Source organism: Hippopotamus amphibius, chromosome 17 (genome assembly GCF_030028045.1).
Source record: "Hippopotamus amphibius kiboko isolate mHipAmp2 chromosome 17, mHipAmp2.hap2, whole genome shotgun sequence".
Taxonomy (NCBI): Eukaryota; Metazoa; Chordata; class Mammalia; order Artiodactyla; family Hippopotamidae; genus Hippopotamus; species Hippopotamus amphibius.
Genome location: NC_080202.1, coordinates 12549377 through 12693555, shown reverse-complemented (window position 1 = coordinate 12693555; position 144179 = coordinate 12549377). Strand labels below are relative to the sequence as shown.

General features: G+C 39.4%; 2 protein-coding genes and 1 long non-coding RNA gene across 9 annotated transcripts in view; 1 reads left to right on the top strand and 2 right to left on the bottom strand.

The window, feature by feature from the left end:
- Window positions 1–54701: 54701 nt before the first annotated feature.
- Window positions 54702–62792, bottom strand: LOC130839835 (uncharacterized). The gene is made up of 4 exons (XR_009049910.1): window positions 62447–62792; window positions 61787–61841; window positions 56730–56829; window positions 54702–54840 (listed from the first exon to the last, which is right to left on the bottom strand). It is a non-coding gene; the product is annotated as an uncharacterized LOC130839835 (long non-coding RNA).
- A 105-nt stretch (window positions 62793–62897) lies between these two features.
- PAFAH1B1 (platelet activating factor acetylhydrolase 1b regulatory subunit 1) lies at window positions 62898–131886 on the top strand. Of its 5 annotated transcripts, XM_057714389.1 has the most exons (12): window positions 62898–63285; window positions 72374–72498; window positions 93101–93320; window positions 113530–113614; window positions 113909–113983; window positions 114630–114836; window positions 120060–120228; window positions 121788–121890; window positions 122607–122835; window positions 124568–124669; window positions 126896–127052; window positions 127963–131886. In XM_057714389.1, the coding sequence occupies exons 3-12, from the start codon at window positions 93289–93291 to the stop codon at window positions 128034–128036; spliced, it is 1233 nt and encodes a 410-aa protein (XP_057570372.1). In that variant the 5' UTR covers window positions 62898–63285; window positions 72374–72498; window positions 93101–93288; the 3' UTR covers window positions 128037–131886. The 5 variants fall into 5 exon arrangements, with proteins under 5 accessions (XP_057570372.1, XP_057570370.1, XP_057570373.1 ...); XM_057714387.1 differs by lacking the exon at window positions 72374–72498; XM_057714390.1 differs by lacking the exon at window positions 72374–72498 and having other exon boundaries at window positions 62958–62976.
- Window positions 131887–136600: 4714 nt separating this feature from the next.
- Window positions 136601–144179, bottom strand: part of CLUH (clustered mitochondria homolog) — a 20692-nt gene continuing 13113 nt past the window's right edge. For 2 of the 3 annotated variants that reach the window (XM_057715467.1, XM_057715469.1), the window contains exons 10-26: window positions 144067–144179; window positions 143104–143327; window positions 142888–142992; window positions 142668–142768; window positions 142210–142362; window positions 142059–142121; window positions 141732–141976; window positions 141454–141538; window positions 141182–141335; window positions 140959–141098; window positions 140082–140162; window positions 139880–140005; window positions 139676–139797; window positions 139297–139390; window positions 139088–139222; window positions 138934–139007; window positions 136601–138148 (exon numbers count right to left, since the gene is read on the bottom strand). The exon at window positions 144067–144179 is cut by the window's right edge and continues 582 nt beyond it. In XM_057715467.1, the coding sequence (XP_057571450.1) occupies window positions 137962–138148; window positions 138934–139007; window positions 139088–139222; window positions 139297–139390; window positions 139676–139797; window positions 139880–140005; window positions 140082–140162; window positions 140959–141098; window positions 141182–141335; window positions 141454–141538; window positions 141732–141976; window positions 142059–142121; window positions 142210–142362; window positions 142668–142768; window positions 142888–142992; window positions 143104–143327; window positions 144067–144179 (2202 nt within the window). In that variant the 3' untranslated portion in view covers window positions 136601–137961. The remainder of the gene's footprint in view (window positions 138149–138933; window positions 139008–139087; window positions 139223–139296; window positions 139391–139675; window positions 139798–139879; window positions 140006–140081; window positions 140163–140958; window positions 141099–141181; window positions 141336–141453; window positions 141539–141731; window positions 141977–142058; window positions 142122–142209; window positions 142363–142667; window positions 142769–142887; window positions 142993–143103; window positions 143328–144066) is intronic. The other variant, XM_057715468.1, reaches the window with a different exon arrangement.

Below are 144179 nucleotides of genomic sequence, written 5' to 3'. Positions count from 1 at the left end.
CCTGTTTTTCCTTTTGTCACTTTGAAGGCTCTTTAGGATCTTCACTTTATTCTTGGAGTTCTGAAATGGGATGACAAATACTTGCATTGTTTTTTTGTTTGTATATTCATTGTGCTAGTCTTCTGGTGATTTCTTTCAACCTGGAAGACTCAGGCCCTTCAGATCTGGGAAAATTTCCGGTAGTATTTCCTTTGATAATTTAAGAGATTTTTGTTGTTAAGGCTGGTGGAATAATCTAAACCAGCTCCTTTATTTTAATTTATTTATTTTATTTTTAAAATTTATTTATTTTTGTTGTTGTTGGCATGCAAGATCTTAGTTCCCCAACCATAAACCAGCTCCTTTATAAATATTCAGCAAACACTTCCGGATGTTTCTGTGTTTTATTGTGTTTCTCTGATCATAAAGATAATGCCCACTTATATAGAAGACTCAAACAAAACTGGAAACTGTAAAATTTAGCATGCTTTTTAAAGATTCCATGAAGGTGGAGATGCAATAATAAAGACATAAAATCATTTTTAATAGCTGTATAGCTTTCCATTGGAAAGATGTACCATAATGTCTGACCAGGTCTCTACCAGAAGGCAGCCATTTTCAGTTTCTCTTTACTGTAAACAATGGTGGGATGCACATCTGGTACACACAGATGCTACAATTTAAGTGCTCTTACCCCTGCTGCTCCAGGGTACAGTGGAAGTAGGGGAAGGATCAGGAGAAGATGGGATTCAACTCATTCTTTATGCAGGCGCCATTGGGTGAGTGTCTGAACTTGCCTGGAGATGACCTCGGCTTAACCTCCCTGATGGCGGTGCTTAGAGCAGCAGCTCTCAAACCTCTATGTGTACATGGAGCACCTGGGGAACTTGTTAAACAGTAGGTTCCTGAGCTGAACCCCCGAGAGTCTGCTTCAGTATGAGGAGGGATCTGAGGATCTGCTTTTTTTTTTCCACTTTTTTTAAATTTAATTTTTATTTTTTAATTTTTATTGGGGTATAAAATATGCCGATGTTGTAAATCATAGTTAATTTACAATGTTGTGTTAAGTTTCAGGTATACAGCAATGTGAATCAGTTATACATATACATATAGCCACTTTTTTAGAGTCTGAGAATCTGCCTTTTTAACGAGTGCCCCAGCTGATTCCCATACAGGTGGCTGGTGGACCACACTTGGAGGAATACCGACTTAGAGAGTGGAGGAGAAAGTGGAGGGAGGTAAATACTGTTAACTTGAGAAACAGGAGAGGCTGTGGGGGGCAGATAGGGAAAGAAATTAATTAGGCATCTTCTGTCACCCCAGGGGACCAGGCTCCAGTGTGCTTTGGCTTCGGATAGAACTAACAAATCTAGGGCTTCCCTGGTGGTGCAGTGGTTAAGAATCCACCTGCCAATGAAGGGGACATGGGTTCGATCCCTAGGCTGGGAAGATCCCACATGCCACGGAGCAACTAAGCTCATGTGCCACAACTACTGAGCCTGCGCTCTAGAGCCCAAGAGCCACAACTAATGAGTCCATGCACTGCAACTACTGAAGCCCATGCACCTAGAGCCCGTGCTCTGCAACAAGAGAAGCCACCATAATGAGAAACCAGCTCACTGCAACAAAAAGTAGCCCCTGCTCTCCACAGCTAGAGAAAGCCCGCGTGCAGCAACAAAGACCCAATGCAGCCAAAAATAAAATAAATAAATAAATAAATAAATAAATAATAAAAAGAACTAACAAATCTACCCACTGGTCTCCATTCTCCAAAAGTATCCAGTAATTCTGATGTTCACACAGACAGACCCCGCAAGACTCCTAGTCTATCCGTAAACTGTTATTTCCTCTCCTGTGCTCAATGTTACTCAGTTAGGGGTATAGCGATACATAGAAACATCTCACCACATTCACTAGGGCATTAAAAGACCATGAGCTTGGGCTGGGAAGGATGGGAGCTGCCCCAGGGTCACCAGCAGAGATAACTGAGGTTAGGGATGGTGCTGGAAAGTGGGAGAACAACACTAAGTCTTGGTGAGGAGGTAATGCAACAGGAACTCTAATGAGTGGAATATAAATTGTTCTAACCACTCAGAAAAACAATTTGACCCAATAATTCCACTCCAGGGTGCATACTCCAGAGAAAGTTATGTACTTGGGCTCCAGGAAACATAAACATCCAGGATGTTCTTAGCAACATCTTTAAAACAGCAAAAAACTAGAAAGAATCCAAATGCCCTTGGACAAAAGAATGGATAAATTAATTGTGGTGTATTCACACAATGGAACACTATGCTTATTACAAATGAGTGAACTATATACACATCAGCATGGATGAATCTTAGAAACATAATGAGTGGAAAAAGTAATCAAAGAAAAAATACATTCTTGTTAAATTTAAAAATAAGCAAAATGAAACAATTTATTGTTTGGGCATTTATGTGTAAGAAAATATAAAGAAAAGCAAAAGATTGTGGGACAAATTCAAAACAGTGGTCCCCTCTGGATAAGGCAGGGGATGAGAGCTTTGAGCACTGGTAGTGTGTTCTAGTTCTTAAGTTGAGCAGTGAGTTCATAGGTGTTTGTTTTATTATTATGCATATGACTATATACATATATTCTTTTGGCTATATCAAACATTTCAAAATTTAAAAAATAAGAGAGAGAAAGATGAAATCCTCTAGCCACTACTAGGTTCTCTCAAGGTTACTTAATCCTTGGGTACCCCATCTCTCCTCCAACAGGCACTATGGACCAGGAAGCAAGATGTCAGGCCTAAAGAGACCAGTGGCAGCTTGTTACAGTGCACCTCCATCTCACCATTCAGAGACTGGGGCAAGCCCCTGTTCTGTCCCTTCCCAGCCTGTTTCTCATAGACTGTGTCTGTCACTAAGTAATGGCCTCTTTTAGACCCAGCCAAGCCGATTGCATGTTTAGCTAATATGGCATTTTTCTCCGCTGACAACAGGAGTATCCTTGGGACATTGTTTTCCGAACAAGCAAGCCGTCGTACCACCTACTTTTTCTTATCCGAACGCATCCCTAGCACCCCTCTATTCTGCCTGCCAGTCTCATATCTGGCTGGGTCTCCAGGCTTCTTTTTGCATCCCTGATGATGAACTTTTCCTGTTCCCTTCCTCACTGCCTGTGAGCTCAGCAGGTCTGGAGCTCTCCTGGGCCTTGAATGTTTCTAATTCGAAGACCACCCAATCTTTGGAAAAGGGCAGAACTCCTGAGGTGAGGTTTTGCCTTGACCAATGCAGCTGAATGGATTAGGTGGGTTTCAATGCCCTCTCTCCGTCCTACCTGACTGTGTGGCTTGCAGTAGGCCCCTTATCTTCACGGATCCTATTGGCTTGCCTGTAAGACAAAGAGTATTGTCTTTGGGGATGTCGACAATGTGTAAGGACCATTAAAAGATGGAAAGGATGTTAAAGTTCATCTAGTTTCACCCACTTGTCTTAGCTGGAAAAACTAAGGTGATGCACCGGGAAAACTTTATTGTCAATATCGGGCTAGAACCCAGGTCTGCTATCCCTCCATCTCCTTGCCTCCCTGATGCTTGCTGAGGCATGGAAGTGTGGGAGGAGGACCCTACAGCCACTCAGCCCTGCCCAGCTCCATAAGGCCAAGGCATTCAACCTTAGAAGATGTTGTTTTTCAAACTGCTGACACTATCTGGGGGTGGGAAGAGCCTGCCTCACCTGTCAGCTGGTCCATTGCACAATCTGACAAGCTGAGGCCTGAGAGTCTTCTTCCCACACCAGGCTTGGCTGTAGAAGGGAAAGGTCAGAGTGTAGGGAATAAACAAAAAAGTTGGACACTACCCCTACCTCTCCCTCAGACCCTACTCCCCATCCCTGCAGGAGTTGGGGTGCATTGAGGGTAAGAGAGGCCTGAAGAGAGGAAACAGGGTGGGAGAACAAACTTTCTGCACGAGCTGAAGGGGGCAGGGCTAGTCCTCCTCCTCACCCCTAAAAGAGTCACCCCTAAAGGGGGAGGGAATTTGTGAACAAGGTAGAAAGGAAGAGGAAGAAGCTTTTGGCCTGGTCCTTCTTTCAGCCCATGAGTTGAGAATTTATTTTTGAAGTGGACAAATGGGAGGAGGTGAGACAGTGGGCTGAATTGGTCCGTGAGGCTGCCAGTGGAGACTCTAATGGAGGCCGTGCGCTCTGATGGACTCAGTGCAAACATGTCTGGGGTTCCAGTTTGATCCCCTGACCTGTGAGGCAGAAAATAGAGAGGCTGGGTCTATGCACTGCCTATCCCAGCCCGGCCATACTTCGGCTCCTATCTGAAACAGAGCCCCTATTCAGGAATTCCATCAAAGGCTCTCAGCTATCCAATTAGAGGTTGTTTTTTCTTTCTTTCCTTTCTTTTTTTTTTTTTTTTAATTATTCAACTGTCATATAGGAGACCACATGACTATAACACAAAGGGGGTCCTTTTCTCATTTAACATTACAATATACACAGCAAGCCTGGGCTAGATCTTACAATCCGAAGAACACAGGTATTTAAGCTTTTCCGTGCCTTTCGTGTTTTCAGTACACAGAAGGCCTGTAATTGAAGCCATGCCTTTCAGTCACTAGGGAAGCCTTTGTAGCTGCCACAAACTTCAGCTCCCAAACTTGGTTGTATAAGAACTAGAACTTGGCTTTTTTGGGGGTCCCCCATTCCCATAGGTAATGTACAGTTTGGGAAGGATTTTTGTTGGGGTGGGCAATCAGACCCTCAGGCATTGGTCCCTGCTGGTTGCAGTGGCTGTGTCAACTGTTTCCATTCCAACCTGGCGACCTGGGAGTCTGTCCCTGGATGCAGCAAGCGGCCACACCCTCCCCGGGGACCCAGGCCTCCTGCTCGCAGTGTCACAACTCTTTCTGCTCTTTCAGTCTTTCCTTCCGCCAGCCTGAGGGGAGATACTGATTATGATTATTAAAATATTTTTAGAAACAGACATGATAGAGTAGTCTTTCTAAAAAGAGTATGTTAAATACTGAGATCTAGTGATGGATCTAATAACTTCATACTTTTGAAGTAATGATATATGTAAACAATGTTTCAACACATTGTAACAACCATAAAAGAATATGAAAATAGCTCATTTCTGCTGATGACAAAGGCACAAATAATGTTAATACGACAGCAATTTGTTGCCTACACCCATAATTGAAGGAAATGCTATTTTTCAGATACAGGTTAGTGAAAACAAAAATGTAATTTTTTCCCATCCCAGTTTAAGGGTCCTAGGTCATAAGAAACTCTGGTCAGAAGAAATTCGTCTCTTTTTAATCCCTATTTCTTCAGTGGGAGCTGCAAACTCTCCCTGAGACAAGTAGCACAAGATTTATTATCTGACTGAGTGAAGGGGGAGAAAGTACATGCATAGGTTAATATCTCAATAAACATTTTCCGTCTTACTTTCATCCGGGTTTATTTACTCCTAGTTTACACACAATCCTAACATGCCTGATAAGCATGTTCTTAGCTCACAGAAAAACAGAAGAAGGACATTTCAAAAAGGGAAATGTTGTTGGGACTTCCCTGCCGGTCCAGCGGTTAAGACTCCTCGCTCCCAATGCAGGGGGCCTGGGTTCCATCCCTGGCCAGGGAAGTAGATCCTGCACTCATGCCACAACTAAAGATCCCCCATGCCACAACCAAAAGAGCTCGCATGCTGCGACTAAGACCCGGCATAGCCAAATAAATAATTTTTAAAATGCTAAAAAGTCATTTTAAAAAAAGGGGAAATGTTGCTGCTAAGAAACATTTATAATACCCAAGGTGAGTGCAAACAGCCCGAAATTTAGGAAGAAGATTTTTTTTAAGGCAGACAAGAATTCAAAAATCACAGAAGATTGGAAAGATTTAGTTGGTGTAGAAGCAAATAACTGTATGTATTTTAATTTCCCTGATTACTTCTCTGAGATTACAATATCTAATATTTATCACTATGACCCCATATTCTGAAGAAAAAGCTAAAGAATGTATACTTGTTCATCTATACTTAGGAAAGAAGGGATGGATAAAATATATTTGGCATAATGTCCGAACAAGATGATTAAAATAGTTTTGATGCTTAAAGGGGTATATATGAAGATTCTGGATAACTGAGGTTTTGAAATTAATATTACACTCATGACCATCTGCCCCCTTCACCCTGTGGTTCTTCTTATAGGACACTTCTCAGTTTCCTATGCTTCCTTGGGAGTAAAGGACAGTGGTGGGAATTATGGGACTACTGGAGGGGAACCTATCTCAGTTCAGATGACAACATCCATAGCACATTATAAAGCATGGAGAACAGGGCCCAGGTTACTTCCCTTCATCCAGTGCTGGTCAGCAGGTACTATACAGCAGAATTCTGAAATCTTTTCCCATCAAAGCAAATGTCCTCAACTTCACCACTGGTGGAATGAATTGGGAGATTGGGATTGTATCAAATTATACATTTTAAATATATGTGGTTTATTGTATGTCAATTGTATCGCAATAAAAGATCTTAAAAAAAACCCAGGTACTTCTTAGGTGGTGCAGTGGTTAAGAATCTGCCTGCCAATGTGGGGACACGGGTTCGATCCCTGCCCCAGGAAGATCCCACATGCCGCGGAGCAACTAAGCCCGTACGCCGCAAATATTGAGCCCATGTGCCGCAACTACTGAAGCCCTTGCACCTAGAGCCCGTGCTCCGCAACAAGAAAGGCCACTGCAACAAGGCACCCGCACACCACAACGAAGAGTAGCTCCTGCTCACCGCAACTAGAGAAAGCCCGTGTGCAGCACCGAAGACCCAACACAGCCAATAAAATAAATAGATTAATTAATTAATTAAAAACAAACAAACAAAAAGAAAACGTCACCTCTGGACAGGGGCCTGCCAGAAGGGGCACCAAGAAAGATATCAAGGGCAGACACTGGAAGAGACTTCTGAGCTTGGCTGGTCCAACCTGTTTTTTACAAATGAGGAAACTGAGGCTCAGAAATGAAGTTAGTGTAAAATTATCATGATTTCCTCCTTTGATAATTTGACAGAATTCAAAGATAAAGCCACCTGAGTCTGGAATGATTTTGTGGCATGTCTTTAAGGATTGATTTTTAAGGATTGATATAGAACTATTCAGATTTTTCCATGTCCTCTTGTGTTCCTATCGGTGTTTTATTTTTCTCTTAATTTGCTCATTTAAACAAAGTATAGAAATTATTGGAATAGAGTTTTTTGTAATATCATTTTAAAAATATTGGAGGACTCTCTATTGATATCCTTTTTCTTTTCATTTCTGATAATGGTTATTTAAACCTTTTCTCCTCTTTATCAGTTTTGCTAAGGGTTTAATAATGTCTTTCCAACATTTGTCTTTGTCACTCTTCTCTGTTTTATGTTTGCTTTCTACTTCATTAAAGTCTGTTCTTATCTTAATTATTTCTTCTTTCATCATCTTTGAGTTTAAACTGTCATTTAAAAATATTTCTTGATATGGCCGCTTTGAACATTAATTCTTTTTTTAAATTAATTAATTAATTAATTAATTATTGGCTGTGTTGGGTCTTTGTTGCTACACATGGGCTTTGTCTAGTTGTGCTGAGCAGGGTCTACTCTTCATTGTGGTGTGTGGGCTCCTCATTGCCATGGCTTCTCTTGTTGCAGAGCATGGGCTCTAGGCGCATGAGCTTCAGTAGTTGTGGCACACAGGCTCAATAGTTGTGGTACATGGACTTAGTTGCTCCGCGGCATGTGGGATCTTCCTGGGGCAGGGATCGAACCCTTGTCCCCTGCATTGGCAGGTGGATTCTTAACCACTGCGCCACCTAGGAAGTCCCTGAACATTAATTCTTAGTCTTTCTTCCTTTTTAATATATGCATTTAAGGCTGTAAACTTTCCTTTAGCCCAGATACATTCCATAAGCTTTGATATGTTATATTTGTATTATCATTTAATTCCAAATATTTTCTCATTTCCATTGGGCATTCTTCTTTGACCTATAGGACACACGGCAGTATATCAAAAATTTTCCAAGCATGGGGGGGGGGGGAGTTGAGGGAGGGAGGGAATATGGGGATATGTGTATAAAAACAGATGATTGAACTTGGTGTACCCCCCAAAAAAAATAAAAATAAATAAATAAATAAATTAATTAATTAAATTGTAGAAAAAAAAATAAAATTTCAAAAAAATAAAATTTTCCAAGCATGCAGAGATTTTCTAGTTAACCTTTCTGTTGTTCATTTTGAGTTTAATTCCATCATGGTCAATGAAAATACTCTATGGTTTAAATACTTTAAAAGTCATTAAGACTCACAAATATTGCCACTATACTCAATTTTGGTAAATGTTTCATCTGCCTAATAAATGCTAATTTGTATTCTGCAATTGTTGAGTGTTCTATATATGTTAAGTAAATCAAGTTTGTTAGTTGGTTGTTGAAATTTTTTTTATCTTTACTAATTTTTTTTGTTTGCTTGTTCTTTAGTTACTAAGAGAGTGGTATTAAGACCTTTCATTGTGAGTGCACGTTTGGCTACTTTCACTTTCAGTTGCATTAATTTATGCTTGCTCAGTTTTGAGACTATGTTATTAAGAGTATAGGAATTTCGAATTGTTACATTGTCCAGATTGTTGAACACTTTATTATGAAATGTCCTTATTTATTTCTAGTGATGTTTTTTGCTTTAAAGTCTACTTTGTATGATATTAAGATAGCTACACCAGGTTTTTTGTTGCTATTGTTAGCATATGCATGGTGAAGCCCTCCTCCTCTTCATTGGAAAATCAGTCAATTCTCACCAATACCTATTTTCTGTTTTTTTGTTTTGTTTTGTTTTAGTAGTAACCATCCAAATGAGAGTGCGACAGTATCTCCTTGTGGTTTTGATTTGCATTTCTCTAATGATTATGATGTTGAGCAAATTTTCATGAGTTTGTTGGTCATTTGTATATTTTATTTGGAAAAATGCCTATTCAAGTCCTTTGCCTGTTTTTTAGTTGGGTTTTGGGGTTTCTTTTGCTGTTGAGTGTATGGTGTACCTTTCTGGATTACTTTACATCCATCTTTTCTGCATCCTTACATTTAAGGTGTGCCTATTATACAAAGCATATGCTTCCTTTTTAATCTAATTTGAGAATCTTTTTCTTTTAATTGAAGTATTTAGTCTAATTGTAATTACTGATTATTATCCATCATTGCACAACAAATTACCCCCAAACTTAACAGCTTAAACAACAATAAACATTTATTGTCTCACATAGTTTCTGTAGGTTAGGAATTTGGGAGGAGCTTAGCCAGGTGGCCTCATTAAAGGAAGTTTCAGGGATATTTCATAACGTTGAAAGTTCAAAGGATAAAATGTGGGAAGCTGATCCAAACTCAGAAAGGGGATAACAATTGGCTAAGTCATAGAAAAGGTGCTTCTCTGTATCATAAATTATATGAGAAGGCAAGAACTGATAACTCTTTTACAAAGAAATAAAACATTTTAATTTTCAATGTTTCTGGTGTTTTAAATAACAGTGTACTAAGTAAATGTTAAATTTCTTTTCTTTTTTTCATTTTCCACAACTGACAGTAGAGTTTTTAAGGTTTTGACCAAAATATTTAAAAGTCACAGAACAATCACACTTTTTCTCATTGACTTTTTTTCTCATTGATTATTAAGATTGCTATGCATGGTTTCAGCTTGCACAGTCATTTTTATGATCCTGCATTACCATGCAAAGCAAAGACTGCCCGTATATATTTATTACCAGGAATTGGCCTTATATAATCATGGGAGCTCGTTAAGTAGTTTCTGGAAGGCTTTTGTCTTCATGTCTGATGCTGCAGCTTGAAGTCCACAGGGCAGGCAGTTGGGAGGGGAAAGTGGCTGTCAAGTGGTAGGGAGCAAGAATAAGCTGGAGTTTACAAACATAAGCTGGGGCCCACAAGGACCACTGAGGCCCGTGTTGGTTCTTGTTGCCTCAACTGTTGATGGTGTGGGTGTTCTGCAGAAGCCAGGGCTCTTCACACAGAGCTACACACCCACACCTGGCCCAGGAGTCAGAGGAGCTGAAGGAAGAGTCAGGGGAAGGTGAAGCAGTTACTTGCATGGCCTCACACCAGTGAGGTAAGGCAGCAGGCAACCTACAACAAGTGTCAGCTACAGAATGGCTGCTGCTTCACTTCCGCCCTCCACCTCTCCTACAAGAATCTCTCTGTGGCCGGTGCTAACTGGAAACATACCAGAAAGGAAATTCTGGGAAATGCATAATTCAGCCCAGCCAAGCTGATACATTCCAAAGCCATGATACTCACTCTATAGCTTCATGGTTATGGACCCAGGCCCTAGAGTCAGACTTCCGAGGTTTGAATCACAGCTCCTTTATTTCAAGCTATGTGTCCAAGAGTAAGTTACTTAGTCTTTCTATGCCTAGCTTCCTCATCTACAAAATGAAGATATAGTAGTAGTAATTATAAAATTTGTGTGAGGTTTAAATGAGATAGTATAGGGAAACTTGTGTTATTTTATTGATATATTATCAATAAGATGGCTCATTGGAAAAGTTCAATAAAGATCAGTTATGATTATGATCTTGGGCAAATCATTTAATTTTTCAGATCTCCAGTTTTCCGTCATCTGTAAAGTGGAGGTAACGTCATTGGTCTATTTCAAGGCTTCTGTTGAGGATCAGATGAAATAACCCATCTTAAAGTCCTATGCAAATGAGAACAGAGGTGATGGTGATGGCAAGCATCTTTCTTAGCTCCTTCCAGCCTGAGGACTGATATCTACTCAGTGACTAATCTAAAGTGAGCTCTTCAGTGATTATGCACTAGAAAAGTGGTTCTTCAAATGTACCAGATTAATGTAAGATGTTAATAATAGGAGAAACTAGGTGGGGGGGGCGGTATAAGGAACTTTCTGTACTATCTTTGCAATTTTTCTGTAAATCTAAAGCTATTCCAAGTTTTAAAAAATAATTTAAAGAACTTAATCTTTTTTTATAGTTTCTTAATTTTAATTTTCTTTAATTTTAATTTTATTTATTTATTGGGTCTTCGTTGCTGTGCAAGGGCTTTCTCTAGTTGTGGCGAGTGGGGGCTATTCTTCATTGTGGTGCGTGGGCTTCTTATTGTGGTGGCTTCTCTTGTTGCGGAGTACAGGTTCTAACCACGCAGGCTGCAGTAGTTGTGGCACATGGGCTCAATAGTTGTGGCTTGTGGGCTGTAGAGCGCAGGCTCAGTAGTTGTGGCACACGGGCTTAGTTGCTCTGTGGCACCTGGGATCTTCCCAGACCAGAGATCAAACCTGTGTCCCCTGCATTGGCAGGCAGATACTTAACCACTGCACCACCAGGGAAGTCCCAGAGTTGCATTCTAATAATCAGAGCTGAGACTGCTGATCTGAGGATCACACTTTGAGAACCACTGACATAAAATTTAGACTAAAGGAGTTTTCTTGTATTTCTCATGAATACAGATTCCCATTCATCATGGCCCGCCATTTCTTGGCTCATTCTGGCCATGACATCACCCAACATTTAATTCCCAAGCAAGGAGAAGGAGACAGCTCATGACCAATTCAGAACAGTTAAACAGGCCCTGGAAAACCTTTTTTATCTTCCTCCCCCTTTTCTCCAACCTCATTAAAGCTCTAGGCCATGAATCAAGCCATGCTTAAAATAACACACATCCATATGTATTTAAATATATACATTTTATTGTAAAAAGATGCTGATGGGATTTCACTGGTGGCACAGTGGTTTAGAATCCTCCTACCAATGCAGGGGACATGGGTTCCATCCTTGGTCCGGGAAGATCCCACATGCCATGGAGCAACCTAGCCCACGCGCCGCAACTACTGAGCCTGTGCTCTAGAGCCTGTGAGCCACAACTATTGAGCCCACGTGCCACAACTACTGAAGCCCGTGTGCCTAGAGCCTGTGCTCCACAGCAAGAGAAGCCACTGCAATGAGAAGCCTGTGCACCGCAATGAAGAGTAGCCCCAACTCGCTGCAACTAGAGAAAGCCCACGTGCAGCAACGACAACCCAATGCAGCCAAAAAATAAATAAATAAAAGTTTTTAAAAATGTATTCTTAAAAAAATACAAATACAAATACAAATACAGCACTCACTTAAAAAAAAAAAGATGCTGATGGAGGAGAATTAAGAAAAAGTAGAAAGAAGAAAAAAATTACCACAGCTTAATATTTTATTTTTGTACGTTTACTTTTTGAATTTGATTTCAACTAGGTGTTATGAGGTTTTTCTCTTAAACATTGTTATAATCAAAAAGGACATACATTTTTATATCCTGCTTTTTCACTTATTATATCATAAACATTTTTATATTATTGTACAGTATCTGTCAACATGAAATGATTGCGTAACACTGCAACTGCTCCCCCTTTATTGGATACTCCAGGTTTTGCAATTTTTCACTATTTTAAAAGGAGGTTCAAATTTCACAGTTGTGTGAATATAGTTTCCTTTATTTTCCTGTAACTGAACGAAGTTTCTTTCTTAAGCCCCAGGTCTCTAGAACAAAAAATATAATCAATAATCACTTCTTGGTAAACTCAGTCATAATCAGAATCTTTCTGCTCTTTCTAGCTCTTCACCTCTGTTGCTGAGGGAGTTATTGCAAATGTCACCAAAGAGTAAATGGGGAGGGGACAACCTCTCCTTGGTCTTCATCTGCTTTGTCCCATAGTGGCCTATTCCAGCATAACAGGTGAGCCATCCCTGTCTGGCTCACAGAAAGGGGACAGTGGTGGTGGTGGTGGCGGTGGTGGTGTGTCAGTGCGAGCTGGAAAGGATCCCCGCCCCCCCATCCTGACAATCTGCTGATGTGTAGCCACATCTATCTTTTTTTTAATTAATTAATTAATTAAAATTTTTAAAAAATTTATTGGCTGCATTGGGTCTTTGTGCTTAGGCTTTCTCTAGTTGCAGAGAGCAGGAGCTACTCTTCATTGTGGTGCACAGGCTCCTTATTGTGGTGGCTTCTCTTGTTGCGGAGCACAGGCTCTAGGCATGTGGGCTTCAGTAGTTGTGGCATGTGGGCTCAGTAGTTGTGGCGCACAGGCTTAGTTGCTCCAAGGCACGTGGGATCTTCCCGGACCAAGGATGGAACCCGTGTCCCCTGCCTTGGCAGGCGGATTCTTAACCACTGCACCACCAGGGAAGTCCCGCCACATCCTATCTTTCCGTGTGGCCTCTCCTAACCCAGCCAGGAGTCCCCTCCCCCACCCCACCAGGAGTAGGGTGTGGACGCTAGAGGAATCTATTTCTGGTCCCAAGCCTAGACATGCAAAGCTGTCATTTCTACTCCATAGTGTCTGCACCATAATGGTGGGAGATTTGCCTATGAAGCTTGTTTTTTGCCTGCCTAAGCCTTGCCTAGGAATCGATAAAGGGGGTTTACTGAACTTCAGATGGGGTCAGATTCACAGTTCCTACTGTTTTGTTTCCTCTTCAAACTCTCCACCTGTCTTCCCTCTCTAATAAGGTCTTATTTTCTTTGGTGTGGAGGTGGGGGAGATTATTTCTGACCGTACTTTTGACATGTTTTGATATGTCTCTTCCTGCATCTTTTGGTCTTATACTTAAGTTTAAAAGCTGACTTTTTTTTTTCCTGCCGCACCATGCAGTTTGCAGGATCTTAGTTCACCGACCGGGATTGAACCTGGGCCCAAGGCAGTTAAAGCGCTGAGTCCTAACCACTGGACATCCAGGGAATTCCCAAAAGCCAACTCTTTTCTCTAGGTGGCCTCAAGTCTCACAACCCAAAAGAAGGGATGGTGGTTTTGGACTAAACAGGATTTTGAGGAAGAGAAAGAACACATCAGTTATCATCTTAAATTATCATCCTGCCTCATGATAATACTGCAGAGATACCTGAGCACATATCACTGGTGACCTTTGATAGACAGGGTAGGGCAGGTGTGTATGAACCAAGACCTGATGTCATTAAGGAAGGGGAGGGGAAGTTCTGGAGGCTGAGGGTAGAGAGCGTGGTATAAGCAGGTGGTCCACCCTTGGAACAATGGTGGCCCCATCCAAGGAACTAAAAGTAATTGCCTGCCCCTCCTCTCTCAGTGAGCAAAGAAGGGGAGAAAGCTTTGACACACTTAAGGTTGCCCTTTCCAATCCACAGGGACAGCGATGATGGCCCAAAACAACTAGTTTATTCACACAGCCCCTGCTCTCCACAATCTGTCATTCACCTATCTATCAACCAATACATCTATCTACATAAACTCTTTATGTGTATGTGATTTAGATATTTTCTTTGAATATTTTCCCAGAAGTGAAATTACTGGGTCAAAAGGTTAAAACTTCTGTAATTCTGATGTTAAAGAATTCATGGTCTTAATACAAAAAGTGTGAAGCTGTTAACTCAAAGGTGACCAAGCATCAGACATTGGTGGTAAAGAATAAATTGGTAGGATCTTTCTGCAGGGAAATTTGTCAACATGTCAATATGTATAGCACACTTTGACCTAGCACCTTCCAATTTTGGGAATTTATCTGAAGGAAAAAGATTGGATAGATACGCAAGGTTGTATGTGCCAGGAGATTCAAAGAAGCATGTGTATAATAGTTAAAAATAGACATGATTTAAATATCTAATGACAAAGGACTGTTAAATAAAAAATAGTACATCCATATGATCAAACATCATGCAGTCATTAAAAATGATGACAAAAATCAGTATTGACTGAGAAGAAAAAAATATTCATGATTAGTGCCCAGTGGAAAAAAGCAGAATAGGAAAAAATCTTATATAGTATCATCCCTTTAAAATTTGTATTGTGTACATACACGAGATAAAAGACCAGAAGGAAACACACCAACACATTAATAGTGCTTTTCATTAAGTGGTGGGATTCTTTTCTTTTTTTAATATTTAGTTAGTTAGTTAGTTGTGCCACACAGGATCTTCATCACAGCATGTGGGGATCTTTAGTTGTGGCATGCGGACTTCTTAGTTGCGGCATGCAAACTCTTAGTTGTAGCATGAAAACTCTTAGTTGTAGCATGCAAACTCTTAGTTGTAGCATGCGGGATCTAGTTTCCCAACCAGGGATCGAACCCAGGCTCCCTGCACTGGGAGCTTGGAGTCTTACCCACTGGACCACCAGGGAAGTCCCTATTTTCTTTTCTATATTATTCTTTTCCATATTTTTTACCTTAAATTACATTACTTTTGGCGGGGGGCGGCCACACTGTGCAGTCTGTGGGATCTCAGTTCCCTGACCAGCAATTGAACCTGGGCCCTTGGCAGTGAGAGTTCGGAGTGAGTCCTAAACACTGGACCACCAGGGAATCCCCAAATTACATTACTTTTAAAATCAGGGGAAACAAACACTGAAAGGTAGCATATGTAATTAGGCTGCTTGGAATGCTATTTTATACATTTTAATCTGTTATTCACATAAAGATCTACCTTCACTGGAATCAATTTCTTGGACTTCATACTTCTTTTCACTTCACTCAGCCCAAGCCCTGTGCTTCCTCTGGCGGTAAGTCCGGAATTCCCATCCTTGTTCCCTCTCCCTCACTGCCTCTGCTTCCTCCCACAGGCACTTGTTCTGTTCCCACCAGGATTCCTTACTCCATGTTCTTTTCAGAATTGGTCCTCGCCCCCGTGATACCTTGCTGAAGTGTCTCAGCCTGGAAAATCTCCAAGGACGGTTGCCCTTTACCGACCTTCACTGGAGCCAGACTTGGAGGTCACAAGTCCCCACGGCGTGGGGCCTCCATGGACGAGGGTGCCAGCAAAAGTGGCACTTCTGGGGCACTTAACAGATCAGCCAAAGTTCACTGCCAAGTAGTCACCTGGGCTGGGCCATTAATGGACCCTGATAAGTGGCTAAGAAAGTCTGGTCTTCAACCCTTGGACTCTAGCCATGGGAGGACTCAGCAGAGCTCAAGGTCCTGAGCATTTAGCTGGCTTCAGGACTCAGATGTGTCCGCTCTGACCTTAAATCTGGACATTGGGAGTGAGGCAGGGACAAACAGCAGGGAAGCCTCCCATGAATGCAGGGGGGCCATCAAGCCTCTTCCCCCTGTTGAGGGCATTCCCTCTCCCTTATGATTTACTTCCCAAAGAAACATTAGGGCTGATACCTTCTTGGTGACTTTTGATCATGGCTCATATAGGACCTCAGAGCTAGAAAGGCCATTAGATACCACCTGCTCCAAGCCCCTCCTTTTACAGCACAGAGAAGCCCAGCAACTTGCCCAGGGATACTCAGCTTATGATGCAGCAAGTAGCAAAGCCCAGGTTTTCTGACTCTTTAACTCAGAGTTACTATAATACTGTTTGTCTTACTTTGCAAATGGAGTAGTTCTAAAACAAACTGTCTTGCCTTGTGTCATCCTACCCTCAAATCCACACTGACTCAGGACTTTCCTGGTGGCGCAGTGGATAAGACTCTGCACTCCCAGTGCAGGGGGCCCGGGTTCGATCCCTGGTCAGGGAACTAGATCCCACATGCATGCTGCAACTGAGAGTTCGCATGCCACAACTAAGGAGCCTGCCTGCCGCAACTAAGACCTGGCACAACCAAATAAATAAATATTAAAAAAAAGAAAACACTGACTTAATATGTTATCATAAACCATCAAAACTAGAAAATAAAATGAGTGCATCCTATTCATTTTGTAAGTGAGAAACAGAGGCCCAGAGAGTTTACCCAGGGTCCCTTGGCTGTGCAGGTTTGGAGCCAGACATCTGGTGTCATTCACAGCTGTTTCCACTATGGAGTGCCCAGGCTCTCAGTCAAACAGGACTGGACCCAATGGAAAGCAGGTTTGTGTCTCCAGGTACACACAGTCACCAGGAACTTCTTAAACAGATAACTCTTCTCTGCCTCTCTTTCCTCCATCTTTTAGTTTGGTGTTCTTGCATTTAATTCCTGGAAAATAAATAACCCAGCTTGTGTGGATGTTGGTGGTGAGGAATGCAGATCCCAACCTAGGAAGAATGAAGTAAGAGGACTTCCCCGGTGGCGCAGTGGTTAACAATCTCCCTGCCAATGCAGGGGACACGGGTTCGACCCCTGGTCCAGGAAGATCCCACATCCCTTGTGTGGCAACTACTGAAGCCTGCACGTTCTAGGGCCTGTGTTTCGCAGTAAGAGAAGCCACTGCAATGAGAAGCCCAAGCACCACAACGAAGAGTAGCCTCCACTTGCCACAACTAGAGAAAGCCTGTGCGTAGCAACGAAGACCCAACGCAGGCAAAAATAAATTAATTAATTAATAATAAAAGATAAAATAAAATAAAAATTTTAAAAAGAATGAAGTAAGAGAAAGTGAGAGGTAGAGCTAGAGTGTGTGTGTGTGTGTGTGTGTGTGTGTGTGTGTGTGTGTGTGTGTTGAGGGGGAAATTAGGCTGAGTCTGAAGCTGTTATGGGGACAACATTTTTCAAACATTATTGAGGTTGTGATCTAATGCTTCATTTAATTAAAGGGCAGAATATTTGAAATTGGGATTATTTTTTGTAGGTAGTTTGAAACTCCAAAAGATATCTGCAAATGATTTGCTCACCTGTGTCACCCAGGCCACACAATTGCCACATCATAGAGCAAAAAGTGACAATGAGTCAGTATTCTGCCCCCAGCTTCCAGGCTGGTAAATGTCTCAACAGTCCAAGATAAATGATTGTCCTTTCTCTTTCGGATGTCTCCAGGGATATGATATCACATCCTTTCAAGTATTCTCTGAGGGATTACATGCTGACCAAGAGCAGGAGATGTAGTATACTAGGTGCCCAGGGCCAGTACACATACCTCTTCTGGGACTGGGATCTGGGATCAGCTTCACCTAACCACATGGATTGCAAGTGGGAGAGGTGATTCTCCCAAGGAAATTTGGGGGACTATTATTAGAAGGGGACACAGACAGCAGGAAGGGCAAAAATAGCTCTGCCCATAACAGAGACCGTGATGATTTCCTAGAGGTGACGTACTAGAATCTCTGTGCTGGATGTGGTTCATGGACCCTCAGCATTTGCTCCTTCCTCTGTTACAGAGGCTGAAAACATAGAGCTACACTTACTTCCCAGCGTGCACACAGCTAGGATTCTGGGTAAAAATGAGGTCCTGCCATGTAGATGCATTTCTGGGAGATCTGAAAGGTGGAAGTGAGGTGGAGGTCATGCCATACTCTTGTTGCTTTGAGATATTTGCGTCTGGCAAACGAAGCCATGAGATGCCAATATCCAGGCTCCAGGTTCGAGGATGCTGAGAGGAAATTCTGGAGGCAACGATGGCAGAATTCCACATTCCAGTGTCAAGGTTTGTGTGGCAGCAGCAGCCTTGTGGTCCCAGCTTTCTGGATTGTAGCGAGAGAAGTATGTCCTAGAACTCAACCTTCTTAAGGGTGACAGAGGAAATGGCTCCCCTTGAGCCTGCTCCTCCCACCCATCCAGGGATTTAGTTATCAATAATTTTTTTAAAAAGTTATTTATTTGGTTGCATTGGCTCTTAGTTGTGGCAGGCGGGCTCCTTATTTGTGGTATGTGAACTCTTATTTGCAGCATGCATGTGGGATCTAGTTCCCTGACCAGAGATCGAACCCAGGCCCCTGCATTGGGACCACAGAGTCTTATCCACTGTGCCACCAGGGAAGTCCCTATCGATAATTTTGGTACTGAATCCATTCTGATTTAAACATTGGAAGTGATTGTGTTTTCTCACCCAATCCGTGACTGATACACCTGTGTGGCTGGAAGAAGCACCTGTATGGTTTGATTCTTTTTTTTTTTTTTGGTATGGTTTGATTCTGATATAAGAATAATGACATGGTTCAGGATACACTAATATATAAAAGGAAATTACAAAGTTGCCAATACTATAGTCTGATTTTCTGCTCTCCTTCCTTAATGTGCATGAGTCTATAACCCAGATGTCTGCCTTGAGAGACTGGCACTATTTCCAGACTTAGAGAGTCATGCTTTCCTGATTATTCAAATAGAATGACTTTAGCCTCTATTCCACATCCTCTGGTGACTACCCTCAAAAAAGCTTCTAAGATTTTTTAAGGGGCTCAGCAGTCTCCTGGACATGCAAAATTCTGTCTTCACTCTATTTTCACCACTATTTTTGTCCCTTGCTGGACCATCTCTTTCCTTCATTTCTCCAAAAATACTACACCACTAACCTCAAACTCTGTGTGCAGCAGATTTTTACTAAAGATGTGAGGCTTAGAATCACCACACTACAGTCTGGGCTATAGCTCCAAATTGAACATGACATATCAGTGTCCCAGATAACCACTTGCATTCTCCCTCCTTAAGACATTTCTTGATGCCCATGTCTTTACCACCTCCCCCAGAGCTGCTCACTAGCCTACCCTGTGCCTTTGTGCAAATAAGAGGAAAATGCCTGCTCTGAGTGGAGCTGATATAAAACATGCCCCAAAAGAACATGGGGGCAATTGGAGATTTGGGCTCCATCTTAACTGGGTAACTGCTACTCCATTCTGGCAATTGTAGCATTGCAGGAATTCCAGCCAGGGTTGCTATGCATTACAAAAGGAAAAAAAAAAAGCCAGAAACCTAGATTTTTTACTTAGAAATCCTCAACTTCATTTGTTAGTAACTAACAGGCAAATCAAAATATTAAGTATGGGACTTCCCTGGTGGCGCAGCGGTTAAGAATCCTCCTGCCAATGCAGGGGACATGGGTTCCAGCTCTAGTCAGGGAAGATCCCACATGCCGCGGAGCAACTAAGCCCACGAGCCACAACTAGTGAGCCTGCATGCTACAACTAATGAAGCCTGCACGCCTAGAGCCTGTGCTCTGCAACAAGAGAAGCCACTGCAATGAGAAGCCCACGCACCACAAGGAAGAGTAGCCCCTGCTTGCCACAACTAGAGAAAGCCCGCGTGCAGCAACAAAGACCCAATGCAGCTTCCCCTCCCCCCCAAAATTATATAAAGTATTAAGTGCTTACTATATGTTGGGTACTTCCCTAAGCACATTATAGGTATTAATTGTTTGGTCTTTAAAACTATTAAGTAGTTACTATCATTATTTCCTCTTTACAGATGAGGAAACTGAGGCACAGAGATTAAGTTGTCCAAAGTCATATGGATAATAAACAGCAGAGCAGGATTCGAACTCTGGCATCTGAATCTAGAGACTACCCTCTTAACTATCATGCTTTACGGCTATGAACTAAATTTGGCCCATGCATTGCAAGTTTTTGATCTTTGCTGGAGACCACTGCCATCCAATAGAGTTTTCTGCAATGCCGGAAATGTCCTACTCTGCGCTGTCCAATATGGTACCCACTAGCCACATGTGTCTGCTGAGTACTTGAAATGTGGCCGGTGCAACTGAGGAACTGAATTTTTAATTTTATTTTTTTAATTTAATTTCTCAGTGTCTTAATTCCTACCATTTCCTCCTGGCAGAGCATTTTATTGTGCTCTTTTTTTTTAAGTTAATTTTTATCAGAGTATAGTCGCTTTACAATGTTGTGTTAGTTTCTGCTGTACAGCAAAGTGAATCAGTTATACATATACATATAGCCACTCTTTTTTAGATTTCCTTCGCATTTAGGTCACCACAGATCATTGAATAGGGTTCCCTGGGCTAAACAGTAGGTTCTTGTTAGTTACCTATCTTATACATAGTAGTGTATATATGTCAATCCCAACCTCCCAATTGGTTCTCTTTGGTTTTGTTTTTTGTTTGTTTTTCACATTTTAAAGCTCTTTATTGGAATATAATTGCTTTACACTGTTGTGCCAGTTTTTGCTGTACAACAAAGGGAATCATCTGTATTTATACATATATCCCCATATCCCCTTCCTCCTGTGATTCCCTCCCACTTTAAAAAAAATTCTTATTTATTTATTTATTGGCTGCGTTGGGTCTTCATTGCTGCACGTGGGCTTTCTCTGGTTGTGGTGAATGGGGCCTATTCTTTGTTGCGGTGTGCGGGCTTCTCATTACGGTGGCTTGTCTTGTGGAGCATGGGCTCTAGGCACTCGGGTTTCAGTAGTTGCAGCACATGCGCTCAATAGTTGTGGCCCATGGGCTCTAGATCGCAGGCTCAGTAGTTGTGGTGCACGGGCTTAGTTGCTCTGCGGCATGTGGGATCTTCCCGAACCAGGGATGGGACCCATGTCCCCTGCATTAGCAGGTGGATTCTTAACCACTGCACCACCAGGGAAGTCCCAGTTCTCTTTGTTTTTTTAAAAACATTTTCTCTGCCCCACCTGCCCCCCGCTGTTTAACCATGCTCTGGTGGGGCTGGGGAAGGTGGCATTTTTTATATTCATAGATTCATGGGGTACAACGAGCTATTTTCCTGCATGGAAGAATTATTGCTCAGAAAGGAAGCAGGCTACGCTCCCAGGGGTAGAAATGCAGCAGTCATGGGTTTTATTTTCTAGACAGCATTTTCCCTTCTTTGATGTATATTGATAAATATAAAAAAGATTGTAAAGATAGTCACCAAAATGTTAACGGTTTTGTTTAGGTAGAAGAAGAATATATTATCTTTATTTTCTTCCTTGTGCCTTTAAAAAATTTCTACAATGAACAAGCAGGCCTTTTGAAATCATTTAAAAATAGTTATAAAGCAATTCTCTTTGGAATTCCCAGGAGGTCAGCAAAGGAAAGCCTCAGGAAGGGAGCCTCACAGAGGCCCAGAGAGCAACCAGTCCAGGTGGGGGGAGGGGCTGCCAGAGGTGGGAGGGGATGGGGGAAGGGATTAGAATTTAATAATCAAGACATGAGGTACAGCTTTAACCAAAATTGGGTTAAAAGCCATTGAGAAGGCAGAGGAAAAGGAGAAGTAAAAGTTAAATCCTCCAAGTCCATAATAGGAAGCCCACGGGTAATATCCACAAATGAAATTTCAAGAAATACCAGTATAAGCTTGTTATTAGATTTAGGGGGGTCAATACTAGAAGAAACAGCTAAAAATGAGTTAAAAGTGGTTGGATCCGAGGAGCTGGACTTGGGGTGGGAGTGTGGGAGTAGAGGGCTACCATTTTACCTTTAGGCCTTTTTCTTTTATTTGACTTTTTCGTTTGTTAGCTCTGTACCTATCTTATTTTATCAAAGATAAAAATTTTATTTTATTTTATTTTATTTTATATTTTTTGGTCATGCCCTGTGGCACATGCTATCTTAGTTCCCCAACCAGGGATGGAACCTGCACTCCCTGCAGTGGAAGGGTGGAGTCTTAATCACAGGACTGCCAAGGAAGTCCCTCAAAGATAAAAATTTTAATGGAATTAAAAAATAAATTCCCTTCAATGATCAGAAAACATGTGTGGCACTGCCTTGGTGCTCTCTCCTCCCAGTGATGTCAAGTGGATCCCTGCTTCCTGCTCTCATCCTTGTTGGGTCACATTTTTTGTTGGGCACAGTGACCAAGATAGGATACCTCACCACGCAGGCTGAATGACTGACAGGGTGGGAAAGGACTCCCCCACACATCCCTGCCGCTCTGACAGCCACATGGCAAAGGTTCACAAAAAAAATCAAGTGGGTGAGGTTGACAGAGCAGCAGGACAGTCACCCTCGGGAGGAACCCTAAGGCCAGAGGACAGGGCCAGGAGAGTCGAGGAGGGAAAGAGCCCAGGGTGTAGTTCTGTCAATTAATTACTTTGACCCTGCATGTCCCACTGGGGCCCAACGGTGAGCCAGCTGCAGCTGGAGATGGGAGAGCTTCAGGGAGAGAGACGGGACCTAGTGTTCGCTTGGCTTTCTGCTAAAGAACCCAGGGATCAGGACATATTAACAACATCCACCCAGCCCTTCTTCCCTTCCCCTTCCCCCTGCCCCACCCCCATTGGAGGCAGACCACCTAAGGAAGACAGGACCAGGTGCTTGGGCAAATCTCCCCTTCTTGCTTCTCCACTTTCTTGTCTCTAGGAGCCCAGCCCAGGAGTTCTACTGGGAAACACTGCTGTGTGTGTGTGTGTTAAAATATACATAACATAAAGTTTACCATTTTAACCATTTTTAGGTGTGCAGTTCAATGGCATTAAGCATATTCATAGTGTTGTGCAACTATCACACCATCCATCTGCAGAACTTCTTCATCTTTCCCAATTGACGTTTTGTGTCCGTTAAACATGACTCCCATTTTCCCTTCCCCCCAACCCCTGGTAACCATCATTCTACTTTTGTCTGTCTGAATTTGACGACTCTAGGAACCTTGTATAAGTGAACTCATACAATATTTGTCTTTTTGTGACTAGCTTCTTTCATTCAGCATAATGTCCTCACCGTTCACCCATGTTGTAGCATATTGCAGAATTTCCTTTTTTTTTGTTTTTTTTGGGCCCCGTCATGCGGCTTGTGGGATCTTAGTTCCCCAACCAGGGATTGAACCCAGGCCTTTGGCAATGAAAGCATGGAGTTCTAACCACTAGACAGCCAGGGAATTCCCAGAATTTCCTTCCTTTTTAAGTCAGAATGATATTCCATTGTGCATATATACCGCATCCAGTTTATCCACATCTCTCGACAGACCCTTGGGTTGTTTCCACCTTTTGGCTATTGTGAATAGTGATGCTTTGAACATGAGTGTGCAAATATCTGTTCCAGTTTCACTTTCACCTCTTTTGAGTATATACACAGAATTGGAATTGCTAGATCGTATGGTAATTCTATGTTTAATTTTTTGAGAAATTGCCATACCATTTTCCATAGCACGTACATCATTTTACATTCGTACCAGGAATAATACAAGGGTCCCAATTTCTCCATACCCATCCAACATGTTATTTCTGATTTTTTATTTTTCTTTCTTTCTTTCTTTCTTTCTTTCTTTCTTTCTTTCTTTCTTTCTTTCTTTCTTTCTTTCTTTCTTTTTCTTTCTTTCTTTTTTTTTACTAGTAGCCATTCTAAAGGGTGTGAGCACTGATTTGCCCCCCTCTTCTCTCTTAGTCTTTCTCCATATGGCAGTGGTTTAGTTATAATGGAAAACTGTGTTGAATTGGGCCGAGCTGGTTGGAGAGGCCAAGGCTGCATTGGGAGGCGCTGAGCTAGCCTGAGAGCAGTAGGCAGGACTCGGGGAGGTGGGGTTTACCACCTTGCAGCCTCACCCTGAAACAGACTTGAGGGATGGTAAATGGCACTGAGCCAGAGCCTGGTTCAGGTCCTCACTCTGCTTCTGCCCAGCCACATGACCTTGAGCAAAACATTAGCTTCTCTAAATCACAGCTTCTTCCTCTAAACAAATGGGGTAGAAATTCCCTGGTTGTCCGGTGGTTAGAGCTCCACACTTCCACTGCAGGGGGCACGGGTTCGCTCCCTGGTGGGGGAAATATCCTGCATGCAGTGCGGTATAGCCAAAAAATTGAAAAATAAATTAAACAAATGGAATGACATTGAAACCTCCCTTCTAAGGCAGTTCTGAGGATTAGGTGACAATGTCCAGAATACAGTAGGTACTCAATAAATGTCATTTATTTTGATTAACTTTTGCCAGGAAGTGTTATAGCTTTTAGGCCCGTCCAAATGGCACCAGGGCCCCTGCTATGGACTGAAGGTTACGTCTCCCCCCAAATTCAAATGTTGAATCCTAACCCCCAATATGATGGCATTCGGAGATGTGGGGCTTTGAGGAGGTGATTGGATGAGGAGGGTGGAGCCTCATGAATGAAACTAGTGCCCTGATAAGAATAGACTCCAGAGAGATACTTCATCCCTTGCACCGTGTGGTTAAAGTGAGAAGATGGCCATCTATGAACCAGGAAGCATGTTCTCACCAGACACTGGATCTGCTGGTGCCTTGATCTTGGATTTCCCAGCCTGCAGAACTGTGAGAAATAAATTTCTGTTGTTTATAATCCACCCAGTCTATGGTGTTTTGTTATAGCGGCCCAAGCTAAGACAGCCTCCTTTCCACATTTGGTCTACACATATTTATGGAATGCCTACTGTGCACCAAGCACCATGCTAGGCACAGAGAACACAATGATGAACAAGAGCAGATAAGGCCCACCTGTCATGGAGTTTATAATCCAGTAAAGGAGAAAGACTTTAGTTAAATAATCACCTTATTTATAAATAAATTTATTATAAATAAATAAGTGAATGTATGGTTACAAAATAAGTGCTGTTGTGGCAGACATCCTAGTGGTCCCTCAATGTCCATTCTCTCCTCCTTTATGAAAATCCTCCATTTCCAAGTGGATATATGCTTACTGAGAATAAACATTACGTTGACTATTCTTGCAACTAGAAGTGGTCATGTGGCTAAATGCTGGCCAATGGGACGTAAGCAGAAGAGGTATGTACAACTTCCAGGAAATGTCTTTAAAGGGAGGAGGCTTGCCTTTTTCCCCCTTTCTTCTTTCCACTTGAGGGGATGTGGACAAGATGGCTGGAGCTCCAGCTGCTGTTTTGAACCATGAGGTAACCTTGGTAATGAAAGCCACATGTAGTAGAACAACAAGATAAGCCTGGGTCCCAGGCACTGTGGAGCCCAGGACTTTCAGAACACAAGAGAAATGAGCTTTGATTTTGTTTGTCACATTATTTGGAGTTTTTCTGTGATTTGCAGCTATAACAGGAAGATATGTAGTTCTATAAGCATATATAACATGGAATCTGACCCATACTGGGGGCCTTCTTTGAGGAAGAGATGCTTGGATTGAGTTAGCCAAGAGTAGAGTGGGATGGAAAAGGTTTTCAAGCAAGGTGGAAATCTCATGCAAAAACCCTAAGGGGGAAAGTATGTTGAAAGGAAGAGAATGAAGATCAGGGTGGCTGGGACAGAAAAAACAAGGAGGGAGGTGACACAAAATGAAGTCAGAAAGATGACCACCATAGAGCCTCACAAGCCTGTCAAGGCTTTATCCCAAGAGTAATAGGGAGCCATTGAAGGGGTTTCAGTGAGGGGTTACGGGATTAGATTTGCTCTCCCCATGACTGGTAGTTCCATCCACCTGGAATATAGTTACCATCCCCCCAATCCCAGAATATTCTTGAGGCCAGAAACAAATATTGTTTTTATTTTAATTAATTAATTAAGTTATTATTTTTTGGGGGGTACACCAAGTTCAATCATCTGTTTTTATACACATATCCCCGTATTCCCTCCCTCCCTCAACTCCCCCCCCAACCTCCCTCGAGTCCTCCCCACCCTCCCTGTCCCAGTCCTCTAAGGCATCTTCCATCCTTGAGTTGGACTCCCTTTGTTATACAACAACTTCCCACTGGCTATCTATTTTACAGTTGGTACTATATATATGTCTGTGCTACTCTCTCGCTTTGTCTCAGCTTCCCCTTCACCCCCCGCCCCCCCCAAACCTCGAGTTCTCCAGTCCATTCTCTGCATCTGCGTCCTTGTTCTTGTCACTGAGTTCATCAGTACCATTTTTAGATTCCGTATATGTGAATTAGCATACAATATTTGTCTTTCTCTTTCTGACTTACTTCACTCTGTATGACAGACTCTAGGTCTATCCACCTCATTACATATAGCTCCATCTCATCCCTTTTTATAGCTGAGTAATATTCCATTGTATATATATGCCACATCTTTATCCATAAATATTGTTTACCTGTGGATAAGTTTAGGGTTTTTCTGTTTGCTTGCTTGTTTGTTTACTATTTTATTGTTGTGGTAAAATACAGAACATAAAATTTGCCATTTTAACTATTTTTTAATTAACTAATTAATTAATTTATTTATTTATTGGATGCGTTGGGTCTTCGTTGCTTCACACAGGCTTTCTCTAGTTGCAGGGAGCAGGGCTACTCTTCATTGTGGTACGCGGACTCCTCATGTGGTGGCTTCTCTTGTTGTGGAGCATGGGCTCTAGGTGCACGGGCTTCAGTAGTTGTGGCACACGGGCTCAATAGTTGTGGCACATGGGCTTAGTTGCTCCACGGCATGTGGTATCTTCCTGGGGCAGGGATGGAACCTGTGTCCCCTGCATTGGCAGGCGGATTCTTAACCACTGCGCCACCTAGGAAGTCCCACTTTATTTTTAAGCTTTGATTACATTCACAATGTCGTGCAACCATTACCACTATATAATTCCAGTTTTTTTTGAGGATGAACTTTTGCTGTTACTAATCATTTAATAACCGAGTGTTGGATTGCACTGCATTACTGCAGCTGTCATTGTGGGTGAATTCCTAGAAAGTGGGCTGCGGCCTGTGAGGAGGAGTTGACCAAGTCTGAGACAGCTGGGGCCAGCCTGAGGAATGTCACATCCAGGCCAGCAGGTTAGCCAATCTGTCAGCTGTCACCAGACAGGTCACCTGGTGTGTGCTGTACTTACGAGGAAGAATTTATCCCCTGAATGGGTAGAGTCCAGAGTTAACTAATGTTTGATTGCTTCCAGGATCTTAGGAAAACATTCTGCCCTTGTTGATCTACCAGAGAGAGCCAGAGATGCAGAGAACCGATTTTGTCTGTTTATCAACCTGGGGCCAACAGTTCTCTCAACATGCACAGTAGTGTGTCCAGGATACATGAAGCCCCAGGACAGACAAGGGACATCTACCGAGCATTTTCTTGATTTGATGGGAAATCATTTGCATGCATGTTTTTATTTTTAGACAAATTTCATGTATTTTGAGACAAAAAGTGACTTATGATGGCGTTTAAGGGTAAAATGGGAAGCTTTGAAGAAATTGTACTTGCTGTTTTGGGCTTTACTCTCCAATTTCCAGGAATGTTTGTCCCTTTCCCCTGCTGATAGTGGTATTTTGGGGATAACACAGTATTTACGAACAGACTCTCAAGCCAAACGGCCAGAGTCAGACTCTTCTCTGACACTTCTTAGCTATGTCATCTTGGGGAAATTATGAGGCTCCATTTCCTAATCTATAAAATGAGAAGGATGATTGGACATAACTCACAGAGGTATTCATATGTTTAATGCTTAGCACATACCAAGGATTCATTTAAAGCGTTATTATTAGTATTAATAGTAGTATCAGTTGGAAATGTTTCAGACATTTGGCTTTTTTCAAAGTTTTTAAACTTTGATGGGAATTCCTTGGCGATCCAGTGGTTAGGACTCCATGCTTCCACTGTTGGGGGGGCCCAGGTTTGATCCCTGGTTGGAGAACTAAGATCCCTCAAGCCGCAAGGCACGGCCAAAAAAAGGTTTTTTAAACTTAGAGTACTACCAGTACTCTCTGCTGATTGTAAAATATTCAGATATAGAAACAAATATAGCAAATCATGAAATTTGCTGTTCCCCCTAAATTCCAGTGAATAGACCAGAGGTAAACACAGATAACTATTAGGTATATATTCCTCCTTCTGAAGGTTAAAAAAAAGTATACAGTCATTTATTGAGCACCAGCTATGTAGCTTGTACCACTGTTACATTTTCGACCCTATTGTTCTGTTGTGCTTTAAGGTATCTTGGCTGTGATGCTGATGGTGCCTTCTTCTAGAAACTTGTGACAGGTGGCACCGCTGAGAATGAGTGGCAGAGACGGTCTCCAGACCCAAAGCTGTAAGCAGCGGCCACTCTGCCTACAATGCGGTCTAGGAAAGTCACCTTAACAAAGGATCTTTTGCAGAGAACATAATCTGATGTGAGAGTTTGAGAGACTGGGGAGCTCCAAGAAAAATGGTCTTGGTGTATTTCTTTGGTTCTGCTTGACTTCAGGCTTCCATCTTGATTTCATATTTATGTGCAAAAGGAGGATGATTGAAGGTTGAAGGCTGCCTGAAGCTTCTAGTTCTTTTTGTTTCCTTTTTATTAAATTTATTTTTTAATTGAAGTATAGTTGACTTACAATGTTGTGTTAATTTCTGCTGTACAGCAAAGTGACTCAGTTATACACGTATATACATTCTTTGTTTTCTTTTTTCTTTTTTTTTTGGCCATGCCACACAGCTTGTGGGATCTTAGTTCCCTGAGCAGGGTTTCAACCTGCGCCCTCGGCAGTGAAAGCGAGGAGTCCTAACCACTGGACCACCAGGGAATTCCCTATACATTCTTTTGTATATTCTTCTCCATTATGGTTTATCGCAGGATACTGACTATGTTAACAGTTCCCTGTGCTATAGAGTAAGGCTGCTAGTTCTTTAACTTCATTTCTCCGTTCCATCCCCTCCCTCCCTACTCACTGAGAAGGCAAAGTAGAGGGTCTCAAGACTCTCCTCACTAGTCACTTCCTCCAGGCAGTCTTCCTATGTCCTCCACCCAGTATGAATCATGTGGCCTCCCACCTACTTGCATAGTTTCCTCCAAACTTTGTTGTGACTCCATTTGCACTGGATTATGATGTTGGTTTGTTTCTGTTCCTCACTAAATCACACCTTCTCAAGGACAGAAAATGTTCCTCTTTTCTCTTTATACATAGGTCCTAGCATATGGCACAAAATATTTATTAAATAAAAATATATTCTATATATTTAATAGATGGTAGGAGCGGTCATTTGTTTACAAAGATGGCTGCAATAATTTTTTCCATCCCCATATGCAAAGTGACTTTGCACCTCTCATCAAGGAGTGGGAATTATTCCTTCACTCCTTGAATCTGGGCTTGGTCAATGAGACATTAGTAAATATGATACAAGCAGAGACTTGAAACTTGCTTGAGCAAAAGTGTTTACCCCCTGCTTTGGCTGTAGCTCTAACCCTGAGGCCAAGATGTGAACAGGCCTGAGTTAGCTTGATGGAGAGGCCATACGCAGTAGGACCTTGTTGTTTAGCCATCCTATATATAATAGTTTGCATCTACTAATCTCAGACTCCCAATTCTTGCCTCCTACTCGCCCTTGGCAACCACAAGTCTGTCCTCTATGTCTGTGAGTCTGTTACTGTTTCATAGATAAGTTCATTTGTGTCATATTCTACATTCCACACACAGGTGATATCGTGTGGTATCTATCCCTCTCCCTCTGACTCACTTTGCCCAGCGGGATAAGCAGGAGTGGACCTCTGATACGTGCTACAATGTGGGTGAAACTGGAAACATCATACCAAGTGAAATGAGCCATAAGTAAAAGGACAAATATTGTATGATTCCACTTGCATGAAGTACCTAGAAAAGGCAAATTCATAGAGACAGAAAGTAGAACAGTGGTTACCAGGAGCTGGGGGGGAAGAAGTAGGAATTGGGAATTATTGTTTAATGAGTACAGAGTTTCTGTTTGAAACTGTTCATGATGAAAAAGTTCTGGAAATGGATACTGATGATGGTTGTACAACATTGTGAATGTACGTAATGCCATTGAATTGTACACTTCACCATGGTTAAAATGGTAAATTTTATGTTACATATATTTTGCTACAATTTTAAAAATCGGGGAAAAGTCTCAATAATGAATATCTGGTTAATCATGTTAGTGGAATCTGTTTGTTTGGTCCCTCCTGGTAAAGTAACAGTAGAGGACTATAAGTATAAGCCTAGAGGTCAAGGAGAACAGTAGCAGAGAAAACGATGATGACATCCACATTCATAAATGATGTAAATGATGATGACATCCACAATAGGAAGATGGAAAGAGAATGGATTAGTGATAACTGATTTAGATTTCAGTCATCTCTTGTCTTCTAAATCCTCCAGAGAGATAAGGCCACAAGAAGGAAGAAGCAACAGATTCACTTTGAAGAATGACTGTAGAAAGTCTCAAAAACTGGAAGTTTTGAATACCTCTCAAGGTAGGAGTGGCAGTTAGTGCTAAACACAGAAGCATTCATTGAAGTTTGTGTAAGCAGTTCCCTCTCCAAGCCCGCAAAAGCATGTAACTTCTCCTGGAGGAAGATGGGAGGGTCATACCTAGAGAGGCTGAAGAGGCTCTGCACTAGAGACCCCAGGCATGGCTGAGAGCAGGCTTGGGGGCTTTACTAAAAACAGTAGGGGGCTGCATGCTTGACACCAGCCTCCTCCCTTCTTCTAGCTTCAGGAACACTAATCGCCAGGATTATTACTACTTCCCACCAACCCCCACTCAGGAAGTGGAAGGTTCCTCTCACGAGAAATTGACCACATGAGAGAAAAGTTCTACAGACATTGATATGTGTTTGACCAAGTGGCTGGGTCCCTCACCCACAATGAGGCTACCAGATGACAAGCCTTACCCTTCAGAGTTTCTTTTTTTTGAGATTTTTTAAATTGAAGTATAGTTGATTTACAATGTTGTGCCAATCTCTGCTATACAGCAAATTGACTCAGTTATACACATATATACATTTTTAAAATATTCTTTTCCATTATGGTTTATCACAGGAGAGTGAATATAAATAGTTCCCTGTGCTCTGCAGCAGGACTTTGTTGTTTATCCATCCCATATAGAATGGTTTACATCTGTTAATCCCAAACTCTTAGTCCTTCCCTCCCCTCCCCCCTCCCCCTTGGCAATCACAAGTCTGTTCTCTGTGTCTGTGAGTCTGTTTCCTTACAGAGTTCCTAACAACTTTTTCTCTGCGTCACTCTTAGAAATAAATGGATAGATAAGGATTAGACATTTGATGGAGCTCAGGTGAAACAGAGACAATGCGGAGAAGATACTTTACAAAAAACCCAACTATGATAAATATTCCCAGAGTGCTTGGAGAGACATCATATTTATGAAATAAGAGCAGGATGATTTTTTAAAGGAATGTTTAGCAAGTAAGAAGTATCCCTTAAAATGAAAAATATGTAACCAGAATGCATTGGAAGGTAAGGCTAAAGAAATCTCCTAAAATGGAGAGAGCGGGTGGGGAAAGCGGAGAGGAGAGAGAAAAGATTGCTTATTTAGAGGCTCCAACAACTAAATAATAGGAGTTTGGGGAAATAAGAGAACAGAGAAAACTAACTGGGAGGAAATATTAAAGCATAAGATAATTTCCCAGAATTAAAGGATATGTTTTCAAATGGAAAGGACTGACCAATTGCCCAGCACAATTCTTGAGGAAAGACCCACACCCAAGCCAATCTTCATGAAATTTCAGAACACTGGAGACAATGGAAATCTTAAGAGAAACAAAACAGGTCACCCCCGAGGTGTCAGGAATCAGAGCGATACTGAATATATCATCATCAATATTGGCAGCTAGAGAACAGTGGAGAAATGCCTTCAAAATTCTGAGAAAAATTGATTTCCAACCTAAAAGCCTAAACAATAACCCAAATGTGAAAGGATAATACATACATATTTGAATGGGCGTGGTCTCCAGAAACGTACACCCCATGCAAGTGAATTTCTCAGTAAACTCCAGGAGGATGGTCACCACAACAAGGATACCGTGGGTCCACGTAACCGGGGCTCCAACATAAAGTAGAGACCAAGGATGGAGGTGTAAGGAAGTCCAGCTTTTCAGTGGATCCTAGGAGTCCCTAATCTATTTTGGAGCAGGCGGATGGAAAGCTTCAGAGGCAGTATCACCAAGACAGCTGTGTTTGACTATGCTGAAAGCAGTTTTAGGCCCTCTCTAAACTGCTCTGAGAGCAGTTTTAGAGCTGCTGCAGACTCTGAGCATGTGAAGGGTACGTAGAAAACCAACCAGCACTTTAATGTCAGGGAAAACAGAAAGCTGTTGTTAAAGAAAGGACGTTTGAACATGGCATGTTACTCTATGACTCAGCTGTAAATGATATTACATGGTTAGAACAAGTTCTGCACTTGAGTACCAATTTTTTTTTCAATTTTTTTAAAATTGTAAAGCTATATTGGGGCGATGAGGAATGATGTGTTTATGTGTCTACATCTTCTGTAAAATAGAGCAAAATCCTATTTCTATAGTAAATTTCAATTTCTACAGTGAAAGTCAACAGATAATATCTAGAATAGGAACACTTTAAAATGACAGAGTAAATATATCTTGTTTAGAGACATGGAGAGAAATACCAGAAGAAAGAGCTAAGAGGGTGCAAGTCGTGGCTTGTGGGGAGTGGGGCTTGAGGGCAGAGAAGGATAGAGCAAGGGACTGCCGGACCTTATTATGAACCTGATAGTTCTATTTTATTTTAAAACGTATGCACTTATATTAGCCAATTCTCCCCAAAATCTATCTATAAATTAAATGCAATCCCAGCCAAAATGCCACCAGAATTTTTTTTGAGAAGTTGGACAAACTTACTCTTTTTAGAATAACTACATTTATTTTGGAAACAGCAACAAGAGGGGACTAGCTCGATCAGATTTTATGCTATATTATAAAGCCATAGTCATAAAACCAGAACGGTGATGCTGCGGGAATAGATACATAAACCAGAGGAACAGAATAGAGCTCAGAAATAGACCCGTACGTCTATGGGAATTTGATATAAGATGAAGATGACACCACAAGTCAATATGGAAAGGACAAATTATTCAGTAGATGATGTCAGGGAAACTGTCTCACTATTTGGAGAAAAATAAAGTATGATTCCTATCACCTACTACACACTAATCTGCACTCTAGGGGAATTAAATACCTATACGTGAAAGATGAAAGACTAAGGGGGAAAAAAGAGAGGAGGAAACGAACTTGAAAAATGGGGAAATGCTGTCAATAGGTAATTCACAGAAGGGGAAATGCAGATGACTCACAAGTGTAAGAAGAGATTTTCAGACTCACTGGTTATCAATGAAATGCAAAGTAAAGCAATGAGGTATCATTTTATGCTACCAGAGGGACAAAATGAAAGTTAGGAAATAGCAGGTGCTTAGGAGAATCAGCGAAATGAAAATCCTTTTGTCATTCTGGGAGTACAAATTGGTACAGATGTTCTGGAAAGAAACCTAGCAGAATTGGGGAAGTCAAGGATGCAAAGACTCAACAGCCAGCAATCCCCACCTGGGGTATGTACTCCAGAGAGTTTTCAGGTCCTTAAAGAACCGTGTACAAGGATGTTCACTGCAGCTCTGCTGTGAAAAGGAGGAGTTGGGGACATCCATGGTGCCATCACTCGTGGAATATTTGGCTGCATCCTGTGTAAAGCTCTTCAGTAGGAGGGTCTACGAGCTAGATGTACATGCAGCAGCATGCATTGAGTACAGAAACAAAGGAAGCAGAAAAAGATCCTTAGACCAATACAATTATGTAAATTTAAGACACACTGCACAGAGCAGCAGTATGTGCTTTATAAGAATACATACAATTCAGAAAAATAAAAAGTATAAATTTGTACGTTGTGTATGAACAATGGTAAAAATAAGTAAAATGTTATAATATGAAATTAAAAAGTAAATAAATAATAAAAAAAGAAACATAAAAAAAAAAAAGAATACATACAATAGAGAGCTAGTGGAAAGTTGCTGTATAACAAAGGGAGGTCAACTCGATGATGGGTGATGCCTTAGAGGGCCGGGATGGGGAGGGCTGGGGGAGTCGCGGGAGGGAGGGGATATGCGGATATGTGTATAAATACAGATGATTCACTTTGGTGTACCTCATAAGCTGGTACGAGAGTGTAAAGCAATTATATTCCACTAAAGAGCTTTAAAAAAAAAATAAAATAAATGCAAAAAAAAAAAAAAGAATACATACATATCCAAGGGCACATTTCAAACACATAACAGTGGGTGTTTCTGTGGGAGGGGGTGGAGAATGTACACCAAGGATAAGGGAGGGGTTAAAACATCAAAGGGTCTTACTTACAGGACCATATTTGCTGTGAACTGAGGAATCTGATGAAATCATCTCAGCCTGCAAGGTATTCCCAGCCCCCCCACATTTTCAGCAAAAATCTCAGTGGAAAGTCTTGAGGATTTCACAATATAATTCTAAAGTTTTTCTGGAAGAAGAAATAATGAAGAAAAGTTAAGAAAACTTTGAAAATGAAGAGCATTTAGGGATGACTTGGCCTACCAGATAATAGAATGCATAAATAATGCAGCAGCCACTAGAACAGTACGTTACTGGCGAAAGAATAGACAGAAGAATCAATAGAACAGAAACGGCAGAAATAGACCCAAGAATTTAGCAAAAACTACTAGATGGTAAGAATGGCATTTCAATCAGTGAGGGAAATGCTGGCTTTTACAACAAATGACTAATGATTTTTGGAGGAAATGAGAAAATATATACACAGCAATAATTAAGTAGATATACAGGGTTTGAATGCCAGTTTTGCCACTGATCAGCTGTGTAATTGAAGGCAGGATACTTAACCTCCTTAAGCCTTATTTCTCCCATATTTAAAAATGAGGTAATAAAAGTGACAACCGCATATGATTATGAGGACTAAAAGAGATAATGGGTGTTAAAAAATAAAAACATGGTGCCTAGCACACAAAACGTGCCTCATAAAAGTTAACTATTATTATTTCTATCCTACACCACATGCAAAGTAATGTACAAAATGAAACCGTAAACGTTCCAGGAAGAAAATAAATGAGTATTATTATAATCTCGGGGAGCAGAAGGACTTTCTAAATATGACCCTAAGGGTGGAAAACATGAAAGAAAAGATAACAGTTCTAACTACAAAAAAAGAACAAAAATTTCGTTATGCCAAATCCCACCACAAAGTTAAAATACAAATGGCAAACTGGGGGAAATATCTGCAGTATGTATAATAGACAAATGGTTAATAGTCTTCCTAATCGACAAGGGAGAGATGGGAACAGCAATAGGAAAATACACTAAGAACATTAAAATTAAACAAGCAAAAAGAGATTACAAATACATAAACAGAGGGGGAAATGTTCAATCTTCTTAATAAAAAATGCAGACTAAAGTGGAATCTCATTTTTCATATATCAAATTAGCATGGTAGATTTTTATGACAATATTCACTTTTACTAACCAGGAGATGTGAGGGGAAGCTGATTGGTCAAGGACTGAACACCTTATCTGAAGGGAGCCGGTCCACCAACAGGTCAGCTATCTGTGGTTTCTGTGGCCAACCTGGAAAAGATGAGCTTGACCTAACGTAGTCCTCTCTCTCAGGAAATAACACAGAGGGAAGTTGTTACTCAAAGGTAGCCAATTAGATGGAAGCACCATGCAGAATTAAGGATGGTGCAGCATGTTTGCAGGCGTGTGCAAGCCAGAGCTGGGAAGAAATAAGACAGGGAAAGACAGTTCCGAGGGAGCTAGAAGAAGGCTGAGCAGATGCACCTGTAGCAGCAGATAAACCATCACAGAAGGGTTGGGAGGAGCACTGGCCCCAAACCGACTGGCTCTTGCCCTTCCTTGAGGCTCCTGGCTCATTCTTGCTTTTCTCTGAGTTATTTTTACCCTAAACTTTCATTTAGCTTCAGCTATTTCTTTTCCATACAACCAGAGGAGCTCTGACCGGAACACAACACCGGTGCGCCAGAGGCAAACTGGTTGCTGTCACACATGTGGAGTCCAACATCCACCTTGAAATACAGATCCAGGAACTCCACACCTTGCTCTTGACCCTCAGGATAAAAGCATGGAACTGGATGAACCGGAAACATTTTTTTTTTTTTTGAATGAAGATGTAATTGACATATAGCGTTGTGTAAGTTTAAGGTGTACAACAGATTGATTTCATACATTTATATTGCAATATGATTGCCATGGTAGCTAACAGCTCTATTGCAACACACAGTTAACATTTCTTCTGGTGACAGGAACAATTATTATCTAGTCTCTTAGCAAGTTTAAGTTTGTGGCACAGTTTTGTTGTCTATATTCCCTATACCCTGTATTAGGTCTCCAGGACTTATTTATCTACCAGTTACACGTGCGTACCTTTAAACAGCATCTCTCCCATTCCCCCACCTCCCAGCCTTTGGTAACTATCATTCCACTCTCTGTTTTTTTGAGTGTGTTTTTGTCTTTTTTTTAAGGTTCCACATATAAAGGGTATTATACAGTATTTGTCTTTCACTGTCTTACTTAGCATAATGTCCTCAAGGTACATCCTTGTTTCACAAATGGCAGGATTTCCTTTTTTCTCATGGCCTCATATTATTCTGTTTTATATATATATATATATATAATTATATATATACACAATTATATATATAATTATATATATACACACACACACAACATATATGTATATACACATATATATATCCCATCTTTATCCATCCATCTCTTGATGGACACAGGTTGTTTCCTTATTGGTTATTGTGAATAATTCAGCCATAAACATGGGAGTGCAGATATCTCTTCAATTGCCTGTTTTCATTTTCTTTGGATGTACACCCAGAAATGGGACTGCAGGATCATATGGTAGTTCTATTTTTAATTTTTGGAAACATAACACTTTATTGAACATTCACTATGTGTACCAAGTGCTTTACTTATATCATAGCATTTTATCCTTGCAACAACCTGAGATTAAAAAGTTCCTATGCTTATTTTACAGATGAAGAAGTTGAGTCTTGAAAAAGTATGGCAGAGACAGTGTTGCTCCCCCAACATGCCACCTGCTCCCCCACATTTCTGAGCCCCTTGCTGTTGGATGGGGCTGAATGTGTGGGCAGAATAAAGCCTGTGCGTAACTCTCCAGCTCTTCTCTTCCCCTGCATGATGCCCAGAAGGGCAGTGTCCAAACGGGGTGATGGAGACAGCATCAACCAGGTACTCTTTTTTTTTAGGCTTTTTTTTTATACATCTTTATTGGAATATAATTGCTTTACAATGTTGTGTTAGTTTCTGCTGTGCAAGAAAGTGAATCAGCTATATTTATACATATATCCCCATATCCCCTCCTTCTTGAGCCTCCCTCCCACCCGCCCCATCCCACCCCTGTAGGTCATCACAAAGCACCAAGCTGATCTCCCTGTGTTATGCAGCAGCTTCCTGCTAGCCATCTATTTTACATTTGGTAGTGTTTATATGTCAATGCTACTCTCTCAGTACGTCCCAGCCTCCCCGCCCCGCCTGCATTCCTCAAGTCCGTTCTCTACTTCTGCGTCTTTATTCCTGCCCTGCCACTAGGTTCATCAGTACCATTTTTCTAGATTCTATATACAGTATATGTGTTAGCATACAGTGTTTGTTTTCCTCTTTCTGACTTCACCTTTGAGTGTCTTTTGGAGCAGAGCCCATTACTCCCCCCACCGACCTATATTGCATATCAGACACACACTATAAATGAGAAATAAATCTTTGTTTGTTGTTGTACCAAGATATCTGGGCTGGTTTTATTGTTTGCTTTTAACTTCAACACAACCTGGCCACTTTATCATATCCAAGAGGTCTGTGTAACTCATCCAAGGGGACAGAGCTTGTACACAGCAGAGTCAGGATTCAAACCCATGTCCACCCGTGTTCTTTTTTAAAAATCGTGGTAAAATATACATAACATAAAATTTACTATTTAAAGCACTTTAAGTGTATAAATTTAAGTGGCATTGAGTACCTTCACAATATTATGCAACCATCAATTGCTTTCCATTTCCAGAACTTTTTTATCATCCCCAAAAGAAACACCGTACCCAATGAATAGTAATTCTGCATTCCTTTCTCCTTTGGCCCCTGGTGACCATTATTCTACTTTCTGTCTCTATGAATTTGCCTATTCTAGATACCTCATGTAAGTGGAATCATACAATATTTGTCCTTTGGTATGTGGCTTTTTTCACTTAGCGTAATGTGTTCAAGATTCACGCATGTTGTAGCATGGGTCAGAATTTCAGTCCTTTTTAATGGTTGAATAATATTCCATTGTTTGTAAATACCACATTTTGTGTATCTGTTCATCTCTTGATGGACATTTGGGTTGTTTCCACGTTTTGGCTATTGTGAATCACGTTGCTATGTTTGTTTTACTCCCTGCTTTCATTCCTTCTGGGTATATACTTAGGGGTGAAGTTGCTGGATCACATGCTAATACTACTTTTTTTGAGGAACTGACAAACGATGTTATTTTTTTAAGAGTCAGGTTTATTAAGGAATAATTTACATAAAGTAAAATTCACTTTTTAGGTGTACAGTTCTATGAGCTTCGTCCAACACATACAGTCATGTAACTACCACTACAATCAAGATAGAGCAGTTCCATGACCCCAAAAGTCCCCTTGTGCTCCTTTGCAGTCTATCCGAAACCCTTACCCCTAGCCCTTGGCAACTGATGATCCAATTTCTGTCGCTTTAGTTTTGATTTTTCCAGAATGTCATACAAATGGAATCATTGGAGCCTAGCTTTAGTCAGCACACTTTATTCAGAATTCATCCACCCATGACAGTGCATTGACAATTTGCTCCTTTTAGGTTTCCCTGGTGACACAGTGATTAAGAATCCGCCTGCCAATGCAGGGGACACAGGTTCCATCCCTGGTCCGGGAAGATCTCACATGCCACAGAGCAACTAAGCCTGTGTGCCACAACTACTGAGCCTATATTCTAGAGCCTGTGAGCCACAACTATTGAGCCCACGTGCCACAACTACTGAAGCCTGTGTGCCTAGAGCCTGTGCTCTGCAATGAGAGAAGCCACAGCAATGAGAAGCCCACACACCACAAGGAAGACCCAAAGCAGCCAATAAATAAATAAATAAATAAATAAAATTTATTTTAGAAAAAAGAAATGGAATCCAAATGTATTAAAAATTTTTTTAAATTAGCTTCTTTTTATTGCTGAGTAGTATTCCATTGATTGGCTATACCACATGCATTTACCCATTCATCAGTTGATGGACACTTGGTTTGTTTTCAGTTTTTGGCATTTATGAATAATGCTGCTATAGGCATTTGCATACAGGTCTTTGTGCAGACCTGTGTTTTTATTTCTCTGGGTGAATATCTAGGAGTGCAATTTCTGGGTTTAATGGTAAATGTATGTTTAACTACTTTAAATTGTTTATCTGTTTTTCAAAGAAGCTATACCATTTTTGTATTTCCACCAGCATGCATCAGAGTTCAAATTGTTCTGTATCCTCTGTAACATTTGGTATTGTCAATGTATTTTTATTTTAGCTATTCTAGTGGGTATGTGGTGTGGTATCTCATTATAGTTTTAATTTTCATATCCCTAACGGTGAATGATGTTGAACTTTTTCCCATAGACTTACTTATTATCTTTTTCTCTTACCTGATAAAGTGTTCAATTTTTTTTGACCATTTTAAAAATGGTTTGTTTTCATGTTATTGAGTGTGAGAGGTCTTTATATGACCTGGACACAAATCTTTTATCAGATGTTTTGCAAATATTTTCTTCCAGTCTGTGTCTTGCCTTTTCATTTCCTTAACAGTGTCTCTGTAAGAGCAGAAGTTTTCATTTGAATGAGTCTAATATATCAATTTTTTCTTTCATGGTTCATGCTTTTTTTGTTTTTATCTATGAAATTTTTACCCAACTTTAAGTCACAAATATTTTCTCCTCCATTTTATTCCAGAAGGTTTATAGTTTTATGTTTACTTTTGGGCCTATGTTTCATTTCACGTTCATTTTTGTATACAGTTCAAGGTATGGATCAAGGTTCCTTTTTTGCCTATTTTTTGCATATTGATGCCCAATTTTTCCGGCACCATTTGTTGAAACCACCCTGTTCTTAACTGCCATGTTATATTGTATATAATAGCACTTTTCCTCATTTGTAGCAAAGTCTGATGAGGCTTGGGGTTATATGTGACACAATTGTACTATTTTTTATAGTTTGCAAAGTACTTTTGATTATATAATCTCTCTGACCCACAATAAACCCTGAGAGTTAGGAATAAAAATATTATTACTCCTATTTTACAGATGAAGAGACCCAGAGGAGCTAAGCATTCGGCCAAGATGACAAAGCTTTCAGTGCTATTTTCAATACATTATTGACCTTCAGTAAATACCGAGCTGCCTTTTGCAAGATCCAAGTTAGTCCCATAAATCTGCCCAGTACTCAGGAGCACTGGAAGCAAAAGTCAATGCTCACAACTTAATTTTGAGCTTACTGGTCTTTGAAAACTGGAAAAGCTAAGAGATTTGGTGCAACTGGGATCCAGGAGGACTCCCACTTGGACTACCCATGAGAAGTGATTCTGTGTCTCAACCCTGCTATGTGAACTGGCCATGGTCATGAAAACTTCATTGTATAAAAATGTAACTAGAAATATTTTAAGAAGAATATTCCTGAGCTTCGATAAGAAAAAAAAATCTGTTGCTAAATAATTCAATATCAAAGCAAAAAACTGATTTGTCTTATGTTTTCAGTCATTTCTTTAGCCCACTAGCCACCCCCTTTTCCCTGGGAAGCACACCCACATATCGCATCATTGGAGTGGGCCCTTAGGAACTGTTTTGCTGCCACCGGCTCTGCCTCCCTGGCCATGGCTGTTTGTACCAGAGGGAGACAAGCCACTCTTGTTGATGATTAAATTGTTCTTTGGCGAATTCAGGATTGGACTGAAACAGATAATCATTCTATAGTTGGCTGGAATTGTAACATGTGAACTGGGAGTTCTACAGCAGCTATATTCTGCATGTCAAGTAGATCAGAGGAGAAAGAAAAGCAGATATGCAGAGAGAAAAGGAATGAAGCAGGGAGAGAGAGTAGGGGCTCAAGATTGCTTTCCTGTTCCTGGTTCCAGACCCTTTCAGTGGCCTCGCTGCCTACCTGTCCTTTGGTGCTGTGAAAGCACCTCTCTATCCTTTAAAAACTATCTTTTTCAGGAACAAAACTGGGACATTTGTAGAGCATGGATGGACCTAGAGACTGTCATACAGAGTGAAGTAAGTCAGAAAGAGAAAAACAAATATCGTATATTAACTCATATATGCGAAATATAGAAAAATGGTACAGATCAACTGGTTTGCAAGGTGGAAATAGAGACACAGACGTAGAGAACAAACATATGGACACCAAGTGGGGGAAAGCGGGGGGGAGGGGGCTGGGGTGGGATGAACTGGGAGATTGGGATTGCTATATATACATCAGTAGTAAGAAAAAATATCAAATTGTACACTTTAAATATATACAGTTTATTGTATGTCAATTATATCTCAATAAAAGTTCTTAAAAAAATTGCCTTTTTTTTTTCTTAAGCTAGTTCAAAAGCGTTTCTGTTACTTACAACTGAAGAGTCCTAACTAGTACAATGGGGGTAAATTGAGTTATCATGGAGTAGAAAGGCATGGCCTTGAACTGGCTTATGGAGATTTAAAAAGCTGACTTTTGGGGCAACGGGTGCTGTAATCAGGAGACAAAAATTTCTCCCCTTTTATTTATAAAATAAATTGCATGAAAGGGTTAGGCCAGCTGAGTGAACATCAGCTTGTACAATGAGAACAAGACAGAGTATTACCCAGCTTAAACTATCATTTGTTTCCAACCAGGAAGGAATAGGGAGGAGGTGTAAGGAAAGAAACTGGTGTATAAAGGAAGCTAGTGGAAGAAGGAAGGAAAAGTTTGATGAGGTATGGTGCCAAGAACATCTTTATACATTCACATTTGGAAATACCTCTACCTTTGGATGAAAAATACTGGTCAACTGCCAAGTATTATTTTGTAAATTAGATACTCTCCGTGAAATTAGCCTGTTGACACATTTCCAGCCATTTCTCTGAAGCAGAGTGAAATCCTGACTCTCTCTTCTACAAGCAGAATTAAATACTGGGGCCTCGTGTTCTCTTTGCCCAGAGTCTCGGTTTCTTTGCTGTGTTCCTGCTTTTGCCATTAGCTGTGATGAAAAGAATGAATGATGCCCAGAGGCGGGTGGCACAATGGGGCCGATTCATGGTTTGGGAAAACAGGGAATTGTCACAGAGCAAACACTGGCCCTCCTTTTTTGCTGGGGACATTGCGATGCTGAGCTGAAAGCATCTTGTTTGGATTCTTCCAATCACTGGATAAGCTTCTAAACGACAGGCGCAATGTGAGGTCCCCAGGGTCCCCAGAGGTGCTTAAAACAATCCTGAAATATGCTGGCAGAGCTTGTGTTCTTTGTGAACAAACAGAGAGCAGTTATTCAAACAGCTGTTAATTTCATTAAGAGGACTCATTTTCAGGTCCCAGAACAGGCATTTCTTTTTATGTCAGGATTATCTCTGAGTTTTATATTTGCATCCACTCCTGGTAGCTTAGCTGGGATGTCAGGTGCTCAGCTTATATTTGGATTGGTGTTTTGGCCTGGGCTTTGAAACAAATTTACCTTTAGAGCAGATTAAATTTAACCAAAATTAATTTGATGGATAATACAGCACTATATACCTGCAAGTTTATTGGCATTGTATTGTACACGTTGTTTTGTGACCTTTTTCATTGAGCACTATAACCTGAAAATATTAATTTGTCAACATATTTTACTCTACAATATCACTTCTAACGTGTGAGCCCTGTGTGACTGCATGAACAAATGATCATTTATTTAACTTGTCTCTTTTTGTTGAATATTTAGGCTTTCAATTTTTCATAGCTATAAACCATGTGTCAGTAAAAATTATTGTAGCTAAATCTTTGCACATTTCCTTATTTCTCTAAGGTTTAAAAAAAAAACCCGGATTTTGATTACTGGGTCAGAAGGGATGCATATTTTTAATATTTTTTACTTGTGCTGAGAAATTGCCCTCCAGAGTACAATTCATACCTCCTGCAGGTATGAAGTGCTTCACACATACCCGGATCTCTAGTCAAAACTTTATTTAGCTTATTTTCTTAGTTTTTCCAGGAAAATGACCATATAATCTACAAATAACAACTTTAGGGATGGTTTCCTTTACCAGACGGGCAAAGTGGCAATAATTATAATATTTCAGTGCTGGTGGGAATACTGATAGGTGGATGTTCTCAAACCCTCTGACTGTAAGTTGTCAGGTATTTTTGAAGGATAACTCGAGAATATCTGTTTGCATATCCTTTGACCTAGCAATTTCAACTCTAAAAGACTATCCTTCACAAGTGAACAAAGATAGATGCATTCAGCTATTTATTGAAGCATTTTTTTAATGGCAAAAAAGATTTCAAACAACTTAAAATTCAACAGTAGGGTATGGTTAAATAAATTATAGTACATTTATGCTATGAAATACTGTGATGCCATCAAAGAGAATAAGGTAAATCTCTAATACCAACCTAGAAATCAGTCCATGCTATTTTGTTAAGTTTAAAAAATATTTTGCAAGATAATAGTGTATTATGATCCCAATTTTATTTTGCAAAATCCAAGTACATACCTCAGAAATATACATAGAAAAGGGTCTATTGAAGATGATTACCTCTGAGTAATGGAATTGATAGACTACTGAGATGTTTACTTTTTAGCTTATAGATTGTTTAAATATTTTAATGAGCATTTATTCTTCTAAAAAAGGAGGAAATTAATTTGTCTCCTGTTTCTCAGTTTTTATACATTTGTTTTTTAAATCTTATTAAGTTAGCTTATTTTTAATCTTATTTATTTGTTTATTTATTTAAAAACTTTAATTTTTATTTATTTTTTGGCTGCATTACTTGGCATGTGGGACCTTAGTTCCCCAACCAGGAATCAAACCCATGATGCCTGCAGTGAAAGCACAGTGTCTTAACCACTGGGCTGCCAGGGAAGTCCTTGAGTTAGCTTAGAACTTTAAGAACAGTTGTAAGTAAAGTAGTAATAAATGACATCTTTGTCTTCTTCCTGACTTTAATAGTAATTTCTTTAATATTTTTCAATTAATGTTGCTGTTGTTTTCTGACATTCTTTATGATGTGAAGATACCCTGCTATTCTTATTCAATTGGATATTTTTATTGTGTTTGTTGAATTTTATTAAAGGCTTTTTTTGTCATCCATTAGGATGATCATATAGTTTTTCTTTTTAGTTCAACCAGTGTGATGAATTATATTAATACATTTTCAAATGTCAAACAATTCTAACATACCTAGAATAAATCATTCTTGGTCATAGTGTTATTATTTTAATGAGCTTTCTAGATTTGACATGCTAATATTTTTATTGTCATAAAAAAAAATTTCCGTGTTAACCATTTTTAAGTATATAGTTCAAAAGTGTTAAATATATTCACACTGTTGTGAAACAGACCTCCAGAACTTTTTTATTTTGCAAAACTGGAACTCTGTACCATTAAGGTACTATTCTCCTTTTCTCCTTCCCCCTAGTCCCTGGTAATCACCATTCTACATTCTGTTTTTATGAATTTAACTGTTTTAGATAGTTCATATAAGTGGAATCACACAGTATTTGTGTTGTGATTGACTTATTTCACTTAGCACAATGTCCTCATGCTTCATCCATGTTGTAGCATGTAACAGGATTTCCTTCCTTTATGAAGCTTGAATGATATGTCATTGTATGTATATATCACATTTTCTTTATTCATTCATCCTTCCATGGACATCTTGGTTGCTTCCACCTCTTGGCTATCGTGAATAATGCTGCTATGAACATGGGTGTGCAAATATCTCTTCAAGATCCTGTTTTCAATTCTTTCGGATACCCAGAAGTGGGATTGCTGGATCAAATGGAAGTTCTATTTTTAATTTTTTGAGGAACCACTATACTGTTTTCTATAGTGCTTATACCATACAATCCCACCAACAGTGTACAATTTCCAGGTTCCAGTTTCTCCACAGCCTTGCCAACACTTGCTATTTCCATTTTTTCTTTTTTTGAGAGCAGCCATCCTAACAGGTGTGAGATATCTCATTGTGGTTTTGATTTGCATTTCTCTGATGATTAGTGATGTTGCCCATTTTTTCGTATATTTCTTGGCGATTTGTATATCATCTTTGGAGAATGTCCATACAGGTCCTTCGTCCATTTTTAAATCAAGTGATTTGATTTTGTATTGCTGAGTTGTAGTTCTTTATATATTCCGGATATTAACCCCCTTATCAAATATATGATTTGTAGATGTTTTCTCCCATTTCTTTATATATTCCTGATATTAACCCCCTTATCAAATATATGATTTGTAGATGTTTTCTCCCATTTGTAGATGTTTTCTCCCATTTCTAACTTTTCACTAGATATTTACAATTTTTAACTATACCTCTATGTGGTATTGGCCTGTGTTTTTCAAATGCTATTTTTGACAAGCTTATTTGCTACTGTGGTTGTACTACTATCATTGATATCTTTCCTTACTCCCACTTGCAAGTCTTTCAATTGCAAATCAAATTCAAAGTAATTTAAGAAAAAAATGGGGGACTTCCTAGGTGGCACAGTGGTTAAGAATCTGCCTGCCAATGCAGGGGACACAGGTTCAAGCCCTGCCCCAGGAAGATACCACATGCCACAGAGCAACTAAGCCTGTGCACCACAACTATTGAGCCTGTGTGCCGCAACTACTGAAGCCCGTGTGCCTAGAGCCTGTGCTCCACAACAAGAGAAGCCGCCACAATTGAGGAGCCTGCGCACCACAATGAAGAGTAGCCCCTACTTGCCGCAACTAGAGAAAGCCCATGTGCAGCAACGAAGACCCAATGTAGCCAATAAATAAATAAACAAATAAAATTTTTAAAAAAAGAGCGAGGCAATTAAAAATATTTTTTAAAAAAAGAAAGAAAGAAAGAAAAAATGGGGTGCGGAGGATTTAGTGGCTCACACTTCTAAATCTTAAAAAGGGAAGGGCTGGAAGTGCCCTCAGGCATGACTGGACCCAGGGTGTAGAGCCCATCAGGTTCTTTCTTCTCTTTATTTTTTGTCTCTGCCATTTTTCCTGTGTGAGGCTCATTTTCTAATATCGGCATTTGCCATGGACTGGAGCCACAGGCAGCTCTGGCTCCAATCAGCACAGAGAGCAGGAGAATATATTCTCCTTGTAACAAAATTCAGGTAACATAGAAGCTGGAAAGTAACTGCAAATCTCCTTTCCACAGCAGCTGAATTGCACAAATCCAGGGGGTGCCATTTCATCACAGTTCGTGTGACAGGCTATGCACTCCCCAGAGAAAAGTGTGTATTTGTATGCCAAAGAGATCACCCCTTTTTTGCCTGCACAAATAGCCCTTGATTTTACCATCTGTATTAGATATAGTCTCTTGGGTTGTCAGCCAAAGGGTAGGCACGTGCATGACCCCAAGCTAGACCAATCAAAAACCTCTTTCCCTGTAATTTGAATATTGGTTTGGAAAATGAAAACACTATAGGATTGTCCTCATTCTAAGAGTGGTAACATGAGACACCTACCACAGGTTTGCTTTTCGCTCTTCCTGTTCCTTCTTAGACCTGATTCTTCACATTTTCCTTAAGTCTCTGGGGGGATCCCTAATTACTCAATAAACTCTTCCTGTTGTTGTTTTCTTACATTTGCCAATCAGTTTGTGTTGCTTGCCAGCAAAGAACCCTGACACACAAAACTGTCTATTTATATACAATATGTTTTTTTTATTTTTGTTTTGCCATCAATGGTATTGTATTCTATGTATTGTTTTGCAACTTGATTTTTTTTCCACTTAATTATATGTCTTGGAGATTTCTCCACGTCAATATTTCTATTGATCTACCTCAGTCTTTTAGGTCTCTTTCTTGGGTGGGGATGTGTGTGTTTAAAAACTGGGGTCATTCTACATATACGGTTTGTTACCTTCTTTTTAAATTTGATAAGCTATCTTCATCATATTTCTGTGCTCATATATGGACAGAAATTCTGACTTCTAATGGCTGACTACTATGCCATTGCCTGAATATAAATTAATCTCTTTACCACTTCCTCAATGGTGGCTATTTGGGTTGTTTATAATTTTTTTTGATATTGTAAAAAAAAAAAAGCAACAATGAGCATCCTTGAATAGACACATGCTTGTACATTTGTCCTATTTTTCCTTAGGGTAAATGCCCAGAATTAACCCTGCTCATTTACAGTTGTATATATCAAAATTTTTTAAGTGATTAATTTTTAATAAGTATATATGCGCATGGTAAAAAAGTTCAAACAAAACAAAATACTTAGAGTGTCAAGTGGAGCTCATACTAAGAATGCAGCATTGGTTTAACATTTAAAAAAGTAATCAATGTAATTCACCTCATTAGCAAAATAAAGGAGAAAATGATATGAGCATCTCAACAGATGCAAAAAAAAGAAGCATTGACAAAATTCAAAACTACATATTTATAATTCTGAAAAACCTCAGCAAATCAGAAATGGAAGGGAACTTTTTCAATCTGCTACAGAGCATCTAAAACAAACCTCAGCTGACATTGTACTTAATGGTGAACCATTTTCCCCGAATAGTGGAAACAAGGCATAATGATTAGACAGAAGAAGTAAAACTGTTATTATTTGCAGATGACATGATTGTACATGTACAAAACACTATGGAATCTGTCCAAAATAGCCCTATTAGAACTAATAAATGAATTAGCAAGATTACAAAATACAAGGTCAATATACACAAATCAATTCTATTTCTGTACACTTACATTAAGCAATTGCAAAACAAAAACAGCATTTATATAACAGCATCAAAAACACCATATGGAGGAAGAAATCTAATGAAAGATATGTAATTTCTTCTAACTGAAAACTGCTGAGAGAAGTTAAAGAGGATACAAATATGTAGTGACATACATCATTTTTTATATATTAGAAGGCTAAAATTAAGATATCAATTCTTCTAAATTTTATATACACATTTGATGAAATCCCAATCAAAATCCCAGCTCAGATTTATTTTAAATGAGTTTACTCTATATAATTCTATGCCAAAATTTTGAAAATCTGATGAAGAGAGAAAAGTATTATTTACGAAGAAAAAAAAAAAAACTCAAGGAAAAGATAAAAACCTAAAACACTGGGAATTCCCTGGTGGTCCAGTAGTTAGGACTCTATCCTTTCATTGCCAAGAGCACGGGTTCAATCCCTGGTCAGGGAACCAAGATCCCACAAGCCGTGCAGCACGGAAAAAACCAAACCAAACCAAACCAAAAAACCCCTAAGACACCAATGATCACAGGAGAAATTGAGGTCCTTGCCAAAGAGCTGCTCAAAAAGTGCTCTGTACAGAGAGCTTCATGAAAAAAACTCTTTCTAGCCTTCAAGGAATCAATCATTCCTGTGCTATGTTTAAATTTTTTCAAGTATAAAAATGTATTAATTGGGTTGTCTCCTTATTGTTGGTTTGTCGAAGTTCTTAATATATTAAATCCACATATTAAATTACAACTATATAGCAGAACGTTTTTTAATGGCAATGGGTGTGAGCTTAGGCACTATGGGTTGCCATTTCTTCAAATGTTTAGAAGAAGCCAGTCTGAGAGAATGGATCGGACACACAGAAAGAGGCACTGACAAGAGGCTGAAGAGTGAATCCTGGAAAAACTCACATCTGTCGTTCCAGTCCTTCACTCCTACCTTTTCTATGGTTGGTTATGTGAGCCAACACAGTCCTCTTTTTGCCTCAGTTATTTCCATTTGTATTTGTCCCTTGCAACCAGAAAAGTACTAATACAACAGTGGCCCCAGCCGATATTTTGACTGCAGCCTTTGGAGAGACCCCAAGCCAGAACTGCCCAGTCAACATGCTTTCAAATTCCTGATTCCCAGGAACTATAAAACAATCATGTTTATTTTTTTAAAGAAATAATGTTGGGAGTTCCCTAACGACCTAGTGGTTAAGATTCCAGGCTTTCACTGCAGTGGCCCGGGTTCAATCCCTGGTCTTGGAACTGAGATCCTGCAAGCTATGCGGCACAGCCAAAAAAAAATTTGTAGAAATTTTGTCTGTTGATGTAGAAAGATACTTGTGATATATTGCTGAATATATGTGGTGTGATTAAATTTTTTAAAAAGTAAAATATACATGCAAATGTAACTATATAACTACAATAAAAAGTTTATGGAAAGACAGATACAGAGACAGAGAAAGGAGTTGCCACTGTGTGGGAGGATTTATTTTCATGTTGCCTGTCTTTTTGTTTGTTTGTTTACATGTTTATTTCCTGATTATTCTGTAATGAATGAAAGAGAATCTTTTGTTTTTTTTTTAGAAAAGAATTGATAATGCTCAGTGCTTTAAGGGGGAATAAAGCCACTGACACTGACTTCCTAAAAAGTGACTTTACATGTGCATTGAGTCTTAAAAAAAGTACCTACCTTTTGGCCTAGTAATCCTAACCTTTGGATTAGAATAAGGCATTTCCCATCTTAAGGAAATAACTAGCGCAATGCAGCAAAGATTTATGTTCAAGAATTTTCATCACATTCTAAATTTTAATGAAATATTAGAAATGAATTTATTGCACATTAAAAGAATAATTGTAATTCCAACTCAGAGCATCTTGGGCTACAATGACTGAGGAGTACTGTTAGTGCCCAGGGACCAGGGACATCACACATCCTTCATAAAAAAGAGTTGTCCCAACTTTCATTTTTGGAAAAATGGACTAGATGTACTTTTCCCTGTTGTTCCTTCTAAGTACAACTGGAAACCCTGAACATTGTGAACAAACATAAGAAACACATCCAAACTCATTGTATGTAGTCAGCATTACTCTGATAACAAAGCCAAAGACAATAGATACAAAACCACTAATATCCCTTATGACTAGAGATATTAAGATACTAGCAAATAAGTAAGATACTAGCAGTAAGATACTAGCAAATAAAATTCAGCAGCATATTAAAAAGATTATACACCATGACCAACTGAGAGTTATTCTTGGAAGGCAAGGATGGTTCAACATATAAAAATCAGTTAATGTAATACACCATTTTTTTAATGAAAAGAAAAAATATATATAATCACCTCAATAGCTGCAGAAAAAAGCACTTGACAAATTTCAATATCCTTTCATGATAAAACACTCAATAAATTATGAATGAAAAGAAACTTCCTCAACCATAACTATAAAACCCACAGTTAACATCATACTCAGAGATAAAAGATTAAAACTTCTCTCTTAAGGTAAGGATGCCTGCTTTCACTACTTCTATTTCAATCTAGTACCCGAAGTCTTAGAACAATTAGATAAGAAAAAGAAATAGAAAGCATTGAAACTGGACAGAATGAAGTAAAAATATCTCTACTTGCAGATGATATGGTCTTATATGTAGAAAACTCTAAAGATTATACATGCACACACACACACACACACACACACCTGTTAGAGCTAATAAGCTCAACAAAGTTGTAGAAGAAAAAATCAGCACGTTAAAATCAGTTGCATTCTATACACTAAAAATTAACAATCAGAAAAGGAAATTAAGAACACAATTCCATTTACAATAGCATCAAAAAGAATAAGATATTTAGGAATAAATTTAACCAAGGTGATGAAAGATTGTAAGGAAAACTACAAAGCATTGCTGAAAGAAATTAAACAAGACCTAAGTAAATGGAAAGACATCCCATATTCACAGATTGGAAGACTTAACATTGTTAAGATGACAATATCACCCAAAACAATCTACAGATTCAATACAACCCTTATCAAAATTTTAATGGCATTTTCTGCAGATATAGAAAAACTTACCCTAAAATTCATGTGGAATCTTAAAGAAACCCAAATAGCCAAAAAAGAACAAAGCTGGAGGACTTGCTCTTCCTAATTTCCACACTTACTACAAAGCCACAGTAATCAAAACCCTGTGGTACTGGTATAAGGACAGACATATAGACCAATGGAATAGAAGAAAGAGCCCAGAAATAAACCCTTGCATACTTGGTTAGCGGATTTTCATTGTGGGTGCCAAGATCATTCACTGGGGAAAGGACAGTCTTCAACAAATGGTGCTGGGAAAAATGGATATCCACCTGCAAAAGAATTAAGTTGGACTCTTACCTTACACCATATACAAAAATCAACTCAAAATAGATCAAAGACCATTTTGGGTTGGAGTTTTTAAATTTGAACTCAATATCCTTAATAGTTATAGAGCTACTAGAACTATTTATCAGGTGAATTGGAGTAGCTTGTGGTTTTTGAGGAGCTGGTTCATTTCAACTATAAGCTGTTGAATTTATGTGCATAGTATATTTCCTAATACTCCTTTATTATCTTTTTTATGTCTGCATGGTCTGTAGTTATATTCCCCTTTTCATCCCTAACATTGGTAAATTGTGTCTTTTTTATAATTTGAAAACTTCCAAAAAAGTATTTCCAGGCCAATATGGTAATCAAACATTTAAGAAAAATTAACACCAGTTCTACATAATCTCTTCCAGCAAATAGAAGAGGAGAAAACACTTCCCAATTAGTTTTATGAAGCTAGTACTATCCTGATACCAAAACCAGAAAAGACAGTATAAGAAAGAAAAACTATAGACCAATATCCCTCATGAATACATACACAAAACTCCTTAACAAAATATTAGCAAATAGAATTCAGCAATATATAAAAATAATTATACATTATGACCAAGTGGAACTTATTCCAGGGATGCAAGGTTAATTTAATATGTGAAAATCAATCAATATGTTAATCTACCATATTAACAAGTTAAAGAACAAAAAAATCACATGATCATAACAATTGCTACAGAAAATCAATGAAGAAATACAATACTCTGTCATGATTAAAAACTCTCACAAAAATAGGAGAATTTCAACTTGATAAAGTGTCTGTGAAAACTCTACAGCTAACACTGAAAGTCTGAATGGGGAGTTCCCTGGCAGTCCAGTAGTTAGTACTCAGCCCTTTCACTGCCTGGGCCCAGATTCAATCCCTGGTCGGGGAACTAAGATCCTGCAAGCCATGCAGCGCATCCAAGAAAGAAAGAGAGAGAGACAGAGAGAAGGAGGAAGAGAGGGAGGGAGGGAGGAAGGAAGGAAAGAAGGAAGGAAGGAAGGAAGGAAGGAAGGAAGGAAGGAAGGAAGGAAGGAAGGAAGGAAGGAAGGAGGGAAGGAAGGAAGGAAGGAGGAAAGAAAGTCTGAATGCTTTCCTCAAAATACTGGGAACAAATTAAGAATGTCTGCTCTTATCACTCTTATTCAACACAGGGTTGGAAGGGCAATAGGTAAGAAAAAGAAATAAAAGGCATATGGACTGTAAAGGAAGAAATAAAAATGTCCTGATTTCAGATAACATGATTGTCTGCATAGAAAATCCAAGGATTCTCCAAAGAAAACCTCCTGGAACTGATTAGTGACTTTAGCAAAATCTCAGGATAAATGATAAACATACAAAAATCAATTGTATTTCCATATACTAACAACGAACATGTGGTCACCAAAATTAAAAGTACAGGGCATGTATAATCACTCAAAAAACATGAAATACTTAGATGCAAATCTAACAAAATGTGTACAGAACATACGTACTGAAAACTATAAACTGTTGATGGAAAAAAGACCTAAAGAGAAGGAGTGACATATAGTACTCATGAATCAGAAGATTCAAGGTAGTAAAGATGTCTCTTCTCTTCAACTGATATACAGGCTTGATTCAAGTATTGATACTATCAAATCCCATCAAGTTTTTGTGTAGGTATACACAAGATTTTTCTACAATTTATATGGAAAGGCAGAGGAACTAGAAGAGCCAAAACAATCTTGAGAAAGCAGAATCAAGTAGAAGAAATCATTCTTCTCAATGCTACATGTTTCATCTTTTAACGGCAGTAATCAAGGCTGTGTAGTATCGATGGATTGGTGAACAGGCAGACACATAGATCAGTGGGATAGAATAAAGAACCCCAAAATAGATTCACACAAATATGCCCAACTGATAATTGACAAAGGTGTAAAAAACAATTCAGTGGAGGAAAGATAGACTTTTCAATAAATGGTACTGGAAAAACTGGACACCCATAGTCAAAAAAAAAATTCTTAACATGTCTCACACATAAATTCACTTGAAGTGGGTTTCAGATTTAAATGTAAAGTTAGTAATTTCAAAAAGAAAAAAACTAGGAGAAAATCTTTGAGATCTAGGGCTAAGCAGAGGTCTTAGATTTGATACCAAATGCTCAGTTTATGAAAGGGAAAATTGATAAATTGAACTTCATTAAAATTAAAAACTTGTTTTTCTGTAAAAGATCCTGCTAAGAACATGAAAGGATAAGCTATGAACTGTGGGAAAATATTTGCAAACCACATACCCAGCGAAGGACTGGTATCTAGAATATAGAAAGAAATCTTAACAGTCAACAATAAAAAACAAACCAATTAGAAAGCAGGCAAAAGACACGAAGAAACATTTTACTAAAAAGGATATACAGGTGGCAAATAAGCACATGAAAAGATGCTCAACATCAGTAGCCATTAGGTAATTGCAAATTATAACTGCAGTGAGATATCACACAAACATAAAAATGGCTAAAATAAAAACTAGTGACAACATCAAATGCTGGCAAGGATTTGGAGAAACTGGATTGCTCATACATTGCTAGTAGGAAGATAAAATAGTAGAGCCACTCTGGAAAACAGTCTGGCAGTTTTTTTTTTTTTAATAAATTTATTTATTTATTTTATTGGCTGTGTTGGGTCTTTTTGCTGTGCAGGGGCTTTCTTTAGTTGCGGTGAGTGGGGGCTACTCTTCATTGTGGTGTGCAGGTTCCTCATTGCCATGGCTTCTCTTGTTGCGGAGCACGGGCTCTAGGCATGTGGGTTTCAGTAGTTGCAGCACATGGGCTCAGTAGTTGTGGCTCACGGGCTCTAAAGCGCAGGCTCAATAGTTGTGGCCCACGGGCTTGGTTGCTCCACGGCATGTGGGATCTTTCTGGAGCAGGGATTGCACCCGTGTCCCCTGCATTGGCAGGTGGATTCTCAACCACTGCACCACCTAGGAACCCCCTGTCTGGCAGTTTTTTATGAAACTAAACATGCAACTACCATGTGATACAGCAATTGCACTCTTGGGCAGTTATCCCAGAGAAATGAAAACAATGAAAATTAAGAGAAATGAAAACGTTCACAGGAAAACATGGACACAAATGTTCATAGCAGCTTTTTTTTTTAATTAATTAATTTATTTATTGGCTGCATTGGATCTTTGTTGCTGTGTGTGGGCTTTCTCTCGTTGTGGCCAGTCAGGGCTACTCTTCGTTGCAGTGCTGCGTAGGCTTCTCATTGTGGTGGCTTCTCTTGTTACAGAGCACGGGTTCCAGTAGTTGTGGCATGCAGGCTCTAGAGTGCTGGCTCAGTAGTTGTGACGCACGGGCTTAGTTGCTCCAAGGCATGTGGGATCTCCCTGGACCAGGGATCGAACCTGTGTCCCCTGAGTTGGCAGGTGGATTTTTAACCACTGCACCACCAGGGAAGTCCCCATAGCAGCTTAATTAGTAATGATACCAAACTGGAAAAAACCAGATGCCCTGTAACAGGTGATTAGTTAAACTGTGTTCCTACATACCACGGAGTAGTACTCAGCAATAAAAAGGAATGAATTATTGCATACACACAACAAATTAGATCAATCTCCAGAGAATCATTCTGAGTGAGAAAAAACCTCAATCTCAGAAGGACTGGATTATATACTATTTGATTCCATTTACATAACATTCTTAAACTGACAATTAACGGAAGTAACTGTGGCTAAAAAAGAGCAACATATGGGATCCTCCTGTTGATGGAAATGTGTCAGTGCCAATACCCTAGTTGTGATATTGTACTATAGTTTTGCAAGATGTTACCTTTGGGATAGCGGGTAATGGTATAACTGGATCTCTGTATTATTTCTTACAACTATATGTTAATTTACAGTTATCTCAAAGTTAAAAGTTTAATTAAAAATTAAAAAATAATAAACAGTTGTTTCATCCAAAATGCCAAGAGTGGCCCTGTGAGAAACACTAAAACAATACGCTATTTAGCAACCATTAAAAATTGTGCTTTTGAAGACTACTTAATGACATGGGAAATTGTTGACTTTTAATCTTCATTAAAAACTATTAAGACTCAAAACTTCATTTAAACTAAGATCCTGATTTTGTGAAAAATATTGACTTACATACCTGCAAAAAAACTGAAAGATACATACGATTTTTTCACTGTAGTTATATCTGAATTATGGGATTACTTGTGAGTTTTCATTTTCTTTTCACGCTTTCTGAATTTTTCAAGTTTTTTGCTATGGGGTAATTCATCAATAAATGAAATAAGGAAATAAACATATATCTAGTGAGACGGAAAAGGCAGTCTCACAAATAAGCAGGTGGTGGTTTATGGGCCAAACGGGCCATCTGTCCTATGTTACTTCCTACCTCACCTGTCAAGAGTGCTCCCACTAACATGTTTGCAGTCCTAGAAGACGCATAGGTGTTTAAAACAAACCCCAATTTTATAAGCAAGAAGTTTGCAACAAAATTTTACATACTTTTATATATACATGTATCAAAAGTGATTATAGGGAAAAGAATATTATTTTGTTTATCTAAGTGCTGTGCACTGTAGTCCAGGAGGAAACAGAAAATTCTGGATATGCAGCCATCATCTATTAACCTTTAAAGAAGGATAGAGTTAGTGTACTAATTTTTTTTTTAATGAAGAAATGACCATTACTACAATCTATGCCATAAACATATCTTGCATCCCCCAAAGTTTGAACAACTTCCCTAATCCTTCTGAGTCTCTAGGCCTCTTCTAAAAAGGATGCTTATTAATATTAACTTAATAAGGAGTCTATGGGGATTATATAAGATAATATATGTAAATCCTCTACCATAGCATCTGGCACATAGTAGGCACCCCAAAATTTTTACTTAACCACTTTTTCACTCAATTTTATGTAATCCCTTTGAATCATCTAGACTCTAGTATTTGGTTGTAATATGGCTTTGTAAAGTAGGTGTATGCCTCATAAATTAAACATAAATTTACCTATGTCTTTCCTTTATGCTTTTAGAGAAAAAAAAGAAATGAATCTGGTATGAGTTCTGAATGCTGTCAAAGATGCACAGTGAGATAGACATTGTCTCCTGTTGGTGCAGTAAGGCAGAAGGGGGTCAGTTTGTGCCCCCAAACTCCTATTTCAAACAGGGAGTTCTGTGTTTGTTTGTTTATATGCATATGAGCATTCGGTAGAATGTTTTGTTTGGGGAAAAAAAAGGCTTTGGAACAAAAGAAAGCACGAAAGCCATGATTTAGGGTATGCCTGATGTAACTTACCATTAGCGGTTTTTTCTGGACCATCATTTGGAGACCTGGAATTCAGTCCTTCCTTTCTCTGCACAGTCAATAGCGGAAGAAGGGACAGTAGAAACAGCAGCTGGGAGGAGGAAAGAGGACACTGTTGAAGAGAGTCAGAAAAGTTCTCTTTGGAAGTTGAAGGTTATTGGTTTATGGTCTTACACTAAGACAAGTATAAGCAGCCCTTTAGCAAACAGGACAGACTAGTGATCAAGATACCCAAAACCTTCCAGTTCAGATTACCTTTCCAGTCTCACAGTCCATGCAGTTCTCCCTTCTTCCCTCTCGAACCCTTCACTCTCCTCCCAACCCTCTCTCAGATGCACATACACTCCTTTTCATCTACCCTGGAATTACTTCTTGTTTCCAGAATTTGCCTTCCACACTTACAACTCCATAACTTGCTTAAACCACTCTTTACACCTAGATCACCTTTCCTCCAGACCTGTACTGTCCAGTATGATAGCCAGTAGCTACATGGGCTACTAGGCACTTGAAATGTTGTCAGTGTGGATTGAGATATGCTGTAAGTGTAAAATACACACTGGATTTCAAAGAGTACAAAGAAAAGATAAAAATTAATTTCATCTCTTTTAACTTTTAAAAATGTGGCCACCACAAAATTAAAATATGTGTATATATATATATATATATATATATATATATATATACATATAGAGAGAGAGACATGTTACCTTTGCATTTGTGAATCCTAGTGGTTTTTAAAAAAGATTTATTTTATTATTTATTTATTTTATTTTTGGCTGCATTGGGTCTTCGTTGCTTCACACGGGCTTTCTCTAGTTGTGGTGAGCGGGGACTACTCTTTGTTGTGTGTGCAGGTTTCTCATTGCAGTGGCTTCTCTTGTTGCGGAGCATGGGCTCTAGGCGTGCAGGCTTCAGTAGTTGCGGCACGTGGGCTCAGTAGTTGTGGCTTGTAGGCTCTAGCGCGCAGGCTCAGTAGTTGTTGTGCTGGGGCTTAGTTGCTCTGCAGCATGTGGGATCTTCCCGGACCAGGGATAGAACCTATGTCCCCTGCATCAGCAGGCGGATTCTTAACCACCGCGCAACCAAGGAAGCCCATTCCTAGTGTTTTAATTACAATTATACCAACTTCAGTGAATTTTTTAGGGCAAATGTGTGTATTAGAACAGACTCTATTTAGTCAAATTAATTCCTTGATCAATTTTCTATTTTGCACAGTTATACCACTTCCAATTTTTCTGTTTTCTTTTTTTTAAAGATAATTTATTCGTTTTTTTTTTTTTTTTCTTGGTGCATGGGCTTAGTTGCTCCACAGCATGTGGGATCTTCCTGGAGCAGGGATCAAACCCGTGTCCTCTGCATTGGCAGGCGGATTCTTAACCACTGCACCACCTAGGAAGCCCTCTGTTTTCATTTTTATTTTAATGAAATTTATTCTCACTGGGGAAAAGTTCTTTCCTCTAATAATTCTGTGAAGGAAAATTGATTTACTTATCAGGGTTTTTCTTTCAGTCTCTCTTTTATTTTTTCTATTACTGTGAGAACCCTTCTGTGGCCATGATTTTCACCACATGCAATTTTCCTGGGTCAAATTTCACTGTGTGCAGTTTTAGCCATTGCTGCTTATATGCTATGCAAATCATTTGTACTGGTAATGTCCAATTTTAATTGGATAAAAGACCAATTGTTCATATTACTTTTTAAACTTATTCATGAGAAAATAGTGGAGTGATCTCAAATCATGCAGGATAGTTCTACTGTCCAAGATTGCTTAACTGCATTGCTTGCCCAATTCCTCCAGAACTTCTGATCACTCCATGCCTTTGGTGAGGCAAAAATCAAAGGGCAGGGTCAAACTATCCTAAGGAATTGTTGTTATTCTTTTAGGTGTAATAGTGGTATTGTGATTATGTTTTTTATAAAAGGCTTTTTTTCTTTTAGAGATACGTACTAAATTATTAATGAATGAAATAGTGTGATATTTAGAACCTGCTTCAAAATATGAAGGGGGAAGTGAGTGAGAGTATAAATGAAACAAGTTTAGCCATAAGTTTATAATTGTCAAACCTGGTGATGGGTATATGAGGGTTCATTATATCATTCTTTCACATATTTGAAATTATACATATTAAAAAGGTAAGATAATAGCATAATTATCTGTTTAAAGTGCTTAAGATCAAAAGACATAGTCAAAATGTGCCTGTTTTTTGGTCCTTACCTTTATCCACAGCTACTAAAATGAAATCCAAACTCCCTAGTAAGTTCTCAAGGCCCTACACTGATTCCTACATATCTCTGCTCTTCTCTCCTGCTTTCTTCTCTGGGACATTCAGGGAATAAAATGCGAAGGATGTCCCCTGGACCAGTGCAGTCAAGAGGTCTCCTTCCTCACCACCATTTCAATCCATCTGCCTGGACTTTAATTTCCTGGGACACAGCAATCATTTTCCTGCCTCAGGGTCTTTGCACTTGTTCCTTAATCTAGAATCTTTTGGCTACTCAAGTCCCAGCTTAAATGTCACTCATTCCTCAGAAATGTCTTCTCTTAACCACTTTCACTCATGTGGTCCTTCCTATTTTTCTACATCTCAAAATTGTTTATTGCCTTCACAGCTCTGTCACCTTTTTTTCTATCTTTCATCAGAATATAAACTTGAGCTCAGGGATTCTGTTTCTTTTATTCATCGTGTATGCTCAGCATCCAGCACAGGGTCTGGTACACAGAAGATAATTAAATATTTGTTGAATAAATGAATGAAATTTCCAGTCATTTTTATTAATTTTATGTATTGGCTGTGTTGGATCTTCATTGCTGCCTGCAGGCTTTCTATAGTTGTGGTGAGCGGGGACTACTCTTCATTGCAGTGTGCAGGCTTCTTACTGAGGTGGTTTCTCTTGCGGAGCTTGGGCTCTAGGTGCATGGGCTCGGAAGTTGTGGCACACAGGCTTAGTTGCTCTGCAGCATGTGGGATCTTCCCGGACCAGGGCCCAAACCCATGTCCCCTGCATTGGCAGGTGGATTCTTAACCACTGCACAACCAGGTAAGCACCTAGCCATTTTTAAAAGTCTGCTTTATCACCTCCTTCATAAAGGTTTGAGTCCTCAAGGTGGGAATTAATCTTTTACTTTACTGGGTGTACAAACAGGCATAAAGGGGAAGAAAGCTTGTTTTACCCTTTGCCTAGTCTACTGTGGTGACATCTAAAATGAATCTGATACATCCTCTTGTATTGTTTATGTTAACACTTTAAAAATTATTTTCTATGTGTATACGTGTATATATATGTATATTTTTAAAGTTTCAGATTGTAAGGTGCTGCTTCTAAATATTTCTTCTATGTCCAGGCTATGAGTTTCACCTCCTTTAATAGTCTGTGATTTGTTTCCATGGTCTCCCAATGTTTGTGACACATGCGGGTGTCATGATGCTGGGATGAAGAATGACTGGTTTAGTTGGACTTGCCCTCACTGACACGTCCATGCTTTGGGGAGATGCAGGTACACAAATTATTTAGCCAAGATCTCCTAGTGAGTCTTGCCAGTTGGTGCATGGTTTTCTTTCAAATGGGACATTGATACCCATAACTTGTATGCCTGAAAGTAACTTCTCACCATTTGCTAATTGCTTTCTATCAAGTACACACATACAACAATGTATGTTTCCCTACAAATAGAGGACATTTTCATTTTAAAAGTAATGTTTTAACAGTTGTGCTCATTGTCAACAGATTTTTTGTCTGGAGCTACTTGTAGAAGACATTTTGTCCTCTCCCCAATAGCAATATTTTTAGAGTGCTTCTTCCAGTCAGCTTATTTGCACCATTGTTTAAACTAGCACTAATTTTACTGCAACAACTGAAACAAATGTTTCCATTTTGAAAATGTCTGCTGGAAAAATAAAGATTTGCAATTCAAATGAATGGCGAGATTGTTAAATTGTGGTAAGTAAAATGGTTGTTTATACTTACTTTTCTCAAGAAACATCATCCAAAATATTCATTATTAAATGTTTCCTGGATGGATAGAGTAGGTTCTATATAAGTCCTAATGAATTATGATTAATAGCATAGATGTCCTAATTCTCCATTCTCAATAGACAAGTGTTTATTAAGATGGATCTATCATTTTAGCAACTGAAAAGAAAGTGCACAGAACCAGAACACATCGCTCCATATCAAGTTAAGCACATAACACAGTTTTATTTCTTTTCAGAAAAATTATAATCCAGGGAGAAAGTTTTTATGCATTCCTCCCAAGGGAGTCTATTGTTTTTCGAAGGATTGCTATAAAAATAAAACCTGATCTCAATTGAATTCATAATCACATAATACACATTTTAAAGTACTGTATTCTGAATATCTATGAGCTCAAGGTTTAGAGGGGTTAGTGCTAACTATTTGTATTAAATCAGTGTTTATCAATGTGATTCTGATTTCTGGGCAATTTTGTTGGCTTTTAAAACATTCATTTAAGAAATAAAGAGCTGATATACTCAGATGATTAAATATTAATAGTGTGATGTCAGGCAATAAATATTTTAAAAGAGAAAAATGAACCAAAGGTGGATTCTCAGAATAAGGGATGTTAATTTATTTCATGGTTATTAACGGTTACTGGACTTGGCACAGACCAAAGTTCTGTGCCTCTCTTGCTGTCCTTACCCAGCTAGAGAATCCCAGAACTGTAAACTTGGAAAAGACATTTCAGAGACCATTTGATTTCCTTCCCTGCCTTCATGAAGGAGAGAACACAAACCCTCCAGGCAATTCACTCATATTCCTCTTGAACAACTGCAGGGTTAGAGACACACAACTTTTCTTGATAAAAGGAAATTTGTTTTTGTATCAAGTAACAGTAATTGCTACATGAGTTAACCTGTGACTCCCTGCTAAGGCCACATACTGTTCGTATGTAGCATCTCCTCTCTAATTCTCACAAAAGCCTTGCAAGTTAGTTATTTATTAGGTCTATTTTATAGAGAAATCGGGGCTAGAGAGAGTAATTTAGCCAAGGTCACACTTCTTACACGTAGTTGATCCAGGATACATACCCAACTTCTCTCTCATTAACCCAGCTGCTTCTCACAGGCAGTGTTATGTATTTACCTACATAAAGGAAAGCAATAAAGTCAATAAACACAAGGCTTAACCCTATGTTTCAGGGAAAGAGTTTCCTTGGACAATACAAATTAGTGATGCGATAATCATACTAGATAACTCTTACTAAAGGAATATTCCACATTGGGTAATTCAGAACCTCAAATCTGGCCTCTTTTAAAGCAAATGTCTGTGTGCAATACGTTGACTACGAATCCCCAAGACCTGTCATCAGTATTTCAACCCATAAATTAGCAAACACACACACACACACACACAGCTCTCTCGCGCGCGCGCGCGCGCTCAAGCCTTGTAGGGATAAAGTTCCAGGTCTTTCTTTGGGCATCCGTTTCGAGACTTCCAGAGTCGCAGATGTGTGTGTGCCTGCGTGCGTGTGACTAAGGAAAAGAACAGCTGAATCACATCTAAAAGCGAATCCTCCCAGTTAAAAATCTATACTAAAAATGAGGACAATTAGGCAGTCCACCAGCCTTTTAATCTCAACAGCTCTTCTTCTCCCCAAGCCGAGCCAACCTACTCCCCTATCCTCTCCCTCCCCCGCCGCCGGCCCCTGGGAAATAAACCCGAAGGCTGGAGGTAGAAGGGGCGGCAACCTGGCCCGGGCTCCGCTTTCTGAAGCCCACGGGGGCCCGGAATCCACGGGTGCCAGCTGGTCCCCGCTGTTGGCCGGGGGAAGCGGGGAGAGCGCCGTTCGCGGGCAAGAGCAGGGCGGGGAGGTGAAGAGAGCCGGAGTTCGTGAGGGGCCGCAGCAGTCAGACGAGGGCCTAGGAGAAGGGAGCCGGGAGCCTCTTCCCAGCTAACAGAGGCGTGCGGGGCGCGAGAGCAAGCGCCTCGCGCGCAAACTCGTCCGCCCAACCCCTCGGTAACGCCTAGCCGCACCGGCCGGCAGGCTGCCCGCCCGCTAAGCGGAAGGCAGCGCGGATCCGGGCCCGGCCCAGGCCGGCGCATGCGCCGCAGCCCCTCCTCCGCTCCTGGCCCCCTCCCCTCCCTCTTCCCCGCGGGTCTGGGGCGGCGGCGGCGGCGGCGGCGGCGGCGCGGTGACGTCAGGGCGTTGGGCCAGCTCCTGTGACAGACGGAGCTGGAGCGGCGGGGCGGCGGCGGAGTCCGGCGGCCGAGAGAGCGAGTGAGCGAGCGAACGAGCAGCGACCCCGGGGTCCAGGGAGCGAGAAGGAGCAGGAGGGGAGCGCTCGGGCGCGAGCGAGAGAAACCGCGAGCGCGGGGCTTGAGCTCGAGCCCCGGAACGGCGGAGGAGCCCGCCCGCCCGCGCCCCTCCCCTCCCCCTCCCCGGGCCCGGGCCCAGCGCGCCATCCTCCCCCTCCCTCCTTCCCTCCCTCCCTCCTTCCTCCCTTCCCTCTCCCTCTCCCCCTCCCCCGCCGGTGGATGGGAGTGAAGGACGGAAGAGGCCCTGCGGAGGCGGCGGTGCAGCGCTCCGGTAAGGCGGCAAGGGTCTGCGCCCTCCCCTCTGTCTCCTCCACCGCGCTTGGGCGGCTGCGGGCCGGGCCCCGGCGGCCTGACGATGTGGCTGCGCCGGTCCCCTCCCTCCCATTCTCCCCTCCCCCTGCCGCCGCCGCCGCCTCCTTCTTCTTCTCTCCTCGCTCTCAAAATGGCGGCCGCGACGGCCGTTGAGTGAGAGACACGGGAGGAGGGGGGGACAGGCCGGGGAGGGCGCTGCCTTCGCTCCTCTCCTCCCTGGCCCGGGCTCGGCGGTGCCAGGGCCGCCGCGGCTCCACCCGCGGCCCTCGCCGGGAAGGGATCGTCCTCCTCCCTTGGTGACTTAGCAAGAAAAGTATTCTCGGGTAGGAAGGGCGTGGAGAGCAGGTCGCTCTGTGATCTTGGGGAAAGGGTTCGGCCCTTCTCTCCCCCGCCGCGGAAGGCTAGCTCCGCAGTCCCCACCCCACCCGCGGTCGGCGCTCGGGGACCGGGCTCAGCCCCAAGCCGCCTCGGCACCCACAGGCCTTCAGGCGTTCCGTCCCCCACCTGTCCTTAGGATGGGGTTGACCTGAGAAGGATGGTCCAGCCCTTCCCTGGTCCCCCTGTGCGGTGGTCCAGCCTCTGCACCCACTAAGGAGGAGAGGCCTGAGCCATCCGCAGCATCCACCCACCAAATCAGGCAGGATTTTCTTTTCTGCCGTCGGCTCTTTCAACGGGAGTTGCCTTTTGACGTTGTAACACTGAGCTTCGAGGCCCTCGGCCATTCTCCTTCTAATCTGATCTCCCCACTCTTTTAGGAAACGCAGTGCCTTCCTTACCCTCCCAGGTGAGAAAATGCCTTTGAGGTTGTGGGCAAATTTTAACTCTACCTCTCTATAACAGAAGAGGGGAGAAGAGGAGGAGGCTTGCAGTATCTGAGATGAGAGAGAAAGGTGCCTTGGCTTTATTTGTTATTCTGCCTTTCTTCGGTGACTTAGCAAGAAACTCCTCGGGAGGAGGGCAGGAGATTTTCTTTTGGGGTTGGGGTTTGGATCCAATTTATATCAACCCTTTGGTTAAGAAATTGTGCTTTGGAAGCGAAGAACCAGATTTGTGGTCTCGTTCTCAATGGGCGATGTCATGCCAAGGTCCCCCCCTCCCCCTTTCCTTAAGAGGCAATCGGGAGAGAATAAAGATGTTACTGTTGTTCCGACCTTTACTTTAACACACAGTCCTTGAAATTTACAACGTTTTAAAGCCTAAACAAAAAATTTGTGCCGTTTTTGGTTATTCTATTTTTGTTGCGAGGTGGGTTGTTTTGTGTGAATTTCATTTTGAGGCTAGGGCGGAGGAGACAGTGCTTGGGCCTTTCATACCAGTAATGTCATCCCTCCCCTTTTGCCACAGTAGTATTTGCTTGATTTTTTTTTTTTTTTTTTTTCCTTTCTTGCTGCAGCAGAGCTTGATTGCTGCGGGGTCCAATCTTTTAATCAGGAAAATTTCCTGGTTGGGTATGTCGGTAGTGATATAATGTTGAATATATTAAAAGCTTTTACTTAAAAAATTCTGATTTGGGTCTAAGGCATTAACTAGCTTTTAATCTCTCATGGGTATCTTTCAGGACACAGTCTTGCAAAATAATTGGCAGTTGTAAATTGCAGTTTTTATTAAAGCAGAAGAGTAATCTGTGTTTAGGGTGATTTATTCTTTCACGTTCTATTATAAATGATCATTGTTTGGATTGTTCGCAAGGGGAGGATCTCCTAAAACAAAGCTGTTGTTTTTATAAATCAGAATGGAACCTAATTTTTCACAAAATATTTGTTTATCTTGATTTTAATGGAGCTAGCCCTGTTTCGTTGCCTCTCCCGCACCTCCTTTTTTAAAAATGGGCTAGTATTTGTGGATGCTGTGAACAGCCATTGAGCCGAGGAGACTGGGTGGAGTAAGAGAGCAGAAGCTGTGAAATGCTAGATTGCCCTTTCATAGCGTTTTTCTCTTGCTTATGGTTTGTAAGGTTATTTGATGCTAATTGGTGTTACAACAAAGGCATTTCTCTGTAGTAAATCTTAAAATCTCGTGTTTTTAGTTTCCACCTTTTCTGCAAGGTGGGCATTGAATGTCCCTGCTCTAAAGCAAATACTTATTGTCTCTATGTATCTGTATATATACATACACACATATACATATATACACACTTCTTAATGTTTTTTATTGTTTTAGTTAAGTAAGTGTAAATTAATGAATGCCAGAAATATTTGGCAAAAAATAGTAGTAGAAATATTGCAAAAATCTAATGAGAACATTACAGATGTTTTCTTTAACTTTAGTTTGCATTAAAACAGTAAATCTGTGATTTTTAAATAATGAACATCAAAGTGAGTAAGGATAAGATAATTTGTCTTAAATGCTCTTTATATAGACCCTTTCTCTGATGTTGTCCCTTGGAAGAGACCTTTTAGTAAGATACTACCGTAAGAGAGGGTAGGTCATTCAAGCATTCATGTGAATAGATGTTCTCAGAAGAATGTCAAATTCACGTTGTAAAGGTGATTTTGATGGGCCTTATGACTTTGTCAGTGTATGATATATTTTTACATTTTTGTTATTTTTAATGTGATTAGAAAGTAAGAGGGTTCATGTGGTGAGGAATGAGGTTAGTATGATAATTCACTGTGTTATGTGTCTAACTTATCCCCACCCCTAGTATTTGTAGCTATAAAAGCATACTAAGAGCTGAGATTTTTCAGTAGATTATTAGTTGATTAGGAGTTTAAAAATAATTTGGCTTAAATAAGAGAGCTTTTACTTCCAAATGTGTATCTGTGTGTGTTTTTGGTACATGTGTCAGTCTTTTGCTTAATTTGGAGATCAGTTTTTAAAATTCTTCATAATCCTATACTTGTGAAACTTTTAATGAGATTGGGAAGGATTAATTTTTTAGTAGAATTACTTGGTATCTTTTCTTTTTTTGAGATACAATTACACTGGTATATAAAAGACTTAGAGATGTTTTTGGAAGGGAAAAATCAGTATCTCATAAGTTTTGGTTTTCCAGCTAGAACATCCATGTTTCATTGTCTATATTTTTTCAGTGTAAATATTCCTCCCACTTATGCAATAAATAATACTGTATTTATGACTTTATTTTATGGCTCATATTTTCAGTGTCCAAGAAAAAATAGGACCTTACTTTTTGTTTACCTGTGGTTCATGTTACTCACAATTTGTCATCTTACTATCAATAGGTAAGCCGTAGAAACTATGGAAGTTGTCAGCATTAGGATGGAGATATCTTAAAAAACAAACCCAAAGCAAAATCATAGGGCAATCAGAGCGAATTTTCCAATTCTTCCCATTGAGTTCTAAAGCAGTGAGTCATGCACCATTTTGCCAAAGGGCACTTGAGGCTCAGTTGGTTTTAAACCACGCCTGCCATGTCTGCTGTGGTCCTAAAAGAGGTGTTTTTAATTGCCTGGAACTTTCTGTTGTGAAAATATTTTACTATGACAGGTAATGTTTTCATGCACTTTAAAGAGAGAGATAATTAAGCTTAAAGTGGGAATTCTTTGCCACTTTTATTATACAACTTTTTTCTTTTTAAACTTAAAAAGTTGCTCTATTTAGAATAAACAAAAACAAAAAAACCTGATGGTATAGGACTTCTGAAAAGAAAAAGCAAACCCATTCTCCTGAAGATGCTTAGGTATAGAGTGAATCTTAGTTGCTGAAGTCCAAATGTTTTGAGAAATCTGTATTTCATGAAGAAAGATGCTGTATTATATAAGCCTAATAGTTAACTGCAGTGAAGCCTTTTTGAATTGTTTTAGCTTTGTTGCTGGTTTGATATGGCTGGTCACTTAAGTAGAACCTTAGTTTAACTTCTTTTCTGCTATGTGTATAATTTTTAACCTTGCCATGGCAGTTATAAATTTTAATTGATATTTGTGAAATGCTTTATAGTCATTAGATGCAGGTACCATAAGGGCTTATTATTTTGATTTGTTGTTTTCTCTTTAAAAGATGGTGGCTTTTAGTTGACACTTACCTAGTTAGGATTGATCTGTGCATTTGTCAAGGATGCTTCTTGAAAAGTAGCCTCTGGTTATTGTCATCTAACATTGTTGTACACATTTTCCTAGAACTTTGTAAATGTATTGAACATGGTATTTCATTTGTTCTGTCTGCTACTTTTTGAGGTAGAATGGTATTTTTTATGGATGAGAGGACTAAAATTCAGAGGGTTTCTTTTCCCAAGGTCACATGTTGGGTTAGTAGCTAGAATGAGGTAAATATTGTAGTGAGTGAACCACTTGGGTATTGCCTTGCATGATCAAACAAACATTCCTTTTTCTTTTGACAAAACGAGTTCTTTTCGTAACTTTTTTTATGTTTGTTAATTTCTTTTCTAAAATGGTGGCATTTATTGCCTGCATCATTTAAATTGGCATTTATTAACATGGTCTTATATTGTTAACTACTTTGCTTGCATAAGTCATTTGAGTAGGGACTTCCAGAAAATGCCTCATACTGCTTTATGGTAATATTAATATATAAATAAATACTCGCTACCTACATACAAGTAGCATTAATAAGTAAAATCAGTAAATTAATATTAAATCAGTATTTAAATATGTACAAGTGTTATTAATGAGTAAATACTTTTTGCATTTGATTGAATAAGGGGTTATGTGAAAGGAAATGTGCTATCCTATAGTTCTTTGTAGTGGCTAAGGCTAACGTCCAGTGATATTTCTGGAATTAAGGTGAAGGAGGGAAAAGTGTTCATGCTTCCTTTACAGAGATTTTGTGTTGTCACAGGAACAGGGTCACACTTCTGACATAGTTGTTTCAGGTCCACAAAACTCTCACCTATAATAAATGAATTAACCCAACTGGACAAATTACATTTGCATTTCTGCTCTATGTATTTTGATCATCTGCTCCTTGAGCTCTTATGTGCTGACAAGAATTACTGACAGTTAACTGAGGCTGTTATGAAATTTTCTGAGGGACTGTCTTTTGATGACAGTGAAATTAAGAATCTGGGAAATTTTAAGGAATTTAATTGAAAGCTTATGTTATTAAGGATTTGCATGTTGTTGATTAATTCACTTTTAATCTATGGCATAGATAAAAGGATATGTCTTATGATATTAATATTTCATGTGCATAAGGCATATATTTTATCTATTCATCTTTCCTTCCATATTTGTTTTTATTTTATCAAAAATATTCTGACTGCAGAAGAAGGGAAGGTGAAGATAAAGAATCAATTGTATTGGGAATTCCCTGGCAGTCCAGTGGTTAGGACTCCATGCTTTCACTACCGAGGGCTTGGGTTCGATCCCTCATGGGGGAACTAAGATCCCACAATCCATGCAGTGTGGCCAAAAAAAAAAAAAAGAGTCAATTGTATTGATTATTATAATTGTTTTTTTGGTTAACTTATTTTTTTAAAGGTGGGGAAAAGCTATACATTTAGCATTATCAGAGACAGTTAAATGAAGCTGTTGACTAAAACCAAAAATGAATATTTTAGATTCTAATCCTAACTCCACAATTTGTCAGCTATGAGCCTTGAGCGATTAGCCTCAGTTTCCTAATCTATGAATTGATGTTGACAGTATCTAACTTATAGGTTGGTCACTATTATTGGATAAAATGCATATAAACCCTTCAGTAGATATTTTTTATTGTTAGAGACTTTTTTTAAGGAAGACAATTAACATACAATTCAATCATATAAGGAAGCAGTTATTAATATATTTATATAGCTCTTATAGTTTTAAGTGTTGATATATTTCTTAAGAATTATATTGTATTGGGGATTCTTTCCCCTTTATCCATTATGTGTATCTGAAACCAGTGGTGGCTTCAAAGTTTCTTAGTAGGCAAGAAGTGCTATATAAATCAATGCCAAATTGACTAATTCCATTTTTTAATATAATATTATATTGCTGGTAAGCATTTTATTTAAACTGCAAAGTACATTTATATCTTTATTTTAACAAACATTTTGTTTGTACTTTTAAATATTAAATAATCCCACATTTTTCCTGTTTTTCTTTCTAAAAAAACTATTTTGAAATAATTTTAGATTTGTAGACAAGTTGTAAAGATAGTGCAGAGAGTTCTTGTATATACCCTGCACGCAATTTCCTCCATTATTAACATCTGACATTCCTGTGGTGCATTTGTCAGTCTTGGATTTTACTATTAGCTGAACTCCAGACTTTATTTGGATTTCACTGGTTTTCCATTAATGGCCTCTTTCTGTTCCAGATTTAATCCAGGGTACCACATTGCATTTGGTTGTCTTGTATCCCCAGTCTCTTCTGGTCTGTGATAGTTTCTCAGTCTTTCCTTGTTTTTCAGGACCTTTATAGTCTTGAGGGGTCCTGGTCAGTTATCCTGTAAAATGTCCCCCAAACTGGGTTTGTCTGATGTTTTTTCATGGTTAGATGGGTTATGGGTCTTTGGAAGAAATACCACAGAGGTGAAGTGCACGTCTCATCACGTGATGTCAGAGGCTACATGATACTTCATCACTTGGTTAATGCAATGTTTGGCAGTTTTTTCATAAAGTTATTATTTTTCCTTTCTTTTACTTTATCCTTTGGAAGTAAGTCCAGTTCCATGTCTGGGGTGGGGATGGGGGGAGTGTCTGTTTACGTATGTTATTTGGAATTCTTCTGTGAGGGAGATTCAGCTCCTCTTCCCCGTTTATTAAAATAACTTACATCTTTAACTATCAGGAAAATTTTGTTTAGAATTTTAAATATTATTAATTTAAATAATTTTTTTTAGCTTTTAATTTTAAAAGAGTAAAATATTTTAACAATGGTTTGGAGAATAAAGATCAGAGAAAGCCTTTGAAGGAGCTACCTTTAAGTGAATTATATATCCCTCTAGAAATTACTCTGAGAGTAAAGTTCAGTGTTGGGATTTTAGAGAAGAGCTCCACATTTGAGGGCTTGTTTGGAGGGAGACTGCTGTGATCTGAGAAACAGATTTTTTTTTTTTTTTTTTTTTACTGTTTTTGCCCTTGAGGTGCCAGAGGATGATTTTAAGTTATAAGTAACATCATTAGATTTCCCTTTTAAAAAGGCAGCTCTCAGCGTTGTGGAAGATGCACCTGTGGAGTGGATGGAGGCAGAGACCTGTGGAGACTATTTAGGAGGCAGGGCAGGTTGAAAGAATGGATTCGAGAGAGATTGAGTATGTATAAATTAGTAACCAGTTTGATATGGGAAGTGAGAGAAATGAGGAATGAGGAAAGTGAAGAATTGAGGTGTTTTTTGTTTTGGTTTGGTCTGTTGAGCAGATAAATGGGTGTTCAGAAGGGGTGAGAAAGAGTTGAGGGAGAACCAAGGTTGGGGGAAGTTTTTTTGGTTGTGTGTGTTTTAACAGGGTAACCATTAGGTGTGTTGTAGACTTGTGTTCTATAACATTTGGTGTTTGTGTGTTTTGTATGTCTCCCAGTGTAATTAATAACAACATTTTTGTTTATTATTGGTTACTAACCATATGAGGCATTAAAAACTCATTCTTTCTTCAGTGTGTTCAGTGCGCTCTAAGAACTGTGCTGAGGTGCTAGAAAATACTCCAGATGGGACAGTAGTAGTAAAATCATAAAGGTCACAAAATGAGGAGAGGGAAGGCATGCGTTACAAGGTGCTCAGTGTTACTGGAGTTTGAGCAAAGTGGGGCTTGATTAGAAATAAGATTTGAAATGTGGGAAAGGACCAGATACTAATCAAAGACCTTATAAACTGTGTTAAGGCATGTGGACTTCAGGAAATAGGGAGGCAGCGTAGTGCAGTGATGAAGGGCCCCGGCTGTGGAGCTCCGATGCCCGTGTTCAACTCTGCTCCTTGCATAGCTGTGTTACATTTTACACACATACACACACAAACACATAACACTATAAAAGCTCATTGAAGTTCTCATAGGTAGTTGTGAGGAATAAACGAACACTTCTAAAACCCTTAGTGACTAGCATATAGTAAGTGCTATTTAAATATTTGTTACATAAAAAATAGGGAGCCAGTGAAGGGTTGTTTTTAAATAAGAAAGTGATATGGGCAGACTGTATTTTCAATGGGTGATTCTGGGGCTGAGTAGAAGATAGATGTTAATAGGCCAAGGCTAGGTTTAGGAAGACCTGTTGAAATTGGTCCAGTCCAGGTGAGAGATGATGGTGTAAACTGTGGTAGTACTGTTTAAGGGTAGACAGAGAATAATTCAACAAATATTGAGGCACTAAAGTTGGCAGATCCAGGTAATTGAATATAGAAGAAAGAAAGGTCAACGTTGATTCCCACGTATTATTTCTAACATATTTAAAGCAACGTTCATTTAAAGTACTTTGGATCTTCGTTGTCCTCTATGCTAGTGATATTTGAGGCTTTGGTGTGTACCATGATTCTTCCATAAAAATGAGAACTAATGGTTTGAGATAGTTTTTTGAAATTTTTCAGAATTTATAGGCCTTAGCTGTTTTCCTCAGTAGGTGGAGAGAATTTTCTCTTTAAAGGCCCACTATTATGTGGAAAACTCATTTAGCCCATGTCCAAAGAACCAGAAAGGTTACATAATGATTTTTAAAATAATGGTTTTATTATGTTGTTTTTATAACTTTATATTAAGATTTGCAATTATAAAAATATAGCACCATATATTTTTTATATACATACATATATATAGTAAAGCTGTAAAAATTTGAAGTGGCTGCTGAATCATTAAAGAGATTAAAATTTGTTAATTCTATTATATCTAATTTTTTCATTGTTTATTCATATATGATAAAGAAACTTTGATAGGCAGAATATTTCATCACCTATTCATTCCTTTGATAAATCTTAACTCCCTTCTCTCTTTCTAGATTTGTCAAATTTTAAGAATATTGTTTCTTGCCATTCAGTTTTATAAAAAGGGGGAAAACTTGGTTGAATTTAGAACTTTCTTGAATTTGAATTTTCTCTAGATTCTTAATGAAATAATTAAATGGATAGGAAATTCAGTATCCTTATGTAGTATTTTAAGTCTGGACCCTGGGTTGTACTGGTTTACATTGTGTATGATACCTGTTACTTATGCTGTTGCAGGACTCATCAAATCTCCCCACTAAAGACAGTTGAGAAAGATGATATTTAAACTGAATCTTGAATGAATAATTGGAGTGGACATGCGAGAAGGTCATTTTAGGTAGAGGGAAGAGCAACATATACAGGTACAAAAGCATGAAAAACTATTATGTATATGCTGGAAAATAGTTTGCAGAGGGGATTGCAGGGTACATGTGAATATGAGGCTGGAAAGGTACATATGTGCCAGATTGATAGAATTTATAAATTCTGTGCCATTTATAGGCAGTTTGGAAGACAATTTTAAGCAGAGGTGAGCACTGTGGTCTGATGTGTATTTAGGTATTTTTTGTAGGTGGCAGTGAGGAAAACAGATTGGAGTTTGAAGGTCACTTGAGGCTTTTTCAGGAAGGAATGATTAGCGCTTGAAATAAGACAGTGACAATGAAGGTTGTTGACTGGAGAAAGGTTTAGGAGGTAGAATTGTTAATGAGTAGTGTGTGACGAGGAGAGGGAAGTATTAGAAGACATCTCAAATTTGTGGCTTGGGTGTCTGGGTGGAATTGAGAAACTAGGTGTTATTAGCCATCCAGAGTGGAGAATGAGAGGAAGAGTTATGTGGGATATTACATAAAGCACCAGATTAATTTTCCTGAATCATGGTTCTCAAGTCACTTTCTTGCCAAAAACCCATTGCCAGCTTTTTACTGTATTTAGTCAGCTTTGTATATGAAAAATGCAAAGGGTACCTTGCTAGAAACATGGTATTTAATAGATGTTAGTTTAAACCTAAATGGACCCTCAAGGACTTTTCTTCTGTGTTCTAGCTCACTTTGTTATCCTTTTTCTTATTGCCTGCCATGTATCCGGGTGATTCAACCTTATGAAGATACTTTCTGTGCCTTATGGCATTTTCATTCTTTACCACTCTCTCCCTTCATTTTTTTCTCTGTGTCTTCTGACCTATATATCCTTCAGATCTGCATACCAGGTTCTCCTTTTCCAGGCAACCTTCCCTATTTTTTTTCACCTGAAAGAAATTTTCTTTGAATTCATAATCATAAGGTATCTACTATTTTTTCTTTTGTTATAGCTTATATAAAGTTTTTGTGTGGTATATCAAGAGAGTTAATGTATTTAAAGAGCTTAGAACAGTACCTTGTATATAGTACTCAGTAAATGGTGGTGGTGATTATGGTGATGTGAAGATGATTGAGACAAGTCGATGTAATAGGGCAGTGTACCTTTACTTTCTGTCTTCTTGTGATGGCAAAACTGATTTGTTCTCTGTCCTTAGACACTAGGAAAGCAGTGTCTCTTTTTATATTGACAATGTATGTAAAAGTGCAAAAGGTGCTGTGCCATATCATCTTCAGAGTGAAATTATCATCTTTGTACATCTTCACTCTTCTAGAACTCTTATTGAGGGAAGTAAAATGGTGGACAAGCCCTTAACGCTGATTATCTCATTAAGCTTCACCATAGTTATTTGAGGTAGGTGGTGGTATTAGCTCCATTTATATGTGGGAAAACAGGCTTAGGAAGTTTGAAAATTTGCCCAAAGTCAGTTTCTAGGTGGCTGAGTTGATATTTGAACCTCCACTATTTGACTCCAAAATTCTACACAGTAGGACCTCAGAAGTGTAGAATTTATTCCTTCAGTGCTTTCATATCATTTACATATTCAACTTGTTTTAAGAGGGCCTATCATGGGGACCTATATGTAGGAAAGTACTTTTGTTTTTTCTTTTAAATTTTATTTTGCATATTTACAGTTTGTTTATTTTTATTATGGAATGTCAAACATGCAAAAGTACCTGCAGTGATATAACAAAATATCCATGTAACTACTACCTGAATTAACAGATGTTAACATTTTGTCGTATTTGCTTTAGAGTTTTTTTTTAAGAAATAAAACATTATTACAGTTAGAGTTGATATCCTCTTTCCAATTCTGCTACCCTCCCTCCCTCCCTCCCTCTTCCCAGTGGTAAAGTTCCTCCTAAATTTTGTGTGTATTCTTTTGTTCTGTTTTTATACTTTTACTATACATAAAATATGTATCAATAAACAATGTACAATAATACTTAGAGTTTATGTGAATGTTATACTGTATATTATTCTACAGCTTATTTTTTTCACCTAAAAAATGTTTTCTAGGTGTATTGGTATATGTAGATCTAGCTTATTGTGTTGAATAATTTCTTATATATGATCATATTATAGTTTCTTTATACCTACAGTATAGAAATAGGCCTTTAGATTGTTTTCAGATTTTCACTATTACAAACAATGCTGCAGTGAACATGAGAAAGGTGTCTGCAGATAAGATGATAAAATTTATTTTTTGTTTTTCATGCAGAGTTTATCTTAAGGTTAATTAAATATTTATTCTTTAGTCATTTTTATGCTTTGAATTGAATAAATAGAATGAATAATATTGTTGACATTGATTTTAGACCATAAATTCCTAAATTTTGTTCCATTTTCCTCAGTCTGTTAAACTGTTCAGAAATCTGTGTTTAATTCATTATTGAGCCAGGGTTTGCACATTGGCCGCCTGTGGGACAAACTAAGTGTAAATGCGTTTCTCTTGGCCTTGTTAAACATTTTTTTAAGTCAATATTTTAGAATTAAGTATTTTGCATAAAGTCTCTATTTTTGGATTATCCTGAAAAATTAGAAGCTTTGGCAACAGTGGGGCCCACATTTTCCCATGGCAACAGTTGGCCTAAGCTGAGTCACAGCTGCCCTCCTTTAGATGGGCATAAGCTCTCCAGTGAAACAAGTTCCTACCACTTACCACTCCCTGTTAGTTTATTATTGCCCTCGTACTGTTGTTTATAGTGAAGAAATACTTTTCTGTTGATGTTTTTATTAAAAAAATGGGGGAAAAGTATAGCTAGACAACTGCAATATTCAAGAAAAGCCAAACAGCATATTTTTCTCGAAGTGATGAATATTATAATATGATTAATATGTGAACAAAATAAGTCTTGTAAGGAAAGATCAAAGCCTTGCCTGCTTCAGTTGTTTATATTACCTGCATTGTTTTGAGCTTGTGATCTCTGCATTTTGTGCAAGTAGCTGTGAGGGCTGCCACATAGTGAAGTTGAAGATCAAAAGGATATGAAGACGGTTTGTAAATCGTAAAGTTTTGTGCGAATGCAGGGTATTTACCTGTTCTTTTAGCTGTTTTCTGCACCCTTGTTCAGAAAGATTTTAAGCAGAGGGGTTGAAACTGGTTTAGTCTTCTCAACCATCCTACCTTTCAGCACTGTATTTATTAAGTACCTTATTCAGAGGCTACAAATGGATGTTCCAGGATTCAGATCAAAAATGTGTTTTGTCTGCTCCATGTTTTTGTTTTTAATTGGACTTACTTTAAAAACCCAGTTCTACCACCGTTGCCTTATATCTAGCTGATTCACGCTTTTACCTGCCTAGTCTCTGTATTTGATTTGTAACCTATTTAAGGCAATTTATAAAGATGTATAAACTACAAAATACCACAAATGAAAAACAGAGAGTAAGGATAAAATGGAATCAGAACCTCAGCCAGAAAGGTCTATCATAATGGTCTTGCTGCAGGCGGAGAGCACAGATTTGACTCTGAGCTTTTCTATGAGGTGGCAGGAGGAAAAAAAAAACCTGTTAGGTTATTTTTCACAATGTCCTTAAGATAAAACTAAACCAGTTAGTTCAGAAAGGTAACTAACTTGGCACTATCAGACTGTAATTTCTCATAGGGGTCCTCATAAAGAGGATTATGTATAATTACCATTTCCCTCATCAGCATCTCTAAGGTAGCTGGATGTCTAGTATTTAACAACATTCAATATGGGAAGACCAACCACATCACACAAGAGTCAGTCTGAATGAGTGGGTAGATTGTCTTTTGGTGTCTGACCAATGGATATGGTTTCCGGCAATCCAGTTTTTAATATATGTATTGAGATTAAGCTACTTGGCAAGTACCTAAAGTGCAGGTGTTCCATAAATATCAGATACAGACCATTCATATGTAGGATTTAAATATTTTCGTAAAATTCTAGTTTTACCCAAATAAAATTTATGGGAGTGCTTGTAGGTTAAGATTCTTCTTAGAATCTGCTACTTTCCTGTCTTCTTGTTTGAAGGTGGACAGAGCAGTATTCTTCCAGAGTATCCAAAACTGGTAAAGTCCTTAAGAAATAGATTTAAAGAAGTGGGGGGCAGGGGCGGCGGTCAGTACTGTGCTGCTGGAAATTGCTTCTGCAGATCATTCCTATGAAAATGGACTCCTGGTGGTTTTCAGCGTAGATTAAATGTAAGGAGGTATTGTTTTTATTTATGTCTGTAATAGATATGGTGTCACCCCACAAGAAACATATTAGTATGTGGCTCTGCCTCTTCTCTCTTTACATGTGCTTGACTCCCCAAGTAAGATTTTTTTTCTTCAACCCTGCTGGAACTACAGTTCTTAATCTTGTTGCCTTCACTACTGAATCTCTTGAATTCAGTGTTTAAACCACTCTATTTTCTTATTGATGGCTGCCCTTTGTATTTGTTTGCCACATGTAGCCACAACTTTTGCCTCAACTTTTTACCAATACTGTATTTTTCAACTGCTTAAAGTAATTTTGCATTTGGTTATTTTGTTTCCATGTTATATTCAACATATTACTTTTAACTAGATTGTACGTTCTCTTAGGGGTGGATTGCGTTTTATTCGCCTTAATTGATAATAAAACCTCATGTCACATAGCCTAGCAGAATAGTCAGTGAATGAATGAATGAATGAATGAAAGGATACATGTATATAGCTCACATCTTCAACTATATTGTAAGTTTCTTATGGACAGGGAATCTCTCTCAATATTGCGTTTAAGTCACATGTAGCTTTCCGTGGATGAGATACTTAAGTTACATGGGACACAGATATGTGTTGTTTGGTTTGAATACTTGGTACCTGGTAGATAGATCCTCAGTAAATAAATTGAATAACTGACACTGAGAATGTAGTTAATTTCTCATTGTTTGTTTCAGTGGTGGCAAGCATTGGTGTGGACAGTAGTAAACTAGAAGTCAGTTCAGTTGAGACACAATGCAGGTTTTCCAGTTGGATTGTCACAGCACCTGGGCAGTTATCTTTGTTGTAAACGGGATTCACCTTTAGGACCAAGATCATATCCTTGAGAAAGGCCATCTTTAAGACCAAGAGCAAACAGTAGACCAGGTCCAAAAAAAAAAAAATTACATTTTTGCATAATTGCCGTTTGACTATAAAGCTTTTTTTTTTCCCCAGATCATTCTCACTGCTTCCATCCTAGTCCAGGCCTCTGTTATCTTCTACTTGCAGCCTTCCCTTGCTCTAATATCTCCTATACGTTATCTCTAAAACAATCACCATGAAACATCAATTTTAGAACATTGCTCCCTTGCTTAAGAATTGCAGTGATTTCTGCATTGTCATAATTCCTTTGGGATCCCTGAGTTAGTATTCACCATAACTTGTGCTTAAAAAAAAGAAAGCACAGAACAGTTTGTTTTCTGTTATTGTTTGTATGTTTAGAAGTATTAGTAAGCTTTTTTCCTCTGATTTTTAAGGCAATGGCTTTATGTGTGTGGCTTAGTTTTGATTTAAAAAAAAAAAAGATATACAGGCTGTTGTAGCTATGTTTGTCGAATTGTCCCTTGAAAATGTAGCACAAACCAAAAGAGTACTATGCATATTAGAAGCTTAAAAGGTTTTTACTTTTTAATTTTAGTATTGAGACAACCAGGTGATTTTCTACAGGGTTTTTAAATTGGTATCACTTTCTCAGACATATATTAATTAGTGTTAAATCTTTTAAAAGAAAAAAATTACATCAAAACCTGCTCCAAGCAGCGGGACTTTGAATGTATTTTATTGCCCTTATTTCAGAACTTGATTTTTTGGAATTTTAAAAAAGAAAGATGAGAATAAAGTGATATATTGCATCTTTAGTTCTGAGAACATGGTAAATTTTTATCTCCATTTTACTGTGATTCCTGTAGCAGACATTTAGAAACACTTACACCATACCTACTGTGTGCTAATTACCATGATATTTGGTAGAGATATAATGAGGAATATGTCCAGGTTGCAGCTTTAGAGGAGTGTTGTTGACAGGACAACATCAAGGCAGATAATTACTGAGTGCTGTGAGAAGTGTTAAATATGTGTATGTAGAAAGAACTATGAAATCACAGAGAGGAGTGAGTTACTCTGCTTATTTTTTTTGTCAGAACTGTGTAAATAAATCTGTCAAGTTTTATTTATGCTAGCCGCTGAGACTTTGCTAATGGCGTTTCAATACCATTGATAAGCATTAGGTTGAACCTGTGTAATTCCCGTTATTGGCAATTTTATATGGTTTAACCTAATAGTATTTCAGTATGTTAATTAAAACAAGAAAATAAAACATGGTTATTGTCTTTTGCCAATACTGTTTGACAGTTGTTAGGTAATTGATATTTTATTAAAATAAAGCTTTGAATATTTAATAAATGTGCCATTTTTGGAAAACATTTTTTAAAGCTCACTTGGTTTCTCTTTTTTAAAAGATCATATATGAAAGAATTTTGTTAACTATAAATTGCTGTGTAGTTATGTTATTTTATAATTGCTTGTAACCATGGAAATATTGTTATTTGATTTGGCAAGTTTTGCTTTCAAAGCTTGATTCCATACAAACTTTTGCTGGGTGCTAGATACTGGGCCTGGCACTAGAGAGGCCAAGAAATTCAGTTCAGTGTTTGCCCCTAAAGAGATCAGTCTGGTACTGGAAACAGCATGTATGTAGTTACAAAGAATGTGGAAGACAGCACAGGATAGAATCAGTGATTTTTCAGATTTATCTTAATAGTGGAAACTTCTCCAGAAAACTTTTATGCAGAAACACAGTATGTAAACAGATAAAAAACAGAATCCTGCCTACTTGGCCTCCTCTGTGTCCTCATTCCTACTGTTTGAAACCGTTGATGTGGAAGTCAGAAACAAACGGGGTTTGAATCCTGGCCCTGCCACTGTTTAGCTGTTTGACCTTGAATACATACTCTAACTTTAGTGAACTTGTTTCCTCATCTGTTAAATAAGTATATTAGATTTTTGCTGGGTATTATAAGAATTAAACATTGCAGGAAAAGAGCCTAGCACATCAGGCAGCCTTCATGCTGAATCTTGAAGGGAAATGGAAAGTTGCAAACATATGGGTGAGGGAGGGGCATGTCCCCGAAATAAAATAAAATACTTCCATACTGAAGACTTGGGTATGTGGAATACTGCCTCATTATACCTTTCTGGAGATAAATGGCCTCACCTGAGTTCTACGTAGCTTTTCCTTGCATTCTTTGACTCACACTTTAGTGTTAGGCTGGGTTAAACCAGGGTAAGAGTCACTGACTTTCCTGGGTTAAATTGACTACTTAACTAAAGGAAAAAGTACTCTAACCTGAATCTATAAGCCATGTCTTGGTTATAAGCTAATGATGCATTTATAGACAAGTCCTTCCTAACTGCAATTGCATTAGTGTACTGAAAATTAGGATCTTTTGTCCTCCTTTGAGGTCTTAGTATAGATCTTTGTAAATATTTACTTCAGTAGGTAGGTAAGGGTGTTTTTTTTTGCCTGAGATTCAGATTAATGAGACTACTGTGGATAAATTGTAGGTGGATACATTTACTTTGGATTTTTGAGAAAGAGAACTAGAAAATTAGTTTCTAGGAAAAGCTGATGAAACATAATTGTATGCTTTTTCTACCTCAAGAATGAATGATTTTTCTTTTCATAACAATCAGATTTTAGGAAAACATTTCAGTGTGAAGGGGTATTAAACAAAATAGAGGAGATACAGAAATACCTTAGTTTCTTTCTGTATCTCCTCTGTGTGTGTGTGTGTGTGTGTGTGTGTGTGTGTGTGTGTGTGTGTGTGTGTTTAAAATCATGCAGCAGCTTACTATGTATCAGGCACTGTTCTAAGCTTTACATGTATCAACTGATTTAATCTGCCTGCCAACCCTATGAAAGAGATACTACTGTTATTGTAAGTAGCCTGTATCAAGATAACTTCGTCTAAATAAGGGGGCTTGCAGACTATGGCTGGCAAGCCAAATCCTGCTTGCTACTTGTTTTTGTACAACCTTTGAGCTAAGAATGATTTTTACATTTTTTAGTGGTTGGAAAGAAGCAAAATAACATTTTGTAAAAATTTATTTTGTGAAAATTTTTATGCGATTTATTTTCTAAAATAATTTCAGATTTTAATTTTATAAATTAATAATTATTTAAGTTACATGAAATTGAAATTTCATTGTCCATAAAGTTTTATTGAAACAGAGACACACATATGCCACACAGTTGTTTATTGTTGCTTTCTTGCTGCAGAAACCATAAGGTCAGCAAAACTTAAAATATTTACTATCTGGCCCTTTATAGAAAGTTTGCTGATCCCTGGTCTATTACAAAGGAGAGGAGATAGAATCCAAACAAAAAGCAACAAAATAATATAGTTATGAAAGAATGTGTCTTTATTAGAACATACCAGGAAGACTAGGACTAGATAGAGTTGTATAATGAACAAGCCAGCAGCGTTATCTTCTTGAAGGATTTTAAAATAACAGCTTAACTATAATGAAAAATGCTTTATTATTTCAGAGTGTTGTGTTGACCTCTTTTTCCTGTTAATATAAAAAGTCTCCTCAAGATATATCTGAAGGGCTTTGTAAATATTTCTCTGAATTTGGGTGGCAGTTGTTGCAGTTACCATTGAAATCTGATTATCTTGGCCTCCTGATTTGATTTTTGCCTTGGAACCCAGATGAGTTCTGACACTGATGATTTCTTGATTTCCCCTTCTTTATAATTTTGCTTTTGGCCCTTTAGGACTGGATGTAGTCTGTAATGTTGAGTATATGGTTCTCTACTGAGGATGTGCATCAGAAAAATCATGTGGAGAAAATATAAAAATTTAGATGGCTCCTCAGAATCTCTGAGGGTAAGGCCTAGCCGTGATTATTTTCAGGATGTTTCTCAGGTGCTTCTAAATGTACACTCCTGGTTAAAATCTATAGTTACTTCCTTCATCTATTTTAGTAAATCCAATTTGGAAAAAATACACATGGCATTTATTCATTTGTGTTCCAGAGATGTTTTCAACCTAAAGAATCATTGCCTAAATTTGTGTAAACTCACAGAGGTCATCAGCATCAGTTTTGGAGAATTCATTTTCTCTTTTGATGTCACTCAATAGAATAGTAGAATCCAAGTTGGGATTTACATTAGAGAGCAAGTAGTATAATTTAGTATTATTATTATGAGATATTTATTTGGCATCATAGAATCCCAGGGAATCTGGACATAATGAATTTAATGAGGTAGAACACAATTTATAGGAGACTCAATATTTTTAGGAGGAATAGTTTACATTCCAGAACATTTTGTTTTGTCAGTGGTTCTGTCAAGCTGTATGTCTGTAAAAATAACTATTTAAATAGTAGATCTTTTCCTCTCGTTTTCGTTTAAGTGTATTTTGACACCAGAGTGAATTTAAAAGAAAAAAGTGACCTGCAGTCTCTAAAAGCATATTAAAGCAACAGATGTTTGTCTTTTTTCACATTCTGTTTCACTGCTTATAGGCATACACAGTTGTATCACACAGAAAACTGATTTGAGATAAAAAGCACTAGAAAGCGATCTACAATAAAATCTAAGCAGGTCAGAATTCCATTTCTTTGGAACCATCAGGTGTTCAAAATGGCTTCATGCCTTAAGTCAAAGAAGAGAAGGATTTCAGTCAACAAAGAAGCAGTCTTTGAGCACCCAGCAACACTGGGAGCACTGCTGGGACAAAGATTATATCTAGTATATGTTTGATGGATGTGCTGTGAGAATGAGGAGGCATCCTGATTAATGTCCATAAAGAGAAAGCGAAGAATGATGAGGTAGACAGGCCAAGAAAAAAGAAACAGGAGAGGAAAGAGAAGACCTGAAAGGTCAGCAGTAATGAGATGGTGCTTAGAAGCTGCAATGGCAGTGAATATCAAAAACTCTTAGTGGAGAGAGGGATGAGGAAACAGGATAGGAGAGTTCTGAGTTATCTGCTTTGCACCTCCTTAGTCCTTTGTTCAGGGCATCTCGCTTGTCCGATTTAAGTGGGACTCAGTTTTTTTACATTTGATAACCCTCAAAGGCATTGATTTACTTGGTGAGTAGCCAGGGAGTAGAGTTTAAGCAGTATAAGGAGTGGAGAGTATTCATTCCAGTAGAGTTTAGTGATAGGCTAAGGCTATAATAATAAAGCCTGCTATGTTATTTTAACAGAACTGAGGGTTTGGGGGCATATTATTAAGGCTCTCCAGCAAAACAGAGCCAATAGAATTTATGTATATATTTAAAAGGAAAAAGTGACCACAATTCGTCTTTAAGAGAGGGAGAGAAAGCGGAGGGAGAGATTTTAAGGAATTGGCTCATGTGGTTGTGAAGGTTGGCAAGTCCAAAATTTGCAGGGTAAGCTGGCTAGCTGGTGACCCAGGGAAGAGCTGATGTTGCAGCCCCAAGTCGAAAGGCAGTCTGCTGGCCCTATGCATCTCATGGGGATGTGTAAAGTCTTTCTCTTAAGGTCTTCAACAGATTGGATGAGGCCCACCCACAGTATGGAGGGCCATCTGCTTTACTCAAAGGCTACTGATTTAAATGTTAATCACATCTTGAAAATACTGTCTCTACTTTCTTCAGATTTATACTCTAAAGTTGTAGAGCACCTATTTTCAACACTTGCCTTTAATATTAAGAATTACTAGGCTTGAGATTGGTAGGAGTAATTCTCAGTGGAAAAAGTAGTACCTTAATCATTGGTCCAAGGCTAATTGAAAAACACAAAATATTTTGAATGTAAATTTTGGATGAGTGACTTAAATCTTGCAAAATGAGATATGGTAGTCAGTTGTAAATAATAGGAGAGTGAGGAAGTGGTGCAGCTGTTGGAAGAATTTTTCTTTTTCAAATAGTGGACTATGCCTGAGCTTAGTTTATCCCTCAGTGATGAACCAACCTGGTCTTTTTTTGCTTTAGTTTTTGTTATTGCCTGCCAACAGCAGGTCTCAGTGAATCATGGGCCTCCAAGCTGAAGGAGAATAAAAACAAGTAGACGTTAAAGCCTAGTATTTGATTAAAAACTTTCAATGATCTGACATTCTCAAATTGTGGGGGTGGGGGAAATCTAACGTCTTCATGTTAATTGTTCACATAGAACACAAGATACTGCAAGAACAATGTTCTAGTTACTTTTGCCATCTTTGTATTTATTAGAAAACAATTTCAGAACTCTAGACAGTTATTTCTGTAGGTGGGAAGGTGAGGAAATCACAGGAATTGATTTAAGGAAATGAAGTTACTCCTGGAGGTACTTTGTTGTCTGATGTAATCTTACCGAATTAAACTGTAAATTAAAAAATTTAAATTTGGGGTATTTTTCAGAATATGCAATACATCGATTTCATAGGTAAGTGTACCTTTTTTGTTTTTTGTTTTGTTTTTTTTTTTCATTTACTGCATTGCAGTGTAAAACTGATGTAGGGTTTTTTGGGGGGTTGTTTTGTTTTTAAATATTTATTTAGCTGTGTGGGGTCTTAGTTGTGGCATGTGAGATCTTTTTTAGTTGCAGCATGTGGGTTCTTGTTCTTTGACCAAGGGTCGAAACTAGCCCCCCTGCATTGGGAGCTCGGAGTCTTAACCTCTGGACCACCAGGGAAGTCTCTCATGATGTAGTTTTTTTTTTTATATATAAATTTATTTATTTATTTATTTTATTGGATGTGTTGGGTCTTTTTTGCTGTGCGCAGGCTTTCTTTTTAGTTGTGGTGAGTGGAGGCTATACTCTTCGTTGTGGTGTGCGGGCTCCTCATTGCTGTGGCTTCTCTTGTTGCAGAGCACGGGCTCTAGGCACATGGGCTTCAGTAGTTGTGGCACACAGGCTCAATAGTTGTGGCACATGGGCTTAGTTGCTCCGCGGCATGTGGGATCTTCCTGGAGCAGGGATCAAACCCATGTCCCCTGCATTGGCAGGTGGATTCTCAACCACTGCGCCACCTAGGAAGCCCCATGATGTAGTTTTAAACCTTGTTTTTACCTAGAGTAATAGTCATAAGTCAAATATTGAGAACTTAGAGAAACCTGTAACATGTCTGATGCCACGATAAGGAGCATCATCCGATGAAGTGACGAAGAATTTGCAGGCACGCTCGAAATACCCACCGCTATTTAAATGGATGAGAGGTGGTCCTCCTTTTTACTTTTGTGTAGTGAGGACCGTGCAAATCAAAACACGGTTGTGTGTGTTCTCTTGGATTAGTTATACGGAAATCAGAATGATTTGGATGGTGCAACTCTTGAAAACTAGTTTGAAAAGGTACTCAGTAGTTCTTGACAATCGCTTCTGCCTTACCTCATTGCTGAATCTGGAATATTTGGTATGAGCTATAATATGATACGTGCTGTTCAAGAAAGGTAGATAATCTGCTGACCTTATTTATTTATTTAAAAATATTCATTTTTTTTTTGGCTGCGTTGGGTCTTAGTTGTGGTGCGCGGGCTTCTTCGTTGTGACACGTGGGCTTCTGTCTAGTTGTGGCATGGGCTCAGTAGTAGTGGCACGACAGCTTAGTTGCCCCATGGCCTGTGAGATCTTAGTTCCCCAACCAGGGATCGAACCTGAATCTCCTGCATTGGAAGGTGGATTCTTAACCACTGGACCACCAGGGAAGTCCCTGACCCTCTTTAAATGAAGCATTATTGAGTGAAAGTTTCATGAGAGCAGGAACCATTGGCAATCACTTAGTGTAAAAAGATGGCTTCCTTAAACTCTTACTTCACATCTAACAATAAGTAAATCTGACGGTTTCCATTTTTTATGTCAGTACACCTCTACTGTTACCATATAATTGACTGTTCATGTTTTCCCCCACACACATCCTTTATTTTCTGTATTGTTTTCCCCTGTTTCATAAACGGTTGGTTAGCAAGGAACCAATGTACAAAATAGATTATTAATGAAATAATATAAAGGTTGTTTCGGTGAGTGAAACCTGTGTTATCAACACATTGAAACAAGATGAGCAGAACTTAATAAATCACTCACCATCCTGATTTATAAGATTTTTTTAAATACTTTTGTTTTCTATTTTCGTTTTTACTTTTCCCCTTTCTCTTTCTGTGGTGAGGTACTTACCCAAGCCATAAACATTGTTGTCTAGGAGAGCTGCATTGGTGTAGCAGAGAAATGGATGTAGTATTTCATTCCAAAAAGCATACTGAAGAAGTCTCTGTTTCTAGCACTCAGGCAACACAGATCTGATCTCTAAGAACGTCTGGATATTCACATGCAAATGAATAAACCAGACTCTTCTTTGAAATATGTTTGTGATATCTACAAGTAGCTTAGAGGGGATTGTTGAAGTACTGCCAAAATACATTTCAAAAATATTAAGTCTTTTCTTCCATTATTTTGACTTTGGATTTGTGAACCCCCTTAAAATGCATGTATATAATATTTTGTGCATCTTCATATGTGCTTTTTTGAGGGAAGAGGTCTTGGCTTTCATCATACTCTCAAAGGAATCCAGTGACCCCAAAAAAGATTTAGAACTCCTCCACTAGGTGGTGTGAAAATATTGCCTGCTTTATTTGTACTGTTGGTTATAAATATAGATTGTTCATTGCAAAATACTCTGAACTCTCTCTTTTGCTCCATTTGAGAACCATTTATTTTTGTTGTTATGGGATATTTTGCAATTATATGTTAAAATATTAAGCTAAAAGGTAACTGGAAAGGTAAATCTGAGAAATACTGTACATTGTCTATGTTTAATTCTTAAGTATGATACTTGGACTTTCTGATAACCAATATATATGTTAAAGGTAGGAAAGTTTAAAGGTAGGAAATTAATAGAGGATAAAATAATCTGAGTTAAAAGGAACCTTAGATGTTACCTTCTTGCCAGAAAAGTTAGATGAATTACTCAAATTTATGAGTTGATCACAGGCTTGAACCCACATCCTCTTTCTTAATCTGCATTTAGAGCTCTTCATACCTTTTGTATCTCTCTATTTGTCATCAATACTTAGCTAGTTGTAATAAAAACATTAACTTATAGTAAATAATAACATAATTATAATTAGCAAATTGAGAAATTTTAAATTTAATCATTCCACTGACTGACCTTTCACGTGTTCTCCCAGGAGATAGAGACCTCTGCTTTCTTGATTCCTCTGCTCTCTATCTGCCTTTCCTGTTTTCACTTTCTTTCTACACAATGTAGTTTAGGCTGTTTGATCCATTATTTCAATTCTCTTCATTATGCATTCATCACACATGCTCTGTAAACCCTCAGCCCAATCCTAGATCTCTATATGTGTGACTTTTCTCTGTCTGTAGCCAGACAACTGTACATACTTGCTAAAGAAAAATCACATCTTTGTAGATTGGCAGCACCAAAAATTCATGGTCTCCAATCTTAAAAATGTCCTTCCTGTTGGGTTTCTTTGCCCTCATTCTTCATAGCAGCTATTTCAGGCTTCTTAATGTCTTCTTCCTTTCCCCCTGTACCCAGCAAATGACCTTACTTCCTATTTTTCCAAAATATAAAAATTTTCACATCTTTTTCTCCTTTCTAATACAGTAGAAGCAGTGAGCCATCTTTATATCTGGATTTCTCATTCATTTTTCTTCCTCCTCCTTCCATTGAGTATCTCCCTATTTTGATTTTTTAAAAAAGACTTTTTATTGTGGAAAACATCAGACCCATAAACAAAAGTAGAGAACAATACCCATTCATGTACCCATTATCCAGCTTCAACAGTTATCAACTCAAAGCTAATATTGTTTCATATGTCCCTCCATCCATCTTCCAAATTTTTTTTTGAAGCAAATCCCAAACATATCATTCCACTGATAAAAATTTTCATTGTATATTTCTAAAAGACTTGTAAAAATAATCACAACACCATTATCCCTGGAAAATCACAATTATTCTTTAATATCATTAGGCATCCAGTCAATGTTCACATTTCCCCAAATGTTTGTTAATTGATTTGTTTTACAAAAATTATTTATTTTACACTCTAAAAATTCAGATCTAAGTAAGGTCAATGAATTCCAATGGTTGTATCACATCAAATCTGTAGGTTTCACTTTCCAACTCTTTTATTTCTTTGGAATTTATTTGAAGAAACTGGGTCATTTATTTTATAGGGCTTTTCACAATCTGGATTTTGCTGGTTATATCCCCATGGTGTCTTTAACATATTCTTCTTCCCTCTACTTGGAAATTGATAGTTGGAGCAAGAGACTTGAACAGATTCAGATTTGATTTTGTGGCAGGAATATAGGTGGTGTGGTGCTATTCTGTCAAGGGATACATCATGTCTGGTTGTTTCTTTGTTTGCCTTTGGTTAATTAGGGGGTGAAAATGGTGATATTAAAATGATTCATTCCTTTATTTCTCCTGAGTCTTTTTTCCCTCCACCATTAACACTTATGCATCTCCCTTGGTTGAGGAAAAAAAAACAACCCAGAAAAACTGCTTTTCAGCATTTCCGTCTATTTCTAAGATATTTATTTATGGTACCATCTTTACTTCATCTTCTTGCACTCATCAGTCCATTTGAATGTGGGTTTTGCAGTGTTGGACCTTACCATTTTACTGAAACCATCCTTATCAAGTGAGCTCTGTACTGAATGGAACAGACCCATTTCAGACCTTACTTTGCTTGACAGTTGGGTGGGTAACTTTGTATATTGTTAGTTGCCTCTCCTTGAAATACTCCCTTGACTTGTGGCATATTCTCTCTTCTTTTTACTTTTACCTCTTTAATTGCTTCCTCTCAGCCTCTGTTGTAGACTCTCTTTCTCTCTCTCTCTCTCTTTTTTTTTTTTTTTGATTTTAAGCTCTTTATTGGAGTATAAGTGCTTTACACTCTTGTGCCAGTTTTTGAGGTACACTAAAGTGAATCACCTGTATTTATACATATATCCCCATATCCCCTCCCTCCCGCGACTCCCTCCCACCCTCCCTATCCTGGCCCTCTAAGGCATTGCCCATCATCGAGTTTATCTCCCTATGTTATACAGCAACTTCCTACCAGCTATCTATTTTACATTTGGTAGTGTATATGTGTCAGTGCTACTCTCTCACTTCGTCCCAGCTTCCCCTTCGCCCCTTCCCAACCCCGTGTCCTCAAGTCTGTTCTCTACATCTGCATCTTTATTCTTGCCCTGTCACTGGGTTCATCAATACCCTTTTTTTAGATTCTGTATATATGAATTAGCATACAGTATTTGTTTTTCTCTTTCTGGCTTACTTTGCTCCGTATGACAGTCTCTAGGTCTGTCCACCTCATTACAAATAACTCAACTTCATTCCTTTTTATGGCTGAGTAATATTCCATTGTATATATGTGCCACATCTTTTTTATCCGTTCATCTGTTGATGGGTATTTAGGTTGCTTCCACGTCCTGGCTATTGTAAATAGTGCTGCAGTGAACATTGGAGTGCATGTGTCTTTTTGAGTTACGGTGTTCTCTGGGTATATGCCCAGTAGTGGGATTGCTGGGTCATATGGTAGCTCCATTTTTAGTTTTTTAAGGAACCTCCATACTGTTCTCCATAGTGGCTGTACCAGCTTACATTCCCACCAGCAGTGCAGGAGGGTTCCCTTTTCTCCACACCCTCTCCAGCATTTATTGTTTTTAGACTTTTTGATATTGTAGACTTTGGTGTTGCTCTGCTTGGCTCTAGTGTAGGATTTCTGCTCATCTTACTACACACATTCTCCATAGGTCATCTCATCCTTCTTTGTCATGTTATACCTTAAGTTATACCATCTCTAAGCTGGTAAGTACCAAACCTTTTTTTTTTTTTTTTTTTTCCTCTCCCATAGGTTGGTTTTTTTCAGAGCTGACTTGGTTGTACAGCTTCTGACTGGAAATCTTACAGGCACCTTGGATTCATTGTATCAAAAGATGAAATGTCTGGCTTTTTTCATCCCCTCACACATAGTTCTACTTAGTTCAATTTATTTCTAATCCAGAAATCCACAAGTTTTTTTGAGTTGACTCCTTGACTGACCTTCTACCCTCAGCTTTCTAGTTCTCTTTATTTACTGCTGCTATTCTAGTGTAGATCTCCATCATCTATCACCTTCATTACTGCAAACCTTCTATCTGGTTTCTTCTTTCCCGTCTTTAGGGTCCATTCTTCACTATAAAAAATGGGAGTGATTTTTCTAAAAAACGTATCTAGTGGCTCCCCATTGTCCCTAGGATAAATTGTAAAGACCAGAGCTTGTTTTGTGACCTAGCCCTAGCTTACCTCTTCAGCTTTATCGTGAGTCATCACCTGCTATGTGGAAATACTTGTCACACTTTTCACACAGTTTTAATTGCCTGTTTCTTGGCTGACTCTCCTTCCAGTAGACTGTAACGTCTTCAGTGTAAAGGCCAAGTCTTTTCTTTTCCTTCATTAAACCTGATATCTGGCTCATAGTAAGTGTTTTGTGTATGTTTGTTGAATGAATAAATTTGTGCAGTACACTATTATATATTTTTGTGATATGTTTGTCTTGGTTTTATCGTTATTAGATCATGCTAGTATTCCAGTACTGTTGTAATTCTTGTACATTAATTTGCTTTTTGTCTAGAGGCAGTCTCTCCATAATTAAATTGGACCCAGTAATGTACATAATATAGTGGAGTTTTTTCCTGATTAAGACAGGGATTTTTGCTATGTTTCTTTTTTACTCTCATTTATATGATGAATTCTCTGTCAGTGGATTGCCGTTGTCCCAGATAATAGAAATCTGTAGACAGTTCACATAGTCACAAACATCAGATAATCCTTTCCCTACTGTAACCTTCTTTAGAATGTGAGTTCCTAGATGATTTGGCTTGGTGTGACAATTAAGACTTAGAAAAGTGAGGCTTAAGTAATTAGGAGACGTTAAATACCAAAGATTGGTTTTCTGGGTTGTCCATTGTGTTTGGTTCTCAATCCACTATTTATTACTGACATTAGTCATAGTTCTCTGGATTTAGACATAGTGGTAGTGGTGGCTTTTGGCTATTATTTTGAGTAGCTGGGCTCCAGGTCGGAAGAATCATTAGAGGATAAAATAAACCCCTGATTATCTTTACTAGTATTGCTCAGTGGAGAAGGAGCATCATTGAAATCAGCAGCTGCCATTGGGAACATATGAGCACTCACTTTTTGACTCTGGGCTCATATTTAAAAGCAGGGTCTGCTCTATCATTTTTCCTCCTTGGTTAGCTTATTCACCACCCCAACCCTAGTGCCTGGAATAGTGCCTGGCATGGCATGAAAAGTGTATGGTCTTTGACAGAGTGGTGGTTATGGGAGGGGGAGGGGTGGGTAAAGGGAATCAGTTGTATAGTGATGGATGGAACCTAAACTTGTGGTGGTAAGCACACTGTAGCGTATATAGAAGTAGAAATACAATGTTGTATACATGAAACTGAAATAATGTTATAGACCAGTGTTAACACAATAAAGTATAAATCTAAAAACTGAAAGAAAGGTACAAATTGCAATGAGTAGTGAAGAAGTCCTAGAAATCTAAGGCGCAGTATAGTGAGTATAGGCAACCGTATTGTATTATAATCGTCAAACTTGCTAAACAAAAGACTAGAACTTAATTATTACATCCACTTGTAAAAAATTATGTGACATGATAGAGGTACTAATTATCACTGCAAAGGCAATCATATAATATATCAATGTATCAAATTAACATATACCTTAAATTTACACAGTTATGTCAAATATATTTCAATTTTTAAAAAGATGTGATATATTTAAAACAAAAAGAAGTAGTCTTTGTTTCTTCTGTGATGTATCTCTTAGTAGGTGGTTCTATATACCCTTCATAAGACATTAATTTCATTTGGAAGATGATTTCTTATTTCTTTGAAGTGTCCCTTCCAATTGAATTTTTATGTACGAGTAGTCTGCATTTTAAGTAAGATTTAGCTATATAGTTTACTCTTGAACAGTGCGGGGCTAGGAGTGTCAAACCTCCACACAGTTGAAAATCTGGATATAATTTTACAGTTGGCTGACTCTTCATATCCACAGTTTTGGATTGTGTAGTCCCGTAGTACATATTTATTGAAAAAAATCCACATATAAGTGGACTCATGCAGTTCAAACCTGTGTTGTTCAAAGGTCAGCTGTATTTCCTAATTACAGTGGAAATTCCATCTAGCTGTTTTTATACAATGTGATAAGACAAACTAGTCTTAATTTTGTATAAAATAGAGATTTGAAGAATAATTCTTTTTTTAGTGTTTGTTTGGCTGCTCTGGGTCTTCGTTGTGGCAGGCAGAATCTTCATTGCAGTGTGCAGGAGCTGTGGCATGTGGGCTCTTAGTTGCGGCATGTGGGATTTAGTTCCCCCACCAGGGATCAAACCTGGGCCCCCTGCATTGGGAGCATGGAGTCTTAACTACTCACCAACAGGAAGTCCCTGAAGAATAATTATTTAAGAAACAAGTCTCGATTTTTCTTTCACCTATATTTACTCTCATTGAGCTGATCATGTACTTTTTAGATATTGTATAGAAATTGGCTTTATACTGTTGCAAGTATAAAGAAAGGGCGCTAAAATATCAAGTAACGAGGTTAGAGAATTGGATTGCTGTGTGAGCACAGAGAAGTTATGTACTCCATTCAGTTTTTAATTTTTTTTTAAACACATACTTCTTAAGGACACAAAATACGTTGAAACAGTGCTAAAGTATTTCTTGATTAAATGCATTGGTTAAGAGGGCAGGAGATTGCTAAATGGTTTATTTACATTATAAATAATATCAGCTATTCTAAGATTACTAGTGACTAATATTCAGTCTTGAAGGTTACTTTAGTTGTGGTTGGAACCTTTGGATTGTGAACAGTTTGTGAAGTACTTTATTACTTTTTTCAGGAAATACTTTTTTTCCTTCTTTTTAAAATATTTATTTATTTATTTATTTTATTGGCTGTGTTGGATCTTTTTTGCTGTACACGGGCTTTCTCTAGTTGTGGCGAGTGGGGGCTACTCTTCATTGTGGTGTGCAGGCTTCTCATTGCCATGGCCTCTCTTGTTGCAAAGCACGGGCTCTAGGTGCTTGGGCTTCAGTAGTTGCGGCACATGGGCTCAATAGTTGTGGCTCACTGGCTATAGAGCGCAGGCTCAGTAGTTGTGGCACACGGGCTTAGTTGCTCCGAGGCATGTGGGATCTTCCTGGGGCAGGGATCGAACCCGTGTCCCCTGCATTGGCAGGGGGATTCTTACCCACTGCGCCACCTAGGAAGTCCCAATACTTATTTTTATAAATTAGAAATTTTGGGTTTTTTTGTCATTAAGGGAAAATTATTCTTTAGAAGTTATATGTTAATATTTGAAATTTAATCAAATTGATATCAATATTGATATCAGTCTAGCAGGTGACATGGTTGTGAGTGGGTAAGTTTTAAACTAGTGTTGTTTTGGCTCAGTAAACTATTAAAGATAATTTAAAATATGTAAAGTCACTGTTTTAGCATTGATTTTCACAGTAGGTTAAGAAACACCATCTGATATTCCTATTACCATCATAGTAATCCTTACTTTTGAAAGTATATACTGCAAATAATAATTTAGAAATAATTTAAATTGTAAGTGAAAGCAATAATCTTTCTCTCTTTCTCCTTAGGTGGAATGAACTTTATTTGTTGAGTATCTCCTGGTTACTCGTTGGATTCATTGTGAAAGAATCATTTTCCCCTGCGTGAAAGCCACTTAGTGGCATATTTAATTATAAATCCAGGGATTGCAAAGCTTTTCGATTTCCCAAAGGAGGGACATACCACTATATCAGATAAGCTTGACATTACAGCCAAAATGGTGCTGTCCCAGAGACAACGAGATGAACTGTAAGTTTCTCTGTTTTGTGATTTTTTTTTTTTTAAGAAATCCTCTCATAAAGGAGAAAGTAGTAAATTAAAACACAGCTTTGGGAGATGTATTCTAAATTAAAACTATTGTTATGAGAGTTCAAATACTGGTTTGGGCTGTTTGCTCTGATTTTAAAACCGGGTATTATTTTGACTTAGTATTATTTACCCTTTTGACATTATTGTGTGTACATTTAAAGCGAACAAACAAGTAAGTTAGTTGCGATGTTTTATACTCAGCTTGTCTTAACTGTCTTATGTTCAATAGGAAGGTAGGTGCTTCAGAGCGCTTCAAAAATTGTCTGGAATCCATGTATTAGAAAATAGAAAAATAAAAGCTTTTATGTTGTTACTGCTAATGCCTTTCCTTTTTGTCTTACTGTGTTATCTTTTATCATCCAATGGCTATTGTATTTGAACTTTATGAGGTGGCTAATATAATTAATACAAGTGCATTAATGAAAGAAGCATGAAATGATTTGACTACTGTTATTTTATGGTATCTTTTAGCATCCCATATTTTATATCATTCTGTTTTTGTAGGTGAGGAGTATAGAGGGGACATTTAACTTCATGTTCTAGGTATTCTTAAATTTTCTTGGGTTTTAAAAAACTCCGTTTGGAAATAATTTCAAATTTATAGAAAAGTTGTAAGATTAGTACGAAGGATACTTATTATACGTTTTATCCAAATTCATCTATTGTTATTTTTTACCATTTGCTCTATCATTTGCACTCTGTGTGTGTGTGTGTACACAGTATTTTTTTTTTTTTTTTACAACCATTTGAGAGTAAGTTGCATGCATGAATGACCTTTCCCCCAGGTACTTCATTGTGCAGTTCCTGAGAAGAACTATTCTTCTGTAAAACCATAGTACAGTTAGCAGTGTTAGTAAAATTTAACACTGTTACAATACTTTTTATTTGATCTACTTCATTTTTGTTAATTAGGCCAGTAATGCCCTTTATACCATTTTTTCCCCCTCTGGTACACCGTCTAGTCCAGGATTAGGTATATTTAGTTGTCATGTCTCTTCAATCTCATTTAATCTGGAATATTTCCTCAGCCTTTAAAATTTTTTTTTTTATTGAATGAAAGATTCTTTAAATTCTGTAGTGCTTTACAATTTTCAAAAATTTCACACAATATTTCGTATAATCCTATAGTAACCCTTTTTTTCCCCTTACTCCTATGTTGCTCCCCCCCCCCCCCCACTGCTAACCAACCACTGGCTTGTTCTCTGTATATGTGTCTTTTTTGTTTTATCCACTAGTTTGTTGTATTTTTTTTCAGATTCCACATGTAAGTGATATCATACACTATTTGTCTTTCTCTGTCTGACTTAGGTCACTTAGTATAATGCCCTCCAGGTTCATCCATGTTCCTGCAAATGGCAAGATTTTTTTTTTTTTGGCTGAGTAGTATTCCATTGTATATGTACCACATTTTCTTTACCCATTCATCTGTTGGAAGACAGTCAGATTGCTTCCATACCCTGGCAATTGTAAGTAATGCTGCAGTGAACATTGGGGTGTGTGTATCTTTTCGAATTAGTGTTTTTGTTTCTTTTGATATTTACCCAGGAGTGGAATTGCTGGATCATGTGGTAGTTCTATTTTTATTTAGGTTTTTGAGAAACCCCCATACTGCTTTCCACAGTGGCCACACCAATTTACATCCCCACCAACAGTGTATGAGAGTTCCCTTTTCTCTACAACCTTGCCAGCATTTGTTGTTTTTGAGTCTTTTTTTTTTTTTTTTTTGAGTGTTTCTCATTTTATGTTTGTCTGTTTCCTTGTGATTCGATCTAGTTTATGCGTTCTTGGACAGATTACTACATAAATAATTTTGAATTCTTTTTCAGGATATCATATCTAGGGACACATGATGTCCATTTGCCCCTCAGTGATGATTTAAAAATTTTTTTATTAAACTCTTTATTGGAATATAATTGGTTTACACTGTTGTGCCAGTTTTTGAGGTACACCAAAGTGAATCAGCTGTATTTATACATATATACCCATATCCCCTCCCTATCCCAGCCAAGTCATCACCCATCATCGAGTTGATCTTTCTCTGTTATGCAGCAACTTCCCACTAGCTATGTATTTTACATTTGGTGATGATTTAATTTTGATCCCTCGGTCTAAATGTCTCATGTCTCCCCTATGTAGTTGCTATTACTTCCTTTTCAGCAAATGAGTGGGGAGATATAAGATCATGCAAGTGTTTTTCTTTCCTATCAATATTTCTCCCCTAGATTTAACATCCATTGATGATTCTTGCCTGAATGATTCTTTACTGCAGTGGTTACAAAGTGATGATTTTCTAACACCACTGCTCATTCTGTATTTATTAGCACTGAGCATTGTACTGTTATCAGTAGACCTTCTTTTTCTCCTTTTTGTATACTTGTCTTTTCATTATTGGTATTAACTCATGGGTTCTTATATTTTCAGTTGTTTATCATTCATTACTCCTGTACTATTTTTGTGCTTGAATTGTCCCAGATTGTCCCATAGGAGCCTCTTCAGTTGGCTCTTATATATGCCTCTGTCATTTTCTGTGAGCACTTCCTTACTTTCTAGGATAACAGTATGTTCCAAGCTTATTGTTTACCTATCCTGCCTTAACCCTAGCATTAGGCATTGCTCCAAAAAGCCCTGGTTCCTCTTAGTGGGGAGTGGTATTCGAGACCAAGATATGGGCACTAAGTATACTCGTTACTACTGGGATGTCTTTGCTCCTGGGCCATTTATGTAGATAGAACTAGGAAATACATGTATATATTTACACATATACAGACCCCCTAATTCACATATGTACTAAGATTTCTCAGTCTTTGCCCAATTGACGTTTTGGGCTGAATAATTCTTTGCTGTAGGGGCTGTCCTGTACACTCTTGGTTGTTCAGCAACATCCCTAGCTTCTCCCACTAGATGCCACAGTCAAAAATATCTCCAGGTGTTGCCACTGTCATCTGGGAGGGCTATAATACTTCTAAAATAGTTTCAGAATTATTACACTCATACCACTACAAAAAAAACAAATCTCCTGGGAAGTGTCCAGAGTTTGTGTGCAGTTCTCTCCCCGTCCATCTTGCCCAAGACTGAGAGCATATAATCAAATACAGTGTTTGTAAGTTATGTGGATTCATTTTGTTTTGTTTTTTTCTCTCCCTCTTCATATAGGTTATATCATTCATTTGAAATACAGTCGGGTACATGTGTTCTATTTTTTCAGTTTCTGTGCCTTGCATTCCATCCCCTTCCCATCCTTGTTAGTTTTATTTAATATTTTGAATATATAGAATATCATCTATACAAAAATGTGTACTCAGAAGTGTTGTTCTCTTCTGAATCCTTTCTGCTAAATTACCCCTCCTTACTCTTTATAAGAACCAACCTCATTGTTTTATAAAGATAGATGTATGTATGTTTTCTTGTTCCTCCCTTCTTTCTTAAATAAAAGGTAGCATACCATATGTTCTCTTTGCTCTTTGCTTTTTTTCACTTAATAGCATCTTCTGGAACTCCATGTCAGTTCATAGAAAGCCTCTTCCCCCCCCCCCCCGCAACAACTAGGTAGTATTCCATTGTGTGTACACCGTCGTTTTTTCAACCATTCTTTCATATTTGAATATATAGGTAGTTTCCACTATTTTGTAATTGCAAAGAATATTGTAAATAATAACCTTGCAAATGTATGTTTATATTATTGCAGGCATGTCTGGTTTTTAATCATTCTTGTTTCTAAGTCACTTCAGATCCTTTTCTTCTAGATACCTTCTGTGAGCTGACTGCAAGTCATGCTTATTGCCCTTATAATTAGAATGAATACTTAAACATTATGGCCAAGAATAGAACTTTTTTAATTCGGCTAAAAATCACTTGAGAACGGGAGAACCTAATTTCAGGTGGCTAAGTTTTTCTAGAATTTTGAGATAAGAATTGACTTAAAAGTGCTCATCAAGCAAAAAAAAAATTGTCTTACAGATCTAAATGTAAATTTTGGAAATAGATTTAGTGTCCTCCAGTTTTTAGTAAGGAAATAAAATGAGGGATTTGCTTTTTCTCCTGTTTTTGAAGATGATGTGAACATATATTTACTATGATAGCAATAAACAAATGTTTATGTACCTCTTACAGGTAATGTAAATTTTGGCACCTCAGTTGGCTGTTGATACATTTTAGCGTTTCTAAAGGTTGGATAGCAATTAGGTTGTAAAATTCTTTGAGGTATTTTTGGAATAGAAATGAAATTAATTTTGACAGACTTGAAACAGATAATTTGTGGTTCAGTTCAGCAAATGTGTATTGTGTGCCTTCTGTGTTCTTACTACTCTAGAGCATATAAACAGGAATAATAACATGACAAACATGTTTGTGGATATGACAAACATCTTTATTTTATAGATAAATTAAGTATGAAAGAAATTAAAATTATCCAATTTTATGACTAGTAATAGAGGCAGTTTTCTGACTTCAAGTTCACTATTCCTTAAACAGAATTCCATTACCAAAATTAATATGTCAAAATGTAAACATAACCCACTACTTTTTCAGTCCCACTTTCCAGAAGTGGCCACCATTACCGCTGTATATTATAATTTTTTCACATATTTTCATGTGTTTACAAAAACTACAGAACGTGTTTTCTTCCTTAAGATTTATAAGATAGAATTATACTTTACAACCTGTTTTTAATATTTTTTGTCACCCTTTCTGTGAGTTTGGAAGTGATACTATCAGTTGTTAGTTCATCTAATAGCTACTTTTGGCACAATAAACTTATACTTCTATTTCTTTATCAAATTTTACACCTTGATTTCCCCCCATGAAAGATGAAGGAAGTCTTTTATTTTTATGTTCTCCTGGTTGATAATATTTGTACTGTTTGATTTGATATTCACCCCTAATTTTTTCGTGCCACAACTTTCCAGTTCTTGTATTTTATTAACAGCTGTATTGAAGTATAGTTGATATACAAATAACTGTATGTATTTATTGTGTACCGTTTGATAAGTTTGGACCATTCTTGTATTCTTATTTTGATTCCTCTATTTGTTGGGTAGATTTTGTCATTATGTACCTTTTTCAAGATGGACTCATAAATGGACCTCTGTGGTTCTCTGCATGCTAGACAATAATTTTTTCTTGCTCCCAAAATGAACGTTAAGTAAAAAGTGAACAATTTTTAGATTACACATTTTTCCCACTCAGAGTTATAAATACTAACGGAAAAAATTGCCATGCATTAGAATGCAAAGAACATTTCAAATAAGTGTGGAATAAAGAGAGCAAAACGAAAACTTAGGAAGTGAAGAAATCTATAATAGTGAGGGTACTCACATCAAAACCCTCTGGGGTATAGCCCACATAGCTTATAGAAAATTAGATAGTCTTTAATCTTTAAAAAAAAAAAACGAACAGAGATAAGAAATGAACATTCCACTCAAGAAAAAGGAAAATAAGCTTAAAGGAATCAGAGGGAAGGAATTAAAAATGAATAAAAGCAGAAATTAATGAAATAGAAAATATAACTTGGTAACTTGATTGGTAAAATTGAAAAGCAGCTTTAAAAATAGACAAAACTGAAAGAGAAAAGACACAAATGAACAATATAGCAATGAAAAAGGCAGCATAAAATGAACTCAGGTGGTTTTCAAAATTATGTGAATGTTCTATTAAATTTGAAAATCTAAATGACCGAGTGATTTTCTAGGAAAATGTATATGATAAAATTTGTTCATGAAGAGGTGGAAAGCTTGAATAGATCATTGACTGTAGAGGAAATGGTGAAAATAGTTACAGATTTCAAGTCCAGGTGATTTTCAAGCTTAGACTTTCTGTCAAGTCTTTAAGGACCAGTAATTTCCCAGAGTATGTGGTCTCTTTCAGAATATGGAAAAAAGTGGAAAACTTAGGAGCTCATTTTATGAGGGTAGAATAACCCTGATAGTAATGCTAGGCAAGAGGAAAATAATAAAGAACATTACACACTAATGTTTTATATAAGCTCAGATATAAAGATGTTAAATAATATAACCGCTGACTCCTGTAGCATATGAAAAAAGTTAATCATGGCCAAGTATGAGTTATCCCAAGAATGCAAAGTTTTTTCAATATTTAGAAATCTGTTAGTGTAATCACTATGTGAATAAACAGGAGAAAACATGATCCAGAAAATACAGAAATTGTATTTTTAGGACCCAATCCTGACTGTTAGAAATTTCTTAGAAAATAAGGAATAGGATATTTTCCTTACTTGATTAAGGCTTGTTGCCAGAAATTTACAGCAAACATTAGAAATATCAGGTACATTTCCATTAACGTCTAGAACAAGTTCACAGTTCCTATGTTCCTGCTACCATGTTTAAACTTATATTTGAGATTGTAGCCAATGCAGAGGCAACAAAAAGAATTAGATAAAACTACAGGAAAGGAAGAGACCAAATATTTTTGTAGGTGATAGCATTTACATAGGAAATCCAACAGAATCAACAGTAGAGTGATTGGGTTTAGTATGGCGGCCAGAAACAACATGACATTCAAAAATAAATTGTTTTTGTTATTGGATAGTGTAGTAGAAAATAGAAAAGATTACTTTGCCGCGTTGCTAGTGAAAAATGTGAGTAATGGGAAGGTGTCAGAACTTCCAAATTATTAATAAAGTTAAATAGAGTCCCAATCAAAATCCAAAGAGAATTTTTCATGAATTTGTCCAGCTTGATTTGAAAAGTCACCTGGAAGAGAAAAATGGTTAAGAAAAAATTGTAAAGGATTAATGAGAAAGCAACTAATTGTACCAAATATCCAAACGTTACTATAAAGGTGCTAAGTAAAATATCTGTAGAATAGGCAGATAGATTAGGAGGACAGATAAAATTCAGAGACAGGCCAGTTTAACCATGGTTTTCAGCATGTGATAAAAGTGGCTTTTCACATCAATAGAGAAAAAATATACTGTTCAGCAAAGTGTTAGTACAGCACTTGTACTAAATAAATAAGATAAACTTGAATTCAGATGAAGTAAAAGCCCAAATGTTAAACACATAAAAATTACAGTGTAGAAATGGTAGAGGAAAATACAGGCTTTTCGTAGGAAAAGAATTCCTAAAAAGAACAATGGAATGGCATCTAGAATATATAAAGAAGTCCTGAAAATTGATTTAAAAAAAAAATTATCACAACCAGTAGAAAAATGAGAAAAAGATACTACTAAGGCCATTCACAAACAAAACAAATTTTAAAATTGGCCAGTAAACATGTGAAATAATATTTAACATCTGTAAACAAAACAATGCAGTTTGTTCTTTGAACTGTTGTCCAAAATGAAAATGATGATAACCTTGGCTAGTAAGGGTGTAGCTAACTGGGTTCTCTCAGGTACCCAGTGGATGGACGTATACATTGTTATAATTTCTTTAAAGGTCAGTTTGACATTATCTTTTAAAATATGTTCTTTGACCTAATGGTGTTCTTTATAAAGAGCTCTTTTTAGCACATATGCGAGTATTTCTGTAGGGATAGCTGTGTAAAATTATGGATGTTTATTGCGTTGTTTTTAGTGGTAAGAAACGGGTAACAACCTAGAACAGTCTGTCATTAGGGGCATGTTAAATACAGTACATCCATCCTATGGGATACTGTATAGCAGCTTAAAAATGTGGTATATTTATGTGTATCTACATGTAAAGAGGTGTAAGATCTGTTGTTCAAATAATCTGGTTGCTAAATAAGATGGTATGATAACATTTCTGTTAAACACCTGCACACACAGCTTTGCATTTCTTTTGTGCCTGTATCTGTGTAGATGCACAGATAAAGGCCTGAAAGGATATATGCTAAACTGTTAACAGTGGTTACCTCTGAAGAGAAGAATGAAATTGGATAAAGGTAGAACAAAGATTTGTGACAGTGTTGTTTCAGTATTTTAGAAGGCAAATATATTTATTTTTTGTGTAAATAAAAGTAGGAATTTAATTGATTTTCTTTTAAACGAAGAAACTATGGGTAGTGAATATTCTCTGGCATTATAGGTTGCAGTGGAGAAGCTGCAGGTCAGCCTGTTCCTCTTGCTTTTCTGCCTAGGTATGCATAGGATTTGTTCACTTAGCTTCATGTTCATCAAGCTAGGTTTTGGATATTCTTTACTTTAAGAACATTTTCTCTTATTATATCAATATTTGGTTATATTGTATTATGGTTTTTTTGGATTGACTGACTTATTTTTAGTTTTATGTTACCTTCGGGTTTGGGGGTTTTTTTGAAGATATAGAGTGTTCATCTATAATTGTATGCTGCTTCAGGGGGTTATTCTTCCTCTCTGAAGCATGTTTTTCTCTCTATTTTACTTGCTTTGCTACTTTTCCTCTTCCCTTAAAGTTTGCATGGGTCCTCTGTGGCATTTTTGAGAACAGTTCTGTTTGTGGGGAAGAGTGAGACAAAGCTGGAACAGCTTGAAATTGAGTGTGCTGTCTTAGTACACCTTTCTACCATATTAGTACAGTCTTTTGCCCTTGGGGCGTTTTACCTCTTAGCTTTCCAGGTCCTTCTGAGGTGAGCTAAACTTCTTCAAGTGATCTCACGGCTTTTTTGGATAATGTATTTGTCTCTGTTGGCTAATTCTGGCAGGCGTATGTAAAGCTAATTCTCTTTACCCTTCTCTTAACTCCTGCTTCACCTGGAGACAGCCTTCACTACCCTGAAAATCCCCCGGGCTTACCTGTTTGTCCATCCCTCCTCCCTCTCTCCAAAACCCCTGGCAACCACTACTGATCTTTTTTACTCTCTAGTTTTGCCTTTTCCAGAAAGTTGAAATCATGTGCTTTGAGGCTTTTCAGAATGATTTCTTTCACTTAGCAATGTGCATTTAAGGTTCCTTCATGTCTTTTTGTTACTATGGTATATTTTTAAGCTGTTTTTCTTTTTAAAAAAACTACCCTCTTCAGGTGGTTGAGGTGTTCAAGTTTCTCCTGTGTGTATATTTGAACATTGTATATATTTAGTACTCATTGAAGAGTGGTTCTGACCTGGCCTTAAAAAAAAAAAAAGTAAAGATCTGTACTTCCCTACAGTCTTAAAATTATACATGGGAGTATACTACTACCTGTGTGAATTAGAATCTTCTTAATACTGGGCAACAAAAGCAAAATACATGTATTAAGTGCTGGGACTGAATGAGAATGGGACTAAAATGAGAGAGTGACTATAATTCATATCCTCTCAATTTCAAATTTTTATTTTAAAAATCTATGTATTTTTGTTGACTATAAAAATAAGCATATATTTAAACATAAACTTCTTAATATATTGCTTTTATTTGGCTTATTTTTTTTTTTAATTTTTTATTTTTTGGCTGTGTTGGGTCTTCATTGCTGCACATGGGCTTTCTCTAGTTGCGGGGAACTGGGGCTACTCTTCTTTGCGGTGCACGGGCCCCTCATTGCCATGGCTTCTCTTGTTGCAGAGCACAGGCTTTAGGCATGTGGGCTTCAGTAGTTGCAGCACGTGGGTTCTTTCTGGAGCAGCTCGAACCTGTGGCCCCTGCATTGGCAGGCGGATTCTTAACCACTCTGCCACCTAGGAAGCCCCGGCTTATGTTTTAAGGTTCGTTTAAACTTTAAAAGGTTGATAGTAATGAAACCTGTAACCATATTTCCTTGGGGTGAAAGAGTATGAGGTCTTCTGAGTCTTCGAAGGAATATTAAGTATTCTCAGTTTGTGTTATATTTAATCTTTTTATTCTTTGAAAGTTTTTAATTGAAATATTTCATTCAGTAGAATACATCATATTCTGATCTTTCCAGATAACAAATAATGACTTAACTATACTATAGGAGTATACTGGTATTTTCTTCTGTTGTTAATATTGGACTTGTCAAAACAATAAGCTAGTAAACAAAAACACATGCTTCATTTAAACCAAAATTATAAAATTGCTGAATGTTTAAAAAAATATATTTCAGCATTTGTTGAGAAGAGTGAAATGTAGGTATCACTAAAGATAAAGATGTGGTCATCAATATCAAAATTGTTGATTTTCTGTAGAACTCAAAGTTTTTATTGTGTCATATGACATTTCATTTCACTGAAATGTTTGATTGTATTCTAGAGGATTGTATTAGAAGAGAAGTCGTACTGTAAAAGAGAGGAAGGAAGTGCTACAAATATTATTAAGGAAGTTGAGAAAGTTATATGTTGAGTGGCTCCTATTTTCTATGGGAGGTTGAAGGTCAGCTGAAAGGTGGGAGGCAATTAGGTATTTGAGAGTGTGGAAAGGAGACCAGGGACAGTGAATGGTTCATCAGGCAGCACTGAAATGACAGCCATGTGTTATGATTTGACCCATACCAGTTCTAAAAGCTATAAATCCATTATTAGCTCTATTGTAGGTTATTGACTATTTTGCTGTTCAGTTCAGGATTAAAACTGTGGTCCCTCAACAAATGGAACTTATGTTTAGCAAGGTAATTCTGGGGATGCTTATTGTGAATGTGACCTGATTTTAAGGGATCTTTGCTTTTATGCTTTAGGTCTTGACTTACGATGTTCTTCCTTTATTTAGTTGGTACCCCATGTAATCTTCCTATATGCTTCTGATAAGTAACTCTTTTAAAAATATTGCTTAAACTGCTTTTTCTGTCCTGTCTTTCAGCCATTTATCTCATATCTTAATCTCATATCCAAAATTTGTATCTATTATTTAGATGGATCATTTTTGGATTAATTTTAAGTAATAGTGATTATAGGTATTCTTTTCTTGTTCTCGACTTTAATGCAAACATTTCTAGTGTTTTACCATTAACTAATATTTGTTGGTCGAAGGTTTGAGAGGCTTTTTTTTTGAAATATTGAAAAGAATTTGATCAGATATACATTGAGATCTTCGTCATGTACCGTTCCCATTCCCTTTTTTCTCCTCAGTCCCCTGCCTGTAATGCTTATTGTTTCTTTTCCCTTTAAGGCCCAACTCATATCTTGCCATACTAGGCCATGCAACTTCTTTTTAGTGTCAGTCAGTGATATACATGTGTATCACTGACTTGAAACAACATAATTGGGAGTCTAGCCCAGTTAGTGTGATGTCATAATCACACCTTCATTTACCTTATTGTAAGGTTATTTTAACAGATTAAAAGGGTAAAGAAGAAGGCATAAATAAGGGGAAGGTGCCTTCTGTTTTGTCGTTCCATTACTCAAAAAATTTCGTCTAAATGTGAGAACGAACAACAATAATGCTTTTTTTGTGTGTTCATGTTTTTGGTTTTGCCTTTTTGAAAGAAATCCAACATGGTGTACTTATTTTGGTGTACGGTTTTATTGCTGCTGTGGTATGGAGAGTGAGGGATGGATGTTACCTCACACCCAGATCTCTGCTGAAAAGAAATGGTAACTGACAGGCTAGTATACCAGGCACATGTTCTTTTGCTTAATGATGAAGATAAAGGTCTACTCACCCTGGTTCACCCAAATTTTATTTTCCTTTGCTTCATCATTGCCAGAATAAGGTCTCTTTGTGACCTCTTGCTGTGCTTATACTTGTCCCAAGACTGGTAGTAGTTGAATCCTGGACTACTCTTTTGTAGTAGGTATCTTCATGTGTGATGATGAAGGGTGATCATTGTAACCCGTTGTCAGGGCACATAAGGTTGGAGAGGTATAAGACCTGTGGCCAGGAACTCATCATATCAGTGCTCCCCTTTACCCAGAGACTTAGTGGGTGGCTGTGGCATATTTAAGAGGTCATGTTACCTACCTGTCTGAGACTTGGTTAATGTCCTATGGCAGCAGCTTGTGGAATGACCTGCACTTGAACTTTATTCACATCTTCCCCGGGACTGTGTAGTTCTTGGTGTTTGTCTAAAATGGCATAGCCTGGGGGTGTTGTGAATGTTGTCTTCTAGAGCAGGGCACCGAAGATGATGATGTGCTCTTGTGGGTATGAACTTGCATGCTTGATCCCTCTGGGTCTTCTCATTCTCTTAGTGGTGTGCCCTCCTGCCCCTGCAGACATCCCACAGATATTGGGCCACTGCAGCCTTTTAGAACAATGCACATTAACTCCATTGCTTTCCTAATTCCTGAATATGTGAGATTGTTGTATCTTTTTTAATGGGCCTGGTAAGAAAACATGTTTGTCAGCTTCTGACTTAACTTTGTTTCTCCTCATATAAATAATGAAATTTATTTATAGAATTCCTAGAACATTTTTATTCAACCTTAGAACGCTAGAATACACAGTTTGAAGAAACACTGTTATTGTCATTTTGGTTTCAAAAGACCCAAAGTTTGATTCTCAGCGTCACCATTTATAAGCCAAAAAATTAGTTAAGCTCTGTGAGCCTCATTTTCTTTACCTGTGAAAAACAGCTTCCAACTCAATCTCCTGTAATGCATGTAATTCCATCTGCTTCAGTTTGTATTTGTAAGAGATGCAGGGGACCCTGAAGTATTCTGCTTTTATTGTTGGTGCTGTTCAATCTTTTTAGAGTTGTTTTTGTTTAACTAGCAGTTTATAGCATTTAGAATAACTTTTGAAACTCGTCTCCCTTTATAAGAGTGTGAGGGTGTGTATGGATTGGTAGTGGTGGGGAGTTATGTTATGACTGATAGTACAGTTACAGAAATTAACCTAGGGTTATAAGAACACTGAAGAGAGTGTTGGAAGTCAACTAAAATGCTTAAAATATTATCCTTGTGTTTTAATAAATGTGGAATAGTTTAGAAAAACAAACACAGTCTCATTTGTTATTGTAATAATTTCAAAGGACAGCAGTAGAATGTGTCCAGTGTGTTACTATTCCATATGTAAGCCTGAACTCTGTGTAACCAATTCTGTTTGTTCTCAGATAAAAGTCCTTCATCTCAGTTTGTTCTTTTGATTTTAACCATTTTCTCTGATTCTACATGGGGTTACTGGTTTTGGTTCTACTCAGAATGACCTGTTGCACTTCTGCATGAAAATTTCTTTGATTCTAGTGATAGTTGTTTTTCTTCGTCTCCTAAGGCTTAGTAGACTTATTTAACTTGTGTATGAAGTTTCTTTGAGAGATTATTATAAACTTGTGGTTTGGTGTCCACTCGTTTCCAAGGGGATAAGTCTTCCATCCTAATGACAGTGATGAAAATCAATTCTAGGTCAACAGTTGAAATTAGTAGCAAACTCTAGAAGCACCCTTTAGGCTGTTAGAACCAAGAGATTCTTCAGTCTTATTTATTCTTATTTTAAGTGATGGTGGTACACCTTGCCAGAGTTAGAGGTTCCACATTCTCTGGATCAGATAGTTAGCTTAGATACTGAGTGATGAGGTAACAGGGGCAGTGGTGCCAGAGTTATCTGGCCATGGGAACCTGACTTAAGTATTTTGACTCTGTCAACACCACTCACTCGACTTTGTGGTTAGAAGTGTGACTAAGAGGTCTGACTAAATTGTATTTGATGTGGAAATAAAATTGACTAGACTCTTCTGGAACTGGGTTGTAGACTTTGTACATCATCAGTATGTTGTACTACCCCTAATGGTATCATACTCATATAAACTTCAGTTTTAATTTATTAGCTATATTTTTGTATATATCCCTTGCTCTTTGGTAGTTTAGTATTGTGATATTTTAATGCCATGTAATAGCGCTTTCTTTTTCTAAACTCTTACATGTGATACTGTTATTAACTAAACATTTAACCTTCATTAGATAGCAAGAGAACGCATCCCTGATGTTCTCAAATCTCGCTGCTCCTTCCCAACTCCAGTATTTTACAGTGCTCATTTGAAGCCTTACTGCAGAGTGGAAGACTGAAACTACTTTTAAGTTCTGAAACTTCACTTGCTAAAGTCAGCAGGGACCTCTTAGTAGCCAGATTGCTTGGACACATTTTAGTTTTTAGTTGTCCTCTCTCAAATCTTTGTCGCCTGTTAGCCATTTCCATTTCTTTGAAACTTCCTTCTCCACTGGCTTGCAGACATCTCTTAATTCTTGTACTAGGCTTCCTCACTCCCTACTGGCTTCTTAAATAATTGGTGTCTGTCAAGGTTCCGTCATTTACTTTCTAGTCTCCTTTTTTCTTCCCGTTATATACCTTCTTCTAAAGTGTCTTTCATCACTTAACATGGTTCGAATCACTACTACCAGTTTACTAATTTTCCCAAATCCTTTCCTTACATCAGATGTCTTAAGCTTCTGACTTGTATATTTAATTGCCTCCTGTATCATATATCTTTACTTAAATATCTTATAGCTACTTCAAGTCAGAAGGTTTAAAACTAAACTATAGGGACTTCCTAGGTGGCGCAGTGGTTAAGAATCTGCCTGCCAATGCAGGGGACATGGGTTCGAGCCTTGCCCCAGGAAGATATCACATGCTGCGGAGCATCTAAGCCCGTGTGCCACAACTGTTGAGCCTGCACTCTAGAGTCCATGAGCCACAACTATTGAGCCCATGTGCTGCAACTACTGAAGCCCATGCACCTAGAGCCCGTGCTCTGCAACAAGAGAAGCCACCGCAATGAGGAGCCCGTGCACCACAATGAAGAATAGTCCTCACTCACTACAACTAGAGAAAGCCCCTGTGTAGCAATGAAGACCCAACATAGCCAATAAATTAATTAATTAAAAAAAAACTGAACTATATTCCTGCCCCCCTTTTAATTTATTGATTTATTGGCTGCATTGGGTCTTTGTTGCTGTGCGCAAACTTTCTCTAGTTGCAGCAAGTGGCAGCTACTCTTCATTGTGGTGTGTGTGCTTCTTCTTGCAGTGGCTTCTCTTCGTTGTGGTGTGTGGGCTCTAGGTGCGTGGGCTTCAGTAGTTGTGGCATGTGGGCTCAATAATTGTGTGGTGCACGGGCTTAGTTGCTCCACCTCTCTCCCCCCCTCCCCCCTTTCCCATCCTTCTCTTCTCCTATGTTTCCTGTCCAAGTAAATGTTATTACCATCTATCAGAAACTTGTGAATCAGCTTATTTTCTCCCATCTCCCACATCTAGTCAGTTACCAAAACAAAAGCTTAGTGGTTAAAAGTGTGAGTCATTCTTGGTTTCAAGAATTTGTGCGTAGACCAGTCAGAATGACCATCATTAAAAAGTCTACAAATAACAAATGCTGGAGAGAGTGTGAAGAAAAGGGAACCCTCCTACACTGTTAGTGGGAATGTAAGATGATAAAGCCACTATGGAGAACAGTATGCGGATTCCTTAAAAAACTAAAAATAGAATTACCATATGATCCAGCAATCCTACTCTTGGGCATATACCTGGACAAAACTATAATTCAAAAAGATACATGCACCCCTGTGTTCATAGCAGCACTATTCACAAAAGCCAAACATGGAAACAACCTAAATGTCCATTGACAGATGAATGGATAAAGAAGATGTGGTACGTATATACAATGGAATACTACTTAGCCTAAAAAGGAATAAAATAATGCCATTTGCAGCAACATGGATGCAACTAGAGATTATCATACTAAGTGAAGTAAGTCAGGAAGAGAAAGACAAATACCATATGATATCACTTATATGTGGAATCTAAAATATGGCACAAATAATCCTATATACAAAACAGGAATAGAGATCAGACTTGTGGTTGCCAAGGGGGAGTGGGGTGGGAGAGGGATGGACTGGGAGTTTGGGGGTGGTAGATGCAAACTATTAGGTTTAGAATGGATAAATAACAAGGTTCTACTGTATATATAGCACAGGGAACTATATCCAATCTCCTGGGATAAACCATAATGGAAAAGAATTTTTTTTTTTTTTTATTTATTTTTGGCACACGGGCTTAGTTGCTCCGTGGCATGTGGGATCTTCCTGGAGCTGGGATCGAACCCGTGACCGCTGCATTGGCAGGCGGATTCTTAACCACTGCGCCACCTAGGAAGCCCTGGAAAAGAATTTTTAAAAAAAGAATATATATATATGTATAACTGAGTCACTTTGCTGTACAGCAGAGATTGGCACAACATTGAAAATCAACTATACTTCAGTTTAAAAAGTTTTGTGTGTAGGGCTTTTTTAAATTGTAGTATAGATCCACTTTTAAAACATTTATGAAGAAATACAATATATGGAAATATGAAAACGTAACAGCTCTAGTTAAAGGAGGGAGGTTTTGCGTTCCACCTACTTTACCAGTTTCTTCCCCACCTACTCAGTAAACGTTGATTGGAATTATTATCCTAAATTATTTCACTACTTGCTAGTTTTGTGACCTTGGATAAATCAGTCTGTCAATTATATAATATAGGGGTAATACACTTTTCTACCTAATGTAACAGGATGGTTTTAGGATCAAAAGAGACAGTGAATGTTGTTTTTTAAGTTAGATTTAACATTTTATAAAGAGTATAAATGTAACATACAACTATTTTGAGGTGCTGTTTTTCCACACTTGGAATCACTTATATCTTTCTAATTAATCTCATTTGCCAACAAGCAGCATCTTTTTAAAATATGGATGTTGGGTTAAGCCACATAGACTTTGGAAGTCTTGCAGAAATCTTATAAATTTAACATCTACACTTTCATAAAAGCTGTATAAGCAAAATCAAAGGGCATCAACTTTGTTTTAAGTCAATAAATTCCTACCAAAATGTTTGAAAAGTAAAGGTAGTAAAGGGATGGCATTCATAACTGCTGATAGCAGTATAAACTGGTTACGACCCTGGGGAGCAATTTGACAATAGCTATCAAAATGTCCTAAAAAAAAAATGTTTATTTTTTTGTCTCAGTCAGTTCTTAGACTGCTATAACAAAATATCATAAACTGGGTGGCTTATAAACAACAAAGATTTCTCACAGTTTTAGAGGCTAGGAAGTCCCAAGATCAAGGTACTGGCAGATTTGGTGTCTTGTGAGGGCTCGCTTCCTGGTTCATAGTCTCTCCATAAGGGCATTAACCCCATTTGTGACCTCCTCACATAGGCCCCTCTTCCAAATACCATCACTTAGGATTAGGGTTTCAACACAAGAATTTGGGGGGGGGGCCTCCGGGGGGATACAGATATTCTCTACAGCATCTTTTGACTTGAATGTGAAGCTGTTTGAAAAGCTTTAACTTTATGAATACTTATTTGTAACTTTTTTTTTTTTTTTGGGGGGTACACCAGGTTCAATCATCTGTTTTTATACACATATCCCCGTATTCCCTCCCTTCCTTGACTCCCCCCACCTCGAGTCCCCCCCACCCTCCCTGCCCCAGTCCTCTAACGCATCTTCCATCCTTGAGTTGGACTCCCTTTGTTATACAACAACTTCCCACTGACTATTTTACAGTTGGTAGTATATATATGTCTGTGCTACTCTCTCGCTTCGTCTCAGTTTCCCCTTCACCCCCCGCCCCCTCCCATACCTCGAGTTCTCCTGTAACATTATTTTAAACGGTGAAAAATTGGAAGCAATATTAAAGTCTGGCAATAGATGATTGCTTAAATAAAATTTGGCACATCTTTAGAATGGAATATTTGAATATTAACAACTGTGATATCATAAATGAATATTTACTGACAGATTTTCACAGTGTGTTGAATGAAATCAGCAGATTAAGTTACCTGATTAAAAGCATACATGGTGATGTGAAGATATAGTCAAAGAACATGGTATGAGTGACTGATGCTGAAAAGTTAGTGGTAATCTCAGAATATTGGAATTTTTTTTAATAAGGAAAAAGATTTTACATTTTTCTTAATATTCTTACCTGGTAAAGTGTCACTATTTATCTCTCTTTCCTTTACCAAAAAAAAAAAGTCCACTAAGATAATGATTGTTATAATTTGTACATATGTTACATATACATATTATCTGTTATATGAGTTTCAGAGTTGTAAGCTATGTGTAGTGTGTTCAGACACAGTTCATGCATTAGGGCTTGACCCTGAGGTAGGAGTGGAGCTATGTAGGAACAGTAAATATTTACAAATACTACATATGATTTTTTAACCCTTGATATTTTCCCCTTTATTTGCTTGAAGAAGGAAATAAAGCTAAGAAATAGGTGTCTTTTAGCTTCTTTGTTTCCCTTACTATTTTTTTTCCCTTACCCTTACCAAAGGGTAATTTATTTTTGTTGAAGGTTTGTAATACAGGCTTTGACAGCACAATATTTGATGGAATTACTTTGAGAGAGCCATTGCCTTCCTATTTTGTATTATTTCAGAAGGCCTAGGTAGAACTACTTGGAAATTAGAAAGTAGATTTCAGCTCTGTGTAAAGAATATATTTCTTAATGAATCAAATTATCCATTAGTGGAACAGGGCAGAAGGTAGGGTGCAGCCTGTGATATCAGCAGCATGCAGACACAGACTCACAGTTGTCGACTTAAAAAAAAAAAGCACAACGTGAGAGTTGCAAGTTTTATTTGGGGCAAGATGAGGACTGCAGTCCGGGAGACAGCATCCCAGATAGCACTGAGAGACTGTTCCAGAGAGGCTGGGGGGAAGATCAGTATATATGTGGTTTTGGTGAAAGGGAAAAACATGCAGTCAAGCACATATCGCTTACAGAAGGTTTCTGGTAGTCTTGGTGTAGGTTACTGTTAGTCACGAGGAGCAGGTGTCACCATGAAGGATTTTACTGTTTTTCTAGATATGAGGAGATACAAGAATTGGGCTCGTAAACTTGACTCCTGAAAATATCTATCTAAAGACCTGTTCTGCCAGTTTTTCCCAGAGCACAGTGTGCCTCATTCCAGCTCTGCACGCTGAACACCTTTCCGGGTGTATTGAAAGTCAGCAGCTGCAGCAGCACATGATTTAATCCTTGTAGAGGTAGATGGCGAGTGCCAATTGTAGTTGACACAATAATAGTCAACTGCTAGATTAGGTAAGAATTTACCTAATCCTCAGTCCTCAGGTCCACAAATGTGATGTGCTAATAACCTTGTCTTTCACTAGTTATTGTACTTTAATCTTTGGTGTGCTAATAATTACCTAGAATGAAAGTGTTTGCTCTAATTCCTTATTATCTCTCTGCATTGTTTGTTTTGTTTTTAACATGCCATTGAATTAAAACTTAATCCCACCAATTCTGGAGTGTTTTTATTTAGTGCTAGAGTGTTTTTATTTGCTAAAGCATTAGGTGGGGCAGTAGCATTGACATTTATACAGGGATAATCTAGCAGCATTGTTCATAGTAGTAAAAGCATATGTCTCTCTGTAATGAAATACAATTTTTTTTAAAGAGGCAGATTTACGTCTGATAATGAATGATTGCTGAGATTGAGTTTATGGGATGTGTAAGACATTTATCTGTAGTGTTGTGCAGTTTTGTTTTAAAAACAAGTATTGATTATCTCTAGAAGACTATGCAAGTATATGTAGCTATAGGAAGAGTCTCTGAAAGAATACACAAAACCTGGTAAAGTAGTTGCCTCTGGGATGGAATATTGGGGGTCAGTGGTAGAAACCACATTTTATTGTGTACTTATATATTTAAAGTTTGTTTAACCTTGTGTATGTATTAACTTGTAAATTATTTAAATTAATTTGAAATGCTTTAAAGGCAATACCAAGGAAACAACTATTTCTGTCACAGTGGGATTTAGGCTTAAAAAAATTGAGAAATTGAAATAGGTTGCTTTAGGAGACAGGTAGCTGATTTTCACCTTCAGAGAATATAAGGAGAGCATGAAATTCATCTGCTGATTCAGCTTCTCTAACCTTTGAGTTCTTTCTAATTCTAAATTAAATTCTCATTCTATGATAATTCACTAAGTTTGTAGCTTGTGCCTTTTTTTTCACCCACTCTCATGGTTTAAAGTTGTCTCTAATATTAAAATACTTTCTAATTATAATTTTAGCAAAATAATTCTCTCTACAAAACTAAATTTCATTTGCTAGTCCTTAAGTATCTATAAGAATAAGTAGTAAGGAAAGGCTAAATGTAAACTATAAACATGAACAAAATTAATAATTACTGTCACAAAGTGATAACTAATTATATAAAGCAACACAGAAACATAACTAAAAGCTCAAGAATAATGTTACAATCTTATGGATGTACTATGACAGGGTTAACTATTTTAGAGGCTTTGGGGGGGGGCGTTCCTTTTCTTTTAAAATACTTGTATGATTTGGAAGGTAATACCCTTAAAAGTGTCTTAAGATTTATAAGATTTTAAATAAAATATTCTTTCTTCCAAATAGAAATGAGGTTTTATTAGGAGTCATTTGAATTTGTTTTCTTTCAGAAATCGAGCTATAGCAGATTATCTTCGTTCAAATGGCTATGAAGAAGCATATTCAGTTTTTAAAAAGGAAGCTGAATTAGATATGGTATGTTTGACTTTTTACAGTTATTCATAGTATAGTTAATGAGTGGATTGTACTCAAGTATCAGTTAACAGTCACCTCAGTTATTCACAAATCTTTGGCATTAAACTTGGTATTCACCTTCAAGCGCCGCCCCCCCCCCCCCCCCCCCCCCGCCCCGCTTTGTGTGTGTGTATAATCATGTATTTTTAGTAATGTTTGGGCCTAGAGATTGAATGGTCTGGATGGCTTGAACTATTGTATTCTGCCTTTTTTTTTTTTTTAATGTTCTCTCTCTTTTTTTTTTTTTTCCTTTAGAATGAGGAATTAGATAAGAAATATGCTGGTCTTCTGGAAAAAAAATGGACATCTGTTATTAGATTACAAAAGAAGGTAACTGAGTCTTTTTTCTTTGAAGTTAGTTGTATTCAAAGTATCATATAAACTTTGAAAATATCAACATACAGATCATTGCTGGCAAATGCTAACTTATGTAACCAGGGTTACTGGCTGGGTTGAATCTAACTCAACCCTGACTTCAGGGAATTGGTACTGAAGAACCCATTTATGCGCTTAGATGAGAAGAACACATGGGGCCAGTATGATGCTGGGAAAAGAGCACTAAAGTATGCTCTTACACAGGTCATTTTCATCTGTGACATTTTATTTTAAACTGTAAAGTGAAAGCAATAGATAATATTTTGGTCCTAAAATTTATACTTTTAGTAGGCAAAGTTAGAGTAAAAAGTTCCCTACTCTTCCTGTAATTCGTATTCTGGCACCTTCCCAATTTTTCTTTAAGTTAAAGAGTTAAGACACAATTGTATTGAATTTTTCTCAGTTTTCAGTTTTGTCACACCACTAAGGTTTTGGTGATATATAATATAGGTCATTTTCAATTAAATGTGACAAATGCTTTGTAAATTACTGAAAGTTTATTATGCATATATGGATGCAAAATAAAGACAGTTTTTTAAAATATCAAATATACAATTTTTATCAGAATCTATCTGTACATAACTGTGTGTTCTTTCTTAAGGTTATGGAATTAGAATCAAAGCTAAATGAAGCAAAAGAAGAATTTACGTCAGGTGGACCTCTTGGTCAAAAAAGAGACCCAAAAGAATGGATTCCCCGTCCACCAGAAAAATATGCATTGAGTGGTCATAGGAGTCCAGTCACTCGAGTCATTTTCCATCCTGTGTTCAGTGTTATGGTCTCTGCTTCAGAGGATGCTACAATTAAGGTAGTTTTTTCAAATTTAAAAGACATGCAATTGGATAGTTGTTAGGAGCAACTTTAATGTTAATTGAGTGAAAGAAATCAAAAGATCCTGAAATGAGGACCTAAGCAGAGGAACAGGAGGGCCTCTTTGAAACTGTGTGATTGATTCTAAGCCTGAGAGACAGGCTGCCAAATAAGTTCACCCATTTTCTCATTTGAGAAAATTGGGTGTCACTGATATACCATTGGATAACAGTAGGTCACCCAGTGCTTGAATAACTTTTGTTCTTGAAGAATAAAAGTAAAAGTATGTACTTATAAGCAGAAGTGATAGGTGAAAATAAAGGATTATAAAACCAGTAATTCAGGGGGTGAATATCTTTTGCAAAAGAATTTAAGAGGATTTATTTAAATTGGACTCTCCTTGGTGTATTTAATATATTGGTTTTGATTGCAACTAAACAGTACTCTCTCTGGGGGTGTGGGAATGTAGGAGCTTTTCACTTTATAAATTATGTGTTTCTCTCATTTTTTTTATTTTTCATGATAAGCGTATACATTTTAATATTTTTAATTAGGAAAAAGTTTTTATAATTTCCTTTGATTCAGACACAATACAGTGACAGTTGTATAAACCATGTACAGAAAGACAAAATGTAGTTTTAAAAATATCTATTGGGTCAACTTTAAAATATTACAAATGGAAGTTTTAAAAGTTTTATCTATAACCATACCACATATCTCAACAACTACTAAAAATTCTCCCTTCCATTTAGTCTTTATTAATGTGCACACATGGTGGTTTTGTTAATGAAAGGCATTTGTATTTAGTTTTGTTTCCATTTTTGATTAAACTTATTTTAGAAATACTTTTCTTTGTTTCTAATGAATCATCATTTTTAATGATTTTAAATGGATCTTTTTACTTATATGTGAAGACTTGGTAGGGTAGTTAATGGTCAAGAGCACAAGCTCTGGGTTCAAGTTCTTAATGATTTATGTGACATGAGCAAATGAACTTCTTGTGCCTTTCTTTTCTCATCTGTAAAATGAAGATTATTAGTACCTGTGTCAGAGGCTTTGGGGAGGATTAAATGAGTTAATACATGGAAATTGCTTAAAAGAGTGCTGGCTAGATGCTAAAGGAATACTCAGTGTCAGCAGTGTCTCAGCACATAACACATCTTCCCTTGGATTTTTATTTCCAGTCATCTGCTGTCATAAGTAATATTCTATTCATTGTTATACATAAGTCTTTCTCTTTTCCTTGTGTATTTTGTGGAATGAAAAGAGACCTGTTCCTACTCCGGTGGTTTTCACTCTTCAATTACGGTAAAGCTAGGTGGTTTCTAAATGATGATTGTGATAGAATTACTTTCCAAAAAACTCAGAGGAGCACACAAAAACAAAATTTTTTGTAATTTTGTGACTGTTGTGGGCAAAGTGCTTGATATGTTTAAGGCTCAAATTTCTGATTTGTTGGAAGGGGGATTAAAAATATCTGTGTTATGAGATTCTTTTGCTTAAAATGAAGTAATGTATACATAATATATTATAACTACAGTGTTTGGTGGATAGATGGTAAGGCCTCAGTAAACTGTAGGTAATGTTATAGTTATTGATAACAAAATTAAAATTTTATTAAATAATTTCTCTTGTGCATCTAATAGATAGAACAGGTTCCTTTTAGAGTCATTCATTTACATCATCAACATTTGAACTGTAATAATTTAAGAAAAAATGGTGGAAGATGGATATTTGGAATAGCTCATGACGGCATTTTTAATTGCATCATTTAAATTTTTGAAACATTTTTTCTGGTTGTCATTTAGAATTTGTTCTTTAATATTAAGAAAAATGAACAACAGACAAAACTGAAAAATACGTTCAACTAATAAAGCAGATGGATCGCCAACTTTAATATATAGAGTTCAAACAGATATGGAAAACAGTAACATCTCAGTAGAAAAATGGACTATAGGGTATGAACAGACAATTCATAGAGGAAGAAAAAGTGGCTAACCAACAATAGAGTTTTGGCCTCACTACTAACAGTAGAAGAAATGCATGCAAATTAAAATATGTGTCAAATCTGCGAAGATATTTTACTTTTTAAATGAGAATTCCCAGAGGTGATAAAAATTTGATGAAGCAGGCATTCCCATTACATTTGATACACTCTTATAGGAGAACAATTTAGCAGAGTATATGAAGGGCTAAAAAGCCTACACTTTTTGACTCAAAATTCTTTTTCACCATCACTGTCTGATGTTAAGTATTGCAAAATGAGGACAGATATTTTTCAGTATTCAAAGGTTTCACCCTAATGTTTTCTATAATGAAAAAATTTTCCTTTTGTTTAGAAAATAATAGGAATTACTTTTAAAAGAATGTTTGCTAACAAGTTTTTAATGGCATGGAAAAATCCTTATAAGATGCAAAGGGAAAACATGATGATGAAGTATATACACAGTTACTATACTTTTTAAAAAAGAGCATAGAAAAAAATGGAAAAACCATGCCATTGGTAGGATATTAGGTATTTTTTTTGCCTTTATATCAGTACATTATATTTTTTATCATGAGCATTTTATAATCATACAAAAGGTAAATATCAAGTAAAGAAAAATTAACTTTCATTAATTCCTGACATTTATAAACACTAAAATGCCCTGTTTGCTTATCATTTATGAAGAGACACAGTTCATATTCTGGGTATATTTATTTTAGAAGAAAATGCTTCAGTATTTATGTATATATGTATGTATGTATTTATGGCTGTGTTGGGTCTTGGTTGCTGTGGCGCAGGCTTCCTCTGGTTGCAGCGAGCAGTGGGCTACTCTTCATTGCAGTGTGTGGCCTTCTTATTACAGTGGCTTCTTTTGTTGCAGAGCACTGGCTCTAGGTGCGTGGGCTTCAGTAGTTGCAGCATACGAGCTCAGTAGTTGTGGTTTGCAGGCTCTAGAGTGCAGGCTCAGTAGTTGTGGTGCACGGGCTTAGTTGCTCTGTGGCACGTGGGATCTTCCCAGACCAGGGATTGAACTCATGTCCCCTGCATTGGCAGGTGGATTCTTAACCACTCTGCCACCAGGGAGGTCCCCAGTGTTCTTCAATGAATGCATGGAAAGTTAGTTAACTGAAATGGGAGTGAACTTCAAGGTCACACCTTATTTATTTTCAGTATGTAAAGTATTCGTGTGAACTTGATGTCAAAATGAAAAAATTAGATATCAAAATGAGTAAAGAAAGATATTACAAAAAAGGAAAACTGTAGACCTATATAATACCATTCATGAACATAAATGCAAAATCGTTAACAAATTATAAGCAAATTGAATCCATCAATTCATAAAGAGGGTAGTTAGTATGTCATAACCAAATAGGGTTTATCCCAGAATGCAGGCTTGGTTCTACATTTGAAAATCAGTGTGAGAGACCATATCAACAAAAAAAAAAATAGGTTCAGAAAAAGCATTTGACAAAATTCCAACATCCATTCATGATAAAAACTCTGAACAAGCTAGGAAGGGAGCTTCTTTAGCCTGGTAAAAGGTAAAGGTATCTGGAAAACCTACAGTGGACATAATACTTAATGGTGGAAAGCAGTGTGCTTCCCCCCGAGTTCAGGAACCAGGGCTAGGATGACCAGTCTCAACCACTTTTAAATTCACCTTTGTATTAGAGTGCCTGGCCAGTGCAGTAAAGAAGAGGAAATAAAAGGCATACAGATTGAAGAGGAAGAAATGGAACTGTCTTTGCAGACACCATGATCTTCTATGTAGGAAATCCCAAAGAATCTACAAAAAAAGCTGTTAGAACTATGACTGAATGTAACAGAATGACAGGGTACAAGGTCAATATATAAAAAGTAACTGTATTTCTATGAATTAGAATAATTGAAAATTGAAATTGAAAAATGCCAGTGGCATCAAAAAGCTTTCAGAATACTTAAGGATACATCTAACAAAATATGAACAAAACTAAATATATAATCACTTCCATGTAGAAGTACTTGAACATTTAAATGATAATGCTTTTATATGTTTATTTTGGGAAGGATACATAAGTTTTCTGTAAAAGAAACGTTTTTAGAGGATAGTTTTTTTTTCCTTAGGTGCATTTTTTATGTAGTTGTAATCATGTATAATTTTGTGTGCTTTTTTATATAACATCGTTGTATACATGCCATAAATTCCTTACAGTAGCAAATTTTATATCTGTGTAGCCATTTTCCTACTATTGGATGTTTAGATTGTTTCCAGATTTTCAAAATACATTTTCTAAGTTTCTCTAAATTGGTTGAAATACACCCTACCACAGATACATTTGAACTTCTATGGGAAGAATGGAATCAATCATTTAAGTTTAGAGCATGTAGTTAGTGTTGGTTAAAGATTTAACTTCAGACTGGCATGTGGCCACCAGAATAGAAGTTTAGTATGTTCTTGATCTGTTTCTAATAATAATTATTCTTGATAGCTGATTATTTTTATTCTCTTGGAAAAACTATCTTAAAAAATGTGACTGTGAAAAAAAAAAAAATGTGACTGTGGGGACTTCCCTGGTGGTCTAGTGGCTAAGACTCTGAGCTCCCAAAGCAGGGCACTCGGTTTCCAACCCTGGTCAGGGAATTAGATCCCACATGCCACAACGAAGATGCTGCGTGCTGTGACTAAGACCTGGTGCAGCCAAATAAATAAATATTTAAAAAAAAAATGTGACTGTGGTTCAGTGTTCTTATATCAAAATGACATATGCTTCTGTAAATCTGCTATTTAAGGATAGTTATGTCTTGTGGAGTCTTTCCATGGCCTCTTAGATACCTGAGCTCTGCTTGTCTAGTAGAACTGAGTACTCCTTTATCATTCCCCTAATATTCTACATGTAAATTCATATCATAGGCTCCTGAAACAACCTTTTTTTTTTGGTACTTATATTTACTTTTAAACATGTCTGTTGCCTGCTGTCGGACTGGGACGGGACTCTGTCCTGTGGCATTATATACCTAATCACTAGCATGATTAGATATATGGTAGATGCTTAATAAATGTGGTTTTAGAGATGTTTAATAATTGATTCTCTCTATAGAGAAAAGTCCAATTTATACTTGAAGATGTGCACTAAGACAGTTGCCCTTTGTTACTTGCTTAGTTAGTCACTGTAGTGCCAGACTTGCCTGCTGAGTGCACATGTGAACTGAGAAGAGAGTGATGTGATGCTAACCGACTTTCTGTTCACTCGACAGGTGTGGGATTATGAGACTGGAGATTTTGAACGAACTCTTAAGGGGCATACAGACTCTGTACAGGATATTTCATTCGATCACAGTGGCAAGCTTCTGGCTTCGTGTTCTGCAGATATGACCATTAAACTATGGGATTTTCAGGGCTTTGAATGCATCAGAACCATGCATGGTAAGAGGTGGAGGATGGCATTTTGACATTGGTTCCTAGCGTGGTATTCCAGAGAGAAGAAGGCTAATGTTTTCTAACAATATGCACGTTCCCTGCATTCAGTTCTTGTTGTTTGTCTCAGTGGAGGAGCATATGATATAGGTATTCCATGGATAGTCATGAAAATTGAGAGTTGTTTCTGTTATGAGGCTTTAAGTATTTCTTAGTGGTTAATTGTTTTCCTGAATATTTTTGGGTGAAAAAAACTGCTAGGGCATCTATCTGTTCTTGAGAAAAAGAGAAAATGAAGTTACTGGGGTTGTGTTGTTTTTCATTTTTCTCAGTTGGGAAACTGAAGTCAGAGAGAGTAGATACAGTAAAAGCTGGAACCCAGATTGCCCTGCTCACTTTTTAATGTTCCACATATACTGTAATCTCGTTGTTTTCCCGGGCCTTTTCATGTCTTTTCTGCAGCAGTTTGGCTTTATGGAAAGAGCATGGGCTTTGGAATCAGGTCTGTGGGTTCCGATTCCTACTTGTTTACTTACAGCATTAGGAAATTTTAACCTCTTTAACCTGTAAGATGAATAATACTTAAGTATCGAATTAAGAGTTGAAGTCATAGGGTTGTTGTGAAGATAAAATGAGATTGTATACTCAGATCATCTGGTCTAGACCTGGTACATAGGAGGTGCTCACTAAATAAGGATTTTTGTTGTTTTTTTAAACATGATGAAATATGAATGTTTGGATTTTATATAAGGAGATAAAAAAATTTTTTAATAAAGTATCCAGTGATGTTAGCACATGAATAAGCTGTGTGATTACATAGATGATGTAATTTGAATGGTACGCTCCTCCCAACTCCCCAGATTAAGTGTATTAGGGAAGCTTACTAATTAAAGGAATTTTATTGAATTCTTTTGTAAAATCTGTATTTGTTTTTTTAAGTAGCCTGTATCTTATTGCTCTGACTTAAAGAGTTCTTTCCAACCGTTGTATATTCCTTAAAATAATGTGATATTTATGAAGAGTCTCTGGGGCTTTTTTTGCGGAGGATAGCTAACTAGCATTGTGAATAATGCAGTTTTTTTTTTTTTTTTACCCCTATGAACATCAGCAACAAAAAGATCATTTTTAACCACTATTTTAAATAAAGAACCAAATCCCCAGTTTTCTTATCCATTTTGTTCATCTCTGTGAATCTTCCTTAAGTCTTATATCTTAGAATAGCACCCATGGAAAATTTTGTGGTTTTTTAGTGTTCATAACCATTCAGTGTATTAATATATTCAAATGCTGATGGTACTGATTCCCTGTGATTAAAAAAAAGTCATACAGATTGAAATGTAATTATAAATTGAGCTGGCTACTTATTTCATTGTGGATTGTTTTATTATGTTACTGATTCCCTAACGTTTTTGTGTAAATCCAGGTTTCTTCTCAAATTTATATAAAACTCCATTGTATTTAAAGTTGCTGTGATATTTGAAATCCCATGATGAAATCTCACGGTAAACTGAGAGTTAATTGCTCTTGGTGATATATCGCTTAATATGTTACTCTGTTTTGTGTTTTAGGCCATGACCACAATGTTTCTTCAGTAGCCATCATGCCCAATGGAGATCATATAGTGTCCGCCTCAAGGGATAAAACTATAAAAATGTGGGAAGTGCAAACTGGGTAAGTCGATTTAGTTGAAAGGCGTCAGCTTAAAGAGATAATATTCAACAAAAAAAACCCAAATTATGTTCTGATTGTTCCAGTAAATTTGGCTGTAACCCAGAATGATCACCATGACAGTTGTTTTAAAACTTAAGTTTTAATCTTTAAATGTCCACCCAAAAGGAACAGAGAAATTATGAAAGAAACTCTATATCCTTGAGAGCCATTTTCTATGTAATGGCTTATTTTCTCTGTGGTCTTCTTTTAGGTGATCTCTCTGTGGGTTGAATTAAAATGTAAATAACATTTGTGCAGGTATGCCTCTATTAGGCTTAATTTGGTTGTGCTTAGAATTACATGATTGTTATATTAAAACCTTAACCTACTGGTTTTGTCCAGATTAGTTAAGAGCATGCCTTTTCCCCAACATGGCTAGAAATATTTTTGTTAGGTTTATTGTGTGTGCCTAGTTAAAAGATTTTATTCCTCTCTGTTTTTTACCTTCTAGATTTTGATTTGATTAGCTCCTTAATGATACTTCTGTCAGCTTATTTTAACTGATGTTTGACTTTCCAGCCTGTCCCCATCTTTTATTAACCAGGAATGTATGTGTATTCTATTGACTGCGTATGATGCCATTCTCTTCATTCCAGTGCATAGCTAGTTTTGTATCACTTCTGGGAAGGGTCCCAATGATTGCCATTCACGATGCAAATTATTACTTATTTTAACAGCTACTGTGTGAAGACATTCACAGGACACAGAGAATGGGTACGTATGGTGCGGCCAAATCAAGACGGCACTCTGATAGCCAGCTGTTCCAATGACCAGACTGTGCGCGTATGGGTCGTAGCAACAAAGGAATGCAAGGCTGAGCTTCGAGAACACGAGCATGTGGTAGAATGCATTTCCTGGGCTCCAGAAAGCTCATATTCTTCCATCTCTGAAGCAACAGGATCTGAGGTACTATATGATTTATGTTATTTCATGCTCTTGTTGCTGTTATCTCAGAGCTTTAAATAACCTTCCTGATTCTCTATTTTAAGCCGTTAATGCATTTAAAACACCACATTCCAGATTTCTGAATCTTGAAACCCTTTATTTACTCTTTCCAACTTGCAGATAGATGTGTTTATATTTTTTAACCAGTGATTATTGTTGCTGTCAGCTAGCTGACCCTTGATGTGTGTGCCGGGATGGGGTTCTCCTGAAGAGTAAAAGTGATCATTAAAATTAATCATAAATGTCGCTGTAAGAGTATACAAATACAAAATAAAACCTAGGAGAGGTTAAAGTTACCTTTTAGAAGAAGAGCTTTCCTTAACATAATTATTTTATTTATAAGTTTATGGTGAAATGCAGATCAGTATTTAAGTATTTGTTTTAAATGAAGCATATTTCATATGGAGGCCTCTGATACTCTTGATCATTAGAAACACTAGCTGAATCTGGAGTTTTATTATTTTTTTATGATTCTTAGTTTGTGCTCCTTATGATTTCATTCTTTTTAATTAATACCTTAAAAATTACAGAATAATTATTTCTGTGAATAAGTTGTAGGAGTCAAAGTTGACCACATTTCTTTTTTATAGAGACATTCCTATCATGGGTTTTTTAAAAGTAAATTTTAATAAATGAAGGAAGGTGTGTCCCCCTCCCTGGGCAATTATTTTTCAAAATGAAGCTTCTATTGTAATCTCTAATTGGCTGCCTGGTTGCATTTTCAGATTTTTTTTTTGTTTGTTTACTGCCACCTGGTGGTGGTTACTTACCATATGTCATAAATTCATTGTGGCTAGACTTACATAAAGGCTAAATTGTCTGGTTTTTTAATTTTTTTTTTTTTTAATTATTTATTTATTATTTTGGGGGGGGTGCACCAAGTTCAATCATCTGTTTTTATACACATATCCCCGCATTCCCTCTTTAATTCTTCTTGATTACAGAAGTCTTGAGCAATAAATTTACCATCCATTGGTATTGTAGATACTGAATCTTAATCTAAGTGGAAATTTTCTATTTTTATATTATCTAGGTCTGTCCTGTGTAACCTAGGTATGTCAAAAGACTTCTGTATTTAAGTAGAGAAAAACAAGATGAATAAGTCCTGGATATCTAATGTACAGTGTGGTGACTATAGTTAACAATACTGTATTGTATACTTGAAATTTGCTAAGAGGGTAGATCTTTAGTGTTCTCATCAAACACACACAAAAAATGTAGTTATTTGAGGTGATTGTTATGTTAATTAGTTTGATTGTAGTAATCATTTTACAGTGTATACATATCTCAAAACATTAGTTGTAAAAAAAAAAAAAAAAACCATCGTTGTATACCTTAAATATATACAGTTTTTTGTTTGTCAAGAGATGTGTTTTTCGGGACTTTCCTGGTGGTCTGCTAGTTAAGAATCCACCTTCCAATGCAGGGGACGTGGGTTTGATCCCTAGTCAGGGAACTAAGATCCCACATGCCGTGGGGCAGCTAAGCCTGTGCGCTACAACTAGTGAGAAGCTTGCAAGCCGCAACTAAGACCCAATGGAGTGGAAAATAAATAAATATTTTTAAAAAAGAAAGAAAGAAAGAAAAAAATGTTTTTACAAAATTAGAAATATAGATCATTGCTAGGTAGTTGTCATTTAAAGTTCTTACCTAACTTCTTGCCTGGGAAACATAATTCTTTTGTTTTCTATAGACTAAAAAAAGTGGCAAGCCTGGGCCATTTTTACTGTCTGGATCCAGAGACAAGACTATCAAGATGTGGGACGTCAGTACTGGCATGTGCCTTATGACCCTTGTAAGTTTGCATAATCTCACTGCTGCTTTTGCATTTTTACTGTGTGCATATCTTTTTTGGGTCAGATGCCTTGTGATATCTGATTAAATAATGTGAATTAACAACTTTGTAAAGATTCTTTTAATTTTTTTGGTTAAGTCCATTGTTACAGTGATATGGAAGTTATTCCTATAGAATATTATGTTACACAAAGGATCTGCAAAGCTAGTCAGTGCTAGGAGGGAGATTTTAGCCACTGTAGCTCTAAAAATTATATAATATCTCCTGTGGAGGGGAAACCGTATAATACAGACTCATTCATTTCTGAAGCTGTTTGCGTCTCGATTTCATTATAGTTTAATATGAGTCCTTTTAACTATTACCTATTTATTCACATGTTGCAGTTTATTTGGTTTATCATTCTGAAATTAATGGTGTTAGCTTTATGACTTGGAAGTGCTTATTTCATTTAGGAGCCTATTTCATCTAGATTTTAGTATAAGGATATATAAATGATAGTAAGGGATTATGGACATTCTTGTTTGCCTTCAGGAATTCTAAGGGGATCTGTGGACATTAATCCAGTAGCAGTTTTTATAATTTGGTATCTATATTGGTCTAGAGATTCTTTAGGTGCTAATCATACCTTGAAGTGATTGTCTCTCTGTAGCATACGATAGACACCTATGGAATTATCATCAAGAACTGATTAGAAAATTAAACTCTCCTCCTAGTATTCTGAGCTGAGTTCAGATATACTGTGTTGCTGTTAGAAAACATGATCTACATTTAAAAATGAGGAAGCATGTGGTTTCTTCTTTTGTAACAACACAGGTCACCATTAATTTCCCTGGAGGTTTCTGGCTGCTGTTTTTCAACTGAAGGAGGATTCTTTTTTCTGCTTTATTTTGGTGTGGCCGCAAGAAATGTGATTTTTGTTGAAGCTTCTACAACTCTAGTGATTGGTGGCTTTTATAGATCACTGTAATATAAAAAAGTATCTTAAATAATGGCAAAAAGCAAAGAAGTAAACCAAGGCAAAAGATTTGTCATCTTGGTTGTCTCTATCTCTCTGTTTTCTTTTTATTGTTATTACTTTTTATTATTAGCTCTTTGGGGGGGGGGTTCTTTTACAAAAGCAGTGTAGTTATTTACATTGTAGAAAGTTTGAGAAATAAACAGTAAAGTTCAAAGAAAAAAATAAAAATCACCCTCAGATCACTTTACCATACCTAGTAATACCTACCAAGTGTATTTTCCTAGACTAGGGCTGTCCAGTAGAAGTTTCTGTGATGATGTTCTGTATCTGCACTATCCAGCATGATAGCAACTGGCCACAGGCAGCTATTGAGCTCTTGAGTGTGGCTAGTGAGACTGAAGAACTGAATTGATTGTATTTAATTTTAGTTTATATTTAAATAGCCATACGTAACTAATGGCTATCCTCGTAGACTGTGTAGTTCTAAACCTTTTTCTTAAATTACTATGTACATGAATATGGTGGAGTTTTTTAATATGTAAAAATGGTATACTGTACATGCTGCTTTGCAGCAGACTTTTAACTTAGAAGGTATGTGGCACTTGCTCATGTCATTATATACACTTATTACATACAGTGCTTTGCTGAACATCTTTGTTAAATAACTAAGTCACCTAGACACATTCTTAATTATTTCTTAGCATAAATTGCAAGAAATGGAACTGCTGGACAGGGGATATAGATAGATGAATGGGTGAATAAAGATAGGCAGTAAATACCTATATATCCTTCACCTAGAGTCGCCAGTTGTCAACATTTTCTTTTCTCTATGTGTGTATGTGTAGATTTTGTTGAACAGTTGGAAAGTTTCTTGTAGACATCGTGATACTTGACCCCAGTATTTTAACATGTATCTCCTAAAAATAAGGGGTATTCTATATATCACACTGAAGAAATTTAACATTAATACACTACATATTTAAATTTTCTCCAGTTACTCCAGTAGTGTCCTTTATAACTTTATTTTAGCCTCTATCCAGGAGCCAGTCAAGTATTGTAGGTTGCATTACTGGTCATATCTTGTTAGTTTCCAGTTTCCTTTAATCCGGAAGAATTCCCTAGACTTCTTTTCCCCCTTTTGTCTTTTTTGGCGTTGACGTTTTTGTGCGTGTAGTTTCAGTCCACTTTAAGTAATGACTTACTATTTTCGTAGATGCTATTTAAAATAGTTATCCCTTAATTAAGTCAAATACCTTTTTGTTTTTAAGGTGGGTCATGATAACTGGGTACGTGGAGTTCTGTTCCATTCTGGGGGGAAGTTTATTTTGAGTTGCGCTGACGACAAGACCTTGCGTGTGTGGGACTACAAGAACAAGCGATGCATGAAGACCCTCAACGCGCACGAACACTTTGTCACCTCCTTGGGTATGTACAGGTCACGAGGTTTCTGAGCGGTTGGGTTTTGGGCTGCCAGACCTGGCTGTGTTATGTAACCATGCGGATGTTTCCATGTAAGAAATGAACACGTGCTTTCAGGGCAGAGCAGAGAAGACAGGTTAAAAACTTTATGGATTCCTGCCATTTGTTTTAAATTCTCCTTTCCTTAACTCTCTCTCTTCATCATCAGCCTTATAATAAAAAATTTACTTTCTTTATTGCACAACATTGGTTGTGGAAACTAGAGTTACGAAGAGGATGCTTACTGACCACTCTGATGGGTAATTTTTCTTCCCTACTAGTGTGCAAGTTTTTCAAAGGAAATCTTATTTAACCTTTCTCCTCTGGCAGGTATATACTGTGGTGTCCTAGGAACTCAGGGAACTGTATTTACAGTTAATAAACATCCTCAGTATCATCTGGACCTGAATCTAGAATTTAAGATAGTGAAGAAAATAAAATACACTAGGGTGTGATGGATCTAATAATGAAGATAAAGCCTCAGTAGAATGGGGCTAATGCTTAACCTTACAGGATCGCCAGAAGGATTGAATGTGAATGTAGAGCGTTTGCACTAATCCTGGAACATAGTAAGTGTTCAGTAAATGGATACATTGAGACCATCCTTGTTGAGAATTCAGCGTTTATTCAGCCTCAGTTGGGATGAGGATAGGGAGGGAGGTAAGTTTTTTAGGATGTTAGTATGGGGTTTAATCACTAAGTCTCAGCTTTCCTTACCTCCTTGGTTAGCTTGACATATCTACTAGGGGTAGGTGTGTGGCTAAATAGAGGGAAAAAATGGGGTATTCCTGGCACTTGGAGTGCTTATTTTGTGGCTTATTAAAAATTGTATCTGACTCAGTCTGATTTTAAAATAAGCCTTTTCTTTTTCTTTCAGATTTCCATAAGACGGCACCGTATGTGGTTACTGGCAGTGTAGATCAAACAGTAAAGGTGTGGGAGTGCCGTTGATTGAGTCTCATGTGGCCCCCTCCTCCCTTTTTTCCTCTGGATGCACTCTGATGATACCATGGTTACCCCATTGAGCTCTGTTTAAATAAATATTGTCCTTTCATGTAAATTATTCTGGATGTAGATTGAGCTTATTAAATGTTACACACAAAGTATTCATGCATGGTGAATCCAAATTGTATACTGTAAATTTACATACGTTGTCTAGAAGTACCATAGGGTTTAAAAACCTGGGCTGGCATTGGTCACACCAGGCCTAAGAAGGCGGAAGTTGAATACATTGAACTAGGGCACTAAACTGAATAGTTGACAGTGTCATTTTATGTTGGATTATGAATTCCTGTTTCTTTCTGCTATCTGTTGGTGCCTGACTTGATGGCCTCATTTGGGGGAAAGTGGTGGTTATTAGGGCTTTCTCTGAAATGTGTATCTATGTAACATCACTTAAGTGTGCTTAATAAATCTTCTTTAAGGGTGTTAGATAACAAGGCTGCAATTCAGAATCTTCTGAACCATCTGTGTAATTATTGGGGATTACACATGGGAATTTTTGTCATGACACATTTGCCAAATCAATAGGATACATTTGTTTTGGCAGCCTATCAAGCAAAGGCTAGTGGTATATTTATGTAAGAAAATGACTGTAAATCTGAAATAAGAAAAATCTCAGCAGCTAATAACAAATCATTTATTTCATTTGGGTCTTAATGCTTTGTAAACAGGTTAAAAAAACACTGTAATACTCTAAGCTTCTATTTTCCACACTAGACACACTTCTAGTTGTATTCTCCATACTATTAGACTGTATAGTGATGTGACTTCCAAGTAGAGTTTAATCTTCCCATTGAGTGTGTCATGGTACAAATCACTATTTGTTTTTGATGTTTTTTAGGGATGTGCAATGTGCATAACATAATAACAAAGAAATATTGAAAAGGTTATGTTTGCCCATTTTAAGGGAGTGGGAGAAATACAGCAGTTTGTTTTTCAACATGAATCTGATATCAATTTGAATTGTTTAACTTACAAGTTTATAAAAAGACAGGGTTTAATGGAGCGTGCATAAAAATGTACTGTGTTTTCACCTTTTGTTTATATATAAATGTTTATGAGTATATGGGCCTATCTATAAGTGGATAAGTCTGTATATGTATATGTATATCACACACATACAACCTCCATGTCCTTGGGTCCTGGGTTTTTGAAGAAGTGCTGAAACATATAAATAGAATAAATCTTGCTGTGGAATACCATGCTTTAGAACAAATCCTTTTTGATCCTAACGCTTCTGAAAACTAGGGCTGACTCTGTGGGCGTTTTCCCAGCTAAAGGAAAATCACTTCCGTTATCCCCCACCCCCAGTTTGGCTGTTGAGCATTTTACACGTCCCTGATATAGTGTATATTGTGATCCAAAGTTACTGCAAATAGGTTTAAGAGAATTTTTATCTGTGACTTTGGAAACAATATTCCATTGCAGATTATTAATAAATAATCCCATTGCTTAGCTAACCAGCATTTTTTTTAAGAAGGTCATTTGAAAAGTAAACAGGACAATGAAATAACAAAGATAGTTTAACAAAGAAATTTATCCTGGATAGCATTTATTCATTTGTGTAATATGTGATTTTTTTTTAATATTCCTTTTAGTATTCGATGGAAATTTGGTTCCTGAAAAAGACAAAGGGTTGGAGTTAACGTCCTGTAGATACACACACAGAGAATAGGCCATATATTTACTAGAAGCAGCTTTATGTCTAGCTAGTGTCTTTTTGTTTGCTTGTTTGTTTCTAATAATTCCTGAGAGGTGTCTCTGGAAGGAAAAGTGTTTTGAAAACTAATAGCTATTTTTGAGGACAAAAGTTACAACTTAAGCTAATTTCTTAAATACAGTAGAATAACTTTCAGGACAATATTGCCTCACAACCCTGCTCACATTGAGAAGTCTTTTTTTGTTTCCCCTTAGCTGTTCTGACTGGATTTTATACAAAAGCTATGGAAGATATCTTTGTTCTCGTTTGCTGCTATTTCCTGTCCTATTTTAAGAAATATAAATACATAGAAATGGTGCATCTTTAACATTTGTTTGTTCATGTGTAAATGTCTTGTATTTTAATTCATTTCTAGCATGTAGCAACACGAATTGTTTAAGGGTAAGCCACAACATCTAGAAATCACTCCTACATATGAACAATAAAGGAAAAAATGGTACCGATTTAGGAGGAAACAAAGCTGCTGTCGCTGGGTTTTCCCTGCAGCCTGCAGTGACTTTCACTGACAAACAAGGAGAAACTATCACCCTGTAAACAAAGTCATCCTTATTGGGAGATTGCCACAGCCTGCTGCTTAGTTCAGTTACCAGACATCCTCCATTTACGAAGCAGCGAACGTTGAATCTCAGGGATGGTCCTCAACTGGATCCAAGTGTAACAAGCCCTGTTTGAATAATGAAGGGGGTGGGGAGAGTGATCCATCCACAATCCAGAAGCAGATTTGCAGAGGTTTCCTGCACTGTTGTTTGACACTGCCCTGTTGATGCCCTTTCTTCCTGCTTCCTGCGTTTTCTCTGTCTGCTGTCTAACCCTGTGCCTTGCCTGGGAATAAGTACAATGATGAGGTTACTGGTTTGGATTGTAAGTAGAGGAATTTATTAATTGGTTTAGAGGTTCACTGCTGCTTTGTCACTTTCTCAATCAGACTGGCCACTTATTTAAGAAATAAAAAGCTGGTAGAATTGCATCCTCAGATGATGACTGACCTTTTGTGTGTGTGAAGACAGACATTCCAGTGCCACCCTAATACAACGTGCCCAAGAAGTCCTAGCTGCACTCTTGAAAGTGTGTGCCACGGACACTGGTTTAGACATGGTTTGGAGAATAGTTGCTTTTTAACATGGCATCTTGCACTTTAGGAGACTGAGACTGTCCTGTTTTGTCCATTGTGGTGTGACCAATGGTGTGCCCAGAGCACTGCTCTAAAACTCACTAGTGTTAGCACGTCGTCGGGGCTGTGGGCGCTCGCTGTAGTCTTCGGAAGCTTTGGCTCTAGATCACCAAGCCCAGTCTCCTTACTGTCAGTGCCCTGCTCTCCTGTTTGCCTCTTTCTGTTTCTATGTGAACTTCCAGATAATATCACTCGAATAGTTTTTTTTAAACTTATTTAAAGAAAAACTATTTAGAAGTAAAGGATATTTTGTTTTGTTGACAGTGGTGGCTTGATAATCCTTAAGCAACTGAAGATAAAATTGTTGAAGGAAAAGGCACTTAAAATGGTTACTCTCTGTCCAGCTGTATATAAGTCCAGTGTGTTAACTAATCTAGATGATGCAAAGAAGAATCTCCTGGTAGAGAAGCAACATGTACAAAATTGGTGCAAAAGGTTTTGGTTTTTTTTCAGTGGGGTGGGGGGAGGGCAAGCTGGATTTACAAGTCACGACTGGACTGAACTGGCCTTTTTACCTTTCCACTATATCATGTAAGTGGCTGCTTTCCTGTCCTGCCTATCCTTCAAGCATCCCTAAAGCTCACTCCGAAGATGGTAGAAACAAACACACAATCTTCGAGTTAGAAGTTGATCCTGACACTGACATGAAGGCGAACGCTGATTTCACACAAACCAACAGTTACAGAGGTGGTGACTGGAGAAAACAGTTCCCCAGATTGTAAGAGTTAACTGAAGATATTGACACAATTTTAAAAAATCAGTAAAGGAATGTATATAATATTGCTCTTGTGTTTTACAGTAAGATTTGTTGCTCTCAGACTGTGTAAAACAAGATTTATTCATGTTTTCTGCATATTAAAAAAATCTTATTGTACCAATTGGTAAACTATTAAATGCCTATAAAACTAGATGTGAACATTTTTTTTTTTTTTGGTCCTTTTGTGCACAGATTTACCACCTCTTAAATTGATTCCTAATAGGAAGCATGGTTGTGTTCAGCACCCGTCATAGGGAGAATAAGATGCAAGTTGCTGGCAGGGCGGCAGGGCCTGGATGGAAGGCCTTTCTTTAGGGCAGCGCCAGCGCTGCCTTTGCTGTCTGCTGTCTTCACCCTCTGAAGGGGGAAGCTAGGATTATAGCCGCAGGGGCCCTTGCTTTGGTGGGCTTGCACAACCCACAGGGGTCGGGCAGCTCCAGACTGGTCTAAGTCTCCACCCGCTCCTCCAGCAGCCCTTTCTGACAGTGACTGCAGCTGCAGCCAGAAAGGACCTGTTACAGCCCCCTTACAAAGACTTGGCACTTGAGTGGTGGTCAGGGCCCCGGGGAGAAGTGACCCTACCGCCTTTGTTCTGTTAATGAGTGAGCCTTTTTATTCTGCCCAGAGGTCTTGGATTCTTGAGGATGTTTAAATTTTGATTGAAACGTACCAAGAATCCTCACCCTTCCCCCGGAAGCCCCCCAGTTTCTATGTGCTTTACCTATATTGGCAGTGTCCTGCCTCCCCTGAACTGCTGCCCAGCTAGCATACGTAGTGTCTCTAGGGTACCCCTGAGGTCTCTAGCAAAGGGTAAAGGTGCTCATTAGAAATGCAAGTCTTTGGGCTCTAGCTCAGACCTACTGTATCCGTCACAGGGTGCGACCTAGCAAATCTATTTTAACCATCCAGATGATTCTGATTCAGGCTCAAGTTTGAGAACCACTGAGCTAAATGATTGAACTAACTTTTCATTTAAGAAAAAATTTAGACAAAAGTCACTGGTCCCTGGGGCCCTCAGCTGGGGTTTGAACGCAAACCTCTTTCCTCTTTTTTTCACCAAGTTTGATACATGGAGTTTGTTCCTTTGTGAATTTTTTTTTCCCCATTCACATCTCCAGTTTATTATTTTTCAGGGAAAAAGGACAAGGATTTTCTCTTACACCGAAGAAACTGCCTTTCCCAGATCTTTCATACATAAATCCAGTAAATGAAGAGGCTGAACGAAAACATACTGCATTTTCCCCCATCACTTCCAACACTTGACTTCGTCATACCTGCATTTTAAAAAAGATTTCATTTTCCTGTTTTTAGACACATACAGGCCCTCTCCTGGGAATGTTTTGAGATCGCTCTGCTACTGAACAAGAATAAATAATAAATAACCACCATCACTTTCACAGAACACCACTTTGTCATCGTTCCCACTTGGTCACCAGACCTCTGAATAAAAGCAGCCGCTGCAGGGACTAAAAGAAGGAAAATACCCAACATTTGAATGCCTGTCAGGTGCCAATGCTCACCCCTATTCTCAACACAGCGCCGTCCTCACGCAGACCCCCTGCTGGTGGGCATCAGCACATTTTTTACAGACCAGAAAACAGGCTCACTTAAGGTGAGGTCATATGCCAAGAAATTGAGCTTCAATTAAAGAGTGAGCTGGGACTTGAACCCCAATGCACTAGCTCTTTCCCTTATCTGCTTCTGCCTGTATGAAGCATCTAATTAACTGTTAAAGTGTAAGGAGGGCCTTCTGACATCTTTTAAACAATCTCTCAATCTACTTTTAGTAATACAGGAGAGACCCTCATCCCATTCCTGAGCCCCTAGCACCACACTGCCAACTCCACTGTGCGGTGACCATTACGAACGGGGCAGAGGCTTGGGATGGATAAGAATTATGTTGCCCACACTTGGAACATAGGAAGGCTCCTCAGTCATCCTGAATGGCCTGCATCTCAGTGTCTGAGTTCTTCTCTTTTAGTCAATGGATTTCCCTGTTTAATGGGGGTATTTGTTTCCACCTGAGGAGGCCCATCTGTCCTCTGTAAGGCGTCCTGGTCATGCATGCCTTGTTTGCTCGTGTAGACACGGAAAGTTGGGGGAGGAAATACTCGGGCCACGTCAGGATACCTTATTCTCACCTTTAGGGTAACTAGGAATTCCTCAACTAAGTCTAACAGTTCTCTCAATATTCATATTTAACAATGCAAATGATGCCACCGACATGGGCTTAATTTCCAAAATACACAAACAGCTCATTCAACTCAATTACCAAAAAAACAACCCAATGAAAACATGGGCAGAAGACCTAAATAGACATTTCTCCACATACAGATGGCCAAATAGGCACATGAAAAGATGCTCAACATCGCTAATTACTAGAGAAAGGCAAACCAAAACTGTAGTGCAGTTATCGCCTCACACCTGTCAGAATCGCCATCATTAAAAAGACTACAAAAAAACAAACACCGGAGAGAGTATGGAGAAAAGGGAACCCTCCTACACTGTTGGTGGAAATGTAAATTGGTGCAGCAACTATGGAAAACAGTATGTAGGTTCCTTAAAAAAATAAAAATAGGGTTGCCATGTGAGCCAGCAATCCCACTCCTGGGCATATAACTGGAGACAACTAATCCAAAAAGATACATGCACCCCAGTGTTCACAGCAGCACAGTACAATAGCCAAGACATGGAAGCAACCTCAATGTCCATCAAGAGATGAATGGATAAAGATGTGGTACCTATATAAAATGGAATACTACTCGGCCATATAAAGAATGAAATAATGCCATTTGCAATAACGTAGATGGGCCTAGAGATTATACTAAGTGAAGTCAGAGAAAGACAAACACCATATGATATCACTTATATATGGAATCTAAAATATGACACATGAATTTATTTATAAAATAGAAACAGACAGACATAGAAAACAAACTTATGGTTACCAAAGGGGAAGGGGGGCAGGGGGCAGGGATAAATTAGGAGTTTGGGATTAACAGGTACAAACTACTATATGTAAAATAAACAAGGTCCTATTGTGTAGCACAGGGAACTATAGTCAATATCCTATAATAAACCATAATGTAAGAGTATGAAAAAGAATATATACATATACATACACAGGCACTTCCCTGGTGGCCCAGTGGCTAGGACTCTGTGCTCTCAATGCAGGGCGCCCGGGTTCGATCCCTGGTCAGGGAACTAGATCTCACATGCTGGAACTAAGTGTCCGCATGCCGCAACTAAAAATCCCACACAGGGCAACAAAGATCCCGGATCCCGTGTGCCGCAACAAGACCCAGTGCAGCCAAATAAACACTAAAAAAAAAATACATATATATATATACATACATACACATACATATATATATATATGTACAACTGAATCATTTTGCTGTACACCAGAAACAATACTGTAAATCAACTACACTTCAATTAAAAACAAAATGACAGTTTGGCGGGCAGGAGTGAGTAGAGACAGATGATACAACTTAAAAGTAGTAACAGTTCTTTTAAAACTATTTTTTAAGTTGTAAGAGTAATGTGCAGGTTAAAAGAAATGCAAACAGGGACGAAAAGTAGAGTGGAAAGTAAAAGACCAGCGGGGGATACTAAGAGGCACAGGTGGGTGTCGCTCACATGCCTGTGACCTGATTTCCATCTTGAACAGCTGCCACCTGAATGCCAGTTCTCACACCAACCCTTCCTGGATACCACAGTTCACCCTTTTAAAAAACCTGAAATCTGTAAACTAAGAGGAGAAAGGGTGGCGTTCCCACCTCTGTATCCTTTCTAAAATAACTGTCCCTTGTCATTTCGGTTGTCAAAAGGCACCTGACAGCACTAATGTGCTTAAGGGATCCACCATGAGAAATGGGCCTCTCAGGTGACTAGCAGGTACAATGGTCATTACACTTGATCTCGTCTCAGCTTTACAAGATGACGCCCCCACTTCCAGAAGTGCTGAGAAACATGTGACTGGTGTTCACAGGATAAAGGCTATAAGAAGGCGCGCATGTTCAGAACACAGCCAGGATATTGGAAAGTGGTGGGGGGCAGGGCAGGAGGGAGCATCCCTAGGCATCACTTAGAAGAAAACCTCGATGATGTCAGGGACATCTTTTTTCCAGTTGGCTCAAGAAAACTAACAGACATCAGGATTGGAAATTTTCTTCCATAATGTCAGACACAAAGACCTCTCCAAGTACTCAAAAAGGCACGCAAGGGCGCGTGGGGCTGCTGGCCTGCCTGCTCAGAACCGTGGTTGAGTAGCAGCCGCCGGCTGTCGACACTTAAGACAGGCCTCCTCCCCACAACCCTCGCACTTCACAGGTCCTGCCCCCCAAGCCCACCTAGGTGGGCTCCGCTTCCCCCAGTTCGTTAGATCTCCACTAGGGCCTACTTAGGATGGCAACCTTTAGACACCCTCCCCATTCTAGCACTCCTAGTTTTCTAGGGGGTACCACCCAGTCCTCCTGACAAGCAAAGGGACAAGGGCAGATACCCGGTTAGGTATTCAACAGCCTACCAGGGATAGCATACCCAGGTCCTGGGCTCTCACCTTGTAGCACCCCTCACCCCAGCCAGCACCACAGAGCTCTAGAGGGTGCTCAGCCTTTTCCTGTGGCCAACAGGTGACGTTCATCTGTGTGCCACCCCCACGGGTCCAGCAGACTGATAAACCCTAGCTGGGTGTCTGCGGCTCCACCCCTTTTCCTCCCACTTAAATGACATAAGGAGAAGCTTGAGTTTGACCTAATTTTGCACATTCACTTGCTTTAAACTCTTACTAGTACCACTTCTGGCAATAGTCCTCACAATCGAATGAGACACGTACAGAACACACAGGAGAGGCTGGGACAGCAGGTTTCAAAAACTCACTTTATTCCAATGTGAAATGAAGACGTGATGGTTTAAAAACAAGAAAAAGTTCTTGATCAGCTGTGGGGATGCCTCGCTTGCAGCTCACACCCACTCCCTTTGAAACAAGGTGTTTGGACAGATCATACTCAGAAGCAGCTCCCCGCAAAGCCACCAGGCAGAGGCCCAGCTGGAGGACAGCTCCCTCCAGCTCACAAGGGTGGCCATCTCCCCCCACCCACCAGGGCTCTGGCAGCAGCAGGTGCAGAGAAGCGGCACAGGCAGGGCGGAGGGGCAGTCGGGGCCCGTGGGGGCCACCACCTTCTGCAGCCCCCTCCCTACCACCCCCAGAGCTCCTCTCTATAGAAGCAGAAGGTGTCTGTGTGGCTGAGGACCAGGTAGGGAGCTAGGCTCCACAAACAAGTGACAATCACCCCTGTATGTGTAACGTCTCCCCCAGGATCCATGATTCAGCCCTGGTTCCCTTAGCCCCCCACCCCCACTGTGCGTCAGGCAGCTGAGGTTCAACGGGGAGAAGGATACATTCAGGCTATATCCCAAGGTTATCCCCAGCTGGGGTGCAGGGAGCAAGGAGGCAGCACCTCCTGCTGGGGCCCAAAGGCCAAGCTGGGGCAGGGCACAGGGGTCTCTGGGGCAGGGCACAGGGGTATCCGGGGAACCACCTCTGCTTACCCCTTTCCCTGCCCCGAGCATAGCCAGGCCAGGCCCAGCCACGGTTAGTAAAGCTGCTGCGGCCCTCACCCCACCACAAAACTAAAGTGCTCCCTGACCCTCCAGCCCTGCCACAGAGCACGGGCTCCCCATCCGAGGACACAGGAAAGCTCCCCTCTTCTTGGCTTCAAACCTGGACTTTCAGCCAGGTCGGGCCCAGGGGTAGTGGTAGCAGAAGCAGCAGCCGTAATGTCAAACATACAAATGACCTGAGAAATCTCCTCTGCACGTCACCCACTCAGAACCAGCTCGGGGCTATGTACAAGTTAGGAAGGACGGATCAAGACACTCGCAGGCACGGACACACTCACACACACCTGCTTGAGGATGGGGGGCCCAAGGGGGCACCTGCCCCCCAGCTGGGAACTGTTGCCCACACACTCCATGCGTGTGTCTTCCATTAGGCCTCTGCATCGCGTCTCTTATTCATTGAACCAGCGCAAGAACATCTTTCAGGGGGTTAGGCAGGCCAGGCCAGGGCCCCAGGAGGATGTTGGGGGTGGGGTCGGGGTTGGAAACATGGAGGAAGAGGGACTTGCTTCCTCTCCTGATGTGCAGGGCGTGCCCCCTCCTCCTGGAGTCTGGATCACTGGGTAACGGGGCAGCTGACGGTCCGTCTGTCTCTCCCTTTCTACCCCTCCAAGCTTGGGGAAGAAAGGTCCTTGGCAGCTGGGGGCTGGGAGGCCGCATCCTCTGAGGCCCCTGCCGGCTCTGGCTCAGTGGCCATGGGCTCTTCAGCCTTATCCCTGTTCCTGCTGGCCTCCTGGAGCTGGTGCCGCCGCGCCACCTCGGCTTTCAGATTCTCCAAGTCTTTTTGGCTGAGTAGAAGGATGGGGCGAAGGGTGAGTATCAGAGCGGGCCTGGGCCCTCCATCACCTTACTGGCTTTGCTTAAACTTAGAACAAGATCAGGCTCCGTGCTTTCTGCAGTGAGACACATGCGTGGAACAAGTGCTTCCCTCCCCGTAAACAGAAAGGCCCCTGAGTGCTGAAAAAGTAATAACTCCACACACTTGACAGCCTCCAGTGAAGGCCTGGCTCCCAGCCGGCCTTCAACCCAGTTCAAACCTGCTACACTCCAGCTGCTCCTAGAGCCGATTATGCCCAGAAAATAGATGTAGATGCAACACAGAGCAGGTATGCTGTGAGTGCCCTAAGGCTGAGCTGACCAAATCCACGCCCCACACAGGCGGGAGGGAGACGGGACAGGAGGCTTTCGAAGGCAGCGCCGTCGGCAAGAGCCGCACAGGGACCCTCGGGGCGCGGCTCTAAGGCACAGCCCCGCACTGCCGGAGCAGGAGCCGGAGGAGGAATGGCGCTGCTCTTCACACATGGACACGAAATGATCGCCAAGATAGATTACGTGCAGGAGAAAAATACCCGTGTGTGTGTGGCTCGCTACAAGTGTGTGCCTTAGGGGAGAAAAGGGGGAAACAGATTACAGATCTGTGTTTGCCCAATTCTGCGGAGTGTTTCTGGAAAGGTTCGCGAGGAACTCCTTGCCACTGGCCACACTTTTCCATTCTGAGCCACGGCAGTGTATTAGATATTTAAAATACCAAGAAGAGAAAGGCCAGCTTCCACGAGGGGGTGCGGCGCCTCACCTGAGAGGAATGAAGAGGATGCCGTTGATGACGTTCAGCTGCTCCAAGACGCTGGCCATGCTGGGGGCTGTGAACTGAGGACAGGGCGGGTGAGCCGCGGCGCGGGTGCGGGGAGGTCGGGGGCGCCCCACCCCAGACCCGCTCGGGGACCGACCTTGAGGGGCGGGATGTTGGCGCTGGAGCCGTTGCGGTAGATCTCGTTCATGGTGCGCTGCAGGGCCACGGCCTGCTGGGTCAGGCACTTGAGGTACTCGGAGCTCTCCTTGGTCTTCTCGTGGTCCTCGCCCAGCTGCGAGGGGCGGGAAGACATCAGCCCCGCCCCCGCCCCGCCCTCAGCCCCGCCCCGCCCCGCCCGTGGCGCACCTGCGTCTTGTAGATGGTGTAGCCTTCCTTCTCGTGCTGCAGGGCTGACCGGAACTCGGCTTTGCTCTCATAGACCCGGGCGACCAGGTGGTGGCTGCAGGGAGGCACGGCGCGGGGTGGGGGTGGGGGGCGAGGGAGGGACACGAATGGGCCAATGGGGACTGACGGCAGGTGCGCGGACTACTCTACATCCCACTCTGGAATCTCTCCAAGGGGAAGGCGCAAGTCCAGGACTCAGAGAAGAGATGAAAGTTGAGAGAGATTTCCTCAGGCGTCAGGTGGAGGACAGAAGCTGGATCCCGTGCCCACCTCAATCCAGCTGCCTCCTGGCACCTTGTGGCCCGGGGCCTCCCTGACCCCTAACCCAGCACCGCCTCACCTGAGGGCCACCTTGAGGGACTTGGGCCCGTGGTACTTGGTGCTGACGGCCAGCGCATTCTCCAGGAAGCGCAGCGATAGGTCATACTCCATCACTCCGTGCAGCACCAGCCCGATGTTGTTCTGAGGGCAGTCGGGAGGGCCCTGGTCAGCTCCCACTTCCCTGGGATGGAGGCTAGGCCCGCTGCCCCGCCCCAGCACTCACGTCCAGCAGTGCCATCTCAGGGTGGTCCTCCCCGAACACGAGCAGTGTGAGGTAGCGGGCGCGGTACAGCAGGCTCAGGGCCGTGGACAGCTGGCTGCTGGCGAAGCAGTACAGGGCCAGGTGCATCTGCGGGGGCAGCCGGGTCAGGCCAGGGCGGCCACGGGCCCCACCCCCTGCAGGCCCCGCCCCCGCGGCGACTCACGTATTCCTGGATGGTGTTTGGGTGCTCGATGCCCATCACCCGTTCGCTCATCAGCACGGCCTTCTGCTGGTTACTGAGGGCCTGGGAGAGGCGGGGGGGGGGGGGGGGGGGGGGGGCTGTCATCCCCGGGGGTACCGCCCACACCCAGTCTACCGGGCCCACCAGCCTCCACAGCAGCCTGGCCTCTTCACCTCGGGCTGCAATTTCTATTTTTACTTTGCACAAAGGCAGCGGAAAAGTGGTCAAAATCCAGCTGCTGTAACCATGGACGTCTACACCTCTGAGGCTCCTTCATATTTTAAAACACTTGTCTTAATCTATGCAAACACATGCATACAAATCTAAAATTGTGCTAAAAATATCCCTAATAAGAAAAGGCATACACAGGAGAAGGAAAACAAGAGTCCTATGGCTGGAGGGGGAGTGGGGAGCCTACGGTGCACCTGGCCCAGGAAACGCCCTCTCAAGCCTGGGGACTAACAAGGCAGGTGAGCACCACCAGGCCCCAGGATGGTACGGGCAACAGCAGACCTCGAGCAGCTTACCAGGCGCTGGGTACTGAGCCAGAATATACCCTTCCCTCATCTCTGTGAAGGGAGGCCCTGCCATCACCCCCACTGTACAAGGGCACAGCAGCTCTCCCCAGGACACAGCTCTCGAGGCAGGGAGCTGGGTGGGGGAGGGGATGCACAGGCAGAACAAGCCCCTCCCCAGGTCCACCTGCTCCTCCTGAGGGCCCTAGTTCTGCCCACCTGGACTTCCTCCTCCTGCTGCCCTAGGGGGTGAGAACACAGCCTCAGCTTTCTCACTAACCCCCTCCCCACCCTGGTGCCAGGCCAGGCCCCTGCTGCCGGCCCAGGGGGTGCACAAGGCCCACCTCGGCGTAGTCGCCCATGATGTAGTGGAGGCGGGCGAGGAGGCGCAGGCAGGCACAGATCTCCACGTGCATGGCTCCGTACACGTTGTTAAACAGGTTCAGGGCCTCGTTGATGAGCTCACAGCCCTCCTTCAGGAAGCCTGCAGAGCACCCCGAGGGTGGAAGGTCAGGGCTGGCCCATGGGGCGGGGGATGGCCTCCCCTCGGCCGCACCCGGCACACACCCTGCTGCACTTTGGCCTGCCCGCTCTGGAAGAAGTGGAAGGCGTCCGAGGCCTTCGGGTTGACGTGCTTGACCACGGGGAAGATGTTGAGCACGTCCTCCTCCGTGAACGCAGGTTTGTGGCGGCTGTCGAAGCTGTACTCCTTCAGCAGGATCTGAGGACCCAGCCCAACACGCACAGGCAGCCTCAGCCCAGGCACAAATGGCCGGCACCCCCCCCCCCCCACCCCCATGGCCCTGGAGACCCTGCAGCATGCTGTGACCTGGGCCCACCTGGATCCCGGTCTTCAGGGAGATCTCCCGCAGCAGCGTGATCTTCTGCAGCCCGTAGGTCTCCACGGCCTGGTCCACAGTCTCACTGCGGAGGAGTGGCGAGTGGGCTGAGCAGCCCAGCACCCGCTGCCCCTCCCCCTGAGCCCCATGCCCAGGAGCCCCCCAGCCCCCACCCCCCACTTCCCCCAGCAAGCGGTCCTCCCCGTCCCACCACTTGGGGACCCTGAAGGACCTGGAAGCTGCCTGGGAGCCCAGCGCCCCTGCACCCGCTCACGTACCACTCGAGGCTGAAGTCAAAGTAGTTCTTGGCCTCCTGGCAGATGTTCTTCCAAAGCTCCTGGGGGGTCATGACAGCCCAGGCTGTGTTATCCGCTGCCCCTGGCGGTCGGTTTCTCCTCCTCCTGTTCCTCTTCTTGGAGACGAGTTCATCGGCAGGCAGGTGGGCCACAGGGTTGGGGTAGGAGCTCAGGAAGCAGTTCAGGAAGTGGCTGATGGCAGCCGAGAGCCCTGAGAGCTCAACTCCCTGTAAGGGAGGTTGGACCAGTGTCACCACCCAGGCTTCCCTGACATCCCCACGACCCGGGCCAGGGAGGGAGCGGCAGGACCTGTAAGTACGTCTTGAAGATGTGCTTCGCAGAGCGAGTGATGAGCTCTCCGATGCCGATTTTCTGCAAGGGTTCAGGGAGGGGAGTCTTGGTGAGGCCCCAGGCTGCATCCCAGCCCCACCATCTCACAGCCACCCTGGGCAGCACTCACGTAGATGTGGTCCAGCTGGTCCCGGGCCGGGCTCCTGAGCACCAGGTCCAGCACCTTGCCCAGGTAGCGCATGTTGATGCCACGCTGGCGCATCACCTCGGCCAGCGTGGCCCCATCCATGGGCAGCACCGCGTGGTCTGCGAAGTCCTTCACCTGCGGGCTGCAGCAGGTCAGGCTCCCCCAGCCCAGGCCCTCTGCCTCCTCCCGCCCTGGATCTTCCCGAGGGAGCTCACGCTATCCTGGCCCTGAGGGAAGGGGGGGACTAAGCCCCCAGCTCCCAGGCGGGAAGAGGGAAGGAGACAGAGCAGCAGAAAGGACGTGAGATCTTGTCCCCAGCCTTCTGCACAGGCCGCCATCACCCCTGTGACTAAGTCACTCGTGCAAAGGTTCCACAAGCTTCTAGAGTGCATGAGGCCCCAGGCCTGTAACAGCACCCCCCGGCCCACCCCTGCCCTCACCAAGCCGGGGATCTGGCAGGAGAGCAGGAAGGCAGCAGCATCCTTCAGTAGCTGCTTCTGGTCCCGAACTTCCTCCTGGCAGGACTCAGGGAAGCGAACGCCTGGGGTAGGGAGAACAGAGGTGTGAGCCAGGTAGAAAAGAGGCGGGTGGCCAGACAGACGGCAGCACTCAGGTGGGTGAACAGGCCCACCAGCCCCGGGGCCCTAGGGGACCCCTCACCTGGCGAGAAGATGTCGGGGTTGAAGCGGACATCGAAGGCCGTGCTGCTGATGGAGCCCACAGCCTTGCACGCGTTGCGGATCACCTCCCGGCTCCGAGGGTCTGCTGTGGAGACACGGCCCATTAGGAGGCAGCCCCGCCCACGCCCCCACCCGTGGGGCAGCAGACCGAGCCTCCCCTGGCCTGGGGCTCCCCCGGCAGCCACGGCAGCCCCACCTGTCCCATCATCCGAGGCGATGGTCTCTGCCAGCTCCTTCACCTTGGCCAGGCCACTAGCACTGCTGCCCTCCTCCTCGCTTCCCACCTTGGGTGCTGCAGGGTCTTCAGGCTTAGACTCTGAAGACGGGGGGTCGCCGTTTTCCAGTGACGTGGGATTCTCTAACTTGCTGGCCTTCTGCTGCATCAGCTGTAGGGCTGCCAACTTCATGAACAGGAGGTACCTAGAGCACAGTGGACGGGGCGGAGCAGGGGATGGGAGAGGGGTACCTAGAAGCATCACTGGTACGGCAGCTTCCTGCTGGCTGCGGGGCACCTGAGCCAGGCCATAGCTCCTGCCCTGCTGGGGTTAAGGGATATTGGGGCTGGACACCCCGCCAGCCTGGGGACACATCCTGTCCGGTGTGCAAGCGTCCACACGTGCGTGCACGTGCCAGCCCAGCAACACTCCAGGAGGCAGTGGCCGCTCACAGCAGAAAGGGGGGTCTTCCCAGAGGAAGAGGACAGCTGGCTGGGGGAGGGGAGCTCACCACGCAGTCAGGGCTCTTGAGAGTGCCAGGAACCCCACTGGCCTTTTGAGATGGAGAATTATTCCTGGCGTGGGACATTTGATGGGCTGACTCCTAAGCGCTGAACGCCAGCAGCAGGGACCCCCGCCCCACCCCCCGCCCCAGGGCCCTGGCACTGGGAGGTTCAAAAACACCCAAGCAGGTTTCCATGTGCTCCTTGAGGGAACAGCACTGCTTCAATCAGCTGAAAGCCACGGGTCTAGCCCCTTGCTAGGTTCTGATCCGCATAAAGCTCTTGGACGTCCGTGTTGAGGAGCCTGACACCACGGTGGGTGGGGCTGGGGTGACCAGGGCCAGAGCTAGTTCCTCTTCACTTTCCAAAGCCTCCCCGGTCAAGGGTCAGGCCCCAGGACCACCCACCCGAGGATGCAGCTGCCGGCCCTCGCTTCCCCACCTGTGCTCCACGAAGGCGTCCACCAGCTCCTGGCGCAGGCAGCAGAGCTTGTGGCGGTGGGCGCGGGGGAAGCCGGCGCGGGTGCACTCCTCGGGCAGCACCTCGCCGGGCAC

Coding starts and splice junctions, on each gene's coding strand:
- PAFAH1B1 (XM_057714387.1), top strand. CDS start 93,289: ATGGTGCTGTCCCAGAGACAACGAGATGAACT. Junction 93,321..113,529: donor CAGAGACAACGAGATGAACT/GTAAGTTTCTCT, acceptor GTTTTCTTTCAG/AAATCGAGCTATAGCAGATT. Junction 114,837..120,059: donor CAGAGGATGCTACAATTAAG/GTAGTTTTTTCA, acceptor TTCACTCGACAG/GTGTGGGATTATGAGACTGG.